Below are 144,179 nucleotides of genomic sequence, written 5' to 3'. Positions count from 1 at the left end.
TTTTTCTGAAATGCAGTGTTCCTTTTACGCCAGATGTAATGGGACACACACCTTCCAAAGAGTTCCACTTTTGTCCCACAGAATGTTTTCCCAAAAGTGTTGGGGATCATCAAGATGTGTTTTGGAAAAATTGAGATGAGCTTTAATGTTCTTTTTGCTCAGCAGTGGTTTTCTTCTTGGAACTCTGCCATGCAGGCCATTTTTGCCCAGTCTTTTTCTGATGGTGGAGGCATGAACGCTGACCTTAACTGAGGCAAGTGAGGCCTGCAGTTCTTTGGACGTTGTTGTGGGGTCTTTTGTGAACTCTTGGATGAGTCGTCGCTGCGCTCTTGGGGTAATTTTGGGCGGCCGGCCACTCCTGGGAAGGTTCACCACTGTTCCATGTCTTTGCCATTTGTGGATAATGGCTCTCACTGTGGTTCGCTGGATTCCCAAAGCTTTGGACATGGCTTTATAACCCTTTCCAGACTGATAGAGCTCAATTACTTTCTTTCTCAATTGTTCCTGAATTTCTTTGGATCTCGGCATGATGTGTAGCTTTTAAGGATCTTTTGGTGGACTTTACTGTGTCAGGCAGCTCCTATTTAAGTGATGTCTTGATTGAGAACAGGTGTGGCAATAATCAGGCCTGGATGTGGCTAGAGAAATTGAACTCAGGTGTTAAAAACCACAGTTATAGTATGTTGGGGCCGAGCCCAACTCCTAAAAAACAAAGTCACACCATAATCCCCCCACGTGGTACAATACTGTCAGACAAGTACCTTTCTCCTGGCAACCGCCAAACCCAGACTCGTCCATCGGATTGCCAGATGGAGAAGCGTGATTTGTCACTCCAGAGAACATGCCTCCACTGCTCTGAGTCCAGTGGCTGTGTTTGTTGCACAGTTGGCATCATATCATGGTACCATGCTGGAATTCACTGAGGTCCTGAGAGTGACCCATTCTTTCACAAATGTTTGTAGAAGCCGTCTGCATGCTTAGGGGCTTGGTTTTATACACCTGTGGCCATGGAAGTGATTGAAACACCTGAATTCAATTATTTGGATGGGAGACTGAATACTTTTGGCAATTATAGTGTATGTCTTTTTGCAAGAACCTGTACCAACCATTGGTCACTACACCATACACCACTGCATCATACATCACCAAAGTAGGAAAGTGTTTAATGTATCTGTTAAAACATTTACTTTTTACTTTTATATAAATGTCAGTATGTTTAAATGTGTGCTATGATAAAAACTTTTATTTTAGGGCCACAACACATTTTTGAGTTAACTTGACAGAGTAGGAGTTCACAAAACACTCATACTTTTCTACTAATTCCTCTGTACTTTTTATGTCTTGGCCCACAGATCAAGTGAGAGCACACATACTCGAGGTGAGAGAGGTTAAAACCACTGAAAAGGCACAAATTAGGGCAGAATTTCCATACAAAGTGATACTTTTTTAATCCCACAAATGGGGAAATTCCACCTCTGCATTTAACCCATCTGTGAAGTGAAACACCACATACACACTAGTGAATACACACACACACACTAGGGGGCAGTGAGCACACTTGCCTGGAGCAGTGGGCAGCCCTATCCACGGTGTCCAGGGAGCAGTTGGGGGTTAGGTGTCTTGCTCAAGGACACCTCAGTCATGTGCTGTCGCACTGGAGATTGAACCGGCAACCTTCTGGTTACAGGGCCAGATCCCTAACCTCCAGTCCACGACTGTCCCCCCAGTCAGTTCAGTTGTTAAAACATATAAGCGCACAAAATATGAAGACAAGAACTGCCTTCTTGTCAGAATTAATCAGCTATTATCAGGCTAGGTACAGTTGTATGAGTACCTAACACAAACCTAGCCCAGAGGAGTCATGGTGTTTCTGGATGTTACTGATGGTTTCCACTTTGCATGGCAGAAACTAAACTTACTTTTGTATTTGCAGTTATGAACTGTATTTACTGACAAGGGTTTCCTGAAGTATTCCTGAGCCCATGTGGATATATTCATTACAGAAATATTTTGTTTTTAAACTGTTGGAATATTCACTCAAACAGTTTGCAAAGTGGTGACTGAGCCTTTTGTGAATGCTCCTTTTATACCCAATCATGATATCATCACCTGCTACCCTTTCATCTATTTACCTGTCGAAAGTTTGAGAAAAGGTGTTTTTGATTATTTCACGTGTTCAATGCATTAAATTTGGAATTAGCACACATATACCATATATACACTATATTGCAAAAAGTATTCGCTCATTGGCCTTCACATGCATATGAACTTCAGTGTCTTCCCATTCTTACTCCATAGGGTTTATTATGATGTTCCCCCACCCTTTGCAGCTATCCCAAAGGTGTTCTATCGGGTTGAGGTCAGGACTCTGTGCAGACCAGTCAAGTTCTTCCACACCAAACTCGCTCATCCACCAAACTTTACACTTGGCACAATGCAATCAGACAAGTACCGTTCTCCTGGCAACCACCAAACCCAGACTCATCCATTGGATTGCCAGACGGAGAAGCGTGATTCGTCACACCAAAGAACACATCTCCACTGCTTAGTGAGTCCAGTGGCGGCGCTTTACAACGCCTTGCATTGCCTGGTTATGTAAGTCTTTGATGCAGCTGCTCAGGCATGGAAACCTATTCCATGAAGATCTCTATGCACATAAGCTAATCTAAAGGCTACATGAAGTTTGGAGGTCTGTAGCAATTGACTCTGCAGGAAGTTGGCCTCTGTGCGCTAAGCGCCTCAGCATCCACTTGGTTTCATACACTTGTGGACATGGAAGTGATTGGAACACCTGAATTACATTATTTGGATGGGTGACTGAATACGTTTGGCAATATAGCATATTTACAAAAATGACTAAAGTTGATAAGGTAAAATATTATAATATCTGCTATACGTTTTCAAAAAACTTGTAAAAGACCGGTTTATAAATCTGTTTTCTCTTCTAATTTGCATTTACATCTACAGTCTCAGTTGTGACACCGCCACATAAAGGAGACCTGTGGGATCCCTAACTAGAAGTATTAACACTTATGTTCCTGATAGTGTTATTTCGGTGACCCCACGGATTAAAGTCCTTAGGAACCTTAGGCTGTTCATTGAGATGTGTTGGGAGAAGGTGTGGCCTCCAGTTTTCCATCAGTGTGGGTGTGTGAATATTTTATATACATTATTTTTTTGTGACCTTTTCCTGTTAATTTCTGGAGGGGAAGACTTTTATTGTGAAAGTGAACCCTGGTTTGAGAACGGGAAAAAGGAAGTAGAGCAGCCATCTTAAGGAAGGTGAAAGTTTGGGGAAGAGAGGCCTGGGGAAGTTGGCTGTTGAGGCCCAAACAGCATCTACTTTTTCTTTCTCCCATCCTTGTCTTTGACGTGTGGATTACCTTTTTTTTTTTAAGTGAGGTATCGAGGTATCGAGAGACTTTTGAGTGACTGAGCTTAAACTATTGTTGCTCTGGACTTCGGTGCTTGGATGTTGCTGCTGAATAATACTGAATAAAATATATATTGGTCATCTTTGTGGTATACTGGCACTGCATGGTTTATACTCACCTAATTAGTCCTCAGACATTTAATAGTAACAGCCAAGTGGTCAGATTGTTACACAGTGTTTTTGGATTTAAAAAGAAAATGATTGACAAAAAAATCTTTAAGCATAATTTCAATGTCTTCTCCAACTGCTCACCAACCGCTCAATTTTCACTCACCTCTACTTTCGTTTTGACTTATATTTCTCACCTCAAACCCCACCAAAGACCCTGATGTGTGTGAGTTCCTTGCAATTTTGCATGCATCCTGTATGATTGATGGTGTAAATGTGTGTGTGTGTGTGTGTGTGTGTGTGTGTGTGTGTGTGTGTGTGAATGCTTAAGAAGAGATGGGTTTTTTGTTTGTTGGTTAAAAGTCCACTAATAGGGGAAAAGATGTTCCTGCCTCTGCTCATCCTTGCTGTCCTCTCTTTGTCTGGTAATGTATTAAACTAACAAACTTTTCACTCAAAAGAAAATCATAATGCCTCCTTTACTGTTGTTGATTATGAAAGTGCCGTTTAGATGGTGTTTTTTTAATTTGTCCCTGTTTAATCCTCAGTTTAATTGAATGCAGAGATAACTAACTTTCTCTCTTATTAATGCTAAAAATAGCTTTCTTCTTAAATTTTTGTGAGGTCCCTGATAAACTGTCTTAACTGATAATGCTTTTATTGGATTAAAATTGCACCTCAAAGTGATATAAATGTTGTAAATGCTCAATTATTTTCTCAGGAGCGATGGAGAGTGGTATTGCTGGAGGAAAGGAAGTTGAACCTCACTCCAGACCCTACATGGTGTCTCTTCAGCTATACAACGCACACATGTGTGGTGGGATGCTTATCAAAAATAACTACGTACTGACTTCCGCTCACTGTGTGGAGTAAGTTTATTCTCTTAAATATACTTTGGCCATCAAAAAGAATTGCTCAATTGCTTCTTCATGTAATGATAAACATCATGAAAAAAATCAATAAAACACTAAGAATGTTTGAGTACTTTATAATGTTTCCTCTAGCATCTATGATGGAATGCTTAACAAACCAATTAAATCATCTAACAACTTCCCATGTATTTCTCATTGTTGTCCACACATCATCCAACACCATAGGACCAACACTGACTGAGCCGCAAAGTAGTATATTCAGGGTTTATATGAATTTATCTGGCACAGCAATGTTGCTGAGGCTTTTTACACATGTCAGTGTTACTGCTAGGTTTGGAGTGGACCAACCCCTAAAAATATCTAGCTAAGAGAGACTCTTTGGTCAAAAACTGATACTGACGAAGGACTAAAGGATGGCAAAAACAAAGTGTGCTTCAACAGAGGGGCAACAATCTGTAACTGTACACCAGCAAGGTGTACAACCCCATTTCTAAAAAAAACTTGGGACATTTATACCCTATGTTTAATTGAAAATAGTACAAAGACAACATGTTAAAACATTTTTTTTTAAATATATACATAATTTAAAATTGATGTCAACAATATGCTTAAAAAAAAGTTGGGACAGGGGCACATTTATTGCTGTGTCATATCACCTCTTCTTTTAACAACATTCTGTAAGCATTGGAAGGAGGCCAACTGTCCTCTTTCCCGTTCTTGCTTGATATAGGATTTCAATTGTTCCACAGTTCAGGGTCTCCTTTCTTGTATTTTTGTTTCATAATGCAACAAATGTTTTCAGTGGGTGACAGTTCTGGACTGCAGGCAGGCCAGTTAAGCATGCTTTTACGACAGAGCCATGCTGCTGTAATACATGCAGAAATGTGGTTTGATATCGTCTTTGCTGAAAAAAGTAAGACTTTCCCTGAAAAAGGATGGCAGAATAGTTTACTCTGAAACCTGTAAATATTGTTCAGCATTAATGGTGCCTTCACAGATGTGCAAGTGACCCATGCCATGTGCACTAATCAACCCCTATATCATCATGGATGCTGGCTTTTAAACTTTGCAGTGATAAGCTGGATGATCCCTCTTTTCTTTAGCCCAGAGGATGTGGCATCTATGATTTCCAAAAAGAATTTCAAATTTTGATTTGTTGGACCACAGGAAACTTTTCCACTCAGTTCATTTAAAATGAGCTTGGGTCAAGAGAAGGCAGCAGCATTTCGGGATTCTGTTTAAATATGGTTTCTTCTTTGTATAATAGAGTTTTAACTTGCATTTGTGGATGTAGCGACAAACTGTGTTCACAGACAATTATGTGAGGTACCATAGATGATGAAACTGTCAAGTTATTTGCTACTTTACATTGAAAAATGTTGCACTATTTGCCTGTGCAGTCATTCACAAACCCCTCCCAATCTTAATTTCTGAAAGTCTCAGCCTCTCTGAGACGCTCTTTTTATACCCAGTTATGTTACTGACCTGTTACCAATTAACCTAATTAGTTGTCAGATGTTCCACCAGGTGTTTTTAGTATTACACCACTTTACCAGTTTTCAGTTGTATCTGTGTGATCTTTTTTGTAGCGTGTTGCTGACATCAAACAGTGCAGGGACAGTGTATTTAGCATTTAGCCATTTATTCTGCACTATGGCTGTGACTTTCACCACATCAGTGTCACTGCTGTGTTAAGAATGGTCCACCACCCAAATAACACCTGGTTAACACAAGTCTTCTGGACAGAAATTGGCCAACAATGAATGGAATGAACAAAAACAGTCTACAGTCTGTTTACACCTAGCAGACCTTTTAGGCAGATGAACTTTATAGGTACAAGATAGGAGTGTTTAAAAAAACTGGCATCAATGTTTGGGCATCTGAGCAATTGTTTTTGACACCATGACATTTTGTACAATCTAATATTTGTTTGGCATCAACTGTGTTTGCAGCAACATTGACTGCTCTCAGAATAACAGGCTAGAAGTGGTCCTGGGAGCTCACAACCTCAAAAAGCATGAGATTTTCCAGCAGAGAATCAAAGTAATGAAGTGCATCAAACATCCCTCATACATAAAGAAAGAGTACCACCATGACATCATGCTACTGAAGGTATAACAACTTCCTTACACAATTAGTGCTTTGGTTGCACACTGTACACCAATTAGTCAAAGGTTAATCTGATCTGTTACAGCTGAAGACCAAAGCCAAAATAAACAAGTTTGTGAAGGTCATTGCTCTTCCTGAAAAGAATAAGAAGATCCCTGCCAATCAGAAATGCTCTATAGCAGGCTGGGGTATGAAAGCACCAAATACTTCTGCATCGCATGTTCTTCAGGAGGTCACGCTGAAACTACAGTTTAACTTTGAGTGCAGCAATATATGGAAGACATTATTTGACACTCAGCACATGATCTGCACTTCATCAGATGGAAAACAAGCTTTTTGTCAGGTATTACAATATGAAAATTATTTGCTTTGAGAGCAATCCACCTACAGTACACAAATAACCAAGTACGTATTATTCTGATTTTCTCTTGTTTTTTCCATAGGGCGATTCAGGGAGTCCTCTTATTTGTAACAAGAAACCACTAGGAATCGCTTCATATACCTACCTTTATGACTGTAGAAACCACAAGTACCCACAAGTATACATGAAGATACCCTACTTTTTTCCATGGATTAAAAACATCACAGGTTAAAAAGAGGAAATATACTTATGTTTTTCTAATGCAAAATAACCCCAAAAATAAATGATACTTTGAATGGATAAAAGATGTTTTCTGTATTGTTTTCTCATCTTGGAGAATGTCGATACACTTCAGTATCACAATTTTCTATTTTGTGATACTGTATTGATTCTCAAAAACACAGTATACATTTTTTCTTAGTGGTTTACATGCAAAGATTTGTGGCAGACAGTCGTTCATTTTGTGCTGTTTAAACCGCAACCACTAGATGGCAGAGTTGTAATCTATCTTCAGCCATTAGAATTTTTCATTTACTCATATTCTATGCATATGTTGGTGTGTTATTCTAAAATTAGATTTAAAAAAATCACAGTATATCTCCTTGCTTATAGATTAACAATATATCGCAGTACAATACCCAGGCAACCATTTAAATGGCCAGGGCCCACCAGTGAGCTAAGGTGTTCTTGAGCAAGGCACCTAACCCCCAACTGTTCCCCAGGTGCTGTGGATAGGGTTGCCCACCACTCCGGGCAAGAGTACTGACTAGTGTGTATGTGGAGTTTCACTACAGGGATGGGTTAAATGCGGAGGTGAAATTTCCCCATTGTGGGACTAATAAGGGTCACTTAATCTGTAGTTATTGAATAATAATCCTTAGTATGTAATAAGCTTGGGGTTTTAATGTGTTAACCTCTTAAACCAAACATTCATGCACAGGTGCAAATTTAGGGGGGTGGCATGTCCCCTCCTGCTTTTGAGGGGCTGCAGGATGATTGTCAAAAAACTATGAAGTTTATGCTATTGATAATGTTTACTAATTAACATACCAAACAATTAATTGTCATTACAAGCTAAAAATGAGTAAATGAGAGAGAATACACCACATACATTCTGAGCTGGGCCCAAAAGAGTCTGTGTGCAGCAATGCTTAGTGAAGCAAGTACAACCTTCACTCATTTACATCAACATTAAATGATTATTATCTACACACTACACAAGTTTAAAGGGTTTCTGTGTGAAACGGAAATGGGGCGGTGGGTTTTTCTTAGTCAAGCAGCACTAAAGCCACAAGCCTTTGTGATGTTTGCCCATGCTCAGGTTCTCAAATTTGATGTGCTTCCTGTCCTGCAACACAACACAAAAACAGGGCAGACTGAAAAGCATTATATTAGAATTGTCCTTGTAGTTGACATTTTCATGTGAACTTCCAGGTTAACACATCTTTTTTCTTTTAAACGTTTGATATCATTCGATAGTCACATCTTTACCCACATTTTATTTTATTTTTTTTACAAGGCAGCTCTCGCTGTCGAACACTCTGATGCAGTACTTTACTCCTGGCAAGATGCCTCAGTCTGCACCAAGGCCTGAGGCAGATATAGCACCTAAAATTGAGATGATTAGACATTTTAACCCAAGTTGATCTGACAAACCATTTGTACAGTGTAGACTGTTTTGAGCATGAATACTACAAAATCACAGTCCAAAATTAAAAAAAAAGCAAGTATCTCAATAACTGTCACTTCACAGGAGAATGCAAAAAGAGTCTTAACTTTATTGGAAGTCAGTGTAAGGAGCTTTATTGCAAGTGATTTTGGAACATTTCTATTGGTCCATTCATCATGAATTGTTATACACGGTGCAAAAAACAATTGTTATTTTCAAATAATGTCAAAAGAAAAAAAAAGTCAACAAAAATGAGATGCATAGTGATGATATGATGGCTGTAATACTGTGTGCGTTTTTGGTTTTGTGGTTATGTAAGTTGAGATAGTAGTAAGTAGGGTAACACTTTATTTGAAGGGTGTCTACATAACACATTCATATCACCTTACATAAACACTTCATAACATGTTCATCCATCCATTTTCTAAGCTGCTTCTCCGTCAGGGTCGCGGGGGGATGCTGGAGCCTATCCCAGCAGTCTTCGGGTGGAAGGCAGGATACACCCTGGACAGGTCGCCAGTCCATCGCAGGGCAGAAAGACAGACACAGACAGTCACTCACACACTCACACCTAGGGGCACTTTAGCATGTCCAATTGGCCTGACTGCATGTCTTTGGACTGTGGGAGGAAACCAGAGAACCCGGAGGAAACCCACACAGACACAGGGAGAACATGCAAACTCCACACAGAGAGGACCCTGGCTGCCCGGCCGTGGAATCGAACCCAGGCCCTCCTCGCTGTGAGGCGATAGCGCTACCCACCACGCCACTGTGCATGTTCATGAATGCTTAAATCAACATTTGTAAACAATACATTTTTACATGACATTAACATGGACTACAATGTCATTTTACCAAAAGATGTTTTTCAAAATAAAAGTCCTCGTTTTTTTATTTTCAATAACTTTATTATTTTCAATGGAACTCCTCATTTCTGGACTGCCAGCATAAAAATGACCTGGCTTTATCCCTTTGGACGAAAAGTACTTTCACATTTTTTGCCTAGACTTTCAACTTTTTTTCCCCAAGCATTTGTAATTTCCACTATGCTATTCTTTTTACTTTTTACTCTAATTATTCTTTAAAAATGTACTGTTAATTCAACAGTTGGTACATAGTTGTGGAAAATGTTATGTAAACTAAGTTTAACTTTCTTGGGGTAAATGCTATTACTTGCATTTAATTAATTGCAATTACTTTGGAGGTTTTATTTTTAGTGATGTTCTTCCTCACTTATGGTGTTGCAGAAGGGACAAATATAACTGTGCATTGGTTATCTTCTGTAACTGACACTTTTGAGGTTAAATGTGACATGTACTGTTATCCCAAGGAATGATTCCTTTTTTGCATAACTTCAAAATACATTCAAGTGGTGAGCCTTTGACTTTCCTGACTCAGGGTGCTGACATTTTGTATGAAATGTCCTTTATAAATTTGTCCTGCTTTGCCTTACCAGGCACAGCCTACAGAGACGAGACCCCAAGGTCATCCTAGCACCTGCTGGAGGGATTATATTTGATCTTTCCAGTATTGAAATTTGATCTTTCCAGTATTAGACTTTTCCAGTGTTTTAATACATAATAGTAGTGATGAGCTCCTCTAACCCACATTTGGCAGGGTGTATTGATGCACCTTAAAAGAAATGAATTAAGGGATGTTTAGAAAATTTTATTCTTGATAAATCACAGATATTCAAAGCAATGTGAGTTTGTCGTCATGATTAGAGGAGCTGCTAAACTTTGATAAACACTATAAGCTATATGGCATGTACCTGTTTTGAATTCATGTTTGTGTGTCAATGATCATTACAAAACCAAAAGTTTGGTCATCTCTTTTCTATAGACTATTCTTCTTTGACGACAACCTTACCTTCCGCCCTGTATCCTAAAACTTTTTCAATTGCTTTAAAGAAATGGGCTCCCACGCATATTTTTCACTCTTGTCTGCAAACCATCCATTGTCATTGGATTATTCTTCCCCACACACTCCCCACCACATTTCAATGGGTTGTAATACCAGCCTAAAATTCAATGATCTGTGAGGCATACTGCATTGCCTTCTTTTAAAATAGTCTTTTGTTGTGCTTTTCCTTTTTTACGTGAAGAGACAGGTTAATCATGTCCAAAAAAAAGTTGCCAAATATGGGGCAGTCATGGGCTGGAGGTTTGAGAACCAGCCCTGTGACCACGCCAATTCGATCCCCCCAGCCGACAGCATGTGACCGGTGTGCCCTTGAGCAAGACACCTAACCCTCTACTGCAGATAGGGCTGCCCACCGCTCCAGGCAAGTGTGCTTACTAGTGTGTATGTGGTGTTCCACTGCACGGATGGGTCAAATGTAGAGGTGAAATTTCCTCATTGTGGGACTAATAAGGGTTACTTAATCTAATCTAATAACACGTGCAAGTGAGCATTACTTTCTGTCTGCCAGGGTGCATAACATTTCAGTTAAGTCTTTCTATAAGCAACAAAAAAACATAAGAAGCAGTTTAAAACCTGATTTTAAAAATATTTTATTATTTATTTAAAATTAATTAAAAAAAAAAATATATATATATATATAACTGACAAACTTTTGGGTGCATGGTTTTGAAATATTGCAGATGTAAAGTCCCTTTTTTAATGGAAAACAAAATTGGCATTGAAGTGTTAAGTCACCTTAAAATCCTTCAAATACCCTGTTTTTCTGAAGTATTGAACCTTTGCACCCATGTGGTCTAGTGCAACATGCGTAAGTGTGAATGGTTCGGGGGGGTGGAGGATGCACTTGCACAGCATGTGAAAAGAAAAGATACAAAGTGAACTGTGTATTTCACAGTTCTAACAGTGCAACATAAAAACATGTTTCTCTGCATGTCTCTGCTCATCATCTCAATCCTCCATTTTTCTGGTAATGTATTAATAAATTCACGTTTTTTCCCAATATTTTTGTACACAGCGTAACACGATTATGATCGCTGTCTGCATAGCTGATCATATGTGAACAGTCAGTGTCACTCATAAAGTCGCTATAAACATTGTAGAACTAAACTTAGCGTATCTTTGTCTTTATTTTCTCAGGAGGGATGGAGATCAGTATAATTGGTGGAAACGAAGCTAAACCTCACTCCAGGCCCTACATGGTGTCTATTCAGCTTAACAAAGAACATACGTGTGGTGGGATGCTCATCAAAAAAGATTACGTGCTAACTTCAGCCCACTGTCTAGAGTAAGTTCGCTTACTTTCATACAGAACGAAATGCTCTGTAAGTATCTGCAGTCATTCCATATTGTTAGTGATGAGAAGTTTACCTAACTGATTCTTTTGAGCGGTCTGTTCTGATGTTCCATTTAGCAAGTGAATCTGAGGTTGCTACTGTTACTAAATAGTAGAAAAAAGGTACATGATTGCCCATTTCAGTATGCTCGTCAACTTGGTCTCGTCATATCCCATCAGAGTAATCCCTAACGCCATCTTAAGGGTACTGATATCACTGTATTAGCTTGAGTAAAGTTTGTTAGAAGTAATCAAGTGAAGAAGTGTTAACTTCAGCAGAACTTGCCCAGAAATAATGGTGATCCGATGGAATTTCCATTGCAAATCTACCAAAAATGGCAGTCAAAGCTGTTTATAGGCCATAGCATTGTAACAGGCTACTTTAATATATATAATGTTTTGCAACTACAACATTTTATTTCTTCTTATTCACACTGTATTTGTCGTATTTTTTTTTTGCATTAGTTAGCTCAACAATAGTTTGTTAAAGTGTAAAAGTTAATTCTGTTATCATGTCTGATCATTGCATTAGATCCTTTAGTTTCCTGCACTCCTTGGCAATAGATAAATTAACTTCAACTTAAGCCACAAACTAAGAATGTACAGAAAAAGCATTAAATATGTTGCAGGCGATTTTTGCTTTTTGCATAACCCAATGAGAAAACATTTAATGTGGTTATGAATAACAGGAGCACATAGTGTGTTATCTGTAAAATACTCATTTTCACTTTAGGCAGCAGTGCTACAGCCATTAACTAACATGTGTTCATGAGATCCTGTTAGTTTTCTAGCTCTAAAGAGAATTTTCTCTCTTTGATTGATCCACATTATACCTATGTGAGAGTTAATAGCTCCCCCCTTCAGCCTGCGTGATAATGAGTTTCAGGCCAAGTGAATTATGTTCTTGGTAGTTGAAAATGAAGTAGGTTTGGTGTCTGTTTACTGTATGCAGTTACAATAACCGTATATTCACATTAGGAGGCAACAAGTCACTGCCTAATGTCTCTCTTGAGTGTGTTTAAGGCCACTCTTGTTACATGGAGGCATGAACACTGTCTGATAAGAAAAAAACATTTACTATATGTAGCACCATTTTGTCTGAAATATGAACTGAAGTTTTAAGTTAGGCAGAAGTTTCTCTTTCATTTTCTGGGTGATACTGTTATGAATAGGAATGAAAATCAACATATTTTGGAGCAGAGGCTGGGGACCTTGGACCCCCGTGTCAAGGAATTTGTTGGTGTTAATGGTTCTGTGAATGACCTGCTACTGTTCCCATACTGATTGTGCCCAAAAGTAGTAAGAAGCATGCAAGAGTCAAAACCGGAATAGACAAAAACATATAGGCAAGGGCAAACACAAAAGAGCAAAATCCAAAGTCAAAGGGTTCAAAACACAAGTCAAGGAGTCAGAGAATGACCGCTCAGTAGTCCAGAAAAATGTCAACACCTCGCAATGAAGAGCACAAACCAAAGACTATTTAAAGACTGAGACAAGCACACACGGGTGAATCAAATTAGAATTCGGGGGACCGAGAACGAGGCAGTGCGTTTGATTGGAGGAATGGATGACATCATCGTGACTGGAATTATGGGAAATGGAGTACTGGAGCATGCTTGGTAAGGGAGGAGAACCTGGAAACGTGACACTGGCAAAGTATCTGTCAGAGCCTCCTGCCTGACCTCATCTGTCAACCATTCCATCACCATTGCAAACAAGAAGGGGCTCAAAGCTTATCCCTGATGTAACCCTACCTTCACCTTGAAACCATTTGTCACTCCAACTACAGTGAAACCAAACTGCTGCTCACTGACCTGAACCTCTCGTCTTAGCTTTGCTTCAACAACTCTTTCCCATACCTTCATGGTGTGGCTCATCAAATTTATACCTCTGTAGTTACTGCAGCTCTGCACATCACCCTTGTTCTTAAAAATGGGGACCAATACACTACTTCTCCACTCATCAGGCATCCTCTCACTTTCCAGGATTTTGTTAAACAACCTGGTTAAAAAGTCCACTGCCTTCTCTCCTAAACATCTCCATACCTCCACAGGTATGTCATCTGGACCAACTGCCTTTCCATTCTTCATCCTTTTTAAAGCTGCCCTCACTTCTACCTTACTAATTCTCTGCACTTCCTGATCCACTATCTCTCCCCCCGTTGTCCTCATCTCTCTCTCGTTTTCCTCATTCATTAGTTCTTCAAAGTACTCCTTCCATCTACTCAACACTCTCTGTTCACTCACTAGTACATTTCCCTCTCTATCCTTTATCAGCCTAACCTGCTGTACATCCTTTCCAGCTCTATCTCTCTGTTTAGCCAAACGATACAAGTCCTTTACTGCTTCTTTACTGTCCAGCCTCTCATACAGCTCATCATAGACCTGAGCCTTTGCCTTTGCCACCATTCTTTTCACTATGCGACTAGCCTCACAGTACTCCTGCCTACTTCCTTCATCTCTCTGGTTATCCCACTTTTTCTTAGCTGCCTTCTTCTTCTGAATATTCTCCTGGACTTCCTCATTCCACCACCAACTTTATTTGTCTTCTTTCCTCTGACCAGACGAAACACCCAACACATTTTTGCCAGTTTCTCTCACCACCTTAGCTTTCCCAGTCCTCAGGTAGCTCCTCACTGCCCCCAAGGGGCTGTTGCAATTTTTCCCTGAACTGCCTGCAACCATCCTCCTCCTTCAGCTTCCACCATCTAATCTTTGGCTCTGTCTTCACTCTCTTCCTCTTCTTTGTTTCTAATCTCATTCTACAGACAACCACCCTATGCTGCCTTGCTACACTTTCCCCTGGTACCACTTTACAATCTCCAATCTCCTTTAGGTGGCATCTCCTGCTAAGGATATAATCCACCTGTGTGCACCTCCCTCCACTCTTGTATGTCACCCTGTGTTCTTCCCTCTTCTGAAAATACGTGTTCGCCACAGCCATTAACATTATCTTTGCAAAATCTACAACCATACATACCCAGCACCTCTTCATCCACTCTGTTCCCTTCACCAACATGTCCATTGAAGTCTGCATCAATCACTAATCTCTCCTCTCTAGGGACACCATTTACCACTTCATTCATCTTACTCCAAAATTCCTCTTTCTCCTCTAACTGACAACCAACCTGTGGTGCATATGAACTGACCACATTCAAAATTACACCATCAACCTCCAACTTCAGGCTCATGATCCTGTCTGACACTTTCTTTACATCCAGAACACTTTTCACAAGCTGTTCCTTTAGGATTATCCCTACTCCATTTCTCTTCCTCTCTACACCATGATAGAACAGTTTAAATCCACCTCCAATGTTCCTGGCCTTGCTTCCTTTCCATCTGGTCTCCTGGACACACAGAATATCTACCTTCCTTCTCTCCATCATGTCTGCAAGCTCTCTGCCTTTACCAGTCATTGTCCCTATGTTCAGAGTCCCTCCTCTAACCTCCACACTCCTACCTTTCCTTCTCTCTCGCTGCCTTCTAACCTGCTTTCCTCCTCTCCTCTTTGATGGTCTTCGACCTACAGTAGTCCAATTTCCACCGGCACCCTGCTGGTCAACAGCACTGGAGGTGGTTGTTGTTAACCCGGGCCTCGACCGATCCGGTATGGCAATCATATTTGTGATCTGCATGATAGTTTTGGCGCACGCCGGATGCCCTTCCTGACGCAACCCTCACCATTTATCCGGGCTTGGGACCGGCACCAGAAGTACACAAAAAACACCCCTAATGGCTGGTTTATATATATATATATATATATATATATATATATATATATATATATATATATATATATATATATATATGTATATATACTGCTCAAAAAAATAAAGGGAACACTCAAATAACACATCCTAGATCTGAATGAATGAAATATTCTCATTGAATACTTTGTTCTGCACAAAGTTGAATGTGCTGACAACAAAATCACACAAAAATCATCAATGGAAATCAAATTTATTAACAGTGGAGACCTGGATTTGAAGTCACACACAAAATTAAAGTGGAACACACTACAGGCTGATCCAACTTTGATGTAATGTCCTTAAAACAAGTCAAAATGAGGCTCAGTATTGTGTGTGGCCTCCACGTGCCTGTAGGACCTCCCTACAACACCTGGGCATGCTCCTGATGAGGTGGCGGATGGTCTCCTGAGGGATCTCCTCCCAGACTTGGACTAAAGCATCCGCCAACTCCTGGACAGTCTGTGGTGCAACATGCTGTTGGTGGATGGAGCAAGACATGATGTCCTAAATGTGCTCAATCGGATTCAGGTCTGGGGAATGGGCAGGCCAGTCCATAGCTTCAATGCCTTCATCTTGCAGGAACTGCTGACACACTCCAGCCACATGAGGTCTAGCATTGTCCTGCATTAGGAGGAACCCAGGGCCAACCGCACCAGCATATGGTCTCACAAGGGGTCTGAGGATCTCCTCTCGGTACCTAATGGCAGACAGGCTACCTCTGGCGAGCACATGGAGGGCTGTGCGGCCCTCCAAAGAAATGCGACCCCACACCATTACTGACCCACTGCCAAACCGGTCATGCTGAAGGATGTTGCGGGCAGCAGATCACTCTCCATGGCGTCTCCAGACTCTGTCACGTCTGTCACATGTGCTCAGTGTGAACCTGCTTTCATCTGTGAAAAGCACAGGGCGCCAGTGGCGAATTTGCCAATCCTGGTGTTCTCTGGCAAATGCCAAGCGTCCTGAACGGAGTTTGTGCAGACACATGCACATTTGTGGCCTGCTGGAGGTCATTTTGCAGGGCTCTGGCAGTGCTCCTCCTGTTCCACCTTACACAAAGGCGGAGGTAGCGGTCCTGCTGCTGGGTTGTTGCCCTCCTACGGCCTCCTCCACATCTCCTGTTGTACTGGCCTGTCTCCTGGTAGCGCCTCCAGCCTCTGGACACTATGCTGACAGACTAAGCAAACCTTCTTGCCACAGCTCGCATTGATGTGCCATCCTGGATGAGCTGCACTACCTGAGCCACTTGTGTGGGTTGTAGAGTCGGTCTCATACTACCACGAGTGTGAAAGCACCACCAACATTCAAAAGTGACCAAAACATCAGCCAGAAAGCAGAAAGGTACTGAGAAGTGGTCTGTGGTCCCCACCTGCAGAACCACTCCTTTATTGAGTGTGTCTTGCTAATTGCCAATAATTTCCACTTGTTGTCTATTCCATTTGCACAACAGCATGTGAAATTGATTGTCAATCAGTGTTGCTTCCTAAGTGGACAGTTTGATTTCACAGAAGTTTGATTTACTTGGAGTTATATTGTGTTGTTTAAGTGTTCCCTTTATTTTTTGAGCAGTGTATATATATATAATGGTATTTATTATACATAAATAATAATCTAATCTATAAATCAATCTTCAATGTAACACTGTTAAATGTGTTAAATCAACTGATTTATCTTGATACATATTGTGTACTGAGAAAATGTCAAGTTGTAGTAATGTCATGTTTTTGTCATATGTCATATTTGCCTAATGTTATCACAAGCAAAACTTAAGCTTATAACACTGACAAACACTTCACTGTGCTTGATGTCAATCAGTTAGATTTTGCCACCCACTACAGTTTATACAGGTTAGGATCAGTAAGACTGTTGATCTGTTTCTGCAGTGACTATGACTCCTCTGGTAAAACCCGCCTAGATGTTGTGCTGGGGGCTCATAATATCAGGCGTAAGGAGTCCAGTCAGCAGAGGATTGAAGTAGAGAAGCACATCAAGCATCCCTCATACAAGAAGGGACAGAACAAATGGAGTTGTGATATCATGTTACTGAAGGTATTACTGTTTCCATTGCATTTGGTGCTTTTGATGATTTTGTGTCAGCTCTCAGCTCAGACTCTAAATCTGTTACAGCTACAGACTGACGCCAACCTGACTGAGTCTGTGGGGGTCATTGCTCTTCCTAAAAACAATGAGAAACTTCCCGTCAATCAGAAGTGTTCTATAGCAGGCTGGGGTATGAAAGTGCCAAATGAGGAAGAAGCATCGAGTGTTCTGCGAGAGGTCACACTCCAGCTTCAGTTGAAGAAATACTGCAAGAAAAAATGGCAGGATCATTTTGATTGTAAACGCATGATCTGCACTGCCTCTGATGGAAAAAGGGCTTTTTGTAAGGTACTTAAGCCCACCACATAACTGAGTTCACACTAGGCATTTTGGTGCCTTTTAGAAAGAACAAGAAAAGTGATGAGTCACTCCAACTGTTTTTTAATCAGCCAACCAATCGGTTCACAGATCAGTAGGTTCTTGGAACCAACAATGAACGAACAATGAAACAATGAAATAAAATATGCAGACACACTTTTAGCCTCTTGATTTTCTACTCCAAAATGAACACTAAGGCAAGCTGTATGAAGTAAGTGCACTTTTGTATTTAAATACTTTAAGTACCTGTACTTCCTCTCCTTGGATCACCACCTTATCGTGGTGGAGGGGTTTGCGTGCTTGAATGATCTTAGGAGCTATGTTGTCTGGAGCAAAAGCTCCTGGTAGGGTCTCCCATGGCAAACTGGTCCTAGGTGACAGGTCAGACAAAGTGTGATCCATAATAACCCCTATGAAGACACAAAAGCAGGACTTGTGTACCCTGCCCGGAACAGGGTTACCGGGGCCCCACCCTGGAGCCAGGCCTGGGGGAGGGGCTCGCCAGCGAGTGTCTGGTGGCCGGGCATTTACTCATGGTGCCCGGCCGGGCCCAGCCCGAAGGAGTTACATGAGTCCCCCCTCCCATCGACCCACCACCAATGGGAGGGGCAGTAGTAGGGGTTCGGTGCGTTGTGGATCGGGCAGTGTCCGAAGGCGTGGGCCTTGGCATTCTGATCCTCGGTTGCTGAAACTGGCTTTTGGAACTTGGAACGTTACCTCACTGGCGGGGAAGGAGCCTGAGTTGGTGCGCGAGGTTGAGAGATACCGGCTAGATATAGTCGGGCTCACCTCAACACACATCTTGGGCTCTGGGTCCAATCTCCTTGAGAGGGGCTGGACTTTATTCTTTTCTGGAGTTGCCCATGGTGAGAGGCGGCGGGCAGGTGTGGGCTTTCTCATAGCCCCTCGACTCGGTGCCTGTATGTTGGGGTTTTCTCTGGTGGACGAGAGGGTAGCTTCCCTACGCCTTCGGGTTGGGGAACGGGTCCTGACTGTTGTCTGTGCTTATGCACCGAACAGCAGTTCAGAGTACCCAGCCTTCTTAGAGCCCTTGGGAAGGGTGCTTGAAAGTGCTCCTCCTGGAGACTCTATTGTCCTACTGGGGGACTTCAACACTCACGTGGGCAATGACAGTGAGACCTGGAGGGGTGTGATTGGGAGGAATGGCCTCTCTGATCTGAACCCGAGTGGTGTTCAGTTTTTGGACTTCTGCGCAAACCACAGTTTGTCCATCATGAACACTATGTTTGAACACAAGGATGTCCATAAGTGCACATGGCACCAGGACACCCTAGGCCGCAGTTCAGTGATTGACTTTGTAGTCGTGTCATCGGACTTGCGGCCATGTGTTTTGGACACTCGGGTAAAGAGAGGAGCTGAGCTGTCAACTGATCACCACCTGGTGGTGAGTTGGATCAGGTGGTGGGGGAAGATGCCGGTCAGACCAGGCAAGCCCAAACGCATAGTGAGGGTTTGCTGGGAACGTCTAGCAGAAGAACCTGTCAGATTGATCTTCAACTCACACCTCCGTCAGAACTTTGACCAGATATCGGGGGTGGTGGGGGACATTGACTCAGAATGGGCCATGTTCCGTTCCTCCATTGCTGAAGCAGCTGACTGTAGCTGTGGCCGTAAGGTAGTTGGTGCCTGTCGGGGCGGTAATCCTCGAACCCGGTGGTGGACACCCCAGGTGAGAGATGCCGTCAAGCTGAAGAAGGAGTCCTACCGGGCATGGTTGGCCTGTGGGACACCAGAGGCAGCTGGCAGGTATCGACAGGCCAAGCGATCTGCGGCTTCAGTTGTCGCCAAGGCAAAAACCCGTGTATGGGAGGAGTTTGGTGAGGCCTTGGAAACTGACTTTAAGTCGGCTCCGAAAAGATTCTGGCAAACCGTCAGACGACTCAGAAGGGGAAAGCAGTGTGCCACTAGCACTGTATATAGTGGAGATGGTGTGCTGCTGACTTCGACTGAAGACGTCATTGGGCGGTGGAAGGAATACTTTGAGGACCTTCTCAATCCCACCGACATGTTCTCCAGTGAGGAGGCTGAGTCTGGGGACATGGGAATAGGCTTGTCCATTACTGAGGCCGAAGTCGCTAAGGTAGTTAAGAAGCTCCTTGGTGGCAAGGCTCCAGGGGTGGATGAGATCCACCCTGAGTTCCTCAAGGCTCTGGATGTTGTGGGGCTGTCTTGGCTGACACGCCTTTTCAACATTGCGTGGACATCGGGGGCGGTGCCACTGGATTGGCAGACTGGGGTGGTGGTGCCTCTTTTTAAAAAAGGGGACCGGAGGGTGTGTTCCAACTACAGGGGAATCACACTCCTCAGCCTCCCTGGCAAGGTCTATGCAGGGGTACTGGAGAAGAGAGTCTGGCTTATAGTCGAACCTCGGATCCAGGAGGAACAGTGCGGGTTCCGCCCTGGTCGTGGAACACTGGACCAACTCTTCACCCTCTCCAGGATTCTGGAGGGTTCATGGGAGTTTGCCCGACCAGTCCACATGTGCTTTGTGGATCTGGAGAAGGCATTCGACTGTGTTCCCCGGGGTATTCTGTGGGAGGTGCTTCGGGAGTACAGGGTACATGGCTCTTTGCTACGAGCCATTCAGGCCCTGTACAAACAAAGCTGGAGTTTGGTTCGCATAGCCGGCAGTAAGTCAGACTCGTTCCCAGTGAGAGTTGGACTCCGTCAGGGCTGCCCTTTGTCACCGATTCTATTCATAATTTTTATGGATAGAATTTCTAGGCGCAGTCAAGGGATGGAGGGTGTCCGGTTTGGTGACCTCAGGGTCACATCGCTGCTGTTTGCAGATGATGTGGTCCTATTGGGGACATCAGGCCGCGAACTTCAGCTTTCGCTGGATCGGTTTGCAGCCGAGTGTGAAGCGGCTGGGATGAGAATCAGTACCTCTAAATCCGAGACCATGGTTCTCAGGCGGAAAAGGGTGGAGAGCCCTCTCTGGGTCGGGGATAGGCTCTTGCCTCAAGTGGAGGAGTTCAAGTATCTCGGGGTCTTGTTCACGAGTGATGGTACAAGGGAGCGGGAGATTGACAGGCGGATTGGTGCTGGGTCAGCAGTGATGCGGGCTCTTTACCGGTCTGTTGTGGTAAAGAAAGAGCTGAGCCATAAGGCAAGGCTCTCGATTTACCGGTCGATCTACGTTCCCACCCTCACCTATGGTCATGAGCTTTGGGTAATGACCGAAAGAATAAGATCGCGAATACAAGCGGCCGAAATGAGTTTCCTCCGCAGGGTGTCTGGACTCTCCCTTAGAGATAGGGTGAGAAGTTCAGTCATCCGGGAGGGACTCGGAGTAGAGCCGCTGCTTCTTCACGTCGAGAGGAGCCAGCTGAGGTGGTTCGGGCATCTGGTTAGGATGCCTCCTGGATGCCTCCCTCGGGAGGTGTCACAGGCGAGTCCACCTGGGAGGAGACCCCGGGGAAGACCCAGGACACGCTGGCGCGACTATATCGCCCAGCTGGCCTGGGAGCGCCTCGGAATCCCCCTTGGAGAGCTGGTGGAAGTGGCTGGGGAAAGGGAGGTCTGGGCTTCATTGCTTAGGATGCTGCCCCCGCGACCCGAACCCCGGACAAGCGGAAGATAATGGATGGATGGATGGAAGTACCCGTACTTCTATTTTTTGAGACTTTCATTTTCACTCCATTACACATCACAGTAACATATCCTACTTTTTACTTCACTGTATTCTGCAAGATACTATGAAGTAAAATCTAGATACTCCATACTATCCAAAATAATATAATGCAATTTCACAAATAAATCAAACCAGTAAATTCCTCTTCTGAATATCAGCAGTCCAATCCTAGCAGTAACTAGGCCAAAGCTACTCTGACAAGCTTTCAGAATGAAAGAAAATGCTGTGAAGTTATGTGGAGTATTTCTAATCACAATCCTGATAGCCCAGGAATTTGGATGCGGAATGAAATTTTACACATTAGAACATCTCACAATATGTTCACTTTGATATGTTCACTAAAGCTGCACTTTTTTGGTAAAACTGAAAGAAGTAGCATTACTGAGTCAGGAGAAAAAATACATAATCAACACAATAGTCATATGGTTTCAGATAATTTTCTTTGGGGGGTTTCAGACCACATCATGTTTTATATTATATTATATTATATTATATTATATTATATTATATTATATTATATTATATTATATTATATTATATTATATTATATTATATTAACATCACACATAGACTCAAAAAAGATCCTACTCAATGTTTGGATCACAAATGCAAAATCAACATTGTACTGATGAAGATATGATGACAATAGTATATGATTTCAAAAAACCTGTCTTTCACCAAGTTTGACTGAGTTCTCTTTGAATACTCGTTTAGCTTATGTACCATCATGAGATTCATCTGCTCAGGGAAGGGGTCTGAAGCACAACCAACATTACAAAACATTCTTCTGCACTAGAGCTACAAGAACTTATCTTCATAATCAATAACATCAAAAACACGAAAATATTGAAATCAAGTTATTGATTGGTTGGCTTGAGGGTTGTGCATCCCATTTATCAGGTGATTGAAAGACGACAATAAAGACACCAGGATAGCACAGTGCTGTACATGGCCAAAAAAATCTTGAAAATAAAATTAAAATAAAAGGACATTTTGCTGTGTGACGTTTAAAACTGAGCTCAGCAGGCTGTTTAACCACCAAATGCGTGTATATGAGAGAATATTCATTGTGCCCAGAAACTGAGCATGGTGGGATACTAATATCTTATTAAAACCACAGCTAAAATTAAAACAGCACATCAATGTCTGCTTTTCAGCTGATTCTGTTTTAGGTCAAAACTGTCTGAAAGGATAAGCTTCAGTTTTAAATACACAGTTATAAGGAAAGTTTGTACATGATTCACACAGACTAGCTTTTTTACATTTACTCTCTCTCTCTCTCTCTCTCTCTCTCTCTCTCTCTCTCCCTCTCTCTCCCTACAGGGTGATTCAGGAAGTCCTCTTGTCTGTAACAATAAGCCTCAGGGAATAGCTACATATACATACCCTGATGACTGTCTAAACCATGATTTCCCAGAGGTATACATTGAGGTAGCCTCCTTCTTAAAATGGATTATGAAAGTTATCAAGTCTGGCTGAGAGTATTATATGCTTGTATAACAGTAACCACATTCTACATATCGCATGGATTAAACATATCCAGAGTATATGTCAATATATGTATAAAAACAAGTGCATTCTGTTTTCTGTAAGGTAATCAAATCTTTGATTTTCACTTAAATATTATTGCACACATTTTAACATTTTACACTGTATTTCCATCCAAAAAGATTTTCCTTGAAAAGCATTGCCAAAGTGAGAAAAGCAGTATTAAAACTTTATGAATACTGAGCAATACTGTCATGAAGTCATCTTTGTTCATCTTTCGATGTTGCTTGTCAACAGCAGCGTACATATGTGTACAGTCTTCCGAGTTTGCTAATATACCAAAATGCAAATTTATGAAATAGCATGAACGACAACGATCAAGGACAAAAAGTCTTTGCTGAAAGGTAATTCATTTTTAGGTACCATGAGCCTGATTACAGGGCAGATAGAAGACACACATTTTACATCTCCTATGTCACAGAAATAGTGAGATTTCACTGTTTATGATTTAAGTTTTAACACAAATGTAGCTGTTTGGGGAGATATTAGGTGCCAAAGGCCTAAAAGTGGTCTTACTCTGTATCTTTACTGTTACAAAGTCACTATAAAAGTATGATACAAAACATTTTATTTACTGATGTGATGTAATTAAATGAAAGTACTTATATGAGGGTACATAAAAATTAAATGAGGGTACATAAACACTCAAACACTGCAGTAGTGAGAGACATGTCTGAAACTGAGATGGTGTGGTAAGTTCTTTACAAGGTTACCAGATTTGTGAAATCTGGTAGCCTACATTCAAGTAGATTCTATGCCTATACAAATCAGATTCAAGTATGATTCAAGTCCCGCATGGCCACTCCTGCTTTAATCCCTTGGTTTCCTCGGGCAAAAACAAGCACAGCGTGAGAACTCTGCCTGTCTGCTGTGCTGCCAGGTCTTTCTTAAGACTTTCCTGTTTGTTTTTATTACACTGTTAAAAACAGGGACATTTCTATCCCTAAAAATGGGAACTGTCCCCAGAAATCAGGAATGTCTGGTCACCATAGTTTATTAGACACACAGAACCTAAACAGAACTGGTTAAGTATATGTTCTCTATAACCTTATGTAAAAATGACATCACACAATCAGCAAAGACATGCAGCTCTGTTAGACACATGTTTTAAAGCTATTACATGCATTCATTAACTAGCATTTGCTTGCTGAATTTACATAAAGCAATAAAACATGTCTGTCACAGGAAAATGGAGATCAATTGGATGAAATATTGTATAAACTACATTTTGTCAGTTCTGGACTACTGCAGAAACATGGCAGTGCAACATGTTGGAAGAGGACCCACTCCCTATGTAAATATGAAATGCTCATTTTCAGCAACAACCCAATGATTCATAGTTACAGGTAATCATATAATAATGAAAACATGGAATTATATACCATATTCCATTTCTGCTAATAGATCCCTAAATCTTACACATTGCACATTTAATCTAGATCTGCCACATCTGTAATACATGGGTAATTACCACGGACGATGCTTTCAACACATTTAAGTAAGACAGAATGAGCTGATCAGATCTCTTGCCAAGTGCTTTCCAGTCTCATTAAGCATTATAGGTGAGGACTCACAGCTGTTATGTCTGCAAAGGGAGGCTGCACAAAGTATTCAATTTCATTATAAAATCTTTTTTTTTTCAATCATTGTACTTTTATGCGTTACTTCAAAAGTAAGTTTCTGGGCCATAGGATGAGCTGGAGCTGGCAGAAGGCAGGACATACCCTGGACAGGTCATCAGTCCATCATAAGACAGACAGACATACACATTCACACCTAGGGGCAATTTAACATGTGCAAGTGGCCTAACTGCATGTCTTCAGACTGTGGGAGGAAACTAGGGTCCCCGGAGGAAACCCATGCAGACACAGGTAGAACATTAAAACTCCACACTCAGAGGCACCTGGTACCCACTGTCCCACTGGGATAAGCAATGAACAATGTTATATATCCCATTTTTTCATGGGCATTCAGTACCAACATTTGTAGAGGGCACTTTAACATCTATATATTCCTCTAAATTGGTCTTTTGTAATCAATTTTAATCTCTGGCTAGGCATCATAACTGAGGTCTATTCGCCTTTTGTCCTCTCTATTTTCTTCCAATTCTATTTTAACATTGTTATTATTATTATTATTATTATTATTATCATAAACCAGCATTTAAACCAATAAACTTGTCTTCTACTTTGGGTATCCTTCCATACATGTGATCAGTGAAACAAACCCTAGGGTGGTCCATTTTGTGTCAGTTCTAAAATCAGTGAAGAAATGTTCTATTACACCAAGTTTCAGGTTAGAAGAATAAAAAGATGCTGTAGACAGTAGAAAGTGATCAGAACACTTCCACATTCATGATCTCCATTCTGCTGAAGAGACATCATGAGTCTGTAGTGGACTTTTGACACTCTAAAAGTCAGAGGAAGCAAAGTGCAGCAGCTATTTCTGAGAAGTGACACATCAGAATGAAATGGTGGAAGGGTCTTACTTGACAATGTCAAGAGGCAGATGAGTGAAGAGATGAGTAGTAGAGTGGGTAAATGCAGAGGAGGAATGGAACATGTGTGGGATTTTAAGGGGATTGACAAGGCCTGGGCATGTTTCACTGGAACTGGTCTTTAATTTGACCTTTCACTAGCATTGGACATTTTCCATGTACGTTATGCACATTTCTCGTAGTTTACATAGTAGTAGTGGAAAGCAGAAATTTAGCAATAAAAGTGTTCATTGTGTTGACAGTAGTTGATTTGATTTAAGTACTTTACTAGTTGCATGTTAATCCTCAACATAACCACTTAAATGAGGTTTACTGAGAGCATTTCTGATGAACATTTTGTTTTTGTGAAATAATTTTAAAATGGTTAAAGTTGTAATACCTTCTGAAAGATACTAAAAAGATACTAAAAAAGTAGAAAATCTGTTTTCAGATTTTTTCTTTTTCATTTTAAAATCTGTATAAACATATAACATTTATTTTATCTGTCTTTTTGTACTAAAGGTGTTTTAGTTATACTGTCATGTAATGACTAACCCTGCAGTACAGAGGTTTTACTTAACCCTAATGAGCATTTGCTGTGAGCTTGTCATATGCTTCAAAATGACGTTAAATTGTAGGCAACAAGATGGTTAACAAAGTAATATAAGATTGACTTTTGTCATTTACACAAACAGCTCAGTGACCCAAAAAAAAAAAATAACTCTTTCACACAGATTTCTTTAAAACACTGATCAATCACTCTGGAGTTTGGTGGGAGGCCATGGCTAGGAAATGTGGTAATGTGGCCAGAAGCACACACTGCTTGACCATGTATAACAATATAACATTATATAACAAAAAGTTGTGTTAAAGTGTGCCTCATGCTACATAGATCTCCTTTACCAGAAAAATGAACTAAAGTAGGACAAAGTAACACAATTTTAATCAACAAACCAGGAAACATCCTAACTATGCTCTTTTTCACTTTTATTTCACAATAATAGGATGATAAAGGCATGCTGACATTAAACAACAACTTGTAGAGTCAGTTACCCAGAAACAAATCTCTAACAGTGGCTCTAAAAAGTATTACGGTTAGCTACAGAAGCAGTACCAATACTGCTTTCCAGTGCTAGTGTATGGAGAGTTCCTAACCTTCAGTTTTTTAGTAAATTACAATAGCAGTTATAAGTAACGATTTGTAGAAATTACCTTTTGTAAAGTACTAACATTAATGCCTCACTGCTACACTTACGACCTGCTTTACCATTTACCCTGCTAGCACCAACTAGCGGCTAAACCAGCAAGTAAATTGGCTTTTTCTTTGAAAAGCGGGACTTTCTTAGTAAAAAGATGTCTTATTACAAAGTTATAAAGTTTCCCATTCATACTTGAACCTATCTCCTCAATAATAAATGGTTCTGTTCCTTCTCAATATTTCTCTCGTCCCATTATTGAGGTCCAAGTTTACCTTTCTTTTATCTGTCCATAAGATGCTGCTCCTGAACAGTAGAGGCTTTTAGATGTTTTTGGCAAACTCAAATGTGGCGTTATTGATCTGGCCAACTGTAGATTCTACTGTCATGAACATCAATTGTTTTCTGGGCCTTTTGGTGTTTCTGAGCTCACCAGTGCATTTTTTAAAAATGTACAAAATAGTTGATTTGGTCACACCTTGTTTTTTGCTATCTTTCTGAAGGGTTTGTTTTAAATTTTCAGCCAAATGACAGATGCTAATGGCACACTTGAAATCAACTCCAGACCTTTTATCTGTTCTCTTGTAAGTGAAATAATGAGGGAATAACACACACCTGGCTATGGAAAAGTTAAGCTGTCAGATTACTTTTGAGCCTCTAAAAATGGGAGGCTGTTCATGAAAATGGTTGTAGGTCCTACCCCGTTTACCAAATTTTGATGTAAACACTAGTCTGCACTTTTAAATCATAGCACTTTGAAACAGCTAAAAATAATAACTTCCAAATATGTTCAAATATTTAAGGACCTGACTGTATTTTATATCATATTATAAGCATATTATAGCATGTTATAACATGCTAACAAGACATAGGTTTGAAAGATGAAACAAATGTGCATCTACCAATAATCTAACCTGTTATGGAACTGAAGGCAGTCATTTTTGAGATTAGTGTTGTTTTTTTTTACCTTTCTAATATTTCACTTCAGTTATTTTGCATGCAGTTTAACTCAATATTAAAGAATCACATGTGGCAGACTTGACTCAAAAAATATTTGGAGCATGATTTAGAAATTTTGCATTTGTCTCATGAAGCAAAATAAATAATATCTTGGATCCATGATGTGACCAGCCAGGCCCTTAGTGAGTTGGCGTGGAGTTATTTTTTATGTAGTATTTAAACTTTATATCCTCCTTTATGCCACCCATATTGCACCTCTGTGGTCTGGAAAGAGTTAGCCACTGCAGTACGTAGGTGTGTGAAAGTGCTTGTAGGTTGAGGAAGTGTTTGTTGGTGGGCTGCAAGTCTGTAAAAGAAATGTGTTCACTCTTTTCATATGTCTGTCAGTTCTGCAGGGAAATGGTTCTCTTTGTGTCCTTGCTCATCATTTCTTCCCTCCATTTGTCTGGTAATGTATTTATTACTATATTAATGTTTTTATGTTTTTGTACACAATTTAACCTGCTTACACATTCTTTACTGCTCTGCCTGCATAGCTAATTATACTCAATCAGAAGAATGGGCCTCATTTACCAACCGGTCTTAAGACGACATTTCCTCTTAAAACCCACTTACACAGTTTTTATGAAGATTCTGACATTTGTCAGTGTTTTCTCATTTGGGATTTGTTCTTAGGTAAGAACAGAATCTACACATGCTCAAGAGCACAAAGGTGATAACAGTTCTGTCGTTTAAGAACACGTCATGAATCTGATGTAGACTTTTTCTTAGGACCTTTCTTAAGAACACATCTTAGAAGAAACTTAGGAAGATATTAGTGAACGAGGCCCAGTGTCACTAATAAGATTGCTATAATAACTGCGGAGCTAAACTGTGAATGCGACTTTGTGCATTTCATTATTTATTCTCTCAGGTGCGATGGAGAGCAGGATTATTGGTGGAAATGAAGCTAAACCTCACTCCAGACCCTACATGGTGTCTTTTCAGATGGATAATGAACACAAGTGTGGTGGGATGCTCATCACAGAAAACTATGTGCTAACCTCAGCTCACTGTCTAAAGTAGGTTTACTTCACTGTAATATAATTTTGATTGATTTGAGATGTTAGTGTAGAGAAACTTACTGTGTCAGAACTGTTCACAGTTCACAGAGTTAGAAGTGTTAGAATGTGTTACTTTGTTATAGTTTGACAGCTAATTAAAAGGAACCAGCTGAAGAGAACAATTCATTCCTGAGTCAGACATTGCAACGCCCTATAGTTCACACAAACTAGGATCAGTAAGTCTAATGAAACCTGTGCTTGTGCAGTGGATATGAACCATCTGGGGGGAAAAAACTGGAGGTTCTGCTGGGGGCTCATAATATCAGTCGGAAAGAGCCCAGTCAGCAGAGAATTCGAGTGGAGAAATACATCATGCATCCCTCATACAAGGAGGGACAGAAGGACAGGAGCTATGATGTCATGTTACTGAAGGTATTATTGTCTCCTATTGCATCTGGTGCTTTTGTTGATTTTGTGTCAGCTCTCAGCTCAGATTTACTAAAGTTTTGCTCAGATTCCATAATTTACTCAATAAGAGCAATGGTCTTTCAGCATCCAGCACATATTTAAAATATTCAGGCTCTAACACTATGTACTACTTCTTTGTTCCTGTGTGCTGTGGCTTCTGTATGCAGTGGTTTGTAAGTAGAGGTGGATAGATTAGTTGAAATCAATACTCATGTAAAAGTATTGATACTTGCATTAGATTATTACATAAATAGAACCTTCCAAAAAATTAAGCACACTTGAGTAAATGTAACTATTAACTACTACACACCTCTGTTTGTATGTGCGCATTGGTACTGCCACCTATTGATGTAATACACTTAGAAAACTTTTAGGCTCAAAATCATCCAAACAACCTGGATGAAATTAAGCAGGGATATATACATATATTTTTATTTCACTTGGTTTCCAAAACCACTCAGCACAGAGCTCAATTTACCTCATCCAAAATGTAAGTATATTTTAAATGTAAGAAGTAAAAAAAAAATTAAAATTGCCTTATTTCATGTGTAATGATACGCAGTTGTTTGCTTTCGCAAAAGAATTGCTGACATAATTTCAATGTTAATTCCCAAACATTTTTTTTTAATTTTCACTGTTGTGTCTAAAACCTAGCAGAAGTGCAACATCCATATAAAAGTAAACAAAAAAAATAAACTATAAGGCTCAATATTATCATCTCAATATTAAATGAACTGAGCATTACAAATTCATTTAAAATCTAATCTTGTGTTTCTATGTAAAGTGTGGCTCCTCTGGTTGGGATGAGTGAAAGGGAATTTTTCACGTGGCTCAGTTACTCCCAGCAGACTGCGAAGTCCACAACTGAATACTGGTGGATTCTACAACCTAATAGAGGCAGACTGTACAACCAAGTAGAGGTGCAAATCGGTAGCTATTAACACCTCTATGGAGCAAGTTTTTTGTTATTTGTTGCACCATTCACAACTGGCACTTAGTGGCTGCTGCTCCATTTAAGGTGCATCAGAAAATTAGAAGAAGAAATAACAGATTTGGGTCATTAGTGTAGGTGACGTTATTTGATCCTCGTGTTCAACAATGTCAACACTTACCCATCAAGATTGTACTCCACTAAGACACCATACCAATTCCAACAGCTTTGCTAATGAACTATTCAAGATTGGGTAACCAAGCCAGATTTTTCCAGTTCTGAGAGCTGTTAAGAATATTATGGACTGTATTAAATAAAATTATAGAAATCATTTTTCATTATAGTATGAAATTAAACTGTATTCAGTTCATAATTTCAATATGATCTTGCAACCCCCATACTGAAAAAAATAAATGCTAAAATGCAATGGTTACACCTCTAGTTAAAATAAGGAAAAACAAGTCAACTTAATGAGTCACAGTTTGAACATGATCAAACTGTTGAACAGATGCATACATTTGCTTTTCCTACCTGGCAGAAAGAGGTCCTCATACAAAAAGCATCTGAGCCAAATTTGTGGCCATGTTGCACTGGGTATGTTATGTCTGAAATTGTGTCCTTGTTCATTTGTATGGAATTTTTTGTTGATAACCTGCTATACTGGCCACCCTTAAAGTGTTGGTAGACTGTTGCTATTTAGCACCTTTCTTAATTGTAAATATGCCCCTTAATCTGTTCCAGCTGGAGACCAAGGCCAAGGTGAACAAATATGTGAATTTCCATGCTCTTCCTAAGAAGAATAAGACGATTCCTGCCCATCAGAAGTGTTCTATAGCGGGCTGGGGTATAAAAGGATCAGGCGAGCATCAAGCATCAGATGTTCTGCTAGAAGTCACACTCAAAGTACAGTTTAACTTTGAATGCAAGAATTCATGGAGGGATTATTTTGATTCTATGTGCATGATCTGCACAGCATCGAATGGGATAAGGGCTTTTTGTCAGGTACTAAATTCTGTGACAGCACACTCCCTTAAAGCTGTGCTCTACTGTACACTACATGTTATGGTGTTTTTAAAAATAGTCGCTACAGTAGACCAAATGTTGAGGAATACTTGTTGAGGAATACTATTTATGACATTAATTTATCTAATACAGTGCCCCTGAACGTATTTGGATACTTAACAATTAACCATTGGTAGAATTGAATGAAGTTCTTTAGGTTACTTCATGAAATATTTTCACTATGGTTTTGGTTCATGACTAGCTCAGCCAAACTACTTGAAATGCCCCTTTGATCTTCACTGATGTTGCACAGACTTGTGGACATAATTTAGAGAACAGTATGAGTTATTATGAACTGCAAACACTTGTCACAATCACAGTGAAGATTTGTTCATTTTTATCACTTACAATAAATCATACAGTGCTCTAAAACACAATTCAGCAAGTCTGTACAACCTTAATGGAGATCTGAATGGGGTTTTAATGGGCTGGGTGTATTAATGGAAATCAATTGTGTTAGCAACATTGGCAGTAAAAAAAATAACAAAAAACATCATTTGGACTCTAAACATGTCATGGTGGACCAACTTCATTTGGGGTAAGTGGACAATTGTTCATATTTTTGTCAAACCATTCCTTTACTACTAAATGTTGCACAAGTGTCCAAATACCTTTTGGAGCCCACTGTGTTTATTACCAATAACAATAAATACCACTTAGAAAGTCAAGCAAGCTAATTAGTGGTAGTTACAATTGGATATGATGTAGATCAGGTTCCCATATCAGCACAGGCAACTCACCAGCAGGCAGCATTTGTGCCATACAGAAATGCATAATGTGAAAACAGAATGACAGTTTGTGAACATTCTTCTAAAACTACCTAAATCATATTTTTTTACTAATTTCCATATTTTACTTTTCTTTCTCAGGGTGATTCAGGGAGTCCTCTTATCTGTAACAAAGAGGCTCAGGGAATGGCTGCATATACATACCCTGGTGACTGTCTAAAGCGCAAGTTCCCAGAAATATACATTAAGGTAGCCTACTTCGTACCATGGATTAAGGAAGTAATTCAATCTAACTGAGAGTATTACTTGCCCATACAACATTAACCACTCCAATAAATTACATATTGCATTTAACGCGTTCTCGTCTTCTTCTTCTGAATGCCTCCTACCAAGTGTATTTTGTACTCTGCAAGGTAAACAAATCCTACAATTTCACTTACAAAATATACAGTTTCCATCCAAAAAGATTTTCATTAAAAAAAAAAAACAAAAAAAAAAAAAAACACACACTCAAAATGTCTGAGGAGGCCAATATTTAAAAATGCTCAATACAGAGCTATTTCATCATAAATCTGTCTTTATTCGTCCGTTGACTTTGCTTGCCAACACCAACGTATACATGTATACAGTCTTCTGAATTTGCTAATATAGCAAAATGCAAATTTATGAAATGGCATAAATTACAATAATCAACAACAAAAAAACTGATTTTCATCATTTCAGCAAACAACTGTGATCCTGATTCTGAGGAAGATGTGAAACAAGTAGGTTAAACTTCTCTTAAGTGAAAATGGGGAATAGTCAAATTAGACTGTTTATACATTACATAACACAAACATAGGCAATACAGGACCCTTCTTAGCAGTTTGGGGAGATATCAGGTGCCAAAAAAATATGTGGAGTCTTTCATGAACAGTAGTGAGAGGCATGTCTGAAACTGAGATGGGGTGGTATGTTTGTTAGACAAACATTACTAAAGCCACAAGCCTCTGTGGTATTTGCCCATGTTCAGTCATAGTGAAGGCTCTTGAAGTTGAAGCGCTTCCTGTCTGTAAAGCCCGTCATCTACAAGAAGACAACAAAGATGAAGAAGGAAAAAAAAAAAACACAGACAACAATGCATCACAAGAAAACTAGATCAAAACAACTGATAACAGTTGAGCACATTCATTCTGATAGATTAGTTCAGATATAGTCTAGATAAATAATCAGACAGATTATTTATAGGTCAAACAGTGGCCATGATGTGGAAACCACAATTTTTTTTTTTTTTAAATGATGCATTTGTGACCACAGGTTGTGCAGGTCAGGTTTCAGTACCACATAGTGAACCATAATCAGGACATATTCTCACCTGACTGGGGTCTCTGGTGAAGTATCTCTTCTCTATAACCTATATGAAAGTGTTAGAGTGACATCACACAATCACCAAAAACATTCGCTTCTGTTTTATATGTTACTTCTATAACATGAGGTGGACATGAATATGCAACCTGATGACTCACACACTGATCTGTGATATTTGTAAGAAGGTTTTGGCTGTTCAGGGGTACATGCAGGGCATTGTAAGGAAAAATAGTCCCTAAAGAACATTTGTACTCTTGATATATTTTTTCAAAAAAAAAAAAACATACTGAGCAATACAGCAATATTTATTGCTGTGATAAGTCACAATATGACACAATACGCTTTTCTGACCATATCATGGAGATTGTCAGTGCTTAAAACCACTTCGACAGCATGTTTGATTAAATAGAGAACATGGTTAGTCCAATTTTACTGGATTCAGTGGGGCATAATAAGTTGAATATAAATGATACTTGTGTTAAATACAAATCAACATGTTGATTCCTCATTTCTGATAGTATTTTAAAAATACGGGCTTACTTTGTCTAAATAAAATGAATATCATGACATATTCTGTATTGTAAAAAAAACTCCAGAAGAAAACATGGGTGATATTACATTTTGTCCTATTATCATTTCACATCAAACAACTCTGAATGTCTTTGTTTACATCTCAACCTTTGAATTATGCAGAATTCTACAAGATTAAAGAGAGAATATTTGCTACCTAAAGTTCATATAGCACTTTCTGGAACACTACTTGTGACCTATAGAACTGCCAGTAACAGTGTTATAGTTTCAGTATGTATCTTACTTTGTCAAAAAATCTGCTCAGTTTCACAGCATTAGATGATCCTGCAGCAAAATAACGTGGGTTTGTGCAGTCCTAAATATAAGACACCGTCAAGAAAAAAATAACAATAAATAATCATGGAAAAGAAGATAAGAAAAGCAATTCATTTCGCTTTGTACAAAAACTATGAAATGTGAATCTTTGTTTGTGAATCAACCCACCAGGTTGATCTCCTCTGCATTGAAGTCTTCTGACAGGAAGGCGGTGCGGGTCAGGACGTCATTACGTTTGTTTTCAGGTATCTGGTCATATTTGGTGCCAATAAGCAGAAGAGGGACGGGGTTCTCTGCAAACTGCTCTCTGTCATAATCCCTGTCTCAACAGAAAAGCAAACATTCTATGTATCATATACATCAAGTTGCCAGTTTATTAGGTACACTTACATGGTACCTACACTCATTAGGCATTTTATGAGGTCTGTATATACTGACAGTGACATATAGTACTATTTTAGTACTATAAGCATTTTATAGCTCCTCTTCTAGCCTTCATGGCTGCCTCTTATCTCATGTTTCAGTTTAAAGCAGGGGTTGTAAACAGTTTAGAACGTTTTGTAATTTTCCAATTCAAATGCAACCAATTTAACAGCTAACTGCCAGGAAAATCATCAAACTGTGCTGGATAGATTAGGGCTGGACAATTTGAGGAATATATCTGACTGTGTTTTTGCTAATCAGTATTCTGATTTGTAATTTAAATGTGATCAATTTTTATAAATATATTTTATAAAAGTACCAGCACATCCATTTTTTAAAACTTGAATGCTGAAGTGTGTTAGACCACCAGTTTGCAAGCCCGCCTTATTCAGTTAAACATCCCAACAACATTGTACCCTTTTAAATTGTGGTTTTAATATAAAAGCGATAAGTCATTCATGCCTCTGACAGATCCCCTCAAACATATCACAAACAGTCCCTAAACACCTGGGTATTCATCAGCATCACTGCTGAGAATAGTCCATAACCCATTGACTGAGGCTGTCTTACCCATTGGACACAATGACCCCCGTAGGAGAGGAGTCTTTATTTAATGCCTCCATTGACCAGCGATAAAGATTCTGGGAGGACTTCTTGTTGGTTAGATCATGGACTAGAATAATGCCTGTAAAAAATGCAATTAAAAAAAAAAAAAAAAACATTAATAAATTATTATTGGAGGACCAGATTATGTTGTAACACACACACCATTCAAATTTAGTGATATCAGTTTTGTGAGAGCTGTAGTGATAATGATTAACAAGCAATATACTGTTCAGTCTTGGATTAGACTGTGATTCTCAAGTCAGACTCCTGGAGTATGAAAAATGTGAAATGAAAAACGTGAAATGCTACATACACATGACATTACTTTCCCATAGTGAAATGCAGAATATGTGCCAAAATTAAAACCAAACCCTCTATTACATTGTCTTATCATCATGTGACTGAAAAATAATGCAGGGGAATTTGCATTTTAAATACAAAATGCTGAATTCATGTCAGAATTCACTACATTGTTTTCTACTGCTAAATGTTTCTAATGTTAAATCAATATAATGGATCTTTTACTTTTCATTGTTCCATGTTTTCAGCATGCACAGTTCAGATACAATCTCATATGTGCACTGCATTTAATTGTTTTGGTTGCATTTCACTGAGACAAAGTACAAAAAAGAGGTCAAGTGACAAGAAAACAATACAGGCTTTGCTTTTCGTTTTGGCACATATTCTGCATGCAATGTGTGCACTGTATTTCACTGTTTTCACTGTTATGGTTGCATTTCAATGAGAAAAATCAGTTTAAAGTACTGCAAGGTGGAAAACAATATAGTTGTGCATTAATGAAATTTTAAAGTGGATTTAAGGTGCAAAATACAGAGGGTCCTAGGGGGGTCTGGGACCTTGTAAATAATCTTTTGGACCCCACAAACTTCTGTAAAGAGAAGTAAAATATATATATATATATATATATATATATATATATATATATATATATATATATATATATATATATATATATATATATATATATGATGTTATGCTGTCTGTTAGACACTCAAATACAAAAATACAAATTCAGGTAAAGCTTATTGCTTAGCTGCTTCATGCACACTCTGCTTTCCTCGCACAATCCAAAGACATGCAGTCAGGCCAACTGGACATGGTAAATCGTCCCTAGGTGTGTGTGAGTGAATGTGTATGTCTGTCTGTCTGCCCTGTGATGGACTGGAGACCTGTCCAGGGTGTATCCTGCCTTTCGCCCGACGACTGCTGGAATAGGCTCCAGCTCCCCCCCGTGACCCAGAAGGAGAAGCGGCTTAGAAGAAGACTTGTGTGCTTCACACACAATCGGCGATCTTATGTCTGTGGTATTCTTAACTAAATAAAGATGCAGAACTGGTCGGCCTCAGGGTGGTGCTGTAGCAAACTGAATCACCCTCTGGGTGGTTCAAAGCCTAGCAGCTGTAACTATGCCTGGGATACGCAATACATCATAGCATATTTGTAAATCTGAGAAAATCTCCAATTTTCCATGAGTTTAGTGGAAAGTGTAAATTGGTATTTACTCTTTTTTTTACTCTATGTATTCTGCATCTCCCTGCGATGGACTGGCGACCTGTCCAGGGTGTATTCTGCCTTCCGCCCGAAGACTGCTGGGATAGGCTCCAGCACCCCCCGCGACCCTGACGGAGAAGCGGCTTGGAAAATGGATGGATGGATGGATGGATTCTGCATCTCACTATAGAAAAGTAGTGTCATATCTACATAAGAGAACCTATGTATGTTCCAGTGTGTTGTGATTTTCTGCAGTGGACCAACTCTAGAATACACTGCTATGTTTTTTTTCATTGTTGTTATATTGCCTGTATATATGATTTTGATACTTTACCATTAACTGAATTGTAGAAAACTGCTCTGGTACTTTTAACACTACTGGCACTTCCAACAGACCCTCCAACATCCCACAGTTCAATGTAATAGGTCTTCTCCTCTGGGGTGCCCTCTTTATAGTCATGAACCTGCATGGCACAACCATATTACTGGTAAGAGATTTTATATCATTTTGTTTTTTGAATAAATAAAATGTATAGATGTATATATTTCATGTGCAATATGTATAAAATAGTTTGATGTATTTGTAATTGTTTTGTATTTTTTAACATAAACATGTTCTGAAATACTTGTTTCTCAATAAAGTTAGTTATAAAAGCAAAACCATTAGCATGAATTTGTGTGTGTATTCGACATTACAGCCTTATATACAACTGGACAGGTGCACATTCAACCCTAATAAGGTATTAACCTTACCCTAACGTCCACAGAACAGCCCACTGTCCATGAAGGATTTCCTAACACTTGGTTTTGGCACAACAGATGAACTAAAGATGATTTCCCAACGCCTGCAAGCACACAGTCATTATAAAGTCATGCAAGAAGTCAAGACCGCAGCAAAGTACAGCTCGACTATTATTACATGACATAACACAGTTGGCTTCTTAGCAAGCAGTTTGAGCTAGCCGATTAGTTTCTTATTGGAGATGTTCTGGACAATCTAGAAGATCGTGTAATAAAACACGATATGCTTATAATAAATAATTACAGCTATATTACGTGTCTTACCAGAATCTCCTAAGACCAACACTTTCACTCTGTCAAGCGATGCCATTGTTATTTCCTATATCACTAACAACGTTGTGCAGGCAAATAAAAGGACTTCCTCTCAGAGAGCAAAATAAAAGTATAGTTAACGTAAGAATTTAAGCATTTATTATTATTTAACTGTATAGCAACAATTTCGTTGTTATTTTGATTTTATTTTGGATTAGTTATCCACAGTGCATAGTAGACATACAATATTATTTTATGTGTCTAATTTCAGCCCTATTCATTCTGATGCCTGTAAAGACTTTTATCTCGTCTCCAGCCAGTCAGTAGGACGACAGGAGGCGTGTCCTGAGTACGAACAGGAAGAGGTCACTGCTAGACTACACACAGAAAGCCGGTGTGTTTTACCTCACTTCTGGAAGAAAGCAAGCCCTATGGCCGTGGGAGTGATGAAACTATCGAGTATATGCTGCCTGCTCTTGTATTTAATTGCGACAGTGCTTGCAGGGTAGGTGGTGTTAGTATTTTATTCGCCGGTTTTGTGTTTCTCCGCTGTATAAAGCGAGTCGCTGAGCTGGTACACATGTTCCTCTGTGATTGGTCTGCGCCGCTCCACTATCCTTACATGCGTGCTACAGTGGAGGGGGATCAAAGCCATTACCCGGTTCTTAATCTCTCTCTGGTAAACACATATGCGACAGCTCAAAATGAACAAAATGATTTATTTCGTGATCTGAGTGTAACGTAGACTGGCCTGTTTAAATGTAATTTGGCCGTGAGTTTGGTCGTAAAGCTGGCTGGATAGTTAACATAGTTGGACGGTCGTATGCTGTGTATCCCATTTTCCCCAGATAACCTGTTAAACAGGATGCACAAAAATACTTTTGTCCCACACCGTGTAGTGATCTTCACCGTCTCACAAGCACAGTTTGTAATTTTTTTTTATCCCTTCAGGAGAGATTTCTACAAGATCCTTGGGGTTAGCAGATCAGCATCTGTTAAAGACATCAAGAAAGCTTACAGAAAGTTGGCACTGCAACTTCATCCTGACCGAAACCAAGATGACCCTAATGCCCAGGACAAATTTGCAGACCTCGGAGCAGCTTATGAGGTGTGTTGGTCTTCTACGCTACCTTAACATTAGGTGCTATAACAGGTGTGCTTTTACAATGGCTTGGTGCATTAACGTGTACATTATCGTTGAACTGTACCGCCTGTAAAGTTCAGCACATTCAGCAGTTTCTAAACATAAATATTTTTTAACGTTAAAATAAGTCTGTTTGTATGTCACTGCACTAAACATCCACGAGCCTTCTGTGACAGGCGTGATTTCGTTGGTTGGGAAACCACGGACGAATTTGATTGGTGCAGAGAAATGTGTGGCTCATTCTGATTGGTTTAAACGCCAGCTGACCGGTAACGTTACGCCCGAAAATAGGACGTGGGCCTTTAGCGGTGTTTGTAAAACTACTTGAAAAGTACTGAGTACATGAACGCAAATTAAAACAAATCAAGAAAATAGATCATTTAGACGTTAAATGTCGGTTTAAACGTTTAAATAAAGGAATAAAAACGTATTAGACTGTTCTAAAACGATTAAACGTGTTTTGATGAGGAAGGACAGCAGTCTCAGACCATTTAATGAATTAAATAACCTCAGTAAGCTGTGCTTGGTTGAACTCAGGTGCTCTCGGATGAGGAGAAAAGGAAACAGTATGATGCTTATGGTGAGGAAGGACTGAAGGAAGGCCATCATAGCTCACATAGTGATATCTTTTCCAGGTAAGCATATAAACGTCTTTTTGGATATAAACAAATTTTTGGAATTTATTGGATTTTTGAAACGTCAAGACTTGTTGGGGAATTTATTCAATTTTATTTCTATATTTGTAGTCATTGATTGACAAATATGCAACATGTCTGGATGAAACATCTGTGATAATGTGTAATAATTCAGTTATTCATTATTCCTTTTTTACTCTTGGTTTTAGTTTGCTAAATTGTCAATCATTGTATCTAATATTAATACCTAATTGATATCTAATAGGTCTGGAGTTGCGTTACACTTCATTGCTTTAAGGATTGTTTAAGAAATGTTGAATATATCACTGCCTAATTTTAACACCTAGTGTTTACATAAATCTTGACACCCAAATGTTTCTTTTTTGTCTTTGGTGCAGCTTCTTTGGGGACTTCGGGTTTATGTTCGGTGGAAATAGGCAGCAACAGGACCGGAACATTCCGAGAGGAAATGACATCATACTTGACCTTGAAGTTACGCTGGAGGAGGTTTATTCTGGAAATTTTGTAGAAGTAAGTAATAGCTGAATAAGGTGTGAGTGTGAGAGTGTGTGTGAGTGTGTGTGTGTAACATTTTTCTCCTGTTTTATAAAGTAGTACATTTTATTTCATAAGTGTGTCTGCTTTGTGTGTAAACTGTGCAATATGTGAACTTCTAATTAAGACAAGCTGATTTCAAATCATGTCTTTATTTCTTTTACCAATGCAATGTAAATATTATAATATAAATATTTCCAAAAATCTGAAAATGACCACTCTGATATTAAACCAAATAATGGTATTTGGATGTAGGGATTGATGAATAGCTGAATAGCTCAATAACCTACTTGAAATCTAGTTGTGAATAGGTCCAACAATAAAATTTGAACTGAACAATAATATTATAGTTTACTGTAGTCAGAACAAAACTGCATATCTACAAAATGGTAACTGTACAGGAGAAGAAAAATAACTTGCCTTACTTTCTATGTAAGTCAGTGAAACCACTTTTTTTTTTCAAAGTAGTTTTGGGCCATTTCTTTTGGTCCAGTCATCATAAAATCTGAATACAATGTAAAGAGCAACAGACATTTACAAAAATGCAAAAACTGGAAAAAAAAATGGAGACAAAAGTTTTATATGGCTTTATAATGTTTGATATATGGACCCAGATGTCAAGGTACTCTCTTTTTCCAGCTGCCATTTTGAATTATTTATCCAGCTCTTGCTGTCAAATAGAATGCTTCTATCTGTGCTTCTCAGTCACAAATTCATCACCAGTGTATGCTACGAACCAGGGGTTTAAGTGCTTTATTTTAATAATATAAGTACACAGCCAAGACACTGTGTGTTGTATACCCTCTTTTTGCATGATTGCCTACTGTGGGCACCTTCAAAACAAAAATACAGAAGTTCTGCAAAAGACTGACATTAAACATGTGATGCTCTCCAATTTCAAAATCTGTTTAAATTTTAAAAGGGGTACACCTGGCTTTAGTGGTGTTACAGCAGGGAAGCTATGTTGTATCATCTTGTACTTGGTGCTGTGTTCTACTTTCAGTGTTTCTTCCTTAACACATCTCTTCTTCTCTCACGTTCGCTCCTCTTTCACTGTGTAGGTAGTGCGAAACAAGCCTGTTGCTAAAGAGGCTCCAGGCAAAAGGAAATGCAACTGCCGCCAGGAAATGAGAACTACACAGCTCGGACCAGGCCGCTTCCAGATGACACAAGAAGTTGTCTGTGATGAATGCCCAAACATTAAGTAGGTCTAACGTCCACCTTTCTCAGCTAATGATTTTTTGATGTAAAATTTCAGTTTGATCTAAATCTTTAATTTGCTAAGAGACTGGATTAAACGGCATTCCTAACATTTTGCAGGCTTGTGAATGAAGAGAGGACACTAGAGGTGGAAATTGAGCAGGGAGTGAGAGATGAAATGGAGTATCCCTTCATTGGTGAAGGTACAGACATTGATCATTTATCATACTCCAATGATTTGGGATGCCATTTGTGTCCCACTGATATTATACTTTGTATATGTATGCAAAGATAAAGGACATTAAATAAATATAGATAGATATAATAAGAGTCCTTCACAGCCACTGATGTGCATGTTTCAGATAAATGAAGCATGAATGAAACTTTATCTACGTCACTTAGAAAACTGCCTTTTGGCCATCCCAGTTCAGTAAAATTGCATTTTACCATGGAATATAACCATTAAGATATTTAGTAATGTAACATTTATGCATTCATTTGCGAATCAATTTAAATCTGATGCTCAAAGCTTTTTTTAATGCGTCATCCATTATTGGTAATGAAAACGTACATTTTAATTTTGGCCAAATGAGGTCACTCTGAAAGCATAACCTTGTTATCCAAATTATAGATTGAAAGTATACTATTCACTTTGAACCATATGTATTTTATATAAAGTGTTAGAATGTCATTAATATTCTTATTCCATTAGCACAGATTCTAATAAACCACATTGTGCTTTTTGCTAATTCTGTGATAGAAGACTGTTACTTTCAGTCCTGTTACTCATTTAAGGTACTCAGAAGCCATGTAAAGGGAAAAAAGATATTGTTCCTGTGATGGTTTATTACATTTTTTGAATGGTTGAATGTATGTTTTCCTAGATTTAATTAATCATATTTAATTTATTTTTATGCAGGTGAACCACACATTGATGGAGAACCTGGAGATCTTCGCTTCCGCATCAAAGTCTTAAAGTAAGTAGGAATAGGAGGGTTATCAGCTTGAATGATATACTACTGTATAACCCAATTATAATAATACTACTTCAAATTTCAGCAATTCATGGTACTATGTGTGATTTACTATATTTTTAAAAGAATAGTGTTGGAAGTAAATAGTACTGATGGGTTATTAATGAGTGAATCAACTCTTTAAGTGCCTGTTCCTGGTCGTGAGACCTATCACTGTGAAAAGTTCAGATCCAGCATACCTGGCTCTAATATTCAGATGCCTCTCAAGGCCTTTATTACCTTAATGAGGTGGTTTTGATTAAATTTGAAGTTAAACTCTGCAGAGTGGCAGATTTTTAGGACCAGGATTAGGCACCCCTGGCATATCCTGTGTCCAATACTTCTTAAAAATAATCCAGTTAAAAGGATATATGTTTTAAAACATGGAATTTTTTGTTGATTAGTTCCGTATAAGGTGGTATAACAATAAACGCAGTTAAATGATGGATAACATTGCTAACTAATTTTTGAAGCCGAAAGATCTGGGTCTTCTTTGAAGAGCTGAGCCATTTTGTCTGACTTATTAAAAAGAGCCAGAATGCCCATTACTAGTGAATAAACCCACAGCGATATGTTTATGTACTGTAGTTATGAGTAGTGGTGTAGGGTATAATTGTGAAATTAAATTGCGGTTTAATTTTTTTGATTATATAAATAGTGGTTCATTTAAAAGTATCAGTATAATTTGTGGTTAAATGATATCAGTGACTTTCCTGTATTGTCTAAGTATACTATCTACCCTTATATGGATTAATAGATCATTAAAAAAAATCAAGAGGGGAATTCATAAAAACAGTGATTTGATCTGAAAAATTTAAATACTGTCTTATACAAAAGATTGGGCGCTCCTGGTCAAATTATATTTTTGTTCATTTTTTAAGTGAAATTAAGTTAATATGTCCTCTGCAGGGAACGAATTTAAATTTGGCATTTTCTATAGTGATCTACAGTCAATAGAGCACTATTTTTATTTATTAGCTGAGCTTAAAATAAAAAAAAAAACGTAAAAATATAAACATATGAAACATAAAAAAAGTGAAATGTAAAATGTGCCATAACATTTGCAAAGGCCAATGTTGTTAAATCAAGCAAAGAAACAGTAACAGGGCATAAAAATGTGCAGAAGTGGGTTCCCTGTAGTGGATGTTTCACTCAGCAATTCAGGGGTGTAAAACTTTTGCGAATGACTCTAAATCAAGGCTATTTTGGGAATCGTATTGTTAAGCTTTTACCTTTTGCTCTGTAGGCCCTTTCATTCAAATTCTTTCAGTATTTCTGGTGAAGATAACACTCTGTGATTGACTGAAAAGATGTATGTCCTAGTGTTTAATTACTCTGTATGTTTTGTGCTCTAGACACCCACTGTTTGAGCGCAGAGGTGATGACCTGTACACAAACGTCACCATCACTCTGGTAGAGGCTCTGGTTGGCTTTGAAATGTACATCACGCATTTGGATGGTCACAAGGCAAGTGTCATTACAACTCAGGCTGTTCACTCTTATGTCTAGTATTCTGGTGTTATAGAAGTTGCCCAAAATCATACATTATGCTGCTTCTGGTTTTTGCAGGTTCACATTGTTAGGGATAAAATTACCAAGCCTGGAGCCCGAATCTGGAAGAAGGGAGAAGGACTTCCCAACTTTGATAACAACAATATCCGTGGATCACTTATAATAACATTTGATGTAGACTTCCCCAAGGAACAACTTGATGACCAACAGAAAGATGGTATGGACAAAGCAAGAAGTTTATAGATTTACACTGTATGGCCAAGGGCATGTGGATACCTGACCATCACACCTAAAGTGCGCATGCCATTCCAAAACCATGGTCATTAATATGGAGTTTGGATAGGCTTCCCACAAGTCTTTGGAGTGTGTTTCAGTCAAAAGAGCATTTCTGAGCTTTGGCACTGATGATGAGAAGGCCCGACACACAGTTCACATTCCAGTTCATCGATTCACTGGGGTCGAGGTCAGGGCTGTGTAGGTCACTGGAGTGAAGTGTTGCCACAAAGTTGGAAGCATGTAATTATCTAAAATGTCTTTGTATGCTGTAGCATTAACATTACTGGAACTAAAGGGCCCAAACCTTGAAAAACAACCCCAGGTGTTCCCACCAGAAAAAAAACAGCCCCATTATCCTTTACACCTCTCCAGCTGAGGCTTGGCATTCTGAGTAGTGGTCTTAGGCTTGTGTGCAGGTGCTCAGCCATGGAAACCCATTTCAGGAAGCTGAATTATTGTGCTCATGTTTCCAAAGGCAGTTTGGAACTGGCAGTTTGGTAATGAGTGATGCAGCAGAGCATAGGCAGTTTTTATGGGCTACACGCTTTAGCAAATGGCTGAGCTGTTGATGCTTCTAGCTTCTATTTCACAATAATAGGAATAATAGGAGTTACATTTGACTGGGGCAGATCCTGAAAGGGCAGAAATTTCATGAACTGACTTGTGGTAAAGGTGGCATCCTATGACAGTACCTTGTTTAAATTCAACAAGCTCCTCAGTTCGTCCCATTGTATTACTGTTTGTCTATGGAGACTGCATGGTTATGTGCTTAATTTTATACACCTGTTAGCAGTGGGTGTGGCTGAAGAACCTGAACTAAATAATCATGAGGGGTGTCCAAATAGTTTTGGCAATATAGTGCAGAAGTTAGAAAACCTGCATGTTACAAATGATGGTGCTTAAATTTGTTTGTAGTTACACTATACATACAACCACAATTCTACTTGCATTCCTGTTTCCTTCACTTGTACTGTTTGGACTGTAACATGTCATACATGTAATGCTTCTGTTTCTGTGCGCAGGTATAAGGCAGCTGTTGAAGCAGACTCCATCTCAGAAGGTTTATAATGGCCTACAGGGATACTGACACCAGCCAACAAAATCAGGACTGATTAAACTGTCACGTTCCATACACCACACACAAACAATGCTCACTGGCACACTCAGAGAAACCAACATCAAGGGTTTATTTATTTTTCGTAGACTGTACTCAGGATAGGTTGATTGTATGTGTGGATTTTTATTTTATGATTTGGGATTTTCTTTTTAAATCTTTTTTTTTCCTCTTTGAGGTGTGGTTATTGAACACAATTTTATATTTTTTTCATGCCCAAATTATTTTTTTCTTTTTTGAATAACATTTTCAATGCCTTTCTGATTGCAATTTAAATCTTAATGCATTACAGTTTAAGTGAACATTTAATAGATTTTTCCTTACCGGTCAGCCTGGACTGCAACAACAGAGGGAAATGAGAGAGACTGAGGCTTCATATCAGAGGACACTATAGAAATACCTGCCTCTGTTACTGTTCATCTTCAGGGCCGAGTATTTCTCTTTTTCTAGATTTTCCAAATGGATGTTTATTTGTAGATTTTTATCCTATCCTGTTTCACCTTTGACTGTTGTTTTATTTTTTCTTTTTGGTCAAACTTATTTGTCGCCTCACTTTTCATTCTCAATTTTTGCTCTTGGTCATCTTTTCCTTAAGAGGCATTTTCATAGAGGTGGGGATCAGACTGATTGAGATTTTTTTGACTGGTGGGGGTTTTTAAAATGTTGGACATTGCCCCTCTCTCTACGACCCTTCTGATGTTCAAATCTCTGCATCTCCTCTTGTTAACGGTCACCTGCCACATCAAGCCGGTATGACTTGACCAGTGAGAAAGGGACTAGTGCACTAAAATTGCCCAGATGCCCAGTTTGAGGAAAGTGTGTGAGAGTTTGTGATTTTCAAATGAAGACCTCAATTAAAAGTTTCTAATGGTGTTTCAAATTGGCTTTCTATGAAACATTTTACTGCATGTGTCCATTGGATGTTTTTCACTGTTTGTCCACATGTCTAGAACAGGGTTAGGTTTATTTAAGTTAGTTTGATTGTATAGACATGCAGAAATGGGGTTAATAATCTGCAGTGACAAATGTAGGCTAGTTATGTGCAAAATTATTTTGTAGACCCTGGCAGTGCCTTAAATGTGTAGACAGTAAATTCAACATTAGAGACCAGAAGGCTACATCGATGGCACCTGACATTTGAAGCAAAACTACAGTAGCATTTACTGGCGCACTTTTAAAAAATATAGTTTGGCCACAAAAATGTCAAATTGATACAATCTTCTCCTTTTTACTAATGTAGATGATGAACCTAGATATGTTTTATCTCTAAAGTAATATGTAATATAATGGTCAAGGTTAGCATCATGCATACTTCATTCCTAATCATCTTACATTTGCATTAAAGTTCCTAGTTAATCTCAAATATATATTCTTTTGTCCGTTTTCATAGAAAGCCATTTCATATGTTGTCATATACCATATAACCGAGTCTTTTTGAGATTACTTGATGATCTGATGCAGTCTGGGGCAAGTGTGTGGTGAAGTATACAGTTTGCACAGTGCTAAACATGTGGCTATAAGGTTTTATTACTTGTTAGGTAGACTTGTAACGTCAGGGAAAACCTAAAAAAGCGCTCTTCACACACCCAGTGGTCTCACTACTAGCACTATGTAGTGTGACCACACTGGGGCCACATCTACATGAGCTTGTTGACATGCCGTTACAAAACCATGGGCAGTAATTTGGAGTTGCCCCCCCTTTGCAGGTATTACAGCTTCCACTCTTCTGGGAAAGCTTTCCACAAGATATTGGAGTGTGTCTGTCGGAATTTGTGCCCATTCAGTCAAAAGAGCATTTGTGAGGTCAGACACTGATGTTGGACAAGAATATCTGGCTCACAATTGATCTTCCAGTTCATCCCAAAACTGTTCAGTGGGGTTAAGGTTAGAGCTCTGTGTTGGCCACTGGAGTTCCTCCACACCAAACCTGTCAAAGCATATCTTTATGTGCAGGAGCACAGTCATGCTGGAACAGGGAAGGGCCTTTCCTAAACTGTTTCCACAAAGCTGGCAGCATATAATTGTCTAAAATGTTTTTGCATGCTTAACAAATCATTAACATTATCCTTCACTGTAACTGTACCCCTGAAAAAGAGCCCCAGCCCATCATCCCTCCTCCAACAAACTTTATTGTTGGCACTATGCATTCTGATAGATAAGGTTCTCTTGACATATGCCAAACGAATGATGTGTGATTTATCGCTTCAGAGAACACATTTCCAATGCTTCAGAGTGGCGGTGTGTTGTACACCACTCCACCTGACTCCTGGCATTGCACATGTTGTTGCTTCAGGATGTAATCCGGAACTCAGGGCAGAAATTTCATAAACTGACTTGTGGCAAAATTGTCCTGTGACAGTGCCACATTTAAAGTCACTGAGCTCTTCATAGCACGTTTGTACTGCAAATGTTTGTCTATGGAGATTACATGGCTTTGTGCTTGATTTTATACACCTGTTAGCAATGGGTATGTATGTATGAAACATCTAAACTCAGGATATTTTCCACATACTTTTGGCCATAAAGTGTATACATAACATCCTGGTTATGCAACTGTCAGCCTTCAAACACATCTTGGCTGAATACATTTGAGGTAACGGGAAATTGTGTGAATATGAATTTTAACTAATCTATTGCTGTATAATCTCTGGTTTCCTCCCACAGTCCAAAAACATGCAGTCAGGCCAGTTGGACTTGCTACATTGCCCCTAGGTGTGAGTGTGTTAGTCAATGTGTCTGTCTGTCTGCCCTGCATTGGACTGGCGACCTGTCCCGGGTGTATCTTGCATTCCACCCGATAACCGCTGGGATAGGCTCCAGCACCACTCCGCGACCCTGAAGGAGAAGCGTCTTAGAAAATGTGTGTGTGTATTGCTGTATAAAGTCATCAGGTGTTATTAGAAATACACTAGTGCATCTGAATCAAGCAGAGGTGCACAAGCCCAGCCATGTCATGTGCATACATGGCTGTTAACAACAAAGCTACACTAGTATGCTCATATAGTTGGAGATCCATAGCAGAGCATCACACTGACTTTTTTACATTCTAAAAATGTTTTCTGAGAAAACATGATGCATGGGTATTTCCTTTAAGTGAGGATACACCCTCTACCCCCTAGGGAGGGGCTATCAGAACAGAGAGAAAAGAGGCCGGTATGTCGTTAAACAGCTTTTTCTGCCTCACAAGATCTGCCACACACTATGCAAAACATGGAACACAAAATAAATTGTGGAAAAGACTTCAAGCTGCAAGAGAAGGTAATGAGGCACAGCCAATGTAAAGGAAAACCTCCTGTAAGGGATTACTTTCTCCAGTAGGGGGCAGCAGAAGAGCAAACTGCAACGATAGTGTAATAATGGCATATTAATGCATTAAGAAGTTATTTAAAATATATATGTCCCGGACTACTGTGCAGTGTATGAAGTGCTTATTTTAATTTGTATTTTAAGTCTTGATTTTACTGTTTTGAGTTAGATTTGTAGACATATCAAATAGGTGGTTGAAATTCAGATCTAAACCTGTTGTCTAAAGTAGATGCTGCTAGACAGTGATGTTTTGTGTATTTTACAGTTGACAGTAAGTCATGCTGTGCTCTAAACAACGTCAACAAAGCTGTGCGACCTTACTGTAAACCTGGGGTGGTATTTCATAAAGCTGGGTTTCTCAGTTTAGCCCGATTAAGTACATTCTTATTGGACATTCACAATCTTTTGACTTAAGTTAATCTTGTTTAAGAAATCTTGTTTGTGAAATATCCCCTTGGTTTGAGCTGAGAGATATTTTAGACATATATACTGAACAGGAATATAAATGCAACAAATTTTGCTCCCATTTTGTAACAATTTCGTAAAACAAAAAATGCACTGCTACAGGCAAATGTGGGAATTGCATGACCCATCCAGCTTTCCGCGAGAGATACTAAATCCCTAAATCCACTGGGCACGCATACCCATCACGCACTGCGCGAACAGCCCGAGCCGAAGTGCTGAATGAAACGATCGTCACTGGATCGACTGTTCAGACAGTTTTAGCGAGCTTTAGTTAGGGAACTGGCTAACACACTATGAGGGGTTGGGGAGATCTTATTAAAGTGCTTGAAAAAGCACTCTATTTTTATCTCTCATACTTCTTCTTATTCTTCTTCCACACTTTATTGCGATTAATACAGCCCGAACCGCTTAACGTACAGACTCTGTTCAAACTGCTGTTTCAAAGGTCTCGGCGCTGTGACTTGTGCTATGTATTTTTGGAGTTGATCGGATTTTGCTAGCTTTTAATAAAATTAAGTTTAAAAGTTAAAAACCTCCCATAAGAATGAATGGCGGAATGTTCAGAACTTCAAATTCTAACTGACATCGATGATGTCACAGCAGGCCACTCAGTCTCACAGACACAGCTGTCACACAGGGAATCTGCTTTAAAATCCTTAAACTTTCACCTAGAAACTCAGATCTCATCATTTTATCAGTTAGCTTTAGAGTTATGAGCATTTGTTTGGCAAAAACTGCCCTATTCACTCCCATGTAAATTTCTCAAAATCAGAATCTGCTTATTTCAAGGTTTTCTCTGTGTCATAACTCAGACGTTTTGTAACAGTGGTACACCTTAACAGTGGTATATTGTGGTGACAAGTGATCTTAAGCATGATGCTAAGTGGAGCCTCAAGTGGCTTATTGCTTTTATAAAACAGCAGACATCAACTATGGTACAATACACATTTTTTTCTGCAAATAATTTAAATTATTACTGAGTTATATAATCACCATATTCTGCCAAATCCAGTTCCTTTAGACTGTATAGTACCCAGCAGCCATGGATGGTTGAATGGGGAGAAGTCGCCCATCAGTTATTTAATGAACTTTTGCACTTTTCGTATAATAATGAGCATAACATAACACTATCATAACATATAACTGTTTAATCCAAAACTTCCGCATTAAACAGTGGCTGTGTTTACATGCAAAGATTTTTGCCAATCCGATTGAATACAATCGGATTACAGACTCAGACTGAGGTGTTTATATGATCACTCTACTCAACAGTCTGATGAAAATCTTCGTTTACATGCTCGCTACAAGTAATCCGATACAAAATGACGCGCATGCGTGGAGAACCGTTACCATGACAGCGAACATCACGTGAGGTCCAGTCGGCGTGAGATGACTTTCCAGTTGACGGGCTTTTGTTTTTAATTGCTTTAAACTGACGTTAGAGTCAGAAAAACGTCCTTCACATGCACTTATAAAGGAAGACGTCGAGCTCTGAGACACATAAGCTACACGTCTGTCCCACCGCCGTCTTTTAAAGCTCAGAGTATAATCTTCGTCTCCTCTGCAGACCAACTTCTGCTCCGCCATGTTAAACGTTATAAACCTTTCACTATGACGCGACGCGCACGCGCAGAACGTACGTATACCTTCCGATTGGAGTGTAATCGGATTCAGGCGTTTATACGGATATTATTGTTCTATTTAACAGATTATTTAGAGGATTACCCACCTCTTTCAATCGGGTAGTATTGTATTCCGATTGGCCTCAATCGGATTAGTCTATTCTGATTGGGGTGTTTACATGGACGTAGCCACTATATATATATATATATATATATATATATATATATATATATATATATATATATATATATATATATATATATTATAGAACAGCTAGTTCCAGTTATTTCGACCTAACATCATGGGTGTGACTGCTGTGTCACTCCGCTGAGACGCCATTGTTAAGCAAAAGGAGATGCTCAAGCTATATTTCTGTTTGCGGAAACAGAAAATTAATACGTTTAAGATCACGTTTTACCTGCAGCCGATTTGCTCAGACTCTGCAAATGAAACTACACTAAATTCCCAAACTGTCAGCTGGACTGTGTGGAGTTGGAGAACGGACTGCCCGCTGTGCAGCCAGTGGGCGGAGCTCGTTACTCTGACGTAGCAACAAGCTGCTTGTTAAGGACCTATAATTTGGAGGAGGGAATCGCTAACATTAAAACATACTAAAGCCACGTTCACGGCGCAATTTATTTATTTATTGCGTTATTTATTTAATTGTTGTCACTCGTGCCTGCGACCAAAGCACACCGTGATGTCATTTTACAATAACACACTCCCTCTCGCGTTCTATTGCTTAATTTTACAACCGCTTCGAACGCGACTCAGCCAATCAGATGTTAGAAGTGGGACTATTTTGATGTACGACTGAAAATGAATCCTCCTGATGAACTTCATGCTAGGTTGGTAATATTTTTTTTTCACTTACCTGTAGCAAATGAGTTTCTGAAAACGTGCAACATTTCTGTAACGAGCTGACTGGTGCCGTTTATTCTTCGTTATTAGCCTGTTGTTATCTTGACCTACTCAGCCAAATTCATTTTCTCCAATTCTGTTGCCCCCTAACATTGCACGCAGCAGAGATTCCTCTATGAATAAAAGGTTAAAAATTATTACAGAAGAGTATGGTAGAACAGAGTAAGTGAGGTATCAACTAACTTACAGCTGTAATGGCTACTTAAGTTTCATTTTAAACGGGTTAACAAACACAAAATTCGGAAATGATTTAAGGTATTAAAAACGATGGTTATCCAGTGGAGTAATTAAAAGCATTGTGCAAGTTGTTTTTGAACTTTCTCCTGTAAGTTTCTTTTTCTGCAGTGTATTTAGTGATTTTATTAGTTTATGTTTGGTGGAAAGGGGCAACTTCTGGACAGGACAAAAATATTCAGAGAGGATATGACATCCCAACTTAAGGTTAAACTGGAGGAGCTTTATTGTGAAAATGTTGTACAGTTAAGCTTTTACCAAGGTAGGAAAAACCTGTGTAAAGATGTTGTTGACACGTTTTGGCTGGCTATCAAAAGTCTGGGGACTCTTTGTTAATGTAAGTTATATTTATCTATTCACATACTTTATGTATATTTTAAAATACTCATTTTCATGTTCATCAACGAGTCTGTTTTGCTTAAATAATGATTTGACTTTTTTTTAATTATATTCGAAAGTCAATGACAACTCCAGAAATTATAACATATATTTCTTTCATACTGTGATGTATTTCCGGTTGAAATACACAGTATTAGGGAGGGACTCTGAGCTAGAAAAGCATTCTTCCTCAATTTAAGGTTGAGGGTGGAGGTGAATCATGATGTTATTGTTTAACTTTATTTTCCCCCATCCACTGTTGCATGGCAACATAATCAAAAATCTGCCAACATTTTAGAGGATGACAAAGGTCATTACATTTTGATTGAAGAGTACAGGAAAACACTAATTATGCATTTTAATGATATGAGATGATGAATTGTGCTTAATATCAGAAACAAGAATTAACAAGAAAAAAGATCCATTTCATTTTCTGGTTGGCTTTAAGTTTAAGTGATACTTATTAGTCCCACAAACAGGGAAATTTTACCTCCGCATTTAACCCATCTGTGAAGTGAAACACCGCACTAGTGAGCACACACACACTAGGGGGCTGTGAGCACACTTGCCCAGAGCGCTGGGCAGCTTTATCCACGGCACCCGGGGAGCAATTGAGGGTTAGGTGTCTTGCTCAAGGACACCTCAGTCATGGACTGTTGGCGCTGGGGATCGAACTGACAACCTTCCGGTCACAGGGCCAGTTCCCTAACCTCCAGCCCATGACTGCCAGCTTATTTTAAAAAATGTGGGCCCAAATGACAAAGGTACTATAAATGCTTGACACTTCTTAAAATACATATTCATCAGGTCAGATTTCTGGGTAAGTAAAAAGCAATAAATATAGTTTTCTATGTTGTAGCAGTTATATGTTTCTAAATTATAGCAGAGACACTGAAATTATAGAAAGCAGATCACATGAGCGATGCAGGGTGGGATCGGAGCAACGAGATTTTGCTTCTGTTCTGTTCAGCAGACCTACATACTTGAAAGACTCAAATAATCATCCAAATAAAAAAAAATGTACAGACATTATACAGAGTCATTCTTGTGTCATCCACTTTGCTGTGAGAATGCATTAAGAGCATGCAAAAAGTACATGCATTTGTTTACCCTCTGCAGTATGAAGATCTCACCTCAAGCCTATATAGCTTTGGAAAAAAACTTATGTACCGCAGAAAATGTAACCTTTTTTAATTTAACAACAAAAAAAATGTATAATTAGTGGAAAAAGTGTGTGGTGTCTTGTCTATACGTTCCAGACTGGGCAGGGCAGGGTGGTGTGGCATCTTGATTCTGGATTAACGTCATGGTATCTGTCAGCTGTTGAAAGTGGATGATAGCATCATCTATCAGCCCAACCCTAGAAGGCAGTGCCATATTAGGAGTTTTTCCCCTGTGGAAAAAATTGTAGCACTTTATTTGGATAGTCCACTTTATATGCTTTATAGTTTCATAACTTACTTTCAGGTTAAATTCATCTAAACATCCACTAAATTAACCATAATTTTCTTTAACTCTAAACTTTGCTCTAATCCTAATCCCAATTTTGACCTATAGATAATCTATAGGGGACTATAGTGGACTATCTAAATAAAGTGAGGCCGAAAAAATAAATGGTGTTTTTGAAAACTGCTGTTATTATTCAATTTTTCCATAGAAAAATCATGAAGACCTTAATGATCCATTTGCTACAGAATGAGATGTGTTTTCAGGAATCTGTTATTCCCAAAATGGTACCATCGCAAATATTGTCTCTAATATTTCGCTGTTGCCAGAACAAAACCTCATACATCCAAAATGATAACTTTACAGGAGAAGGAAAAAAAACTACTTTGCTTTTAATGTAAGTGAATGTAACCAGACTTTTTTCCAAGTCATTTTGGGCCATTTCTTTGGACCATTATCACAAAATGTACACACAATGTAAAGGACAACAGGTGTTTTTAAAATATGTCAAAAACCGAAAAATGTCAAAAATGGAGATATGAGGTTTTGTTATTGTTTCCCTCAAATTATAGCAGTCTTTAAGATTTTTTATTTTGTTGCTCATTTGTATTAAATCAATTTGGAAAGTTAGGTGTCCCTACAGTTTTAATGCTCTATGTGTGTGTGTGTGTGTGTGTGTGTGTGTGTGATGTCAGCTTCAGCGTTTGTGTGGGGGGTCTACCTCAAAAGTCTTCCCAGCATCTGCACTGGGACTCCCCAAAGTTGCAACCACAGGCCTCCCTATTAACCCTGTTTTACATACATCAGTCTCCCCTAAGACTCAATCTTAGTCAGTTATTACCCAATGCTCTTCATTTTAACCTTTCACCACTGCTATGTGTATGTGTGTATGGTTGTGCTCCATCCGCATGTCACTCCCATAGTGATATTAAAACTGAAGAATGAGGAAGTTCCTCTAGTGATCCCACACACATCCTCAGTCGCTATGCATGTGTGTTAAACCTAGGGGTAGGCAATGTGACAATATTTTATCCTTACCGTGATACATTACACCACAATATGCTTTGCTGAGTGTGTCTTGGACAACGTTTCATCTCTTGGAAAGCATTATTAGTCCTGCTTATTTGTATTAAGCGCTGTGGAGTCAAAAATTATTATATTTATAGTGTTTAATAGTATTTTTACTATTTTTTTCCTGTTCCAACTTATCAAACCTCAGAAAGACTGTATTGCAAACATGTCTTGTAAGTCAAGTATGATGATTATGTATTTGGCCAAAACACACTCCTAGTTAAACCTTTGGCAGGGGGTGATATTTTTCCCCCTGCTTTACAGAAAACGAAGAGAACAGCCTGATTTATAAGAAAAACTAATTAGATATCCTGTTCTTTATTTTTCATAATCACATACAAAATAATATGATGGGGGTGCTAGTTGGCCCCCAAGCAGGATGGCCCTGGTAAAGAGTGCAAAATTCAGACTTCACTATTCTTTAGTAAATGGTTTGATACATTATACAATTTTAACTTCCCACATGATTTAATTCCATTTTACCTGATTATTTTACTATAATTTTTTTCCCGAATGAAACTAGTCAATACAAACAATTTTTTTATTATATGTTTGAAAGTAACTACAGAATTTTATTTTGGCCACACACTGTATTTTTATTACTACAGTTGATTTTAACATTCCAACATTGTTGCAGCTAAATCGCCACTTTCAGATGCATTTATACACTACTAGTTATAGGCCAATTGAAAGTATAACGGTTGAATATGTTCCGTGTGAGCAGGAGAGGTCTTTTTCTAAGCTTAGGCTGAGCGCTACTAGCTTATTTTTGTCCTGGAGTTGTGGCCACATGAGGGCAATGTTGTCCTCACTATTGCTTGCTTTTAAACTCGGTCCCACATGTCTTCAGGATGTGAACCGCTAAGTGAAATGAACTTGGAGCTTGCACTCTGCTGAGTGAATTGCGCCCAGGGTTCAAAGGGGCACTGGCAGGCTGTGAAGTTTAATGGCACAATCAGGGGGTTAAGCATTCCCGGCAGCCGTGCTTACACTGCCTTGGCAAGTAGTTTTGTGCTAATGGGGTCTGACTTTTAGTGTGTGTGTCTGTGTGTGTGTGTGTGTGTGTGAGAGAGAGAGAGAGAGAGAGAGAGAGAGAGAGAGAGAGAGAGAGAGAGCGAGAGAAAGTGAGAGAAATGGTTATTCAATGCTTAGGCCTTCAGACGTAATGGCTTTGATGGCTTGGGTTATCTGGTGATACTTTCTGAGCTGCACCTCTTAAGTAGCCGTGCACTAGATGACTCGCTAAAATAGTGTAACCTGTCAGCTTCTCTTCATAATTTCTAAACTCTTATGGTCAGTTTTATATTATTGGATGGTGGCCTGTCCTGTCACAGTCAAGACATTTTTCACATGTTCCATCCACACCCTCTGTGTGGCCCTGCTCCAGAACAGGATGCATTTTTGAGTGTTGAGTGTACAAGACAGTGTGTCATTCATTTCATCTGTGTGTGGTTATCAGTACGCAAACCAGCGCAGCAGGGAGGGGGTGAAAAAAGCAACCCAAAAGAGAGACTTGATGGACAAATCCTGCATTTTTGTGGCAGGGAGCTTGAAGTAAACAAAAGGCAGCCCTTGTGTGGAATAATATATGTCAGTCGTGTCCTCAGCCCGCTGCTCCTTTGAAGGCGATTGGGGGTGGCCATTGTGCAGTACACTGCTATATAGAATCCCATTGATTCAAAGGCAAAAAGTTTAAAAAATAAATAAAAGCCTCAACTATTTAACAGCGAATTGTGGGCTCTAATTATGGGAAGCGAGGGCAGGAAAATGCAGCTTGAGGTTTTTTCCAGCCAGCGCCGAAGCCCTTCTGAGAGTGAGGACGATGCTGCTGTTTATTGAAATACTTTCAGGAGCTAAACATAGTCAACTGTCATTATGGATCTTCACCGACCTCCTCATGATGTCCCGAGTGCACTCCCTTCCTAATTTAACAGTCTAATGCGCTGCTCCGTCCGCTGCGTCCACATCCTCAGGAAAGAGCTGCAGCGACAGGCGAAACCAAAGACACAAAAAGAGTGTCCAGACCACCGGACTTGACTGAAAGCTTTCAGACTGTTTGACACAAGGGTTGGAGCACAAATGATGTATACAAATCTTCCTAGTCATGCTGTAATTTCCCATAGTGATAAAACGTCAATGTGAGTTTGCATTCCAGCTGCACTTTTGAGTTGGACTGTACTACACCTACCTGACCATTTGACAGGAATTTAGGTAGTTTGAGGAGGTGGGGCAGTCCTCCAACCAGGACACCATAAGAAACGTCTTTTAAATGCTAAGGAACCTGTATGTAGGCCCACACTTCCGTTTTCTCACTCCCAGAACTACCTCACACATAAGTTTCCTAGCAGTCACCAAATAGTTCATAATAATTACTGAATAATAGGTCATAATATTGAAAAACTGAATAGGCCAAAATGTATGTGCATATGAAGTACAGTAAGAGTGTGGGGGTGCAGAGGGCAGAGGTGCTGCTGAAAGCGGCCTTTGTGTGGGTTTAGGAGCCCATTCGGTGCCCGGGTCCTGTGGCGGCGGATCACAGTTAATAACTGTGCGGTTGGCTGTCAGGAGCACTTAGTCTGATGCTGGGCAGGCAGGACCCTCGAACAGAGCTTCCTCTGCCTGAGTGGAAGTGTGTGCAAATGTGTGTATATGTATCTGAGCAAATGCATGCATGCATGCGAGAACCGTGGCCCTGAAACCAAGGGAGTAGAAGGTGTACAGATTTGAACCTTGAGTGCAGAGGTGTGTCAGGTAGTGATTAGTTTTAGTAAAATTTTACAATTACAAATAAACATGACATCATTGGTGAGACTGTTTGTCCATGTGTACATAAGCATGGTTCTAGTTTTAGGAAACATTGTTGAAGGGTCAGTTGTTAATATCAGTGTGAATGCAACCAAAACTCTGGTAGACACCATTTTTATATACAGCAAAGTTAGCAATAAATGTAATGTGTACAGTAAACAATAACACCTTAAAAGTAGAGGTATCATTTCCATATCAGTGTTTGGCATGGGACTGATGTCAGGGGAAAATGCTGGATCATTTATAAGAGGGAAAAAAGAATGAACATAATCCAGTACAGTAAACCCAAAATATCACTCTCTCATTGTGTGAGGTGATTTTATTTCTTCATGTTGGGTAGTAAAGTATTTAAGTAGTTTGAGTTTGGTAGCCTTCTTAAGTAAACTTCTTTTATTAAGAATAGCTCATTTTAAACCTTTGCAGAAAATTAAAGAAAAGAAATATTAGATCTATATTGGGATTGACTGATACTCAGGGTTTCAGTAACAGTGTTTTGGACTGATATCACTGATTGGATGGTTTTACAGTACTTAAAATGACACATAGGTTTTATGTACTTGAGTACTTTGAATCCCTTCTTAGTAAAAAAAATGTGTGGTCACAATTTACTAAGGCGTGGGTGTGGGATCCTAATGTATGGTCATGACCTAGTAAGGTGTGTGAGAGTGAGATCAATAAGCTGTGGCCATGAATTAATTATCACAACTGTCTCATTCCCACGACTTGCTAAATCATATGTACAACTTAACTATCTTGCTCCTCTGACTTGCTAAGTTGTGGCCACAGCTTAATTATCTCATTCCTGTACCTTCTTAAGTCATTGACTTACTTAACTGTTTTGTTCCCTTTCCTTGCCAAGTCGTGGCCAAAACTAAATTGCTTTCACTTTTTACTAAGTACTGGTCATATCTTAAGTATCTTGCTTCTACACCTTACTAAACCATGGCCACCTATTAGGATCCATTTCCCACACCTTAGTAAGTTGTGGCCATTATTTTCTGTTAAGAAGGGATTTCGCCAGTGGTGCACCATAAATCATGGGTCAGCCCTTCTTTTTTAGCAGTTTAATCTGCAGTGAAATTCATAATATTTTCATAAACTATTCTATTTAGGAATATCTCTACACTGATTGACTTTCTGGTGAAATTAACCAAGACATTTGTTATTCATCCAAGAAGCAAAATTCAACTCTTTCTCAGGCATGTAGCTTAGATAAAAGTGCATATAGATGGGAATCCCATTTCATGTTTCCTGTCTTTTATTCCCAATAGCATTTGGTTCTGGTTCAGATGCCAGGGTGCCCATACCATGTTCAAGACCATGGCCATTACAGTGTAATTGGGACAATAGTGGACTAGTCAAGTACAGGGCATAATACTACATACTTTCGCCAACTGCCTACAGGGTCAGCTCAGCATGATACCACTAATTGGATGGGGATGATATCCAGCAGTGGATCACAGTGAGTAGAAATGGACATTAGTTTTTTTTTCTTTCATTGTACAAATAGTATCAGGACAATTTAGTTTATGACTTGGTGTTTCCTCAAACATGTTTGAGAAAATGAACACTGAATGTAAACAGCTCTGAGAATTAAGGGCTTCCACCTAACGAGTTAGAGTAGAGATACATCCAGGGTTGAGTGAGTGATTGCACTACTGTGTCCAACATGATGAGTGTATGTTTGTTAATGACCCTGCCATTAAAAAAGCTTTGGGGACCCTATCCTTGATGACCACCATCAGTCTAAGTCGAAAACAAGCTAAACACTCTTCAGTGGCAGAGGAGACTGCATCCATGTAATCTTATGGATCCTTGTTCGGGAAAATAACACTTACCTTATTGCTTGTATGAGGTCTTTTGTGTAATAATCTGGCCCGGCAGTTCTGTTCCATGCATCTCTGGCTTTCAGGATAAATCATAACTTCCTGCTCTCATTCCCTACATTTGCCTATCTTTCATTTCTCTCCGTGCTGCCCTCCACCCTTCCTCTTGGTCCAGTTCTGGCTTGGTGTTGGAGAGGCTGTCAGTCAGCAGGGCTCTTGGGCTCCTGTGTTAGACTCCCAGGGGCTTCGTCTCCTCAGACTTACCCCCCTAAATTAGAAGCCAATCAGTTATCCAACCCCTTGGCGCAGGCTCCAGGCAGACCCCCAAGCCAGCAGGCGCAAGCCACCCTGTAGCTGCAATTCTACCTCCTGTTGCAAAAAGCAGAGATCCCTTTGACCTTGTCCTTGACAAGACCCCTCGGCTCCCCTCCACACCCCTCCTTCCACACAGACGTCTCAAAAACCCTGCTGAGAGAAACCAGGTGCCGTATGGCCTGCAAAAAGTGTTGGCCACAGCCCTCAACCCTGGCACTCTCACATAATTCGACCAAAGTTGAGACCTTTTGTGCTTAATCTTTTCACTTGGTTACTTTTTAGATATCTCTAATTGTTGGATGAGAGGGAGCTGCCAGGAATGTTAGGACTCGAACACCTGTATTCAGATAATCCGATTCCTTTAGGAGACAGTGGGTTTACGCACAACTAAGCTGATTGGTACATTGTAAAATTCCAGTAATGAGATTTAGCAAACAGTATTGTTGAGTTTACATGACAGTATCCATTTTCCACATTCAGAGGCAGACAGCAGGGCACAACCTAACACCTACCAACCTAACCGTTTCTCTCTTACATTCGCTGCCTTGATAACAATTGGACTAACGTTAACCCAGACTGTAACTGACTACACAGGGGGGATGAAGGAAAGATGCCTAACTCAGCCACTCAGGGTTACTATAACATGTTTTGCACTGTGTGTACAATATGTTGTATTATCTTTCATATTTGTGACATATTGGTTGAACTAATTAATTAGCAACAATTCCAACCAGTGTATCACCCCAAAAATGTGTTACTTATTTTTGAAAATCAGGAAAAAATAGAAAACGTCTGATTACAGATTTTGCAATAAGCATCTTTATTGCTGCTTGTCCTCTTTTACCACTAACATGTTATTGCTGTAGTTAGGCTCCATCTACTGATGTGTATGCACATGTTACTTAAGTAGCATGTGTGCACATCAGAAATTGCTTTAAGTGGTTAAAGTGGCAGTATTGGTGCTGAGACTGATACAGTATGGGTAAGCTGTAATGAAGGCAAAGAGTGGACACACTAAATATTTTATCGTGTAATTAGTTGTTGAGACTTTTATGTAATTTTCTGTAAATCTGAATACAGGTGTTTTGTTAAATTAGTGTTTTCCATTTTTTTCTGACATGAACAAATAAATGACTAATTTTTGACTGTTGTGTAAATTAGACAGGAGAAAGGGTGATCTCTAATTTTTGCACAGTACTTATTTTTTACATGACATCTTTAGTGCATCCTTGATTAATTTGTGCATGAAACGTTCCAAAAATTGTTTTGATTTCATATGGAGTGTTTTGGATTTCTTTCATTGTTTGGTTTGGGCAGCTTAGTCGCAACACTGCATTACACTTTTTTAAACAAAAAAGAATGAAAAAAAGTTACTTTTATGTTACAAAAACAGTCTTAAGAATGAATCTGAAGAAATATCTGTCTAATTGCTGATTGATATGTGGTTGCTAGGGGAATGTGTTACATTACATTGTTATGTGTTAGGTTGTGTCCCACTCCCCACTAGCTCAGTCAGTCACTAAGCACTGACTCTACAGTGTTATCCATTTTTCAAAATCTTATTATAGACTACAAAGTGTGAGTATTTCAACATACAAAAATGCTGGTCTGAGCTGTAGCATGTTAAAAAAACAAAAAAAAAAAAACATGGTTTATTTCAGACTCAAAGGAAAGCTTAATAAAACACTATATTAAACACACGCGACATAAATACTACCCATCTCTGCTCATGATCATAGTGATTATGTGAACTAATATCAGTCATTTCATTCAGTGTCAGAAATAAACACCTCCTGTGAGGGTGTAATACTAAACTGGAACTGAGCGGGTTGTCTAACCATTAATTTGCATGCCTGCATTTGGATCAAACCACCCCACCCTTCATCTGTGAGTTTTTGTCATCTAAATAGCTGGGAGGCTATTAAGTTAATTAATGACACATGGAAGGATCTGGATCACCCACGATCTCAGCTCTCACCGGCTTTATCTCTTCCCACCCAGTGTCTTTCTCTCTCGCTTTCCCTCCCTCTTATTCTCTCTCTCTCTCTCTCTCTCTCTCTCTCCTCTTGTCATTCCCTCTCCTGCTTTTCAGTGCCAAACCAGTCACGCTAATGCCTCTGTTCCCAAAACAGCCAGATCCATTTGTCATGTATTACTCATTCAGACGTCCTATTCGTTTTGAAATCCGCACAACTTTGCTCGTCCTACCTCAACCCGCCTTCTTGCTCCATCCTTCCAACCGCCCTTCCTGTCACACGCTGTGGCTCTGTTGGCACTGGCATCATGATCTGGTAGCTCGCTCCAAGGGCTGTGGGTTCAACAGACAGGAGCTGAGGGGAGGATGGGGGGGGCTTGTGAGGGGAAAATGACAGAGTGGAGAAGAAACAAGAAGAAAAGAATGAGCTCCTGAGTGAGGATGTTGAAGTCAGAGTGTAACAAATGGTCTGCAAGAGGTAAGATAATAGAAAGACAGTATCAGAAATGACTAGAGGATGTAATTGTACTGGAGGTGTGCGTGTGTGGGGGGTGGAGGGGGTTGTCGAGGCTAGCATTGGTGGAGTGCCGAAAAGAGCTGGTGTGCACTCTGATGAATATATCTGTATGTGATTATTTTGACAGCAGTTATAAACCCATAAGGCCTGGCCCCAGTTCCTGCTCTTGTTGATTTAAACCACCGAGCCCCATAAATAATGGTTGATTAAGTGGCTGATCTGGCTCTCTCAGCCCTCTCTGCCTGGGTGCAGGCCTGGGCCTTGAGCGCTGGCCCTCAATGTGTTCTGCATTAGAATTACTGAAGAGCCAGGAGAACGGTTGGGGGGAGGGGGCGGCAGTCCCCTGGGCCTGGGAAAGCCCTCAGTTTAGCAGACCTTAATACATCAAAAACATCTTTCGCTACATGCTAAAGCAGAGACAGGCAGAAAGACAGACATGTCTGCGGCACGATGTGGACAGTAGTAAACACGTTAGCTCATTAATTTCCAAAGGTATTATTTTTATAGATGGTAATGCGTGTTAGGTTTTCTCTAACTGCTCCGTGTTTGGGTTAGTCACTTTTAATGCAGTGCATCCATTTCCCCCAGCTGGCATTAGTGACATGGGAGCCAGCTGAATTCATTGTTATTGGAGGATAAACTTACATAGGTCAGAGACTTTGTATATATATTTCTTCAAGTGGGCTTTTATGGATATTTGTGGTTATTATTTCTGACTGTTAAAAATCTAGCAGTTTGTGCTAGCGTGGCTGGAATGTTTACGCAAAAGACATGTGTCTCTCCACTGAGGTCTCTGGACAAGATGGAATGAGCTAGCCGGAATTCTTTTGATACCTCTGTAGGGGTGCCGTCTAATAAACGCAAAAGAAAAGCACTTCGGATTGGAAAAGGCTAATGATGTTTGAGATACGTTTCACAAGTAATTTTTATAGCAGAATCCCCCCCCCCGATATGCCAACCCACCTGACCCAAGGTATACATTCATACATTTAGTTTATCCATAACAGTCACAGTGTCTTTGTGTGAGGTGCCTTTATAAAGGTGAAAATTCCAAAATATTTTATTGAACTCCAGCCTTTATTTCTCCAGGCAGAATCCTTCTAAAACATGTCTGCTACCTTCAGCTGCCGGTAATGTGCTGAACGGTAACTTAGTCTGGGGTGCTGCTGTTGCCAATGGCTCTTCACTGCTGTAGTAGTAGGAGTGCTCTGGCACACTCCCTCCTCTTAGCGGGATAACATTTCAGCACTTTAGATTAGCGACCCCAGGTCCTATCAACACATTTAAGAGGGTGATCCCCCTCCCCTCACCATGAGCACACGGGGAGAAGGCCGAGTGGGCCGTGCTGTGTTAACCTGACCAAGGGCAACATAGCAATAACAAACACAGGATCACAGGACCACCGCGACCTCTGACCTTGGAGCCCCTTACACAACGTCACACAGATCGCCATCGCACATACCACTTCAAAGCCACACACAGACACAAACTGACCCACCTTTATACCCAGGAAATATAAAATTTTTTTCAATTATAATAGTGAAACATTTGAAAAACTGTTGCAGGTACATTCACATGACATTCAAGTACATTTCTCAAATCTGTCAGCAGGTGGAACAATGTGAAATGGGAATTCCACAGATTTTTCATAATGTCTGCATAGTTAAATTGTTAAGATGTGAACAAAAGTCTTTCAGGGTCATTTGGTCTGAGATGCTCCATTCTAGAGAAAGCCAGAATTGTTGGGGTAATAGGAACCAGACACCTGAAGAGTTTAATGTCTCTAAAAGCTCCTGCAGAGAAACCCGTTACGTTAACTTTTTACAAATATGTGGATTGATGCCTGAAATATAGTTTTATAACATTTTAGAGAAAAGGTTTTGACCTTAGAACACCATGAATGACTTTTAATAGGCATATATTGGGCATATATTGTAGTAGGATTCACTGATTGGCTGTGTGGGAGCTCACCGATAGGCGGCGCTGACAGAAAAAGGGGCAAAATCAGAGCCAGGAAAATCTTTGAAAAAAGTAGAGGCCACTGTGTGAAGCATCAGAAGGCTGCTATAGGACGCACGCAGTAAGAGCGCAGATAAACATCATGTTCAAATTCATTTGTACACTCTACCTTTGAATACATTCTTAAATTAAAAAAAACATTCACCATCATTAATCAAGCTTGGCATCAGTTTCCTCCCTCAATAACAGCTTACTCTATTCAAACCGAAAGGTAAAAAGTGAAAAGAACTAGGTAGCTAATGTAAGCTGAGATCTATTTTTCTGACAGACTGACTACCTTTCTCTGTGCAAATTTGGTCACAATGTGGCTTTAATTTGACACAGTGATGACAAAAATCTTAGTAACTCAGCATGAGATATGCTGAGCAATTTAACAGTGCTTGGAGTCACGAGTACCTGTATTTGCGTACCTTCTTTGGCACATTTGGCCGCCCACTATTTGTGTATACCTTCACATTTGGCTAGCTATCCAAAATGCTACAGTCCCAAATTTGCAAGCCTGTACTGTGGTAAGTGGCACTCTTTGGGTTTGTTGCCTGCTCACTAAGTTAGTGCTAAGTTAGCCAACCAAGCTACAGAGCACTTTTAGGAATTGTTAGATAAATGGTTTGACATTATTGAATGATGACTCATAAATTGTGGACTGTGTGACCTATAAGTGATCATTTTTCTTTATTCATTTATGTATTTTGAAATAATGCAGGATGAGATGACAAAAAAGTAGTGACATGAAAATGTGGGGCAGCATTCTTTGACTGTATTTTTATTTATGAAAAATTAAAATCACATTTGCTTTAAAAGAAATCAAAATGATCTATAAAAGAAAATTTTGGAAAATGCAAAAAAATAAGTATTATTATCACAGGTTGAAATTTAGGAGCTAGGGTTTGGGACAGCCCCCTCAAAATAGAAAGTTCACCATAAATTGTATATGTTTAGCTCATTACTATCTCTGTTAATGCCTTGGGTTCAAATGGACCATAACACAGTCCTTGTAGATATCCAAATGCTTTATTGTAAATTGTATTCTTAAAATAGGTTTTTTTAATGTAAGACCCCAGTTTCAACTAATTCAGGTAAAGTGGTCCATATTTCTGCCAATGGCAATGTTTTAGCATTTATAAAATGTCGAAATTTGCAGTAGATCTGCCTGGATTAGCATTACAAAGAAAAATATTTTTTTTTCTCTCTACAAAAGCAGTAAAATGACTAAAATACATACATTATAGTGCCATAGGCCAGTGAAATCTAAACGTTCTGCTCTTCCAGTATAACAAATACAGCATAAAATATCAGTGTGACATATCGGTCAAATCTTTCCAATGGGAATTTTTTTAAAGGAAATATCTGCCGATATTGATGTGATTCCCATATTGTTGTCCATCACCATAATATATATTGTAGGTTACATCATTGCAGTTGATTTTCAGCCAAATTAATGTTTGTTTTGATGAAACTTGTATTGCCATACAAAGGAAAAACTAAAACCTAGTCTGTAGAGGAAACAGACATATCAAATGTTTCAATCTTGCTTTGAGCTGAGTCTGGAGGTTGCTTTAGTCCAGAGTGCTCAGACATGATTGGAGTTTTAATAAGAGCATAACAGACCCGGCTCCAGCCCCTCTCTCTCTCTCTCTCTCTCTCTCTCTCTCTCTCTCTCTCTCTCTCTCTTTCTCACTCTCTCTCTTTCTCTCTGGCCACAGAAATTCCACTGCTCTGGAAAACTTCACAGTGCCAATGGAGATTTAGAACGTAAAAGGCCAGGATCAGTAATGTTTAATACTAGATGCAGCTCACTGATTATGACCTTCTCTACTTAAACAAATATCGGTTTTGTTTGAAAGAAGACTCACCTCCTCCTCCTCCTCCACGGGTTCTGCAACCACTCCCCCATCAGCCTCCTTTCATCAACCTCAAACGTCATGTTCATGGACTCCATCATAATAGAACGCCGAATCAGTTTCAATTTGTGGTCAAAAATAAGTATTGTGGTGCGTTTGCTAGTGATGGACCTGCTTGACGTCAAGCAAATCTGCAGCGTTCCCAAGACTGCAAATTTCTCCCCTGGTTGAATGGCAGTAAATGATTGACACTGAGTGTCATGACTGGTTCCACCCATTCAGGTTACTGAAGTTGTGTGCCCTTTTCGTTTACCCACAAGGCCATTCTCTTGTCAGCCATGCTTTCAACAAAAGTGCATGCAAGGCAGATGGCGAGGCAAATGCAATGAAGTCCTAGACACCCTCGCACACTAGTAGAACTTGGTGAGTAATAAGCCCAGTTCCCAATACTTTTGAAATCTGGTTGTAAACAGGATGTCTAACAGGACGTCTGAAGAACCATTTCAGTTGGAACATTCTTTCTATGTTTTACATTTTGGTTGTATTCATCTCCATGCCGAGAGGTCCACAACAAGGGAATTCTTTGCCTTGCGAGTGGTCTTATGACCCTGATTCTTCTGAAGCTTTACTAGGGCTTTCAGCTGAGGTCTTGGACGTACTATTTGGGTTCATGGCCAGCATCAGCACTGCCGTCCATTGCAGCAATAAATTGCTGCTCATTCAGGCGGTTTGTGTGTCTGAGCTTGTTGTCAATAAACAGCGGGACTCAGACATGAGTTAGGAGTTTATGTGTTGTCCTGGTCTCTAGGACAGGGGCTGTGGACTTCGATCCCTGTTAAGTTAGTGACGCCACCAATAGCATTAGCATCAGTTGCTATAAACAGTTCTACTGCACCCATTCTGTCACTTACTCCCTTCTTTAGATGATAACAGCCTTTACATTCTCTCTCTTAGTTTGGTGCGTCTGTCTAAGTCAACGTTGTCTAGACCGACGGGTCATTGGTTCCTGTGCTCTATAGCAGTGGGTTTGACCCCACAGTTAGGAAGGAGAAGGTCTCTGCTTGAGTTTAACTGAAATGTTACTCAGATTGAAGTGTTATTATGGGAGAGGCAACAGTGAAGCCATTTCAGCCAGAGGTTAAAGTCTCTGAATGTAAATCTGGTCTAATAAAGCAACTAATAAATGTGAGCATTGATCTTTGGGCATTTTATTAAAGGTGATGCATTGAATTGGGCAATAACTCTCAATAAAGTAAAAACAAAATTTGCCAACAAAAACTACAACTGTCCATTTTTTTTATTAGTTACTGTGTTTGAAAGCATGCAATGGGCATATAATGCTATATGATTCGGTTATACAATCTCCCCTTCTGACACAATTCTGTGCTCATTTTTTGACTAGGACTTGTGAAGAGTTTAACAATTTCAACTGGCGGTAGGCCAGTAGTTTGCCAAATGCATGGTGCATATTTGTTGCATTTGTTGCTTATTTGAAAAGATATGTATGCTGTACAGATTAAAATGTTCTACCTTTCAGTAAAGCAATAGCAATCCCTTAATAGCAAGTTAGGACCTTGCTTGTCAGGTCAGTGTCCATCACAGCTGTGAACAGCTGGCCACTTAGCATTTTTAAAACACCTAGAATGAACAGAATTATTTTAGTTTTGTTGCATCTTCTGCATGTTTTTCATTAATTTTGCAAAACTGCTTTTAGTGTAGCAAAGCCATGAAGAGATAATATAAAAAGCAGTCCCCTTGGTTCTCCTCAGTCTTGACTGAATACAAATGCTCCAACAATCATAAGAGAAAAATTAAAAATGTGAGCAGACCTTGACTTCTGGCCACTTAGGTTGACCTGGAGTGGTAAGTGGGCATTACACTAGTAAGAGCCCCTCATGTGCTCTGAGAGCGAGCTGGCTTTCTTTTTTGGGCTCTGTTTATGTTCTCATTTGTAAATCTCAGCAGAGGTAGAGCATAAGGCACAAGGGCGAACTCATACACGCTCTAATGAAGTATTTACAGATAATTCCCACTGTCAAATAGAGCTGCGCGGTGACAGAGTGCAGAGTGCTGAGGCCTTTTGGCTCAGACGGATTTCATTTCAGGTAGAAAAGCCATGCAAGCAAACAACACGTTCAGTACAGCCTGCAGGGCTCGTGGTCTTCAGTGTGGAAAGGCGTAAGGAGAAGCGCTCCAATTCTACAGAAACAGCGCTGAATCCTCCGCGAGCGAGTCCTCAGGAATAAATCTGTCGGTTTGTGCTGTTAATATCAGCAGCGCTGTGTACGGTGTTGAGTGTCTCGCATTTATTGGCCGTTTTGCCTGTGCGCGCGTTACTGAAACCATAATGAGGCGCCCCGCTTTCAGGCAGTTAGCAACTTTTTAACGTCATTTAATGCGGACCGTGATTCAGAGAGATCTCAATGCTGAGTCCAGCGCTGTTGTCTTACATCAGGACAGTTCAGTAGCTTTTACTGGCGCTGTGAGCGTCTCAAATACACCCAAACACAAAACTATTCTGAGAAAAACGAACGTAATTTTAAGGCTGATTTACATAATTAGGATGCTTAACTCAGACTCACATTATTGATAGAGAAACTGGGAGTATTCAGAGCAGGATGGTCGCCGAGTTCCAGCGCTGCAACTCAAATAATAACAACAATAATAATGATAATAATAATAATAACGATTGTTATTATTATTATTGTTGTTGTTACAATGCTAATAATAGTTGTAGTGGCAGTAGTATAAGTATTAATAATAATTATAACAACAGCAATAACAACAGTATTACTACTACTAATAATAATAATAACAATAAGAGGAAGAAGCGTTGTTGGTTATTATCATGTATGTAATAATAATAATAATAATAATAGTAATAATAACAATAATGGCAATAACAGCATTATTACTATTGGTAATAATAAGAATAAGAAGGAAAAAAAGTTATTACTATTGTTATTATTATTATTATTATTAGTAGTAGTAGTAGTAGTAGTAGTATTACATATGTCAGTAATAATGATAATGAAGGAATAATAAGTAAATAATGAATCAGTCTGCTGAAGCTCCATTGGAGATGAGAGGAGACTGAGCGCTTTTTGTTGTTAGACAGATGAGAAAAGGCTTCATTTAAAGAAGTTGTCGTTAGATCGGCCCCCAGTTCGGTTCCTGCGGTGTCTTCATTAATGCGGGCTGATGTACGGCGTGACTTGGTGAAGTCATTAATGCGGGCTGATGGTTTGAAGTGTGCTGTTAATAATGCGGGGTTCGGTGTGCTTGTGCTGGTGAACGCTGCTGATGTTGAGCTCAGAGCTGAAGCGCTTTCCACTCTGATTAAAGCTGAGCTGAGCCGTGACTCAGTTACTCACTGAGGGTCAGGAAACCTGCTGCTCACACTCACCTCCAGCCTTCACTTAGATTCACCCAGTGACAGATTTGAGAGTCGAATATAAAAATGAGAATACGTGTGATAATAATAATAATAATAATAATAATAATGAAAATAATAATAGTTTATCATATCTCTCTTATCTTTTCTTATTATAATTAACATTATTATAAGCCTACTTCTAATTATTATTATTATTATTATTATTATTATTATTATTATTATTATTCTCCTGCAGATGAGCGCCTGTTTTCTCTGTGTGGCTGTGTAAAGTGTGCGCTCCTCTGAGCGACACCGATCTTCTGAAATATTGATGTCCTACTGAGTTTATCAGCGTTTCAGCAGCAGAGCACAGTTTACAGCCTAAACCCGCTCACATTCATTCACTGTTATTTACCTTCTCTTTATAACCAACTTTAACGTTTATAATTAATATTAATCTTTACACTCCGTTCTTATTTTCACAACAGTCAGTTATTAAAAACGCGATTGTATTTAGAATTGCTTGTAGACAATCGGAAGACAAATTTTGTAAAGTAAGAGTAATATATATATATATATATATATATATATATGCAATATATAGGCTGAAAATAATTTTGAACTTGTTTAAGCTTTTAATTTCTCTTTTAAAACTAATAACCAAAATAACTTAAAACGTTTGAACTTTGGTTAAATCGCTGCTCTTTCACTCTTCATTAAGTTACTTTTTACTGATTTTAATACTACATATCAGATTAAATTAAATGTAATCTCTCTCTCTCTCTCTCTCTCTCTCTCTCTCTCTCTCTCTCTCTCTGTGTGTGTTTCTGTGTTAAGCAGTTCCTCAACTGTCCGCTGGGTTGCGCTGTTTCTCCTCAGTCTAGTAACAATGTTCAGACTCGCTTCATATTTTTGTTTTCATAGTTTATGCAAATGTATAATTTTTTTTAAATATCAGGATGATATATGATTGTGTAACTGGTGGCTCATGTTTGATAGTGCACATAGTCGTCCCAGATTGGGACCAAAGATTATAGATTACAGATTGGTAAGAGGTCATTCTGCAGAATTGACATCAATATCTATTTTCTTTATTAATATATTATTTACTATTGTATTTAATATTCCCTGCATATTCGTTGGCTTTTTGTCTTGTTTTTTTTCTTTCTCCGGACGGTCGTGTGTGTGTGTGCGCGTGCTTGGGCGGGGGGTGGGGTGGGGGGGTGTATACACTGTAGTTGTGCAGTGGAGGAGCTGAGACTGAGATTGGCTGAGATGTTCAGTGTTCAGGGATGGAGGTCTGTGTGTGTGTGTGTGTGTGTGTGTGTGTGTGTGTGTGTGTGTGTGTGTGTGTGTGTGTGTGTGTGATCCCCGGGCTCAGATTTACCTGCAGGTGAGCTGCGGTTTAGGCTCGATGATCGCGCTGTCAGACAGACAGACAGACTGACTGACGGACGGACCGCCGGTCGCCGGAGCGTGAGCGGCTTTGCATTATTGAGCTCCGCTGTGCTGCTCCGCGCGCTGCAGCAGATCCATTTTTAATCGTTTGACGGCGTTTCTGCTGCCGCCCCCGTCGATACAGTTTGCAGTGCGAGGCAGTCAGCTGATTTTACATCTCCAAAACTTCCCCAAGAAATGGGAAATGGAGTGCAGGGAGAAGCGGGAGAGCTCAATAATTCATCAGCACAGAGCCACAGAAACATCCTCCCCTAACACCCCCTTAACCCAGAGGAGCACTCGTCACTCTTCCGTGCTGGTGCTTTTTATGGGGAGATCCTCGTTATGAAGAGAGTCAGTGCAATAAATTCATTTACAAACAATACTTTAAAAAATTAAAAAACAGAAACGGAAAACTGGTGGGAGGTAAATGTGAAGTAAAGCACGAGCTGAACTGTATTACTAGCTCACTTTTATTCTGGCGTTACTGTAAGTCTCTTAATTTGCCCCCGTGTAGCTCTGAAGCTGCAGGTGTCTCGGATGGTAATGAATGATTTATGAATATTGCAGAAGACTCTGAGATTCAAACGATTAAAAGCGCCTCTTTTCTGTGTTAGATGGCGGATTCTGATCTCACTGGAACGCCAACTCATTACAACACGGCCTCAGTAATGCTCACTAGTGCTGCATGTAGTTCTGAAAATAGTGCGAAAACAAGAGAATCAGAGAGAGCAATCAAAGAAATGACTCTTCTTCACTGATCACACAAATATGATATTATTATTAGACTATTATTATCATCATTATTATTATTTTTTTGTTAAAAAATAACAACCACAGTAATCCATCCAGTAATAATAATAATAATAATAATAATAATAATAATAATAATAATTCGTTGAAAATGAATTGAATATTTTTTTCCAAATTTCATTTATGGTCAGGAAACATTCATTCAGCTGCGAATTAATTTAAAACAAACGACTTTTAAAGTTGGGGTTTTGCTGAATTGATAAAGTGTTTAGCGTGCCTGTGGAAACTTTAACTGCGCGAGGAAAAGCTCGTTTATGTGGAATTTTTTTTCTTGCAGAAAACACACTTGTTGGTTTAGCAGTTTTAATCCAAAAAAGAGCGCAGTGGCTCTATCAGCTTTACTGTCCAATCACAGCTTAGACTGTGGTCGAAATTTGCTCAGAGTAATCATCACCCGGGTTTACTGGTGGGTTTTTTATAATATCTAATTCCTCTAAAACTGTGAAGAAGAGAAGAGCAGGAGAGCATCGCGATGGATCCAGCTGGATCCTTTACTGTAGGAGGGAGAGAGAGAGAGAGAGAGAGAGAGAGAGAGAGAGAGAGAGAGAAAAATAAGGTTTACACATCTCCGAAAAAAGGGCTCGCAGGTCGGGGTTCAAGTCTGATAGTGGATTACTGGAGAAGCTGAACCTTCAACACAACTTCACACACATCAGTTCCTCCACAACTACCATCCTCAGCCTCACATACAGACACAGACGGGCGAGTGTGAGGAGCAGAGCGGCTCCTGCAGCGAGACCGATCTCCTGAGCTTCTGCTGAAGGAGGTAAGAGCGCTCTGCATATGGAGATGTTTATGGACACAGAGAGAAGAAGCGCGAGCATTACAGCGACAGTTTTAGTGTGTGTGTGTGTGTGTGTGTGTGTGTGTGTGTGTGTGTGTGTGTGTGTGCGTGAGTGTGTGAGAGAGAGATTGAGACAGCCTGAGACCTTTCAGAAGGGCGGCTCAGATCTGTTAGTCAGGTGGGAATGAATGAGCGAGGTTCATGTGCAGCTCTGAATCGGTAGAACTTCATCTTTTCATTCCATTCGTTTTCCTGGAGCTGCAGTTTGTTGTTTGAATGAAGGGGCTTCACTTTAAGCTTTTCTTGTTCTCTTAACTGCAGTCCTTCCTTCAGGCATGACATGCAGAGTTTCACTCACTTAACGGTCATATTTTATTGTGGAAAGTAAATGTTTGATTTTGTTTAATAAACAGAAAGTTCATTAACCATTTGGTAACATCTACGCTGCTAGGCAAGTACAACAGTAAAATCCCCAGTGTTGTATTAACTCCTTCAGTGTTGAATGAACGCGTTTAGAGTTGTATTAATGTCTACGGTGTTGCATTAACACTACAATGGTGTATTCACACCTACAGTACTGTATTAACGCCTATAGTGTATTAAAACATATAGTATTGTATTAACGCCTAGCTCATATAGCGTTGTATTAGCACTTACAGGGTTAAATGAACGTCTACAATATTGTATTAACACATAGCATTGTATTGGAGCCTATAATATTGTATTAAAACGTAATATTGTATTGACGCCTTTAATGTTGTGTTAACATATTGCATAAACGTCTAGTGTTTAAACACGTTTCTAGCTGCAATGGGACATACAGGGTTGTATTAATGTCTAAATTGTTACATTACCACGTACAGACTTGTATTAACACGTACAGTGATAGTGTATTGCCTGTAGAGTTGGATTAGACGTGTACTAGAGTTGCATTAGACCTCTAATAGAGTTGAATACGACTTATAATAAAGTTGAATTAGACCTTTAATAGAGTTGAATTAGCTCCTATAGCATAACCTGCGGTGTTCATTTGCGTCCAACTGTGATGAGCATCCTTGGCTGTTTATTTGACATTGCAGGTGTTAATCGAACATTAGATTTTAATTCTGTTGCTGTGTGTTTTATTGAGATCTCAGCCCCTTAGTTATATGCTTGTATGTTACGCTGCATGCTTCGTCTGCTGTGTATTAATGCTTGCGAAGCTGTTTAATTCTGGTTTACAGCGGTCTGAAAGTGCCCCGTGTCCAGCTTGTCCAGAGCGACACTGCCCTTGTCTCTCATCGCTCTCAGACATGGGCAGTGGATAAAGACGCAGTGCTTATTACATAAATATATAACCTGAATCCAAATGCATGACGCTTCTGACGAGAGAAGACGTTCTGAGTTTGAGCACTAAAAGCACATTAATCTAAAACAGAGAGAGGCCTTTCAGTCGCCTCGGTAAGAGCCTCGTATTCACGGCGCGAAAATGAAAAAGCGATGACCAAATAAAGTGATGAGGGTCAGAGTTTGGAGCTTTATTGCCAACGCAGAGGACATGGAGAGAATTAATGAATTGACTGTCTCCCTCTCTGTTTCTCTCTCTCTCTCTCTCTCTCTCTCTTCCACGTTTGCGCTCTGTTCCGCCCTCTCACCCCCCCTTCTCCACTCCCCCTCTCTGTCAGTCAGAGCAGTGCTGCGCGCGGTCAGATTGAAAGTGACACACTCTCACCGTCGCTCTCGCTCCTTTTTCCTCCGCGGTGTTTCTTTAACTCTTTCTCTCTGTGTCTTCTCTGCCTCTTTCTCTCTATAGTGCTGTTCTGTGGTCAGTGCGCGCGAGAAGCTCTTCTTTAGTTTCTCTCTGACTGTTTTTTTCGTCGCCTGCGCGAGGCTGAAGAGCTCGAGCCGAGACCGGCGAAACTCTACAGGCACGAGACGGACACACACACTCACACACACATCCTTACCGGGAAATAGTGGCTCTGGCACGTTTGAGCTCTCTCTCTCTCTCTCTCTCTCTCCCCCTCTCTCTCTCTCTCTCTCTCTCTCTCTCTCTCTCTCCCTCTCTCTCTCTCTCTCTCTCTCTCTCTCTCTCACACACACACACACACCGCTCTGTCTCCAGTTCTGTCCACTCGCCGCCTCTCAGTTGCAGTCGCAGTGCAGAGTGGAGCGCAGCTGACCCCGTCCAGCCCTGGATTCTCTACTTTTACTCAATGGACAAAGTCCTGTCGACGGCCAGTCCAGGTACCAGCACGCCATAAGCAGTAAGTTCACCTCCAGACTGCCTTTAATTCTCCGCTTCTCTGCTGCTGTGTGCAGTACCGCTGCTGTCCGCACAAACCAGCTTTCAGACTAAACTGAGACTTTTCCCAGAGGACATTCAGTCCGTACGTGCTGCCCGTAGACTGACTATGGGCTCGTCCAGCTCCACGACGCTCCGCGCTCCGCGCTCGTATTTTCATATTGCACTACATTAAAGCGCTTCACAGCTCGTTTTCAGTCACTCAGCTGAGCAGACTGACTACAGCCGAGCGGACTGACAGTCACTTCGTTAAGCTGTTGTAGTTGCGCTGTTTAGACCGAGATGCGTGTTCCAGTTCGCAGATCCAAGTACTGCAGACATCAGTGAGGCGGAAAACTTTTCCCCCTTATACATCACCCGTTTACTGAAGATGTTAGAAATGAATTGGGCTCGTAAATCTGATAATTTAACCGCCACATATTTGCTCCTGAAACTCTCTTCAACACTTACACAGCTTCAATTTACAGACAATACATTAAATCACCTTCCATACATCAGTGATGTTTAGATTAGTGTATTTCTGATTAAATACTTAAAGGAGCTGTATTCTGAAAAATCCCCAGTATGCAGGAGACGAGCAGACAAAATTAGAAATGTTGATAATAATGCTGATTATTATTATTATTATTATTATTATTATTATTATTATTATTATTATTACTATTATTTATTTTCTTTATTTTTATTTTTTAGTTTCTGTTGTTTTGGTGTAATATTGTGCTATTATTACGGCAGCAATATTAATATAATAATAGGCCAATACTACTAATACTACAACTAATACTACTGATGATGATAATAATAATAATAATAATCATCATCATCATTTTTAAATAACATTAATAGCTAAAGCGTTAAATTAATTGAAAAGATTAATAAAAACTCTTAACTGTGGATTATTTCTGTTACGCCAGTTATTCATCGCGCACCTACAGCAAATTGATTCTCCTAAAAACATCTGTCTTAAACTCTTTTGGAGAAGATTTTAAACACGTTAACTAACATTACATCACTGTGTACTGTAGAAACTCACTCAGACGAGTCTGTTATCGCTGTGGTTTGAGCAGTTGTGTTATTAGTTTGCTGGTGTTTGGGCTGTAAAGCTGAACACTGAAGTGCTTTTATCAGGACAGAACGAGCCGCTCTTTCCTCTTTCAGACACTCTGAATGTTTTGGGCGCTGATTTTAATACTGACACCTTCCTGCTCTGGTGCCTCACTTCACTCCGCTCTTCATCCTGTATCAGCTTGTAAGGTCTTTCAGTCGGGAAGAGTTTTTCTGGAGTTTTTCTTCTTTACACAGCGCTCATATTAACACCACATGAACGAGTGAAGACCACCGCTTACCACACACACACACACACACACGCATGCACACACACACACACGAGCTCTGTGTAAGAGTCATTAGACACGCTATTAGACACTCAGGGTTAGAAAGTATGTGTTTATGTTCTTTCCTCTCTCCTTTCAGTCCATTTGGTGTGTACAGTCCTTTGGTATTTGGTTCTGATACCGTTTTATCTCCCACCACAACTTTCTCAGCGCTGCTTTAGTGTTGTGGAATACAATGAGACTCATTCCTGCCATCTTCTCTCTCTGTACACAGCCATTTAATTGATAATAGCGTATCAGAGTCTTTTTGGCTTCGTGATCTCTGTGAAACCTGTAAAAGCGCAGTCAGGTCGTTTTAACTGTTGCTGCGTCTGGATCTTTCTTTGCTTTGGTAGAAATCCGGTTGGATTGAATTTGCAAGGATTTGCTGGCGATTAAAAGTTATCAGTCACTCTAATTTAATTCTTTTCACTAATTCATTTTCACTTCTATAATAAAAGTCTCAAATAGGCCGATACATTATTAATCGCGCATCTCTGGCGGTTTTGCAGAGGTTTAACGCTGGTTACGTCGTGTATATATTCTGTGGCCTGAGGGCGCGAGAGCGAAATAAAGACCACAAAAGCGAAAACCTTACATATCTGCGCGAATACGTGTGCGATTTTAGCAAAGCAGTGGATTCATCACATATAATAGTATAAATATACACACGACCACAACTGTACAACTGTCATATGAACTTCGTTAAAATCGCGCAGACCTCCAAAATAAAACAGCGTACAACGAGCGTTTTTATAAAGTTAGAAAAAGTAATAACAAAACGGTCCAAATCTGGGGTCTACAATAAACTGGAGTTTATTGTCCCAAGATTTTTTTTCCGTGAAGGCCAGAACATAAAATTTTGATTTTGTTCTTAATAGCTTTGAAAAAAGTTATAACTGAAACTGAAATATTTTAGACTCTATTCTTCTTATTTTGCTATCATTTTGTCTAAAATTATAGATGAACTGCACCTCATTAGAGTTACTGTAGAAAAATCAATCAGTAATCAGCTTGTGGAACTGAGGAACTTCTTACTCCTGTTTGCTTAATAGTGACTCAAACTCTCAAGTAGTCTAAATAGGTCAAATTTAAAAAGCAAAAGCACATGGTGAAAGCATGACTTGGTATCATGTTACAGGTGAGATTTTTTTCCTGTCAGTTCAGACTTCAGTTTATGTCATACAAGAAACTTTCATGAAAGTAAATTGCATTTGAGGAGCCACTCTTGCAAGCCTGAGGGGGAGGGGGTTACATGTTTATGGCAACCATAGCTCATGTTGAAGTTGTATTGTGTCCAATATTCTTTCGAATAAACTTGGCCTCATGGCAGTTTGCTTTTTTTCTTTCTTCTTTGGACAAGTTCTAATAGAAAAATCTAAAATTGATCTCGGCAGCAGAGAGGTTTATCTGATATACAGACCTCTCATTATTCCTCAGTAGCCTCTTCTGTCATCCAGCCTCAGATTTAGAGCAAACACAAAAACTTCTTGTTGTACTGAATGGAGTAAAGTGAGTATATTTTCTGCTTTAGTTTGCAGAGTGGCTCTTTAACACTGCTGGTCTTTAGGCAGCCCCAGTGTTAAACTGTAGCTTATGTAAGCCGATTGGCGGGTTGACCTCTAGGGCAAATCCCTTGTATGAGTGAAGTGAAAATATCTGTGGACAACTTAGGTGATAAAAAGGAACATTAATGTATGAAGGAAGAAGTGGGGCAGTTTTCCAAAGAGGGATTTTTGTCTTACCCTTGCTTCACCCCTCAAATGAAGCCCTGTGCTGCAGTATCATCCAATACCTCTTTTAGACTCTTCTCTGTTTCAAGACCACAGCCATTATTGCACAAAGCCAAAGGCTATTTGATTTCTCCTCGTTTTATCTTAATCAAGTTTATTTTAGATCCAAATTAGTTTTCTTTTCCGCTAATTCCATTTTGTGAGGTTTTAGATGTTTTTCCTTCATTCTTCTATGTAAGCTATTTAATTCAGTGGTGTAAGAACACAGGCTTTGTGTGCTTAGTTTTAAATGCTGTCCAGTTTTGTTGTTTATGAATTTAATCTAGAATACATGTTATTAATAGAACTCCCAACACTCTCAACTTTTGTCCTAAATTAAGGCTAAGTAGAGATGAAGTTTATTTACAGGGGTGTGGAGATTTCTTTTCAATTTGCCACCAAAGCATTTCACACTCTGATTGTTGCCTTCCAGGGTTGTTTCTAGCTATAAGCAGTAGAAGCTATAAGGCCCCCAAGCCACCAGGGGACCCTGAGTATGTAATTAAAAAGGCTATTTTAAATTACTAATGAAAAGTACATTGAGTCCAGAGATTTTCTTACATTCTTTCTTTCTTGAGATTAATTTAGCATTAGTTTTTGTTCTATTCTGGTGTACAAAATAATATCATGGACCTAGGTGGGCTGTGGGGCTCTCCTCCACTCAAACAAATGATGCCTAGGGCTCCCAAATATTAAAAAATGACTTTGTTGCCTTAGTACACTCTCATAACATAAGGTACTAAACTATTGCTGGGGTGTTACCTTATACCTATACTTTAAGGGTATGTATTGTTTTATGTGGCATTGAGTCCATACACCCTGTTTTGACTCAAGGCTTTTTAATATATCTTTCTTTAAAGGGCCCTATATTTTAGTTGCATTTTATTTTTTTCAGCCATAACATTTATTTTGTTTATGCACCAAAAATGCTCCTAATTCACTGTAACAAGGACATTTTCCAACCTCTCTTTCTTCCTTAGAATTAAACCTTTTAGACTGATACAGATGAATGAGCTTTATTCTGATTGGCTGTGTCTCATTCAAGAAACACTCAGAGTTGAAACACTAGAACATCAATATGAGTGGGCGGGACTAAACTGATGTAGGCTGAATATGTAAATGCTCTGGTCCTTGTGATGTCACAGAAACAGTGAATTTGAAGTGGACTGTTCCCATATATGGATACGATTTAAAACTTTGTGTTTACTTATTACTTCAAAATGTTTGTTTCAAAAAGTGAGGCAAAGTTCATAATATGGACCCTTTAAAGCTTTAGGTAATAAAATGGTACAAATGTTGCAAATATGCACCTTGCAACTTATTTGATGAACAAAGATGTACCTGTGCGATACCTTTTTAGACAGTGCAGTGTAGGCTGCAGATCTCAGCATGTGGATGCTTGTGTCTGTGTGTATCTGTGTATGTTTGTATGTATCTCTGCACGTGTGTGAGTATTTTACAGTCCTGCTAAGTGTGCTTGTCTTCCATGTGTGACAACTGTGAGAGTTATTCCTGTGAGTCAGTGTGTGGTCCTTGAAAGTGTCAGAGCAGCGAGACTGCTCTGTGGTTAGCATATGGGTGTGTGTGTGTGTGTGTGCATGCACATATGTTCTTGCCTGTGTGTGTGAGTGTGTGTACACACATGCAATTGTAATAAAGTCCTGCCTCCAACTCTTTATCTTTTACTATCAAATGAGATGTTTATGAGCAAGCTAAACATGTTCTCCAGAAGGGCCGCTGCACCCTCTGCTTTCAGCCACCGATTGTGTTTCTTTGCCACACAGTACATTTACACCTGCGCAGCGTGTGGGCATCGGAATATTTGGCCAGTCCTTTTTCCTTTTTTACTCCTTAATCTCATGCTAATCACACAGCTTATTGGCTGCCTGCTTATGAACCATACAGCACATACATTAGTGTTCCAAAGTCAGAGACCACCCTTCGTTTATTTAATTTCTAGTCAAAACAGCTATTAACCCCTTAAAATACCAGGCTTATTACATACTATGGCTTATTATTCAATGACTACAAGGACCTCTAGTTCAGCTGTTCTTAGGCTATAGAAGTATGTAATGATTTGTCTGAAAATTAAGTAGATGAAGGGTGGACTTTTGCACAGATATTAGACATTAAATGTCTAAGTCTCCTCACAGTTTGTCTTATGTGTAAAGTCTGTTTAATTACCTGTGCTGGTTATGCTGTGATCTGCATAGCTGATAAGTTGTTATCTGTCTTTTCCGTCCTTCCCAACAAACACCTGTGCAGAAGAGACACTGCAGGGGCCTTCACTGACGTCCCTCCAACCCTCCACTCACTTTTTATCAGTGCTCCAACTGGGCCCATATTTTAATAACCCTGCAATAAATGATTGTCACGCAGCTATTCCCTGGCCAGCAAGGTTAACGCCTTCACACGTCGCCAGCACACAGATATGGGCTAATAGTGCAGCACAGTACAAACCCAGCTTTATCTCAGCCTTCATTTACATTTCTGTCTATTAGTTGTTATTAAGTACTGGGTAAAGGGCTGGTTTTATCATGCTCTTTTGGAAGAGTTGATAAATTGAGAGGTCAGTGAATTATGACTGTTCGTTCTGTCATCACTTGGGTCATCCTCTCTCCTCTCCACTAATCGTGCTGATAATGGTCCCATTGTCAAACCCATTACCAATCACTAAGCTTATTATTCAATTTTTAATCTACAGTCTTGAAGGAATACTCCTACATATTTCAGCCCAGTCTTTACATATCTTCAACGTTTCCCTGTACTTTGTAAAAAAAACAAAAAAAAAACAGAAAACACTTCAAATTCAAAGCACCTTTATGATAGAAGGCAATGGGCAGTTGCTGAAACAGAATGTAACAGATAGAGAATAGGTTAAATATTCATTTGACATATTTCTGTAACTACTGTGCATTGTTCTGTAACTATTATAAGACGAATATGTACATTATGCAGTTAAACAGAATGTAGAATTAAAGTGTAGGTCCACACATCACACGTTTGGTCACCCCAGTCAAAGTGAAAGTAAGTTAGCTCATGATCTGCAGAGAAAAAAATTAAAAATGATATTTCTAATGCATGTATTCTCATTTTTAATCCACAATTTTCATTTATTTGCTAAGTTTCACATTTTGAAAAACATAAAATATAAAATGTGCTATAACTTTTGCACAGGCCAAATGTAATGTTTTCTTTTATATCCCCAACATTTTAAATCCTGTGGAAATTCCTTTTTAATACCTTTGTTTTTTAAGTGTGTAGTCATTTGGCTGAAGTATCTTTGGTGTCTGAAGTTGAAGTGCTTCTTTAGTTTTGCACTGTAGCTACGAAGTTAATGTAGCTAACATGCAAAGGTAATTTATACTGCACCAGTTAGCACTGTCCAAACTAAATCTTTGCATGCTTGCCTTAAAAATGGCAAGTCAAACATCAGTGTTCAGATCAGCGTTTCCCTTGTCTAGCTCTCTGAATTTAATTGATGAGGGCCTTGCTAATTAGCTGATGAGTTGAATCAGGTGGGTTTAATAAGGCAGAACCCTGAAGTCTGCAGAGTTGTGGCCTGCGTAGAATTGTTAAGCAATCTCACATAGACTTGCTTGTGTGGTTTCCAATGCTGTGTGATATGCTGTATGAAATGGACTGAATTTTGTCTGTGATTTTTTATAGAGAGCAACACAGACAGCTAAGTTTAAGGGGCCCATCAGTCTTGGCTACATCACGCTTTGATGTATTCTCCCAGCTTCTCTCTCGCTAGCTTTCTCCTTGTTGTTTACATGGACAGTGTGAACGTGCACTGAGGTCAGTAGTGTAGCGTTTACTACCCTTCGTTTCCTGTGTGTGGCAGAAATGGCTCTCTCTTTCTCTCTCTCTCTCTCTGCCAGAGGAACAAGGGAGCAGGAGAGAGGATAGGAGCGCAAGAGCAAGAACGAGCAGTGCAGAAGCCATAGAAAGAGTGGGAGTGAGTAAGAGAGAGAGACAGAGAGGTAGGGAAGCAGTGTGCGGTCATTGGAGTTTGGAAACCGTAGCCTCTCGGGACATGAATTCTGTTCCACTCCCAAACCTGGCTTCTCTCAGCCAGCACTAAACATAACAGCCGCTGGGCAATGCTCTAACACGTAGCTGCTCTCTTAAATGGTTCTTGCCTTTAATGTACACTTCTAGGAAAAGCCTTTAATTGGTGTAGAACTTTTACACTACCCTTAGAAAGCCTCCTCACACATCAATAAAGAACCATCCACTCAAAGATTCTTTAGAGGAAGGTTCTTTAAACTTTAACCTGCCTTTCACGCTGACCTTCCACACAGTCGTCACAAAACATCACATTATTTAGAAGTCTTTTGTTCATCTGCAGATGGCTTTAATGGTTTATTAAGATTTGGCATTTGTCTTCCTGACAAGTTATCATTCAGTCTATCTATTATTGTAGAAGATAACTGGCACTGATTGCTCTTTTATCTGTGATGCTTAAACTGTTAAACAGATATTGTTAGAGTGTATGTATCTTGAACGCGACCAATAAATTTACATAAGCATTGTATAATGACAACTGTTTCCCAATATTTGACGTGATACAGTGTTGATTATAGATGTCACTTATAATAGGGACATAACTACAGCCTTTTTGATTGTAAATTTGGCCTAGCTAGTTTTTCAGTCTCTGCTTATTTGTCTCCTTTTTTCCGAGTTGTTTGAACGCCAAAGCAACTTTTACATTTAAGGTTCAATTTTACATGTAATAAGAATAGAATTTCAGTACTCTACAGCCAATTATAGCTGACCTGTATTATGCATTCCCATGGTTACTACTCTTATGAAGGTAAAGGGTTCTTGGTTGGGTTATGGCATTGTGGATGCAAGTATTTCAACATAAAAGTTTTAGCTTTGACAAATTCTAACAATAATCATATTGCTGGGCAACAGTGAGTTCATTATTTTGTGGGCATCTACACTTAAAAAATTCTGTAACATAATAAACCATGTAGTCTAGCAGATGCATAGGGGTTTACATGGGTTAACGTAACATTAATAGTGATAATGCTGCCTCGGCCTCTGCCTTCGTTGCTGTTCTGAACAAGCACGAACATATATTTAGACCAGAATTCAAATCATTAGTAGCTTATTTGCTGCCAGAACATTTGTTTAATCAGAGTAATAATAAGAGGTGCCTAAAGTCTGAAATGTATTCCTTTTAATATTTGCTTGCAGTGGTAGTTTGTGATAAAAATCTATACATTTTTGGCTTAGATTATTTTATTGTCATTGCCTATTTAAAATTGGCATAAAGAGCATTTAGACTGTGTAACTTACCATATAAAAACAAGCTTTTCTACTTTAAAAAAAATTTAATAGTTTGTAAAGACTGGTAAAGCTTCAAACCGTACCATTCACTCCCCAATCTATATAGCACATATATGAAATTTAAGATGCAAAACAGTCCATTTTGAATAATTTTTTTCTTTGAGGTCAAAAAGCCCCAACATATTTGCATATATATTCAGCCTAGAGTTTAACTTCGCCTATTTATGTTGAAGGAGTGTTGCAGCCCAGACTGCTTTTTGAGTGAGGTACAATATAGGAGAGCCTATCTCAACAGAGACAGTTTACACATATCTGTCTTAAAGCCACAGTAGTAAAAACAAACTATTTAAAGGGCCCATGTAAGGGAAAACTAAATTTACCTTGTTTTTTTAAAATAAAAGTGTTTTAAGTAATATAATCTACCATTTGGTTCAAACAATTATATGGGAACTTTTCAGCTCTGCATGAATAAGACAGTCAGGACAGAGATCATTTGCATATAATAGTTGTAACAGTATAATAACAACATGTTTAATTCTAATAGATGAAAAGAGGTTGGAAAATGCTAATGCAAATTAAAGAATTGCAGCTGTTTTTAACACATAAAACCAAGCAAATGTTATGAGTGGACCTTAAGGAAAAAATTAGAATTTAAGAAACATAGGATATTGTAAGGGATAAAGAGAGGCTGGAAAATGGCGATGATGAGGTAATAGGAGTAAATTAACAACTTAAAATCCCAGTCTTAGTGCATCCTAAGGATTATTATACTATACCGAGTGCAGTGCAGGCTAAGTCATTCTTAAACCAAAGAAGTGTGTAATTAAAGTTTGGATCTGTCATTGGGTGCTGGTCATTTAAGGGGTCAAAAGACAGCATTAACCTTTGATTCTCTTTGCCTTAACAGAGCTAAAAAAAACACACATAACAAAGATATATAGCTATTCCTGTACTGACCAGCTAGAGACATAATTAGACACATAGCCCTCTGCTGTCTGATGTAATCTCATGGATGGAGTTAAGTCCTCAGCATCATTTGGATAACCACCCAGTAAGAGCAGAGACACAGGAACTGGCTTATCTCCTCTGTCAAACATTTGTAGCTTAGGACGAAAGAATTGGAGAGGAAAGTGTTTGACAGTGAGTGAGAGAGAGAGAGAGAGAGAGAGAGAGAGACAGAGAGAGAGAGAGACAGGCACACTGATGGAAGCTAAGATCCAGACGAGTTCTTGATTGGGATCAGTTGCCTCATTAAACTCAGGCAGGTTAGGACTTGTGCTGTTTTGAACAGGTAAAGAAGGAACAAGGAATCAGCCTCAAATCAGCTGATAAATAGATGAAAGTGGGTGATGAACTTAAAAGGGAAAATATGCAGGAAAATTATGATGGCTGGAGGAGTTACAATAAGGCCAAATGTATAAAAAAATTAAATAAATAAACAGTGACTATACCTGCTTCTTTTACTCTAACATGTATTTCCTCTTCTAGACCTTTTAAAGATGTTGAGCTTTTGTTAAGTGCTTGGTCATTTAGGCTCACTGTAACCTAATACGTATAGGCAGATAAGCCTAGGCACAGTATTTAGAGCTTTGACTTTCCACTGTGCCTGTGAAAGTTTTTTTTTTAATTTCCTGCAAAATTAAATGGTTAAAATGTAAACAAAGTCATGCAGTGAGGCTTAATGAAATGCTCCATTCTAGATAAATTTACCGTATCAGAATTGTTCACAACAATGGTGATGGGAACCAGACATCTGAATGGCCTAATGCATCACAGGAAGCAATTATAGGCTAAAAACCAAGAAGTCACATATAAAGTTCACTGATGGTTTTGAATAGTGTGTTTGCATTCAAGCCCTGGTTCCTGTCACCATCACTGTGAAGACATTCAGCAACAGTGAACCATACTGTACCAAACGCATTCTGAATGAATTAGTTTACATCTCAACATGTTTTTGACATTTCCATATGATTTAATCATACAGAAATGTCAAAATAATCTGTGTATTTCCCTGTAACACTGAGATTTTAGTAGGGCAAGCACTCAGTTCCAAAAGGCAGAAATGTCCAAAGAAAAACAAAAAGCAAAAGTAAAATATAAGGTGAATAGTGGATACTACACAATGATGAGAATGACATTCTTCTCCCCAGGTGTCTCATCCTTCACTCCTTCTAGAGTGACTGCACTTCAATGATGTGAATTCATTGCTGTCTTTATGGGTACAGTAGTTTAAACCTTTGGGAATGGGGGCATATGGACCACTTTATGTTGGAATGCTATGTTTAATGGGTGCTATAAATTCTGTAGGTATGTGCGAGTGTGTTATTCTAATCATGCGTGTCTATTGTTGTATTGTGTTGTAAACACTAGTGCTGCATTAAGGCCTTTTAGTGGCTCTGTTGTTCTTGAATAGGAGAGTACAGTGAGGCTATCAGTCTTCATGCACGCCTAGATCTCTAACACATTTATTTCCACTCAAATGACGTTTAAGTGCTTTTCCCCTCCTTCTTTATGCTGCTTGCTTCCCGGCCCTTGCCGTTTTAATCATGCAGAGGCTAATGTTTTTAATTTATTATTCATTTTGAAAATTTAAATCCAGCTCGTAATTTTTCTCCTTTTTTTGTTCCATGCTGCAGCAATAGGGAAAAAAGTATTGAGCATGTGCATATTAACAAAAGATAGAGTTATGCTGAAGGGTTTGTGCTACCCCCCTCCTTTTTTTCTCTCTGTATGTTTGGAGATACACAGAATGATATGTAAATTTGAGTCCTCTTCCATTTGGCCAGTTTGCTACTCATTCTATCAGACTTGGCAGGTGAGTCAGGCTTTTACACTGATGGGCATTACCAATATTAAAGGTTTGGCTGGTAAACAAGGACCTTTGGAAGGAGGCCCAATGGAACACACAACAATCATGGGTGCATACACAGGCACACATACCCATGCTGGCTACAGGAGTCAGAATGACATTGTGCCAATGGCACACGGTACACCCTCCACACAAGCCCAGTTTACATTCCCTGTAGACGCTGGTGCAGAACGCTGTGCTGGGCCTCAGCCTCAGTGTTTGTTGATTGCAGTGATAAGCTAGCAGTGCTGTGGGTTAGAGGACAGTGCCCTCAGCTTCAGCTCTGCCACTACACTTAGCTGTAGTGAATGTGCAAACTAAAGAAAAGATTATACACACAGAATCCGGGGGTAATTCGGACATTTCAGATCTTCTGGCGCCCTTCTTGATGATAAGCAGCGATGCGGATCTTGTTGTGGAATGTCTGTTATCAGAAAAAGGCCCACTGCATGCATGTGAATGAGTTATATTTCACTCTCATGAAGGCAGATGCTCACAAAACAAATAGATGCTAACAAACAGAGTCTAAAAAACACAAATTTACAGTTTTCTTTTCTCCACTTCTCTCTCTTTCTCTTACTGTTGCTTATGTTGTCATTTTTCTCTTTTCACTCCTTTTTTCTGTCTCTCTCTCTTTACTTCTCTCTCTCCCTCTTCCTTTCTCATTCTATTTCCATCTTCTCACTCTTTCTTCCCATCTCTTTCTCTCTACCATTTCATCTACTTGTCTTTCTCTTTTTCCTTCACTCCGCCTCTCTCTTTCTCCATCTCTGCTTTTCTCCCTGCTTTTTTTTCTTTCCGCTTCTTTCTTTTATTCTCCCTCTCTTCTCCATTCTTTCTCCCATTTATTGTATATTTCTACCTGCCTCTCTCTATCCCTTTTTCTTTCTCTGCCTCTCTCCCCTTCTCTCTGTTATTTTATCTATTTCCTTTCTATTTCCTTGCTTTTCTCTCTCTCTCTCTCTCTCTCTCTCTCTCTGTCTCTCTCTGTCTTTCTCTCTAAATCTCTCTCTCTCAGCTCCATACTCTCTGGCCAGTGTTCCAGTGTGGAGGGCGATGGAGAGATCAGAGAGCCCTCGTCTGCGGGACAGTCCTGAACGCCGCCCCTCCTCCAGCCCAGACCTCAGCGGCCCTCCACCAGGGAAGATGAGCCGCCTGGAGCTCAATGGCAGCCCAACAGGGCCCCGCAGTCGTCACAATGGGGCCCCACACAGACCCTTTGGAGGTAAGACCCCAAAAGCTGTAAAAATCCCTCTCCACAATCTGCACGATAGTCTACATGTATGTCTGAATTTAGACAATCATTAGAGAGCTTAGATCTTACATTTTTCTTGCATTTTATTTTTCCATTATAGTCCACTCAACATATGTGTGGGTTTATGTACCAAAAATGGTCAAAATTATTTTTACCTGACCATTTTCTAACCTCTATTTATTTTTTAGAATTGAACAGGCTATTTTCTGTTGCAGACATAAGATAAACAAGCTCTTTTCTGATTGGCTGTCCTGTGTTGAGCCTCGTTTAAAAGGCACTCCATAGAACTTCAAAATGAATGGGCAGGGCTTGACTGCTGTATAGCAGAATAGGTAGATATAGAATGAGTTGGTCCTCATTACATCATAGGAATAACATTTCCATATATGGGATGCATGAACAGATTAATTAATGGTGTGTTTTGAAACTTTAACTATATTTTCCATATGACTTCAAAAGATCACTTCAGTAATCAAGGGAAATTGAGTTTTCCATGAAATGGGCCCTTAAAATCTGAGTCTGATGTACCATGTAAACACTGTTCCACCAGGCTTATTACATCTTGAGGCTAATTATTAACTGCATGCACACTGGCTGTACAGAGTTAAAGTTGTCGGAAGAAAACCTCCAAAATGGTAACTTTACAGGAGAAGGAAAAAATCTACTTTACTTTCAGTGTAAGTCAATGGAACCAGATTTTTTTTCCAAGTCATGTTGATGGGTCATTTGTTTTAGTCCATTCATCATGAACTTTATGCAAAATTAAAAGAGCAATAGGCATTTTTTAACTTACGTGAAAAACTGAAAAACATAAAATATGGAGATACAAGGTTTTCTTCCAACAATTATAAATTTAATTCAGTTGTAAGATCACAAACATGAACATGTGATCACCCCATTTAGGCTACAGTACTTGAGCCCACCAGCTTGCATTAGCTATCAGGAAGCAACCTTCCAAAGGATCTGCACATCTGAAAGGAGTGTCTGAAGGGTTTTATGCGCCATCCTTGACAATTTCAGTTTGTTCTGAACATTTCATCCACTTTCTTGGACAAGACATAATACAGGGCAGCCAATCAGATCAGAGGTAATTTACATACATCAGCCTTAGAGCACAGCATCAAATAGCCAAATTCTAAGGGATAAAGAGAGGCTGGAAACTAAAGGTTGGAATTACAACAAATGTTAAAAGTGGAAAAACAAAAGATTGTAGATTATGGTCCCTTTAAACAGCATGAGGTCTCTAACTTTGTAAATCAAAGAGGATTCTTTTTAAATGGAACCTACAATATTTTCAGCCAAGGCGAAAGGAGTTTGCAGGCCAACGTGTGGATGCTTTGAGTGTGCAAAAAAGAATAATACTATAAAAGCACTAGAAAGTGTTCAGGGCTGTTCTAAATAGCAGCCTAGGCTTTCACATCTGCTATGTCCTGTGGCTCCTAAGCCAGTTTATGCACTTCCCTCTGAAGGCTGCCAGGTCTATTTGAGTATTTTATTAGACTAGATTAAAAGGCTAAGCCACAGCATACAATAAGAATCAATTCCATCCCATACACTAATGTGGCCCCAGTAGTGTCGTGGGAACTATATAACACCAAGCATACTTAATAAAACGGTGCTGTAGAAGCCTGATTTATTTGCCTGGGTCAGTTATCGATCACAGACGTATGCACACACACACACATACACACAGATCTACACAGCATAGTCACAGAAATAAAATTCTGAAATATTGGGTATGGTCTTGACTTTAACTGGCAGCTATTATTCCAGAACAGGGTTTGTTCAAACAAAAAAAACAAACACACGTGCAAACCCCAAACCCAGATTATATTTGCACATCATTCCCTGTCATTTCAGTGGGAGTTTATTTAATTTGATGCACTTGACGTTATTTATTGAGCCAAACTGCCATCAATATCAATTAGCTGCTTGCCTTGACAGTAAGTAAGCTAAACATAAAGAGTGACATGAGCTAGCTTACCACTTTTTCAATCTGTGCACATGTGTGTGTGCGTGTGTTTGTTTGTTTTCATACATTTTTAGGAATAAAATGTTGTACTTTTATAGGACAAACAGAGAGTACTGTGAACCTACTATATCAAGATGAACAAGATGCTCCTGACTTTGTAAAGTGTTTCATTTTTTAAAAGTGTAAAGGTAAAGGATTTTTTTTTTTGAGATTAAGATTAGGGTTAGGTTTGGAAAACCTATTAATTTTACCTTCGCATGCTTACATATATGGACAATTCTACAGAATTAGCTCAAACTGCAGTTCCACATTAAAAAACAATTTAAACTTGAAAAAAAACAACATATTCAGACCTTAGATATTAAATAGATATTATGATCTGTTTAGAATAGCATTAATTGAGATAGTATTAAGTTAAATATATATATAAAAGCATCATTTGTAGGGTACCTCCTACCCCCTCCTACCACCCTAACCCCTAAACTTTAACTTGTGAAAATAATACTCACTTTAAAAAAAAAAAAAAAGCCACCCCCTTGGATTTTAGAGCAGGAAGTGAGACTGCATCCCTGTCCCTCTTGGCTACATGGTGTGCAGTTAGATAGTGTGAAAATATTGACAAATAATGACAAAATGGTTCAGTCATAATAAGTTAATAAAATTACATACCATTAAATAACATTAAACATAGAATAACATTATTAAACATTACTGAAAAAAAAAAAACTAAAAGTATAGAATCACGTAAGAGGTTTGAATCAGTTGAAAGTCTGAAGTGTGTTTTGAACCAATTCAATAGAATCAAATGTGCACTCTAAAGTGGGCTATCATACTCAAACTGCTCAAACACTCTGCTACCCCACAGGAAGAATAGCAGCTAACATAATGGGAGTGTGTGTTATTTCAGGCTTGATTCACTGCAAGATTGGACCAAATTTATTCTTCTTGTACAATACAGATACAGATCAGTGTCAGTATGCCATCTCTACCTATAGAACACATTATCATTACATATAGAGTGCAAAGGTCTTAGACATCATATTGACAGGTCCTTTGTATATATAAAATATAAAAAGAATGAGACAAAAGAGAGAAACTACCTGAAAAACCTGACTGCATATGTGTGTGTATGTGCATGTGTGCATGTGTGTGTTTGAGGAAGAGAGGGAAAGGGCTTTTTCCTGTGCCCTGTGCAGTTGGGGTCGATGGTTAGTCCTAATGAGAGGTTGTCTTTGAACAGCGGAAACTCAATGTGTCTCCTCCAAACCACAGCAGATCATTGAGAAGAGGTCTCTCTCTCTCTCACACACACACACACACACACCACCATATACACACACGCAACTGTGCACAGTATGTATATGTACCAACACACACATAATATAACCAAAGTGACTGCACAACTTGCCCCATAGTACCCGGTGGTGGTTTAGGTGCCTCCTACTAAACTCCTGACAATGGAAGTTTTCACCAAGATTTTCACCAACAACTACAAAAGGTTTGAACACTTTCATCTAGTATACTGATTTCAGCACAGTTGACTGTTCTTTATCTAAGCTCAAATAGTGCTCTCTGTCTGAGCCTAAGGAACTATTTAAGAAACAATCGGTAAATTTTTCATTCGTTCTGGATGTAGACATTTATATACTATTGCAGCTCTAAAGTGGCGCAACTGTGTAACTACCAAATAATTCGAATATTCTGAGTTTGAATTGTGGTGACATCACAGCCCTCCATGTTCAGGAGTCTCAGAGAGAGGTAGGGGAGTCCTAATTCAGGAATTACAAATGAACAACATTCACTGTTTTCTTTTTAAAGTAATTGTTGATTTAATTGAGAATTTAACTAAATTAAGTTGACTAAACCTAAAAGACAGAAGCTGTGTTATCAGTTACCTCAAAACAGTTTCGATTACTGATTATAGGAGCTTCCCCAGCACTTATGTGCATATATCTGTACATACAGTCCACTGTGTTCAAATGTATACAAACACAAATGTAGAGAGATAGTGACATAGCTCAGCATTAACACACACAGAGGAGTCATTCACACACACATACTGCATGCAGATGTCTGCACAATGTATTATGACGAAACAGGGCCTATCAACATTGGGGTGTTGGACAGGAGAGAGAGAGAGAGAGAGAGAGAGAGTGTGAGAGAGTGAGAGAAAGAGAGAGAGAGCACTGCTGGGAGTTGTGTGTTGACAGTTATATTTCCCTGTTGGGGGAAATTCACTTACTTGAATTGGCACAGGTCCATAGAGTGTAATTCACTCCATAAGAGCATTCACGATCCTGAACTAGGAGCTGGGATGATTAATGGGGAGGAAATAGAAATATAGGAATTGACTGATTAAAACAAGAGGCTTTTGGGTGCTGTATATATGTGTGTATAATGTATGTGCTTGTGCGAAAGAGAGAAAATAGGAGAGAGCCATGTTGTTGTGTGTTTGTAGCATATAGACATGCGTGTGTGCATTTCACACAAGTCTGCTGTTATTATTAGTGGTTGGTTTTGCCTAATGCTTTCAGTCCCTCTGTTCTTTGGAGAGGTTTAATTAATTGTAAGCCTTCAGAGAGCTCTAAAACAAAGCACTGCGAGGAAAATGAAAAATAGAAGCAGGCTTTGCCTGGTGGAAACACACAAGTTTACTGCACATATAATTTAACTGCTTAAACTTCAGTTATTACTATTAAAGGGACATGTTGACCCACTTAATATGTTGTTTGCTGTGTGATGCAGGATTCTCTAGCACAGCACTAAATCCCTTATCCCACCTAAGCTGTGTGCTGCAGTTTTTAGGTTCTGTAAATCATGCCCATCCTCACATCAGCAGATGTCAATTTTTAAAGACATATGTAAGCTATATAAGTGAGGAATAAGAGTCTGCAAATGGGTCCCTCTGAGTTTAAAGGGTTAAATTAGGTACAGTGAGTCATCAGAGATCGCAAAACAGTGAAGTGATCCAGAACAGTGTTGAGAGGAGGTGGTAAAGGTGGTTTGCATATCCGTTGCCACTTCCAACTAAATCCACTAAAGACTTGACCGTTAACTCTTAGTGCTGTATCTTGAGGAGATATCAGCTTACCTTGTAAAAGAGAGGGAGCTGTACTCGCTGACCTGCCTGATGATAAATGGTAGAGGGGTTGGTTTGATAGAGAATTAAGGCGGTTTATTCTGCACTTAATATTTGCATGGGTAGCCTGAACCGTTATGAATGACTAGCCCTGACCCTCTCATTCAAAACTCCAGCGATTAAACTATTAATCATTAATCATTTATCATTTCTAATAAAATCGAACCAGAAACTCTCTCTCTCTCTCTCTCTCTCTCTCTCTCTCTCTCTTTCTCTCTTTCTCTCTCTCTCTCTCTCTCTCTCTCTCTCTCGTTCTCTCTCTCTCTCTCTCTCTCTCTCATTCTTTCTCTCCCTCTTTATTTCAATCTCTCTCATTTAAAATTCAGCAGTGCTTTATTGGCACAAATGTTGCATTATTATAAGTTACATTATTGCTAAAGCAATTAACTATATATTTTTAAACAGGTGAAAGAAATAATATATAGAAAGAGGTTTAAAAGAACTCTCTCTTTCTCACTTTGTCTTTTTCTCTCCCTCTTTCTCTGTCTCTCTCTCCATCTCTCTCTCTCTATCTCTCTCTCTCTCTCTCTCTCTCTCTCTCTCTCAGCAGGTCTGATGATTCCTGTGTTCTGTGTGGTGGAGCAGGTGGATGGAGGGATGGTAATGGATGGAGAGAGTCGTGAGGAGCATGCAGAGTTTGTCTTGGTCAGGAAGGATATCTTGTTCACTCAGCTGGTGGAGACAGCGCTGCTGGCCCTTGGCTACTCCCACAGCTCTGCAGCCCAGGCTCAGGGTGAGTGTTCATATACTGATCTCAGTTCAGTTTTGCACATCATCACTATTGTAAGAAAGCCTTCACAGGAGAAAGACACACTTTCAGCATAACATCTGTAAATCTGTTTAGAAGGTTTACATTTGTTTAAATATATGCACAAATAAGGAAAAAATGCAGGTACAAATATAGAAAAAAACACTAGCATCCCTTCTGTATAATAGGAAAGGAACATATTATTTAAAACATACCATTGATTTCTCACTCCATCTGGTTCATATATGGAAACTAAGGTGATCACCTGTTCAGCCTACAGCAGTCTACGCCACCCAATCATACTAAAGTGATAAGAATTTTTTCAGGTCAGACTGCTCTTTTGAGTGAGTCACAATACAGGACAGCCAGTCCAAACAGACACCAATTACAACCCCAATTCCAATGAAGTTGGACTACAAAGACAAGATATTTAATGTTCAAACAGATAAACTTTATTGTTTTTTGCAAATATTCACTGATTTTGAATTTGATGCCTGCAACATGTTCCAAAGAAGTTGGGACAGGGGCAACAAAAGACTGGGAAAGTTGAAGAATGCTCAAAAAAGACCTGTTTGGAACATTGCACAGGTGAACAGGTTAATTGGAAACAGGTGAGTGTCATGATTGGGTATAAAGGCAGCATCCCTGAAAGGCTCAGTCATTCATATGCAAGGATGGGGCGAGGTTCATCACTTTGTGAACAACTGCATGAGCAAATAGTCCAACAGTTTAAGAACATTTCTCAATGTACAATTGCAAGGAATTTAGGGATTTCATCATCTACAGTCCATAATATCATCAAAAGATTCAGAGAATCTGGAGAAATCTCTGCAAGTAAACGGCAAGGCAGAAAACCAACATTGAATGCCTGTGACCTTCAATCCCTCAGGCGGCACTGCATTAAAAACCGACATCATTCTGTAACGGATATTACCACATGGGCTCAGGAACACTTCAGAAAACCATTGTCAGTGAACACAGTTCGTCACTCCATCTACAAGTGCAAGTTAAAACTCTGCCATGCAAAGCAAAAGCCAGATATCAACAACACCCAGAAACGCCGCCGGCTTCTTATAGCTCATTTGAGATGGACTGACGCAAAGTGGAAAAGTGTCCTGTGGTCTGACGAGTACACATTTCAAATTGTTTTTAGAAAATCATGGACATCGTGTCCTCCGGGCCAAAGAGGAAAAGGACTGTCCGGATTGTTATCAGTGCAAAGTTCAAAAGCCAGCATCTCTGATGGTATGGGGGTGTGTTAGTGCCCATGGCATGGGTAACTTGCACATCTGTGAAGGCACCATTAATGCTGAAAGGTACATACAGGTTTGGAACATATGCTGCCATCTAAGCAACATCTTTTTCAGGAACATCCTGCTTATTTCAGCAAGACAATGCCAAACCACATTCTGTATGTGTTACAACATCGTGGCTTTGTAGTAAAAGAGTAAGGGTACTAGACTGGCCTGCCTGCAGTCCAGACTTGTCTCCCATTGAAAATGTGTGGCGCATTATGAAGCGCAAAATACAACAATGGAGACCCCGGACTGTTGAGCAACTGAAGTTGTACATCAAGCAAGAATGGGAAAGAATTCCACCTAAAAAGCTTCAACAATTAATGTCCTCAGTTCCCAAACGCTTACTGAGTGTTGTTAAAAGGAAAGGTGATGTAACACAGTGGTAAACATGCCCCTGTCCCAGCTTCTTTGGAATGTGTTGCAGGCATCAAATTCAAAATGAGTGAATATTTGCAAAAAACAATAAAGTTTATCCGTTTGAACATTAAATATCTTGCCTTTGTAGTATATTCAATTGATTATAGGTTGAAAAGGATTTGCAGATCATCGTATTTTGTTTTTATTTATGTTTTATACAACATCCCAACTTCATTGGAATTGGGATTGTACATATATGAGCCATAAAGGAACAGTAACAAAAACAGCCTGTTTAAAGATAAACACAATGCTAAAAGTTGAAAAATGGTGATGTAAACATGACTCACGTGCAAAAAATCCACACAGGTATAAGCAGACCAAGAAAAATGAGACCATTAAACTAACAAATATTAAAGGTTATGGTATATAATAGATATTAAAGTTTGCTAGAATTATCTGATATATTTTTAGTTTGTTTTCTTTTGATCCTGCACTTTTAAAAGTATTTTTAGGAAAAGACAGACATTTTACAGGAAAAGATAGACATTTTCTGAGTGCGCATAGGAATGTGGAAATTGACAGTATTTAATGTTATAATAATATGTTGCATCACATTACATCAAAAGCATGCTGTTCATATCTTCAGTACTTAAACACTAACCAACTACATGTTTCACTTTCATGGTAAATAATAAAAGAAATCATTGTTTTCAAGGTTTGTTTTTAAAATCTGCTGTTTCATTTTGTTTATTCCAACCTATCAAACTTCAGAAAAAAATAAATATTGTGATATTTATTGTGTAAAATATACACCATAACTATTATTTACACAATACGTATCATGACACAGACAAAAGTGCGACATTTAAAAACAGCCATCAAAAACTCAAGCACATTGTACTGCGTTAAATTACACAAAAAAGAATGTTATAAAGCATGCAGTTGGTCAGTGTTTTGAAGTGTGAACAGATTATTGATCATGATAACAATAAAATATTGTCATTTCTGCCCACTTCTACATGAAAATGACTTGGACTAGCGAATTGTTATACTTTAGTGTGGGTGATGTGACGTGATTCTGGCCCAGTCAGTGTGGAAGGCCGTCGAACAGAGTAACAGAGCACTGTGAGCAGGCCTGAGTGTGGAGCTGCTGACAGGAGCGAGGATTTGATAAACAGTTTGTGTCTCTGTGAGAAGAAAAAGAGGAAGGCCATTTGTTTAGCATAACAGAATGACAGCCTGAAAAACTCATTAAAAGAGAACAAAGGAGATGGAGAGAGAAAGAATGTACTCTGTGTGTAGGACATCATTATTGGAATGTATGTTTGTGTCTACATGATGCCTTTGTAGTCCCTGAGTGTGTTTTACAGTGTGTGTGTGTGTTTGTGTGTGTGTGTGTGAAATACTGCATTTGTTTATGAGTATGAGAGCCAAAGAAGGAACATAATAACGCTTAATTTATTGTTGCGCACATGGTTGTCATCTCCTGGAAGGCTGAAAAGTTTACTTGTATTCTGTAAAGTATGCAGAAAATTTAAAACAGCAATCGCCACGAGTTTAGCCACGGTAACAAAGACATCAGCATTTATCTGAGGAACAGGCCCAAACTTAAACACTGATAAACACATTTTGATCTCATTATTTTCTCAAAGGTAGAGTATCGACTTAATTAGATAATTCTGCCTTTCTCATTTCTGAAAATATTTATCATCTGGTAAGATGGGTGAGCTAAGGTTTTGCAATTTCAGTTCATGTGGCGATGCTGTAAGTGAACCAGATTTAACTAGTTTTGTAAAAATAATAGACTTATTGAACTGAAAACATCTGTTTTGGCTCAACATTTTAAATCCATTATAATCTTATTTTCCATGTAAAATGGAAATGTTTTTGCTTTTGTATTACTGCTTGTTAATTTGATCGATTAAAGTACAGTAAAAGTGCTATAGAACCTGTATAAAAGAATGTTTCATAGTTTTGACTTTAATCCTAAGTTAATTTTGTAGCAACACCATACATATTATTCAGTGGACATCCAAAAATGTCTGTAAAATACAGTGCTGCACAAAAGTCAGAGGCCTTCCTATTAGTCATTTAATTACTCGTTTTTAATCAGGAAGAAAGCAGTAAACATATATTTAACTGTAGAATACAGCCTCATCAACTAAATGTAAAATCATATCTTCCATATTTAGTGTGTCCACTCTTTGCCTTTGTTACAGCTTACATTGTCTTTTGCAGACTTGATTTCAGTGTTTCATAGAAATCTGCAGGGATGTTTTTGCTGGTTGTGTTTTCTACTTCTCATTACCCAAATAATCATATTAAATGGTTATGATTATGAGGTGGACAGTCCCTTGTGCTGAGAACATAAGCAGCTTCTTTTTTGATGAGCAAATGTTCTTTTTTGTCTATTTCCTTTTATCACTAATAGCTTCCTAACAGCTACACATCTTTTCAGACTGTTGAGTTGTTTTTCAGAGTGTTGAGTTGTCTTCTCACAGCAGAAGGATGGACAGAAACAACTGTGGATTTTTGCAGATCTGAAGCAAGAGTGGAGCTTGGTTTTGTCTTCTCTCTCAAATATAAGAGCTTTAAGTGATGACACTTTATGAGGGTCTACTAGCACTTGCAAAGTGGTTAGGATTCCAATTTTCTCTATAACTTTACATAATTTCTTGAACTCCAGTTTTGGTAACTCCTGTTTTTTTCCCTTATTTTTTTAGAATTTGCCTTTTCTTGTGTAAGTGATTATGTTGTATCTAATTCAGCAGTATCACCTTTAGCCATATTAGATGCACATGAGAAAGAAATTTGCGAGACAGCTAAGGTGTGTTTGTGTAGTTCCTTGTGTGTATATTAGTGTCTCTTTGAAGGAGAACGTAATGTTAGTGACACATTTGGGAAAAAGCTTTTGTTGGGAGGACACAGCTGCAGTTTATTGGTTTTAAATTCAGAAGGATGAACAGAATAACTGCTGGTAAAGGCCACCACAGTTTCAGTGGTCTACTTTGTCAGTTTTGGTGGTCTACTTCCTATTTTCTCTATTTCTTTTTATAATTGAAACGATACACTTTTGTACTGTATATCAAATGGAAAACTGTGGTCAAAGTAGTATTATTATTGTATCCTACTGTAGAAGTGTAGTAGTAGTAACAGTGAGTTGTTTGGAAAGCTGGTTTACAGGGAAGGCCCAGACTTTTTTTTTTAAAGAAAATAAGAGAGCAATAAGTCACCTCCTAAAACAACATCAAAAACAGGAGCGAGAGCAAGACTAAACGAAAAAGCAAACAGCTTTGAGACAACACAATCCACTCCACCCACCTTCAATGAACAGGTCAGCCCAAAGAAAAGAGATGAAGGGATGCATTCTATCTCTCTTTCTCTCTTTCCTTATCTGTCTGTTTATCTGTGTCTCTAAACACAGTCTTTATTAACGAGAGCATTGTCCTATTTCACCCTCCCCCAGAAAAACATACAGAGAGAGAGAGAGAGAGAGAGAGAGAGACAGAAAGAAAGAAAGAAAGAAAGAAAGAAAGAAAGAAAGAAAGGGAATGAGTGAGTGAGCGACTGATAGAGAGAGCGAGAGAGAAAGAGAGACCTCATCTCAAATGAATACTTTTTGTTTTTTAAAATAAGCGTTTATGTTAAATGAATAATTTCTGGCTTAAATTATACATTTTTTCCTCTGCGGTTCACAACCAAAATTACACAGAGTCCCGGCTATTTTCTCCCTGTTTGAATTGTGTCCTGCATAGCTCTCTTCCAGCAGTGTATTTAAGCTCCTCTCCCAGCACCGCGGCCTTTCTTTAATTAGCCTGGCCAGTAATTAACTGGGAGATATTGTTTATTTCAATTATAAGGGTCTGAGGATTTTTATAGAAATGCGCGGACAGACCTGTAGTTTAAGGCTTCAGACAATTAACAGTGGTGATGGCTTACAGAACGAGTGCATTGTTGCCCTGCCACGTTTGACATGCGGCCGCTGAGGGTCAAACCGCCATCTGGGTCAGTTTGATGAAAATATGTGGCTATTGCTTGATATGGTACAAGCAGGCATTTTGGATTCTTTGAACTGTAGCAGCTGGTTTGTTTTATATATTTTTTCTTTATTTTTGTGTGTTTGTGCATTTTTTTCTGTTTGGTACCTTTTGATTTTGATGATCTCAATAGCATATAGAAAATGAAAATAGAGTGTATATTTGCAGAAATAGTGTAATAATTTACTGTAGAAATTGAATTTTAGCTAAACTAAAAAAAGGTCTGTATGTGGGTCCATACTTTCCTACACCATTTACAGAATAGTTTAATGGGAGAAAAGGAATAATTCATTGCTACTAGTGATGCTCCAATATGGGAATTCTGGACTAATGCTAATACCTGATTTTTTCATTTACATATCTTCTGATGATGGTAGCGATACATAAATATATATAAAGTGTCAGGACTAAATCCACCTGGGTTAGCATTAAAGTGTAATATATAATTTACGGTGACATGCAAAAGTTTGAACATCTCCAGTCAAATGACTTGTTTTGTTTGTTGAAAGTATGCTACTATCCTCTGCAGTAAACAAATGTCTATTTATTTGCTGAGTTGAACATTTTGGGAAAAAATTCAAACATAAAACATAAAATACCTGTCCAGGGTGTGTCGTGCCTTCCGCCCGATGACCGCTGGAATAGGCTCCAGCACCCCCCCCCACCCCCCCCCCCCCCCCCCCCCCCGCGACCCTGACGGAGAAGCGGCTTAGAAAATGGATGGATGGATGGATGGAACATAAAATGTGCAATTTTTTGGCACAGACCAGATTTTATGTTTTGTTTTTCCTCTATTCTCTGTTTGAAAAAATAAACAGTAATTGTGCGCAAAAATCTGCAGAAGTCAGACCTAAACATCTGATACAAATAATTGAGAGTAATTTATTCAAGACTCACTCAAAAACACTGACAGGTTTTTTTTTCCCCAGATGGGAAATAGGCTAAACTGAAGTACACATGGTGAAATTCCTGGACTTAATCTGGGTCTGGAAAACTAGAAGTGGAAGATTTAAGATTAGGATTAGTCCTCAAGATGATGAAAATTAGCATTTTCCTGAACAAATTGTAATATGTGGCTAAATGTGGCACATCAGGAAATAATAGTGTTCATTAGCATGTATTGTAAAATGAATAATGAACTTGAGATAAAATCACCACATATCTTTAGTCATTAAACCTGATATAGATTAGGTTGTTAAGGTAATCTCTCTTTCTTTCTCACTGATTTGTATACTCAGGAAGATGTAAAGCTGCTCAGTAGTGATTGATAGTGACGGCATGTGTGTATCTGTGGTGTATCTGATTCACACACATCGGGGCTTCCCCTTTAGCACAGCCATACCACTTACAGCCAGTCAAGCGTGTGCAGCCAGGAGCATCTATAACAGCTCATTGTGTTTAACAGAGAGAGAGAGAGAAGGGGAGAGAGAGAGAGCAGTTTCAGACTGTGTGTATCTGGTGTTCGTGTATATGAGTGTATATGGATGGGTACACATAAACTTAAGCCAAGCCACCAGCGCACCACATGAAAAGCCGTCAGTGGGAGCAGGAATTTTAATGTGGCAAAGAGAACAATGGTTTGAAGTGGAGGAGGAAAAAAATCGACAAAGAGAAAAAGCTTTTCCAAGTTAAAAATGATTCATTAATGACCTTACCACAGGCTCTGTGTGTGTCTGTTTGTGCAACGCTGGCGCATACTGTAAATGACAGTAAGCTCGCCAAATGCTCGTCTTCTCTATGGAAAGTTGTAGCTGGTCTCAGAGTGAGACAGTTTTGTTGTTAACTCATTCTGTCAGGTCATTATAAGTTTTTGCCCTATTGATTCATGTTTAAAACTTAAATCTAGAAGGGCCTGTTTGAGAGTCCACATGCCATTATTTCGCTCTCAGAACTACATAAATGACTTAGTTTCATAGTATTTCATAGCAATTCATAGTTAAAGTTCTAAGAAAAATGGTTATGTCATAAAAGGAGCTATTGTTGTGATTTTGCTGTATTATTATAATGTAAAAAGAATTACAGTACCATGCAAAAGTCAGAGATTTTTTATTTATTTAATTTCCAAATCAAACTGTTAACAATTGTTAAAAAAAAGTAGACCACCAGAACTGACCTAGTAGACCACTAAACCTGTCACCATCAGATAAACAGTAATTACGCTTTAATTTTTTGGGAGATAGGAAATCATGAACCTGCACTCCTACTTTAGATCTGTTTTTTTGTCGATCCTTCCACTGTAAGAAGACAACTCAATGCTATGTGTCTGAAAGGATGTGTTGCTGTGAAGAGGCTGAAATTGAGAAGAGGAAATAGGCAAAAAAAGAACATTTGCAAATCACACAAAGAAGCTGCCGATGTTCTTAGAACTATGGACCCAACCACCCCAGAGTCTGTTCCTCAATATCACTGAATGTGCTTGAGATTGTTTAGTTTGTGAAAACATGAATAGCAACCAACTTCTAAGACTGAGCTTTGAAGGTGTGGAAAAATATCCCTGTAAATGTCTATGAAAAACTGAAAGCAAGTCACAAGTCACCTGAAAATAATGGAAGCAGTAATAAAGGCAAAGGGTGGACACATTAAGAAACATTTGATATTAGATTTAGTTGTTGAGGCTTTTGAGTAATGGCAAAAGGGTTAAGAGCTTGTATATTGCTTTGATAACCTGCAGCAGAATGAAGCCACATATTGAAAAGTTTGTCTGTTGGTGCAAGCTTTAGTAAGAATGGCTGGATGGCTCGTATAGACAAGCTGTGTTGCACAACGAGACAATGAGCAAAACAGACTCATACTGCAGAAATCAAAGCTCTGCAGTAATATAAACACAGGCTGGAGAGAGAAAGAGAGTGAAAGAAGATCAGAAGGGGGAGTGGCAGCACACAAATTGTCTTCATCTGTTTCACTTAGTCCTCCAATTCAGTATCTGGCGAATACATCTCCACAGATACCTTTGGAGGAATGAAACAAAACACGAGACTTCCCGAAGGCCTATTAGTATGTAAAGGAGAGAAGAGAGTGAGCTAACTGAAGTCAGAGAGGTGGCCAGACCTGCTGCCACGGATGCACTGTCTCAACGAGAAACATTCAGCCAAGAGGAATAAACTATGGGTGGAACAGCTCACAATGTGTCGTGTTAGTTTGTCTGTACCAGTCAAAACACAAAGGCGCACTTGAAGAGATACAAAAGAGTGTAGCTTCTGGCTCTTGAATAACAGAGTCACTTTGACATTTTTCAAACTAATCTTTGTCTGTAAATGAGTGTTTGCTACAGATGTGGCAAAAAGAGAGTAGGTTTACAAATTCTAGAGTATTCCTTCAACCCTCCAAAGCTAACTGAAGGTGGGGGACACTAGGTTATGATGTGTTGACTGGGAATAGCCTGGTGAATCTGTGTGCTATTGAGCCACTTCTGCAGCTGGAGCTTTTCAACTTACAGAAACAGCCTTAAGGTCCAGTGAGAGAGAGAGAAAGAGAGAGAGAGAGAGAGAGAGAGAGGAGAGAGAGGCAGCGTCTGGCTCATACTGCGTCTGGCTCTCATTTAGTGGACAGTAATGCGATTTGCATTGTTTAGTTTTCACAGCTTCAGCCTGTCTCTAATAAGACAAGGAGAACTTACCCCACCCCCCATCACCCTCAAGGGCTGAGTATTTTATATATGTCTGTTCACGCTAAGCATGAATTTACTCCCTGTATATTGAGTGTCTTTGAAAGAGGAGCTTTGTGTGCGTGCAGATGAGGGTGAATGTACATGAGCATGTAGGTGCCTCTTTTGGAAAATAGATAGGTAAATAATGCAAAGAGACCAGAGGGTCCAGTTTCCATGTGCAGTGCATCCCAACAATGCTTGTGACATCTGGAAATAAATAGAGCGGAGTCAATGATAGATCCAGCTCATGTATTTTTAACGGCTCAGCGTGGTTCTTCAAAAACCTGCAGGACGGGCGTTTGGCTCTACTACAACACTGGCTACGTCCCCTCACATAGCTTGCTTACCTGTAAGTGCCAAAGGGTATCTACTAGCCTGAATATTCATCAATAACCACGGCCAAGTACATTTATGTTTATATGCCGAGTATTGCGTCAGAATATAATTTCACTTTTCCACATGTTTCACTAGAAGCAACAATTGAAAACGATGCCCATATACTAGCAGTAAAAAAGAGATAAGACTAATCATGTGAACATCATCATACGATGAAAAGGCATGAGAAAGTTCAAAAGTGATAGAGGAGATGAGCTTTATTGTTTTATGTTGACCTGATTGACCCGTAAGGGTTCGGTCTTAAATATTCTTCTAATATGCTTCAACTACTTCTCAGAAATCATGGGTTAATGGTGGTTTTTAAGCCATGGTCTGATCTCTCCACCACATTCAGTCAAAAGCGGAAGCACCACAGTTGCTCAGGATAGCCTCCACATGCTTGTAAGAGACAATCAGATGACACTGGGACGACAAACATGGCCGCCTCTCTCTCATGGACAACGCACACATACAAGGCCTTTATGGACTACTCCTCAGCCATAAACGGCCATCCCATCCTTTGCACAGCAAGAGGCATTTATAACGGTCAATTTGGGTTAATCAAACAATCATTGACCGGCGTTTATGGCAGAGCCATTAATGGAGGGGGGTGGCGTGGGTGTCCGAGTGGAGCACTGTGGTGGATGCGTTGGCCGCTCCCTGCACGTCCTCGCCGGCTGTAAAATAGCAGCGGCGCCCCTGGGAGCTGTGCTTAATGGGGCAGCCGCCAGTCAGCGTGTCAGGTGCCTCTTCCCTGCCTGATAAGGCTTTAATAGATAAGGCCTTATCATTACTGCCATTGTTCCCCGCTGTCTGCTTTTATAGCCTGGGATGAACTGCTCCACAGGGACAGAGATAGAGACAGAAATAGAGAGCAAGAGCCTTGTATGCTGTTTCCCGAATACATGATGCAACACAGACAACCAGCACATTCATAAACAATAAATAGTGACTCATCTCCCAGTATCATGTCATGGATCATTCTAATGCAGCATGTAAAAACATGTGCCAAACTGTCAACATGCCGTTTACTATAGAGCAGTGTTTATGTACAAATAAAGCTCCAAGTCAAGTGGTCCTTGTCTTCCTTTTTGTCGGCCATATTTCACTCCCTGCTTTTCTACTGAGAACGTCTGACGGACGTTAACGCTTAATACTTTTCTAACCTGACGTGATGGTCCCTGGGCCTGACTTTGGGTGGAGCTTTGGTGATTTAATTACAGCCATTCACTAACAGTGGGGGTGAGATTGGTCATCAGCTCTCTGATGAGGTAATGGGACTGTGCTGCAGAAATTAAGGTACAAATGCAATCAAATAGAGTTAATGAACTCTCTCTCTCATCTGTCTTTCTCTCCATCTCTCTTACAGGAATCATTAAGGTGGGCCGTTGGAACCCATTGCCCATTCACTGCCTGACAGACGCTCCAGAGGCCACCGTGGCAGACATGCTGCTGGACGTCTACCACATGATCACACTCCGTATCCAACTACAGAGGTCAGAGGTCAAAATTTAGCATGTAGCAAACATAATGTGATAGTATACAGCACTGACTCTGTTTAGCATATGTTAACATTTACTTATTTATTTTACTCAGGAGACACATTTATTCAAGCAACCTATGAGCTTAGCATTGCTAGTACTATATTTAGCATGCCATACCTTAGCATTGCTAGCACCGTACAGAACATACCATACCTTAGCATTGTTAGTGCCATACTGGTGATTCTCAGTTGTGATTCTGGTGAAGCGCTACTTTGCACATATTTGTCTTTAGTTATTTTTTTTGTTGTTGTTGCTTTTTTGTGTCACTGCTAAAGATGGTACTGACAGAATCAGACATTAGAAGTAAACAAATCTAATGTAACAAATCTAGTCTATAGCACCTAAATGGCACCTGCAGTCATACCTACATTGTGTCATATCTAGGGTTACAACATCAGTACACTGTGAAATTCAGTGGATGTGCCTTATATGAAACAACATTTTTTTAAAATAGATTTCTAAATTATATTTTTAGAATATATATAAATAGTTGAAGTCAAATCAATACACATCACTTAAATATATGTATTATTACATGTATGTAATATAATGCCCTTTTGCAACAAAAGATTTCTGTGCAGTTTTTTTTTTTTCGGAAACTGTCGAACTCTGTTGAACACAAACATTTCCACTCAGATATGAGAATATTCTGGAATACAGTTACATATTCAGATATAACTGTAAATATATTATATATAATGCATTTGTCATATATTTTCTTTATTGTTAAATGTGTTATTATAAATAAATAGTAAATAAATATATTTCTTTTCCATGTGAGCCTACAAAACTTAATTTTCTCAATTATCATGTTGCAGTACTACCTGGCACCTAAACATTTCATGGTCAAATTGTCAGTTGCCAGTATGTAGGGTAATCTGCACCAATCTAGCCTATTTTTTTCAGTTATTTGATTTGATAAGAATAAGTTTAAACTTCATAGGAAGTGCTGACGTATGAAAATGCTTGGATCACCGAACCTTGTGTCATTTGTCCTGGACAGACAACCGAAATCTAGGGTGATCTAGGGAAAATTCGGGATAGGAGAGTGTGTAGGTCGAGCATGAGCCCACTTTTACATGAGCAACTTAAGTGAAGTGCTCTAGTAAAGCAATTTAAAATGAATCTGTATCAGTGTGTGTAATACTCAAATTTTTAGTAACAGTGTCAGAAAAGAAAAAGTTTTGTGCCTTCTCTAGTCACACCCACTTCAAGTTTCATATTCAACTCCATCTCATTAATCAGGTGTGTTAGAGCAGAGAATCTACAAAAAATAAGCAGGGGTCTCCAGGACCAGGACTGGGAAATGCTGCTGTATAGCAATTGAGCTATAGGAGCATATGAGCGAACATATAGCAGTTATTTCAATGGCTCAGTAGCGAACATATTATAATATTATGATGACTGTGTATAATATTATGTCCTGCAGTGCCTTTGAACCAGTGAGTTTCTCTACCATACTGAGCATCCGTCTTTGTTCTGTTATTAGTATGCAGTTGACCCCATCCATTCAGTGACACATTTTTCAAAGTCTTTTTTAAAGGATATCTATAAATCCATTGTTGGTGCTGTGCCAGAAAAAGACAGAGACAGCCCTGCATGAACTTTTATCTTCTTTACTCAAAGAGGCCTTTCATAGGCACTGATTGCAGTTTACTCCTGCATGCTTCAAGATAAACACAGACTCCACATGACAGGATTGCTTCTGACAGTTTGTTTCTCTGCGTCTCCATGGCAAAGGGTGCTGTTTCTCCTGTTGCTGTGCCAGGTGCATCACACAGTATACTGATCAGGTGATAGTCACGATGTATAGAGAAACAGGAAGTAATTGTTCCTATGATTGCAGCTTTGCCAAGCTGGAGGACCTGCCATCGGAGCAGTGGAACCATGCGACAGTGCGCAACGCTCTTAAGGAGCTGCTGAAGGAGATGAACCAGAGCACGCTGGCCAAAGAGTGCCCGCTGTCCCAGGTACACATGTTTTTTTTTTCGGTATGTACACTGCTCATCAGACATTTGAGGATATGCAGCTTTTCAAAATATTTTTAATAAATGTAAGCAAATTTTATTGCTGGTTAATTTTACATTAAAATTAAAAAGCTTGAAAATTTAAAGCTGTTCTGAGCTTGTCAGTTTTCTTTGCAAGAAATGTACAACTGAAAGAACATCTGACTAAAGTGATACTCACCAGTGAGCACTCATCAGTACTCAAACCTTTCAGGTGTCCAAACCTTTGGAGCAAAAGACTTATTGTGTGCTTTTAATAATGATTTAGAAACATTTTTTGTTTTTGTTTTACAATTAGAATTTTTGCTTTCATATAAATTAGAATTTATTCATAGAATGCTTTATACAATCAGCATTGTCACAAATCAGCTTTACAGAAATTTCCAAGTCCAAGCCCCTAGTGAGCAAGCCAAGTGTGAAATTGTCAAGGAAAAGATGACAAAACCTTGAGAGGATGCAGAGCAATAAGAGTTTTATGAATATAGAATTTAAGTAAGCGTAATTAGAAGCAGTCACATCAACCAGTGAAATCATTGACTAATATTAGTAGAATATTTTGACAATGTGGTGCAGGAGAGGGTGCGGGTGGTGGGGTGGGCTGGGGGTGTTGCGAGGGTTCTGGAGTCCCTCACCCTGGGATGAAATAAAATAATATAACCATTTCTACAGTTACATATGCAGGTAAGATGGAACACAGAAGAGGTGCACTGCCTTCAGTGCTGCTGCACTTGTTACAACACTTGGTGTTGTAACCTATTGGCAAGTCAGCTGTGTTTTGATCATCATCAAAGCTAATTACTTAGTGTCTGGCATAGCTATCATTTGGATACATCCTGATTATTTGGATCCATGAAATCCAAGAGTTTAGCGTTCTTGGCAACTGCAGCCACTCTCTCCTCCATGCTTACACACAAGCACTAAAGTTATAGAGTTATATCATGGACTACATGACCAGGGGATAAACTTTTTATTTAGCTCAATGCACAAATTGCACCTGTGCATGGTACATAAAACATTAGACTTCTTGTGCACAATAACAATGAGCCAAACGTGTTAAAATGGGAAAAAAACTGTAAACATAATGATGATATCAAATCCATTATATAACAACATTTGCCCAGGACCCATGCATCATGTTAGAAGGCTATGAAAGGTTATCTAAAAAGAATGAAGATGAAGTTCATGAACGCCCTGAGCATGTTAATATGAACAGGTAAAGAACTCAGCACAGCACACGGAAAGTGCACAGTGTCTAGGACTGATTAGGAGTTGAAACATTACGGTGTTGTAGAAACAGTGGTACTATCTAAAAGCCTATAAGCTCCAATAATTCAGTTTATGGTTCTCTAATTTAATTTGTTGCTCCTTACTCTCTCCAGATAACCTAATATATATTCTCTGCTCTTTACTAAGAGTTATCAATCTGCTTTGGATTTGTAATACACAATTGATCAAGCTGATGAATAAACTATTCCATATAAACGCATTTCATATTGCTTTGTACTTGGGTTGAATTTATGAGTCATTTCTAAAGCCGCAGAAATTACTTTAATAGTTTTGCAGCAGTTATGTGTGTGTGAGCCTTGCACTGCATGTTCACTTCCATGCAAAAGAGCAATCAGTGAGATTTATGTATCTGTGCATGCTGTGTTTGAGTGGAGCACTCTATGTGGGTGTTGATCCTCATATCAATTGCTAGCATATGTGTGTGGCTTTCTGTCTTTGCCCGGCTCTGTGTCACTGAGGCTCGGAGCATGTCATGGTGCTAACGCAGCCATGCTTGGGTGGCTTTCCACAGTAATGTACTTTAAAGAACCATTTAACACACACACACACACACACACACACACACACACACACACACACATATATATATATATATATATATATGTAATCTTATCTTCACATTTTTTTTTACTTTTCCCAGAGTATGATCTCTTCTATAGTGAACAGTTCCTACTACGCTAATGTCTCCACTGCCAAGTGCCAAGAGTTCGGGCGCTGGTATAAGAAGTATAAGAAGATTAAAGGTAAAGTCCTAGCTGCTGTCCTGTGATATTCTATATTTTGTATTGTTCATGTCTGACTGCAACAATGTGATACTCACAGACAAACTGATGAATGAAATATTCTTCTTCTAGTCAACATTGCTTGTCTTGCAGCATTGCCAGATCTTTGCTTCTGTAAACTGGAACAAAAAAAACACTAGAAACGAAGCCTGTGACAATTATGAAATTTACGCTGATGATCAACTGGTAATTTAATAATTGCTATTAACAATGTAATTGTCTTTTTTGTTCATTGTATGTAGCTATTAAAGCAGTAGCTGCTAGAATGGTTGATTATCTTGTTTCCTAGTTGTTAATACATAGTAGCTACCAATAGATGACAGATACAACTAAAGCTTTAATTAACAAACATTATTCAATACTGCCCTTATACATGTTATAGCACCACTCAAAAGGTAGCATTTTTTCATAAGACCTATGACGTGTCTCTATAAATGCATTTTCTGCTTTTTCACCTGCATTTCCCCAAACCAAATGGATAAAAATACCCTCTGTTCACATCATGTTTGTTGTGATATAAACATATCATGAAAGGTAACGATTGTGAAAAATAAAGCCGATCAGTTCAAATACTTGCAAGCAGGCATTGATGGCAGGTAGTGAGAAAGGCCAGTACACTGTACATGCAAAAGTGTTGAGATACTCATTGAATTTAGCTACTTGAAAATTGTATAATCTCCATAGAAAAGCATTGCCAACAGAATGGAATGCTCTGTATTAGCTACACATGAGTCTGCAGCATGGCCAAAGCAAAGTATCAGCCAGCATCAGCATTGCACTGGAGAGCAGTGGAACTGGAATGATGAAGCACCATCCAGTACTTGGGGATAGACTAAAGTGCTGTCATGGAACCAGTACAGAGTACTGAACCAGAACATGCTGCTACTGCCGCATGTAAGTGAGAGTTCCCTGAGGTGACTCCACTCATTAAATTAATTTGAGGAATAGGGGACTACAGAGGACAAAAGCCCCACCAGTGCTGTGTATTATAGGTTGTCTCTTAATGCCCTCTATTACACTGAATGGAAGAAACACAATCCTCCTTGAAGCCTAATAGAAAGCACACCTCCCTCTCCTTGGGGCTGCAGGAGGTCTTCACTACCAACCCATCTTCACCACCACTGCATAAGCCGCTTAGTATCAAAATGACTATGACAATTTTCCTCCTTCTTTTGCCCCCTCAAAAAGCGACATAATTACACAGCAGGACAGATCAAAGCATCCCCCAAACCCCAAGCGCACTGACACAGAGACAGAGACATGGTGGAGAATAAAGCAGTACTCAGCATGCTGACAGAACAAGCAGTGTTGGGTTACACTGAGCCTCCACTATTAGTTCTGCTCTCTGCTTCACAGAGCCAAACACAGTGCCTCACAGTGCCAGATGTGAGCAGCATCTCAGAGACATCCCATTGGGTGACTCAGTTGTCCATCATAGGCTTCACTAGACAGTACCAAAGAGTGCGATTTTAGAACACTTTATTGTAACTGTTGGTCACATTTTTGCCATAGTTTAATCATTTTGCTCTTTTTCACACTTCTCAGGTGACTACTTTGAGAAGATGTGGCCAGCCCGAGAGAATTCTGAAATTAAAGGTTGGTCATTTTAGAACAGAACCTTAAAGCAGGACAGGTTCGTAGCTGTGGACCTGGAGCATTTTACACCTTTTTTCACCTTTTAGTTACCCACTTCAACACAGGATGAACATGCAAATATGGGTGCCTGATTATATCAGAATCATATTGATATTGGGAAACATGTTCCTAAAAAAAATTGGCACAGGACAGATGTTTAGATTTAGCTGATATGACGAACTGATACTTGATTATGTACTTATTGTATTCCAGAAGAGCAGAACATTGATATGTTGAAATGTATGCTTTTTATTCATTTTTACAGCATTTGCAACTCTCTACAAATAAATGCTTTTCTGGAACATTAATCCAGGTGAAGCTAGTCCTAATTTCTACAATTTAAAATGTTCGTGTATCTGTCTTGATATCCACATTTTTCAAAGTTGTGTCTGCCTCTGTATCTGCATTGGAAGGTATGTACATGAGAACTTGCAGATACTGGTATCAGGCCAAAATTCTCATTCTCATTCTCAGGGCGTCCCTGCTTGAATTGGGTCCAAAAGTCTCTTTGTATTAAGATCATCTTAACTGGTAGAGAGAGTGTTTAGTATGATGCTGTCTTTGCTATTTAAGAATTGTCTTTGTTGTAAAATGATTTTGGGAAACCCAGCTCTGATTATTTGGGTCAAAGCAGGAAAACGAAAAATATGCAGAAACAAGGTTAGAAACCACTGCTGTAGAGAATAATATTGTTTTGATTTTCTTGTTCACTGAAAGTCATAGAAAGGATTTGAAGGTAGTGTCTATCATTGGGTTCATCCCTCAAAGCCATTTAAACTCCATGGGAGCATTTCTCTCCACAGTGGAAAGAGACAGCCTGGTGGATTTCTGTGTGTTAGGACAGCGTCCTCCCCCTCATCTGCCTGGCCTGGCTCAGTTGGGACCTTTGGGCAGTGCAGGTTCCCTTGTGAAGGCTGCCTCTGGAGAACCTCAGAACTCTGCTCAGTCTCAGCCTCCATCCCAAGGGCAACCACAGCCACCCTCATCTCATGCTGGCCAGCTCCACCACAGCCCGCCACTACGGGCCCAGGTGGCCCCTCCCCCTCCTCCAGCTGCCTTGCAACCTCTCCTTGGCCCAGGAGGTCTTCTCTCACCTCAGCTCAGTCCACAGCTCGTGCGGCAGCAGCTAGCCATGGCTCACCTCATCAACCAGCAGCTTGCAGTCAGCCGCCTCTTGGCCCACCAGCACCCACAGGCTCTTAACCAGCAGTTCCTCAACCACCCACCCATCCCAAGACCTGGCAAGTCCGGGGGACCAGTAGAGCCAGGATCCAACCCTTCAGCAGCAGAAGTTTCTTCAGACATCTACCAGAAGGTTCGCGATGAGCTTAAAAGAGCCAGCGTCTCACAAGCTGTGTTTGCCAGGGTGGCATTCAACCGTACACAGGTACAATAGCATATTTCAGATGGGAGGAAAGTGATGGAGAAAATTTATATAATGGAAAATGAACATGATTACAAACTGGTGCCTTGTTGAAGACAAGGACGTTTAAGAGAAAAGCTCCACTTAGGAGGCCATAATAGGGTTTGATCAGAAAATGGTGTCACTAATGGCGATACCAATTTTAAGGAAATAAAAATGACTATGTCCAGTAATATTGGACCATATAATTTTACATTGTAAAACAACCAATATTATAATTGATTGACAAGTGACAGAGCATCACATTCCTGAATTTAAATGCCTTTTTTATGGTGCTTTATTGACTGGATTTCCACCAATGCTGATAAATCCATGAAACTCAAAGTACTTGGCTCAGTCACTTGCTTTAAAAGCAATCACTTGCTTAATTCATGCAAATCATTTAGCAGTGAACTAAAACATTAGCTGAAATGTGAGAGTGAAAAGTCAGGTCAGAGTTTTCAGATCTGCAGGCCACTTCAGTGAAACCCAGCATGGTGGCTCCAGCCCCCAGGCCATATCTAGTCTTTTCTCCCTCCCTCTCAGCAGCCCACACACCTGGCCCATTGAGCATCCACAGGCCAGAATTACGCCCCATTAGAGCCCAGCCACTGTGTGGGCGGTAGATGATGTGATGCAGGTGAAGACCAACTAGGATATACTGTATATTCTCACAAGAGCTTGGCCTTTTTGGCTTGTTTTTTTATGTGTTTGTATATTTGGAGTTATGAAATGGCTGAGGTTTGGGATGAAGATGCATGAAGGTCTTCCTCTCTTCTGTCTAACGTAATTATACAGTTCCCTCTCTACCTGTTTTCTGTGATGATGTTCTCAGTCCTGTCTCTCTATTCATCAAGGGGGTATGTGGCTTTCTAACATCAAGCAGAAGCCACCCAAAACCTCATATCTCCCTAACCGATACCTTTATAGACAAAAGAAGAACACTTTTTTAACATTGCTAGTATGTGTTAATAGTAACAAATTTTTTAAAGTAATTTTTTGATCCATTTCAACGATCCAATGGTGGCAAAGCTGGCATTTTCAATGTAAAAAGTAAATAAAAATGTAGTTATTAGGTCAATATTACAAGGTCACAAAATGCATGTCTATGAACTACAGGGTCTGCTGTCTGAGATTTTGCGGAAAGAAGAAGACCCTAGAACAGCTTCTCAATCTTTGCTGGTCAACCTCAAGGCCATGCAGAACTTTCTCAACCTGCCTGAAGCTGAGCGAGACCGGATCTACCAGGAAGAGCGTGAGCGCAGCATGAATCCCCCTGTAGGCTTGCCCCCAACCTCAAACTCCGGCTCTGGGGCTAACCGTCTCTCTCAGGTACATCATTATCCCTCTTATATCAAACCTTGCAACAGACCCTTCCACCCCTTTCTTTCTTCTGACCTAGAATTGCAGGACCCGCACTGACAGTTTGTGCTTTGTTTGAGTTTTCACTGTGTATCTGTATGCTTTTGAGATTGTTGTGGCTTCTGTCTAGGTTAATGTTTTTGTTTAGTTATTTAATTTGGGTTATACATCAATGCTTTTTTATAAGCTACATCAGGGTTTTGTTAAGTAGGGCCTACGCAGAGTTATAAGGGTAGAAAAAGTAGTTTAGAACTATACTTTGAAAGCAATTACCTATTTAAATTTCGGTTAGACTGATAGAAGGTGTGTATGTTTCAGGTTTTGTGTGTGTTTTATATCATAAGTATATGACTTTTTTCCATTGATGAGCTGATTAAATAATATATGACTCACTGAAACCACACTGCAGTTTAAGAGAGTGCCCTTTATAGGTCAAGTTAGTCTAAATAAATTTCAGTAACATATGGCATCATGACAGTATTTCGGTCACAATGCCATATAATTGTGCATTGCTTGCTTCCTGTTTTAAAAATGTGCCGTTGCTAATGGCTCCCCTTGCCGCCCTATGCAGAAAGTGTGGGAGCGCAGCATGGATGAACAGTTAACCCCTGACGCCTGGGCATCTATTTGGAAGAATAAGACCAAAATCACTAACTCGGTGAGGATCAAATCAACTCTCTCTGCATCTGCTCACTGGTCCTCACAATGGTCTGGCAATATGTTGAAGATATGTTGAAATATTGTTTCATTCATTGTTTCATTCATTTCATTCATTCAAATTGCTGTATTGTTCTGTCATCATTCAGATAGAAGAAAATTATGTTGAAGATCAGTAAATCATGTTCAAGAAAGGATGTTTTATGCACCTTATTTAATTAGCATCTGTCAACTCTGTATGAATTCCAAATCTACGCTCTTAAAAAACAATGGTTCCTAAACAGTGCTTGGTTAAGATGTATTCTAGATTCTAGTAAAAATCTTTCTTTAATAGAGAACCTTAACATTATGTAGATGTTCTTTGAAATTTAAAGAGGATGTTCATCTAAAAATGGTTCTTTAAAGAACTGTCCACTAAAAACAATAGTTCAGGGAACCAAGCACCAAAACATTTACTACCACAGTCCTCTCTGCAAAATGTGTTTTTACCACAATCATAGTTACTAAAGTTCAGTATACGCTACCATTCAAAAGTTTATTTTATTCAATAACAACTTGAATAACAATATAGAAAAAAAAACTCATATCTCCATTTTTGTAGTTTTTCAGTTTCTGACATAATTTGAAAATGCCTTTTGCCCTGTATATTGTGCATAAATTTCATGATGAATGGACCAAAAGAAACAACCCAAAATTATTTTTTACTAAGTTTGGTACCATTAAAAGTAAAGTAAGTTTCTTCCTTCTATTGTAAAGTTATGACTTTGGAGATTTCTTCCAACAACAGCGAGATGTAATAATATACATGTCGTTTTCTATTTACAGTAATTTGTTAACTTCTCTGCCTTGAGATTTGATCACCACTTTCCAAATACAAGGTATTCTCAAGGTTAATTTTATTTTATACAACAGTTAGTTGTTAGCAAACTGATTGGTTGAGAAGCATTCCAATCGGGCTGATATTTGCCATAACATCATGTTTTTTTCACTGTATCACTGTATCACTCCACTGAAACGCCGTTGCTAAGCAACGTCTTTGACAGCTGTAGGAGATGGACTGCTGGCTGTGCAGCAAGTGAGCGGACCTCATTACTTTGACGTAGCAACGAGCTGCTTGTTAAGGAGCTATAATTTGCCAGAAAAAATTGTTAACATTAAAACATATTAAATGACACTTTCATGGCCCAATTTATTTATTTATTGCTTTATTTATTTAACCGTTGTATAAAAGCAATAGACACTCAAGGTTGTGTGTTATTGTGCCTGCGACTAAATCACAGCTGTGATGTTATTTTGCAATAACACACTCCTTCTCATGTTCTGTTGCTTAAATAACTTACATGTAAACTTAGCCAGCTTTCTCAATAATTCTAGAATTATCTATAACTCTGTTCATCATTCTGGACACATCTAAGAAATATTATTAAGTTGTTTAGTTTTGGCATGATAGTAGAATTATTTTGGTAACTTTTAAACAATGATTCCAAACTGTTGGTTGGCATATAGACTGCATAAACATACAGCATGTGATCAAAGGGATAGTAGTGCGCTTCAGGTACAGTATGGCATTTTTTAGTGTTCTTGAAAAGACTACATAATATACTTGCCAGAAATATTTTAAAGATAAAATTACACAGGCAAAAAAGCATGACTCTACTCCTGTCTGAACATGTTCATATTAAGTAAATGACCTAGAACTTTTTTCTTTACAAACTTAGTGTCATGGTGGGTTTGAGTGGGACTGTTTTCAAACTCAGAGCTGCCATCAATAAAACAGACCAGATAACAGAATCTCTCTGATATGAGGACAGAGTGCTCATTCTTTAGTCTGTAGGAATGCAGTTGTGTATTATTATTATTATTATGTCTGTAAACAGTTATCTGGCCATCGTTTGTGTTGGGGAATGTGAGATTAACTTGCCCGTACATGCAGAACAACTTCAAATGCTGCATGAGAAAAAAACACGGCACCCTAAAATCAATACACCATAATTCAAACAAAGTACAAAGCAGATGTAAGAGAGTGCCTTAATGACTTTACTGAATGCGCCTTCCTCTGTGCATTGCTGATATAAAGCAGGCCTTCTGACATGCATATTTGAGGAATATTCAGTATTGTTCAAGAATCTGCCTAACAACTTTTTGTGTTTGTCTTCTGAATTCCCTCATTCATGGCTTCCTGTAGCCCAAGCCTTCTGGTCCAAACCCTGATCTTCCCCTGAAGCTCGAGTCACTGGTGAACATTACCTCGTCCATCTATGACGAGATCCAGCAGGAGATGAAGCGGGCCAAGGTGTCTCAGGCCCTATTCGCCAAGGTGGCAGCCAACAAGAGCCAGGTAAGACCTCGTACAGCATCAACTTACCCAAACTGCCACTTTCAGTGCACTAATGATAAGCCTTTCAAAGCAGGTCCCTTCAGTGTAGAAGTGAAACTTTCTCTGCTGTCACTGTGTGAGTTTATCAAACTGTTTCAAAATCATTGGTGTGACTGTTTATAATGGGGCATCTTCGGCAGTTTGGCTAAATATGTTTCATATTAATCCCTTAAACATATCATATGTGCACCCATTAATTAAATTAATTTACGACTACACTCATAAAAATAAAAGTAGCTTCTTTATAAAACAGGGTTCTTTGGTGGGACACCATAGAACAGGGGTATTTCAGTTAAAATTTGAAAAGGTCTAATTGCATCAGATTTCTTGCTTATAATGATCCGGGTAAACAAACAATGGGGATAGAGGTTACCTTTAAATGCTGGTAAGAATTATTAAAGACAACTAATAGAATAAAATAGGGCACATCATAAATTATACAACCATAAATTTGGATGAGATGGTTTATTCTGAACATACTTGTAGAATGTAAAGGAGCCTTTCAAACTTGTTTGGGGAAAAAATAATATTAAATATCTTTCCATAGCAATGAAGATTCCTCACTGAATGTATTTCACACACTTGTGAAAGGATAGAGGAGCACTCTGGTAGACCTTTCTTGCTGAGCTTTGCATTTATTTCATTTTCCTTTGAATTAAAATTGTGGGTAGTTTAATGCAAATACAATGAACAAGGCATGGAAGAACATTTGATTTCCTAAAGATTTTTATTATTTTTTATTGGTGGATTTCATTTTTGTTAGTAAAAACTTTTTTTTTAATGTAACATCTTAAAATCCCAAGTCTTTACAAGTCAGGATGTAGTTACAATTACATGTAATTGCTATAGTTTGCAATTATTATTATTATTATTATTATTATTATGCAATTACATCTAAGTAGTGTTAAGATAAGTTACAGATATGCGTAATCCTGGCCATTTTTAAGAACCTCAGCATAATGTAATGATTCAGTAATGATTATTATTATTCATTTTTCTTTTTTTTTTGCAGAACCATACATCCTTACTGCTAAAAATCAGACTAAATTAAATACTTGTTTCATGTGGTAACAAGTAAATTGACTAGCTTTCATTCAACTTAATAAAGACTTTGAAAAAGTGATTCTTTCAATCAAAGTAATTTTTCAGTTAAATATAACTAGTTCAGTTGCTTGTTACTGCAAAATTGGTTTATTGGTAAATTGGTTTATACCAATTCTTTATAATGCAAGGCAAGAAACTTTTTACATAACAAGCTGCTTTCATAGTAGTAATACAGCAGTTATAACAGTTGAATAATATATATTAATACTAATAGCTAAGTAATAAACTCTAAGGTTTTCATGGTCACAACACGCTTGTTAGCATTTACACATATTTTTAATGAATCACGTACAATCATTCAACAGTAGAGGACCTGAATAAAGCTGAATGTAATATACATGAAACCTAAAGTTGAGCCATTCTTCAGTAGGTAGGAGTCTTCTCCTAGTATCTGATCAAAGCATGTCTCTCCAGTTGGTAAACAACAGTGGCAGATAGACATGGTTTATGTTGCAGATGGCCATCAAAATGGTTTCCATATGCCCCACCATGACCCGCCGTGTTCTCATGTAGATCCATACCAAAGATCTCTCCACTGTGACTCACCCATAATCAGATTGGACCATTGGAGGGATGTTCCATTGTGCTCCCTCCGCGCCACTGAGATAGCCGTGATTACTGGCGACATACTTCTGCTCTTCACGCTCGCCTCAGTGTGTGGAGATATACCGTGCCGTGCTGACTCAGATTAGTTCACTGTCAGTAGGTAAGAATAGGAGCAGCAGTGAGAGTAGCCATCAAATTGTGGGGCTAAGATTTAGCTAGCTACCTTGGTAACACTTCCTTTGAATCATAATATTTATCATGTGTTATATTGTATAGATAACTCTTTTGAAGCTTTACAATATTAGTGTCTACAATATTCTTATGAACAGATATTATAATAGATTATGGAACCAGAATTTATGAATATGTAAATCTTATGAGCAATTATAGACCGCATAATATACATACATTATATATGTATATATATATATATATATATATATATATATATATATATATATATATATATTAGCAATTGTATACCATATAATATTATAAATGCCTGCATAAAGTGTTATGAATAAATTAAATTACAGAATACATTAAATTAAAGAAATACAGAAAAAGAAGTTTGAAAAAGCTGGTCAACTCCTTAAAATCTCAGACCTAAGACATATTATTCAGCAATCCCATGGACCACAATGCAAACAGGCTAAGTTATTCTTAAGTCTTGTTGAAGCAATGGGTAAAGGAGTGTTTCCATTTGCACCAGGATATAAATATACCATCTTTATGAAGATAACATCTTGTTTATTACAGGATCACAGCAAGCAGGAACATAATCATGAAAAGTCTTTGTAATAGCTTAAGAGACCAAAATGTTTTGTAAAAATGCAGGCCTTGAACAGCACTGATGGTGCGGTGTCTTTCAACTGTGGCATTCATCTGTGAGTGTTGATTTAGGAATATTTCTGCTGGACTGTTTGTGGGTCCCTCTCCCATTTGAGAGCAAAGAGAGATAATTGATTTAGTCAAATCTGATCCCGTGCCCAGCTGCGCCCGATTCTTCCCATGAAACAGTTTGAGCAGGAACAGCGCTGTACCAGCCCATGCACACAAGCACTGTAAACTCTGAGTCTGCAGGTGTGACCTCCTCGACCCAAAGGTGTGTGAGTAGCATATTAGTACAGTAGTGAGGTAGTAGTATATGTTTGTGTGTGTGTGTTTGTGTGCATGCGTGTGGCAGATGCAGTAGGGTCTCCCAGGTTCAGGGTCGGGTGGGGGGGTCACGGCTGAATGCGCCCATCTGCTGCAGCTGGCCAGGAGGAGGTGAGGGACAAAGAGAGAGAGAAAGAGAGAGAGAGAGAGAGAGAGGGAGAGGGGGAGAGGAAAAGAGCACTGATCAGGTTATTAACACTGGGTGCTGGAGGAGGTTGGCTGCACACAACAGCTGGTGTCAAAGACTGGCCTAGTCTAGCAGAGATAATCAAATCTTCCTCATCTCTCTCCATTTCACTCTCTCATTCACTCACACTTCTCTTTCTCTCTCTCTCTCTCTCTCTCTCTCTCTCCATTTCACGGTCTCATTCACTGTCTCTCAACTAACTACTTGCCCCTTTTCCCCTGTCCTGTTCTCACTCGTTTTTTCTTGCTCTATCTCCATTACACTCTGTAACTCCTACTGAATCTCAGTTTCTCCCTTATTCTATTTCAGGTCTCGCTTACTCTCGGCCCTCTAATTCATTCTCTCTTTCACTGATTCACTCACTCCTAGCTCTCTTTCCTGGTTGTACACAGCAAACTTTATTCTAATGAATTTATTTTCATTCCCACATCCTACTCACATCCATCATTTAATTACATGATTACAAATGCATCAAGGAGTGGCAGGAATGCTTTTTAGTTTATTAAAGATTTAGGCTTTTACAAAAAACAGCATTAATCCTGAGTTAGTTCTCGAGAAGCAACTAAAGCACACAAAGAAATGCATCAATTTTTATCCACCTCTGGCCAAACGAAGGGTTCACCTGTTCTCCTCCTTTGCCTGTCCCATTTTATTCTTCTCTACATTAAGCCTCACTGTTAATTCTCAAAGTGCATGACCTTATTGGCTACCATTCAAGTCCTAATCAGCATATTAATTTTGAGCCATGACCAGTTTTGTCTGAAAAAGAGCTATATCGTTCTTCTTGGCCATTTTTCCATAACCTTAGCTCAAAAAAATGAAAGTATCAATAGTTTCCTCCCCTATCCGCAGCAAATGACAGCCTGCAGCAATCTGAGTGTAAACAGTGTCTAACTTTCTACACTTCAGCATTACACAACACTACAATACATTTTCTACAGCAGTGGTTTCCAACTCGGTCCTCAGCGTCCCCCAGACGGTCCATATTTTGCTCTAACTCTCAACATAAAGGGATGAAGGAGAAATGTGTACCACCCGGGGGGCCCTTAGGACTGGGATGGGAACTGCTATTCTAGAGTGAACATTCGATTTGCATTAAAGAACTGCTTGATTTGAGACATGGCTGAGGCCCATTCACTTTCTATCTCTCACCCTTCCACTCCTCTCACTGTATGATGTTTTACAATTGTCACTTTGTGTAGAATGTTGTGAATGGCAAATATTAGCTTATTAGTCTCAGGTGTTATTTGGGTAGTGGATCATTCACAGCACTACAGTGACACTGACAAGTGGATCAGACACAGCAGTGCTGCTGGAGATTTTAAACATTGTGTCCACTCTATTAGACACTCCTACCTTGTTGGTTCACTTTGTAGATGTGAAGTCAGAGACAGTAGCTCATCTGTTGCTGCTGAATAACTGGATGTTGCCCGCAGGACACTGTTGGCTGGATATTTTGGGTTGGTGGACTAATCTCAGTCCAGCAGTGACACTGAGGTGTTTAAAAACTCCATGATCCACTCATAATAGCACAACATACACTAATACACCACCACCACATCAGTGTCACTGCAGTGCTGAGAATGATCCATCATCCTAATAACACCTGCTCTGTGATGGCCCTGTGGGGATCTTGATCATTGATGTTTGGGCTAAAGGTGGGATAAGTATGCAGAGAAACTGTAGAAATTGTAGAACTACAAAGTGCACCTGTATAGCAAGTGGATCTCATAAAATTTTCAGTGATTGTAGATACAAGGTAGGTATACCTAATAAGTAACTGTATGTATCAATTCAGACCTATAAGCTATATTGACATGACCATATTTACTTACAGTACTGCCAAAGCATCGTCAACAAAGAGCGAAAAAAGGAATATTTGGAACACGGAAGAGTTTAAGAACTTTCAATTTCATTTAATAAAAACGAATTGTGTGAGAAAAGTAGCATAAAGAACATTTATCTCTCTCTCTCTGTGTCTCTTTCTCTTTCCCTCTCTCAGGGCTGGCTATGTGAGTTATTGCGCTGGAAGGAGAGCCCCAGTCCAGAGAACAGGACTCTGTGGGAGAATCTGTGTACAATCCGCCGTTTCCTTGCACTCCCCCAGGCCGACCGGGACATGGTTTATGAGGAGGAGTCCCGTCATCATCACAGTGAACGCCTGCACACCGTCCTCCACCTGCCCTCCGACCCTCAGGTCAGCACTGGTCAAAAGTCACTTTTACGCATTCACTGGAACCACAGTTTATGAAGGTTTTTTAGAACTGAGGTTTTTGACTGTGGGAGCCTGAAATTAATAGCATATCACGGTGAACAGCAAGAAAACCCAAGAAAAACCTTTTGTGATGATTTGCCTCATTTTGTGGTTTCTGATATGTTTCCATATTTCTAATGGCACTGTGGAGGGAAAAATGGAGGCTTCATTGTGTTTCATTGTGTGATCGCACACACTTCTTTGGTGCTTTTGTTATATTATCAAGGCCTCTAATGCAGGACCCCTGCCAACCTCTAATAACCTAATACACCCAGCCCTCTTTAATCATACACACACTCACAGATCCAAATAACACAGTCCTGATTAAATGGACTTTCCCCTTCGCCAGCCAGGGTTATTACAGTATACACTAAGGACACATACAATGCAGACCCACACACGCATATACATTCATATATGTAAATGCATGCATTCCCAGATGGTACACACATAAATCTACTTTTTCCCAAACACTTGATATTCAGATCAATGCTTTCTATTAACCTCCACACCCTGCCTAAACACCATATTAGTTCATTTTATTTATAAAATATTCCTGAAATAACATGAATAGTAAATGATAAAACCTAAAGGTCATTACACCAATCATGATGCACATAAACAACACAAAAAATGCTAAATATTCTGAAACTGTAAACACTAAAAATTACTAATGGCCAGTTTGGCCAAAAATTATGTATCACAATATAATTCCCTGCGATGTCTTTTTATTTAAATTTTCCATTCCACCTTATATGGAGCAGCATTTAATGTAAAATGTGGTAGTTTAAAAAATCAGTGGCATGTTATTTATGCCTCCTCAAAGGCAAAACAGGCCAAATGCCTTGAAGTGCAAAATGACAACCTCATAAAACTGGCAAATAATCCAATTGGGCTACTTTTTGTTTGGGAAAAGTTAAAATAGCAAAGACAGATACATCTTCCTATTCAGCAGCTGGAAATTTATGAGAGCTTTCACACACAACTTGAAAGTCTACCAGCTGCTAACATCATTATTTGGTGTCTAAAGATTGCTTTACATAACTGATCCATGTTCTTTTTTGTTGCTATGCCAACATCTGAAACATCTGTGATAGGTTAGTGAGATCATGTAAGCTGTAAAAGTCTGCAAAAATCTAATGTAGGGCTAAAATAATAATATTCTATCATTTTATAATGCTGAAAATTTGCATTTAGTGCACAATATATTGACAGGTGTACTTTCAGATTAATTTATTGATGTTGAAAAAAATTACATGAATAAAATTTGGTGGTGTGTAAAAGCATTAAAAATCCCATATCCTATATGTTTAGGCATAATTAATTTGCCCTAACTCTCTTTAGCTCATAAAATGAAACATTACTCAGCTTTTAAGACTGATGTGTGTAAATGACTTCTGTTCTAATTGGCTGCCCTGTTTGTGCCTTGTTCAAAAACTGGCTGAAACACTCCTTAGGACTTCAGTGTGAGTGGGCAGGGCTAAACTACTGCAAATATATATATGAATGAGTTGGAACAAAAAAAACAAACATTCAAAATAGACTGTTTTTGTAGCTTAGTTTCCATATATTGACTGTGTGAACTCTATATAGTGTAATTATACATTTTTAAATTTGTTCAGTTACCTTTTATTTTATAAAAGAAAAAAAATATTTTTTTTTATGACAAGGGCTCTTTAAGAAATAGAAATAGAAATTTCAAAGATGCCTTTTTTCTTTAACTGGGCTCTGTCCTCCGCCTTCTCTCTCTCTCTCTTTCTACGCTTTGCTCTCTTTTTATGTTGGTACTTTAAATGATGTTTAAATGTTTGTGTGTGTGTAGTTGTACTTATTTATGTGATTTGGGCGCAGTAGGAAATGCCCCATTAGGACACACCCAAACAGACAGTACCACCACAGCCCTGATATTATTAATGACGGGAAGAGCCAGAACACACACACACTCACACATTGTGTGACTCATGGGAATTCACTGTAATTGGTCACTATGGTTACTCTACAGAGGCTCTGGCCATGAACTGTTGCACCATATTGACCATAAAGGAATTGACACATCTGGGAAGCAAAGTCAGCGCCCAGTAGCTAAAAGCAGCATGTCGTTCAAGGTCTCCTGGGCAGAATAGACCTAGCATATAAATAGGATAATACTATAAGATGTACAATGGCACATGTTGTATTTATTTTTATGTTGTGCTTCTACTAAGATTATGTACTTGAAAGAGCAGGTGCGCATGTAGGAATGAATAATACTTGAGTTTTGGAAATGTTCAATGCTAGTGCACCTGCTTTTTATAGCAAAGACAATCAGGGGTGTGGCTACAAGGGGTGTGGCAACTGCCACTCTTGAAAAAAGCCTAACCATTTGTCTCCCCATATCTGACCTCAAAACAAATAATACATATATTACATACAGTCATGTGAAAAAATTAGGACACCATACGAAATTCTGTGTGTTTTTTGTGTTTTCACATATTTGGACATGTGGAAATAAAATATCAATTTAACAATATTAAGAGATTTAAGTAATGTAACTAAACAATTAAAACTAAAGAAAATACTTTTAAAACTATCTGTAAAGTGTAATTGAAAAAAAAAGAGTTCTTGTGAGGAATCAATTAGGACACCTCCACATTTATTCCCACTTAAAATGGCTAAAATCACACATAGTTGTATCACATCAGGTGCACGTGATTAAAACATCATTACTCAGCATTTTGAAGGAGGCTTGCCTTATTTAAACCTCAGACATTTAGTTTGGTGTGCTCCTGACTGTTGAAGTGAAAGTGAACACCATGGTGAGATTGAAAGAGCTGTCTGAGGCCATCAGAAAGAAGATTGTAGCAGCTTATGAGACCAGGAAAGGATTTAAAAAGACCTCAAAAGAATTTGAAATCAGGCATTCCAATGTACGGAAAATAGTCTACAAGTGGAGGACATTCAATGCAACTGCCAACATGCCCAGGTCTGGCTGTCCAAGCAAGTTCAGCCCGAGAGCAGACCACAAAATGTTTAAAAGAAGTTTCAATAAACCTTAAAATGTCCTCACGGGACCTACAGTAAGCTCTTGCTTACTGTTGGATGTGAAAGTGCAAGCCTCTACAATTAGAAAGAAACTGCACAAGTTTAACTTTCAAGGGAGGTGTGCAAGAAGGAAACCTTTGCTCTCTAAGAGAAACATGAAGGCCAGACTGAAATTTGCCAGAGAGGACGTAGACAAAGAGCAAGACTTCTGGAATAATATTCTTTGTACAGATGAGTCTAAAATGTAATTATTTGGACACCATAACAGAAGACATGTTTGGCGTAAACCAAATACAGCATTCTAGGAAATGAACCTCATACCAACTGTGAAACATGGAGGTGGAAGTGTCATCTTTTGGGGGTGCTTTGCTGCAGCAGGACCTGGCCAGCTCACATATATAATTCACCATGAATTCTACCCTGTATCAGAGGGTGCTTAAGGAACATGGACCGTGCAACATGACAATGGCCCAAAATATACCAATAAATCCACCAAGGACTGAAACTAAGAAATGGAGAAGGGCTAAGAAATTTCAAGGGCTGAAAACTAAGAAATGGAGAGTCCTGGAATGGCAGAGTCAAAGCCTAGATCTTAATCCCATTGAGATGCTGTGGGGTGACTTGAAACAGGCTGTACATGCAAGAAACCCCTCAAACAACTTACAGCTGAAAGAATTATGCATTGAGGCGTGAAGCAAACTTTCCTCAGACCGATGTCAGAGACTGGTAGATAGCTACAAGAAGCATCTTACTGAAGTTATTTCAGCCAAATGGGGGTAGCACTAACTATTAGGGGGTAGTTAGAATATGTGTTTTTTTTATGAATAAAACAAGGTTATTTTTTGTTGTTTACCTGCAAGTAAATCACTTTATTTTGCAGAGATGAATAAAAACAAGATTAGACATCATTATGTGAACATTTCTTAATAAAGAACTGAGTATTTAATGGGGTGTCCTGACTTTTTCACATGACCATATATATTGGTTTAGATGTCTTTTCAAAGTGAAGCTGATTAACATTTTATGATTATATTGCTTTTTGTTCTTCTGACTGGCTCATGGACATGCACTTAGTGAGATCAGTTGTATACTGGCATGGTCATTATCTAGAATTCTTAAATAAAAGTGAGTGTTTTTTACAGTATAGCCTATAAAACTCATACTGGAGTACAGAAACACCTTTCACCCTGTGAATGTTGGCTAGCATTGGCTTACACAAGGATAACTCTTGTTTAATAAATCAGAGTAACATCAGTGCAAATAAATTACATAAGTAGTTAGTCAACAAACTAGTGTTATCTCTGAAAATGCTAGCTTATATCTTTTATTTTGATCCTAAAACCATAAGTTATCTTGACACAGTAAGTATACTTGTTTTCCTGTGCTGTATGGAGTCAAATGAAGAGAAATGGAAACACTCTCAGGTTTCTTCATGCAAATGCAAAATAACTGAAGAGGAGGCTGAGACAGAAGAACAGAGACCGCCCCTTAGTTTGGTCTTGCCACCCTTATGACACCCAATCTCTGAAATCCTAGCCACTGAAAATAACTGCACAACAGTTTTCACAAATCAGTTACATCCATAATGGACTAGGCACCTTTAGTGCAAGTAGTTCCCACTGAGAAATACAAATATAATTTTAATATCAAGGTGATGTACTAGATCTGCTAAAACCTCAGGCTGCCATATGTAGTGGAGAGCCAGCACCATTAAAGGAAGCAGTTTGAATTGTTCACAAGAGAAACTACAGATGCAAACTAGAGACCAAAGGATTATACTGAACTTTTGCACAGGCCACATTTTATGTTGCATAATTTTTTTCTAATATAATACATTCAGCAGATAAACATTAATTGTGCATTAAAATGTGTTTCTCTTAGACATTTCAAAGCTACACTATATTTCCAAAAGCATTTGCTTGTCTGCCATCACACGCATATGAACTTGAGTGAGATCCCATTCTTAATCCATAGGGTTTAATATGATGTCGACCCACCCTTTGCAGCTGTAACAGCTTCAACACTTCTGGGAAGGCTTTCCACAAGGAATTTTTGAACATTCTTCCAGAAGTGCATTTGTGAGGTCAGACACTGATGTTGGTTGAGAAGGCCTGGCTCACACTCTCCACTCTAACTTATCCCAAAGGTGTTATATCGGGTTGAGGTCAGGACTCTGTGCATTATGTGCCTCAGCATCGGCTGACCCTGCTCGGTCATTTTACATGGCCTACCACTTCATGGCTGAGTTGCTGTCATTCCCAGTCGCTTCCACTTTGTTTTAATACCACTGACAGTTGACTGTGGAATATTTAGTAGCGAGGAAGTTTCACAACTGCATTTGTTGCACACGTGGCATCCTATCACTGAGCTCCTGAGAGCAACCCATTCTTTCACAAATGTTTCTAGAAGCAGTCTGAGTTGCTTGGTTTTACACACCTGTGGCCATGAAAGTGATTAGAACTCCTGAATTCAATGATTTGTATGGGTGAGTGAATACTTTTGGAAATATAGTGTACATTTGTTGTTGATGCCGTGATTCCCTCTTGAGGCTACCTAGTTTAGCAGTTGTGACTTGTGTTTCAGCACTCATGAGCAGCTTCTCTGGGAGTTCTATATGTCATGGCGTCCTTAATTAAAGCTCTTAGTTGCTTGAAGCCTAACGTCTTACTCAAAGTTCTCTCAAGTCTTTCACAGTTCCTTCTCTTTCTCACTTGCTTTCTCTTTATGTATTTGCGTGGTATTAAATACTCATCGCAGGAAGGAAACTGTGGTTGCTCCATTAACACATTCCAGGACTTCTCTGACATGAGGCCTAGACAAGCCACCACATAGAGGACAGAGACAGCTAAAAATATAGCTCTATCCAAGCTCTTACAGCTGATCCCAAAGCAGCCTTGTTATTTAACTCACAATGCATTCTGCAAACAGTGGGCTAGAAGACATGACTCTACAGCAGCTCCATTATAAGGAAAGAAGTGCTACAAATTAAGCAGTTTAAAGGGTATGCTTTTAGTGTCTGTCAATTTTAAAGAGATGTAGATCTTTGAAAAGGAAGTAGAATTATCATAGCAAGTGTAGATCTGTCTGTCGGTCTGCATTTCAATGTGTTTGTGGGTGTCCTTGTTGCTGTTGTTGTTGTTTTCTTGACACAGTAATGAGGGCCCCTCCCCAGATTGAACTACCCAGCATCCCCTTGGCTCCAGCCAGCCTGCCACCACAGACCACACATGTGTCCCAGCTGCTAATGCACACACACATTTACGCACCATTAATGGTGCGGTACATGGACACAGACACATATTTTTGAGTTATGTTCTTGGTTAATTATTTGTCCAGTATTCTGGACACTTTTATGTTTGTCAGTGTCTGTCAGATTACAGACCACTTGTTTCTATATAGACAATAAATGATTTGCCAGAGCTTTAACCCTTAGACATCAGTTAGATATTGTAATTTAAGGTTACAGGGTTTCCCACAGATCCTTAAAAAGTCTTATAAAAGACTTAAAAAGTGTATTTCTAACTGAATTTCATAGGAGGTTTTAGTGTTCAGTATTAGATCTGTTTACTTTTAAGATGATTCTAATATGATTTCTAAAGAATGAGCTGACAAGAGTCATTTTTTTTTAATTAATTCAAAATTAAACCATTCCAAAAATATGAATGCTTACCATGAATTTAGACAAAACTGGAAAAGTCAGAAATGCAGATTGGAACCTGTCAGTACAGAGTCTGTGTTGAATGCATTAATTGTTAATTAATTAATTATGTAATTTTATAATTACTCATGACATCATTGATCAGATTTGTAATATATAGGAACACAACATAACCCAACTACCAATAGATAAAATTAAAGTTTCATGGTTCTTTAATCAGAATTGAAGCTTTATTTCATATAGAGGTTCTTAACAGTTAAAGAAAATGTTATTTACACTCACATTTGCAAAAATAATTCAGGAAAGAAATTAATTAACACATCATTCCTTCAAATGTTCTTCAGGCAACCAAAAGTGGTTCTTCTGTGGCATCACTCCAGATATTGTTGCTGTGGCGCAAATACCTTGTATCTACATTTTTTTCACTTTTTTTGTTAATTAATTTTTTGAATATATTTAAAAATTTACAGTTACTCTGCATTCTGTGTCAAATTTCATGACAAGTGGACAAATAGAAATGGTCCAAAATGACTTATTCCATTAACTTCTATTAAACATTGAGATTGTTTTTTCCATCTCCATCAAAATTACAATTTCAAAGATAAATGATTTTTTTCTGACAGTGACGATATGCATTTGTATTATATTCTGTCATTGTGCCTGCTTTGTGAAATGGTCTTTTATATTATAAGTTTCATGATATTTTCAAACCAGTTCATGACTCCAGTCTATGATTTTGAAGCTTAGTCACAGGGCCTTGGGGTCCACGCAGAGGGATGAGCATAACTCACAGGGTGTACACACATTCTGTATGAGTGACCCGGACATGTGCCTTAGCCTCCTCAGCAGTATTTGTGCCGTGCTTGTGGCCGTAAGTGCCTCCCGCTGCTCATTTGGCAGGACTCTCCTTATGAATAATTTCTCTTTTGTTTTTGCTAAATTGGATGCTGCTGCATGCCGGGCATTGCCCCCCACCCCCCGGACTCTTCCTTGTGCCCTGAGACCCCCACTGAGTGCTGGATTGGAGAGGGAGCTGATAATGTGCATGCACTCAAACACACATATACACTCTTAAAAATGGGTCTCTGAAACTGTACAGGAGGGTTGGAACATAATTTTTCCAGAAATATTTGGTCTGTTGGTGTTTAATGATGGGGGTGAAGAGTGCTGTCTCTCACAGCCCACAGTCTTTTTAGGTAGTCAGTTCGATTGAGATCTGATGACTGTAAAGGCCATAGCATATGTTGTCTATGTTGAGGAGAATATAGTGAAGGATGATTCGTATGACCAAAATACTTTTTTCACTGGTCTGCAGAGACCAGTGCCTATGCTTTTGACACCACTGAACTCTCAAACATGCATTTGTTTTCGCAAAGAAAAGTTTATGTGCTACAATCCTACTATAATATCAGTAAAACCCCTCACCACAGGGGTCAAGCATTCAAGCCATGTGTTGTTCTCTTAGTGTTTCTCCTTTAATTTGTCACCCGTCTGTATCATCGCTCTTGTATTCTATTTTTTAATAATAATAATGTTTTATTTATAGAGTGCTTTTCATACTGATGGCAGTTGAAAGGGCGTTACGGACAAATGATAAAGTGAATGTGAATTTAGAGATATGTTTTTAAACATTTCTTGAAAGTGTGTACTGAGTGTGACTGTCTAATAAAGGTAGAGTTACATTCCACAGTTTAGAAGCATAATAGTCAATAGAGGCTTCTACGCATTTTCTGTAATTTACTGAAGGTATTTGCAGAAGGTCAGTACCTGCAGATCTAAGATCACATGTTGGAACATAAACAGACAGACGTTCTGTTATGCAAGCGGGTGCTAGGTCCATTTAGAATCATAAAAACTAGTAGCAGAACTTTAAAATCTATACTAAAAGTTACAGGTAGCTAGTGCAGTTCTTTCAAAACGAGGATGATATGAGCTCTCTGTATTGTTCTGTTAGGATCCGTGCTGCTGCATTTTGTATGAATTGTAGAGGATGTACTGTTTTCTTAGGAAGTCCAGTAAGAAGAGCATTACAGTGATCAATTGTACTTGTAACAAATACATAAATAAGTTTCTCTGTGTCACTCTGAAAAGGCAGAACTTTAGTAATAGTTCTCAAATGATGAAAAGCTGCTTTAATGTCCTGCTGTCTTCTTCAGGTAGTGAAACTGCATCTGTTGTACTTGCTTTATTCATGCAGAGATCATTGACCTTATCCTATGCTAATATTTAACACATTGGCACTGTAAGAACAAAAACTTATATCATCATAATGTTAACTTTTGTACCACAAATGGTAGCTTTATAGAAGGAAAAACAAACTGTAATGATAGTTAATGGAACATTAACCATTTCTATGAGTCCGTTCATCAATTAATCTTAAAACAATACAAATGGGAAACTGGAATTTTCAAATTATGCAACAAAGGTAAATACCTACAAAAGTGGATGTTTTTGCATGACAGTGATGATAATTATATATTGACATTCACAGAGTAGCACAAAGTGCTCAAACGCACAGATACACACACGCAAGTAAACGCACACTTACAGTGACTCATACTCTCCCTAAGTATTGCAACATATCCAAATGCAAACGAAAATTAGCATGCATGCCGATAATTGAGGGAGGTGAAGTCATGCAAAATGAAACCAACAGAAAAGTGTCTTTATCATCATTACATATTTATCTATGTGTTAATGGTGTCTCCGGTGGCAACACAGCCCCCATACCCCAGGTCTGCATCCCCTCAGGAGGACCCGCCCTCATTAAGAATCAACTGAATCTTTTATGTTCTATAATTCTTTCATACTTCTGTGCTGTAATTTGCCCTGATTAAAAAAAGAAAGAAAGTAAGAATAAAAAGAGAAAGAAAAATGAACTTTTTTCCCTTAATGCAATGAACTCACAAACCCGTCCCTGGTTGGAAAACACAAGGAATGGTTCGGGTTTAATATTGAATTATGCCATAAGTGCGTGAGGGCAGAAAGTCCGTTTGTCCAAAGCAGACGCTGTGGTTAAGGATACATAGAGGGAGCAGTAAATGAAGTGGATGGAGGGGGGCTGACTTCATGGCTTTAGCAGCAATGGGGTTGATTTGGAGATGGAGTCATTCTTCTGGCTTGGCATGAACTCTCTTCATTAGCGTTCTCCTCCATTAGAGTGCTTTGCTGTGGACAGCCTGTTGGGCAAGCAGCGCACACTTTGGGTTTCTGCTTGGCTTCTGCCACAATCATGGGCATGATTATTAGTCAGAGAACGAAACTGTGTATTGTCCATGTGTGTGTATGTGATTTGAGGTATGGAACCTAAATGAGTCATAGGGATTAAGCTTCATGAGGAACCAATATCAATAGGTAGCTGTGACAATAGTCAGAACAAACCAGGAAAAAAAACAGGGCTGACTTACAATGTTTAGTCAGAGACACTTAATTTATTTAATTTCCAGTCAAAGCTGGCAAGTTGTTCATTTTTCATTATCATGAAAAAGGCAGATAAATTTATTAGAAAATTATACAGTTGCCTGAACAACTAAATGTAATATCAGAATTTTTAATATTTATTGTATCTACTCTTTGCCTCTATTACAGCTTCCATTCTTTTCAGGAGGTTTGCTGTCAGTGTTTCAAATAAATCTATAAGTTCAGTCTTAGAAGTTGGTTGCATTTTCTGCTTCTCACAATCCAAGCAATCCCAGATGATTTTGAGATCTGAACTCTGTGGTGGTCTGCCCATTGTTCTGCTAACAGCAGCAGCTTCTTTGTCAGCTTCTATTTCCTTTTCTCTGTAATGGCTTTTTGACAGCTACACTCATAGGGTTAAGCGTCTTCTTACAGTGGAAGGATGGACAGAAACACCTGTGGGGTTGCTTTTCTCTTCTCTCTTAAAGATTAAAGCTTTAAGTACTGTTTATTTATATCTCTTATTTTCATTAATTAAATAAACACTATATTGTCAAAAGTATTTATACATCTGCTTTCACACGCGTATGAACTTGAGTGAAATCCCATTCTTAATCCACAGGGTTTGATGTCGACCCACCCTTTGCAGCTACAACAGCTTCAACTCTTCTGGGAAGGCTTTCCACAAGGTTTAGGAGTGTGTTTATGGGAATATTTGACCATTCTTACAGAAGCGCATTTGTGAGGTCAAACACTGATGTTGGATGAGAAAGCCTGGCTCGCAGTCTCTGCTCTAATTCATTCCAAAGTTGTTCTATCAGGTTGAGGTCAGGACTTTGTGAAGGCCAGTCAAGTTTTTCCACACCAAACTTTCTCATCCATGTCTTTATGGACCTTGCTTTGTGCACTGATGTGCAGTCATTTTGGGATCATGAAATTGTCCAAAAGCTTTTGGTCTGCTGAAGCATTAAGAGTTCCTTTCACTGGAAAAAGGGGCAGAGCCCAACTCCTGAAAAATAACCCCACACCATAATCCCCCTTCCACCAAACTTTACTCTTGGCACAATGCAGTAAGGCAAGTACGGTTCTCCTGGCAACCACAAAACCCAGACTCGTCCATCAGATTGCCAGACGGAGAAGTGTGATTCGTCACTCCAGAGAACACTTCTCTACTGCTCTAGAGTCCAGTGGTGGTGCTTTACACCACTGCATTCGACGCTTTGCATTGCACTTGGTGATGTAAGGCTTGGATGCAGCTGCTTGGCCATGGAAACCCATTCCATGAAGCTCTCTACACTGTTCTTGAGCTAATCTGAAGACCACATGAAATTTGGAGGTTTGTAGCGATTGACTCTGCAGAAAGTTGGCGACCTCTGCGAACTAATCGCCATAGCATCCACTGACCCCACTGTCATTTTATGTGGCCTACCACTTTGTGGCTGATTTGCTTTCGTTCTCAATCACTTCCACTTTGTTATAATACCACTGATGGTTAACTGTGGAATATTAAGTAGCGAGGAAGTTTCATGATTGGACTTGATTGCACAGGTGGTGTCCTATCACGGTAGCACACTGCAATTCACTGAGCTCCTGAGAGTGACCCATTCTTTCACAAATGTTTGTAGAAGCAGTCTGCATGCCTAGGTGCTTGGTTTTATATACCTGTGGAAGTGGTTGAAACACATGAATTCAATGGTTTGGGTGAGTGGCTGAATACTTTTGGCAATATAGTGTGTGTATATATATATATATATATATATATATATATATATATATATATATATATATATATATTTCTGTGTGTGTGTGTGTGTGTGTGTGTGTGTGTGTGTGTGTGTATCAGACATGTATCTGACCTCATTGTATAAAACCGTATGTGTGATGCACTGTAGTTGAGTGTTGTGCTGTGTGTGGTCTCTGCATGTTGTGTTATGCCATGTGGCCAGTTGTAACGTTCATGTCTCTAAAATCCACTCCCATACCAGTTTCTCCATTCTTTTTGTAGCCTCTGTTTGTTTCTCAAAGACATTAAAAATAATACAAAATGGAACAAGAGAAAGAAAAAAACAACAAACCTACACACTTCCTATAAAGCGCCAAGCCCCAGAAAGCCCCCACAAGTGAAATCGAAGCAATTTCATGGTCTGGCCTGCCCTCAATATTATTTAAAAAAATACCCTATTATTATTGTGTGGAGAGAGCAAGCAAGGGAGAGAGAAACAGAGAGAGAGACAGAGAGAGAGAGAGGGCGAATGACTATTATCTTTATGTAGGTCCTTTAATTTTAATGCACCGCAGATTTATAGCTTAGCATTCCAGCGTGGAGGCATTGGGCACCCCACCCTGGTCATAAACCCAGCGGGACAGCGCCACAGACTTCGATAGCTCTGCTGTGACATGCTGCACCTTCCACAGCTTCAGAAACACTATTCCCTTTCCCTCCTCCCACATTTTTACTATTTACAACATCAATGCTATTTACCACATATTCTCTTTCTCCATCCGATTTGTCCCTTTTCAACTTGACAGATTTAAAAGTCTCTTGTCATTAGTTGTTAAATGATCATGAAACATATTTTCCTCATAATAGTTTTCTTTTTCATGTGCTTTAGTTTTTGGTATAGTCTATATTTATCCTCCTTCAGCTCTTGTCTGACTTCTCTTTGTACTCCATATGGTTGAACATAGAATCCTGATGCTGTTAATGATCTCAGTGTCAATATTGCCTTAAGAAACTTTCTAGTGGCATTTGTGTAATACACTTGGTTAAACAGTCAGAACCTAGGGGAGTGTGGTTGGAATTTTACTAGAGGTGATTAAACATTCCAGTCAAGAGCTCTAGGGGCACTGGAGGAATATTCATTGAAGAAAACCTTTGTCCTGTGGGGCACTGCTGCACTAATTCATCAGAATTGTCCTGCAGCTATGACTCAGCATGTCTTTTTGATGCAGGGTTACTCTACCCCACTAACCAATTATTTGTTCTCTCATCAGGCACTCCACAGACAGCCTGTTGCACCACTGAAGGATCACTCGCCCATGAGGAGTGAGGAACCAGTCCCCAATTCTGGAATGGAGGAGAACTCTCAGAGTGGTGCTGGTAGTGGCAGCACTGGAGGAAATAGCGGTGTTGCCAAAAAGCCCCGCTCTCGCACCAAGATCTCACTGGAAGCTCTGGGTATCCTGCAAAGTTTCATCCAGGATGTGGGGCTGTACCCTGACCAAGAGGCCATCCATACCCTTTCAGCCCAGCTAGACCTGCCCAAGCACACCATTGTCAAGTTCTTCCAGAACCAACGCTACCATGTAAAGCACCATGGCCGGCTGAAGGAGCTGGGAGCTGAGGGTAGTGGAGTGGATGTTGCTGAGTATCGAGATGAAGAGCTGCTCTCTGGCTCAGAGGATGCAGAATCCAGTGAAGACGGCCACGAGGAGATCTACAGCGGACAAGAAGGTGCCTCAGCAGGAGCTGCTGCCTCTGCCTCAACACCATCCTCCACCTCAGGCCAAGATGAGACCAAGGACAAGGGTGTGTCTCTAGGGTCCACCCGACCTAGCTCCCTGCCCCCCTCCAGTTCATCCCCCAACCCTCGAGACCAGGCTGAGTACCAGAGATAAAGCACTTCGATCTGTGAAGAAGAGGGGGAAGGTTTGGGGAGAGGAGAGTGGAACAGAAAAGGCTATCACTGAAACAGTTGCATTTTGAAAGCAGTTCAAAGACTAAAAGAAATAAACACAGGGTCAAATGAAGACTCATTAAAGGAAAGCCAAAAATAGACAAGATTATATTTGGATACTGGTAATTTTGGAAAATAGTGTCTCCACAAAACACCTGAGGTGAGGGGTCACAGACAAAGTGCCATCAGACACTGAATGTTGCCCTAGCAACACAATGAAGGAAAACTGATGTTAGCAGCCAGGAATCATTCATTTTTGGTTAGCAAGAATCAGACCCTCTGAGGAAAGTGAAAAGTAAATCTCTTTTTCCAAAACTGGCAAGTGATCATCTTTTTTTCATGATTTCTCGAGCAAAGGCGGCAGTAAGCCATATTGTAAAATTCAGGCTAGTTTCTCAACAAGTCCCTAACATACTCAGCAAAGGAGTCCTTAATTTCTGACCTTGCAATCCAGGGGGCTGTCATTAGAGACCACTGTCCCTCCCTGCTTCCTCCAGCTCTCCAGTGTTCAGAGTAATGACAGAGACTAAGCTTTAGATGAGCTTTAGATGAGCCATGGAACTCCACAGGAACCCACGCATCTTAACTCCTGCCTGATCAAGGAGCCTGGTGGGTGGCTGTGGCTTCCCTCTTCCTCCCCTCTGTGATGGGGCATTCTTTGTGTCTCCAAGAGGTGGCTGTGCTTGGCTATTTAAGCGGTTGGATGGATTGGTTGGAGGTAGTGATGAAGGTTGGGGTGTATACATCAGCATAGACCATCAATTCCACTATAAACACATGTGGTCTACTGAAAGGTCCACGGTTAGATCAGCAGGCCCTTTGAAGATAGAGCCATCCCTCCTACAAACAACCACATCATTCCAAATAGTCCAATGTGGCTGGACAAACTGCCGCTTTACCCTGGTACCCATGCACGCCTTACATGGACTCCCCTCGACACCTCTGTCTGTCAGTCCAAAAATGTTGAGTGCTTGTTTTGTACAAATAATGTGTACATGAGACGTCTCGCCACAAAATCACTTTGTACTCTCTTTGCACTTAGAAAGGTTAGTAAGTGTCAAGAGAAGGATGTAATCATAGGAGTTTGTTAATTGATAGTAACAAGATTTTTAAAATTATGAGTGCAGTTTAACTGCCTCGATCTGCCTTTGACCAAGTGGAGGAAAGTATATCCAGCAACTGTCATCAGTCAGTCGCTTTATGTGTGGTAGCCCCTCCCTCCTATCCGTCCTTCCCAGTCCTCCTTCATCTCTTTCTCTTACTGGCACCCACAGTGCCCTAATTTCAAACCACCTACCCACACTTTACTCTACATCTCTATTTATTGCTATCTTTATCCACAATTATTATTATTGTTATTATTATTGTTATTATGGTTGTTCTTGCTGTCATTGCTGTTATTTTTGGCTGTTTTTTTTTTTCATGGTCTAATATCAGCTTTTGGCTTAAAGCTGTTGTTTTGGTAATGAGAGACTTTATGAAAGAGGGGAGCACTGCCAAAACAGAGATGAGAGAATTAGAAGCAGTTACTGAAGTTATTGAGTGAGCCCTGTGACGTTATATACTGCCAGTTCTGTCTACACTACATACTTTTTCCAAAGAGAACGGCAATAGGTGGACCTGGAGTTGAATCCAAAAATAAAAAAAACGTAGGAAATGTACTTTTTTATTTTTTACAAATGTCGACAATCCATTTTTTGAGCCAATCGAAACTCTGTATCCACAATAGGAGCGTGTGTTGATCTACATCTCTGGAAATGGACTTTTGTATAAAGCAACATGGCTCCTCTGTTGCAAAGCCTCTGTGAATACCATAGTGACACTCGGGTCCGGGGTCCTGATTTGCTTTTGAGAATCAGCTGCTACCTGTTCTTTCTGGATAACAGAGTAATTATCATTGTTAACCTTACACTGACCTTTTTAAACTGTTTTTTGTTCATTAGGTGATGTTTATGGTCTGTCTAGATGTTTTGTCTATTACAAATGGAAACATTTACTTTACATGTCTTTGATGTGCTGATGCTCTCCATTGCAAACCCTTCACACAAAGACGAATACATTGTAGGACATGCAAAAGATGTCTTAAACACATTAGGACAGTTTATCTTCAGAATCCAAACTTCTGATTATGAGCAATTTCAAACACAAGGCATTACAAACTACAATATACTTTTCACTCTGCTGTTTATAACATTATGCTGTAAGTGGCTAGTCCCAGACTCATTGCTCTCTTTAGATTAGGTTCCTGGGTATGAAGCCTCTGCTTCTCCGAGCTGGCTATGCAGTGCGACTGTGGCTGGTCTGTGTTTCTCAGTCCTATTCAATTAGAGGCCTGAGTAAAGCCGCCAGGAACAGGGCTCTCTAATAAGACATATGCAGGAGTGACAATAATTCACATGGAAGTGCTGGCACTCACAGAACGGCCCTGCCATCCCGCAGGGAGCCCGCCGCTTTTCACACCGAACAAGCTGTGACACAGAGAAGCCTCAGACTATGGCGTGAGTTGTGGTGTTTGAAGCCACTGCTCTCTCCTTGTTTTCCCCCTTTTCAGCCCGTGCTCGCTAGTCAGTGATCTCTTAACCACAAACCAGTGACCATTAATGAGGCCTATTTCTGCTTGCATATTGGTGGTTAAGATTTGGTTTCATACCTATTTGATCTGCTGATAGAAGAATGTGGAAGATGTGACTCAAGCTGGATTAGCAGCCATTTACTTTGCCGTTTTTGACTGCTGTGCTAGGAAAGCTGATCCTCATTTGGAGTTTATATTTGAATTCAGCTTAATATGATCACTCAAAAGTAATTTAAAGGTTCAGTATGCACTAACTACAAGCTAACTACCTTACAGACTGACCCATACACATATATTTGGTACACTCTGAAAAATAAAGTTGCCAAAAGGGGTTCTTTGGACCTAGCCTTAGAACTACTCTTGGGACCTTAAAAAGCTTTCAGGGGATAGATCTTTAAATGTAGGTGTATGAAAGACCTTTTTAAAGTTCTGAGAGCCTCTACCAAAATGTTTTGTATCAATTGAAAGTTTTTCCTAATGTATGTCCAGAGCAAGAACCATTTAGGAACCTTCATTTTTAAGAGTGTAAATCAATATTTAAGATGAATATAGTATTTTTGAAGTTTCTACAAGAAACAAATCGACTGATTGTACCTTTAAACAGACATTTAAGGGATAAATTGCTGAAAGTTGCTCATCTTATGGTCTTAGTAGATGAGAATCCGGTTAAATTTTAGTACAGGTAAGAGTTCAGGAATGGCAAGAGAAAAGACATGTTTTGAATCGTTTCCTTTAAATGTCAGATATTCACAGGCTTTGATAAGGGTGTGTAATAACACAGTGCTGATTGTTCGCTGGATCTAAACCTTACTTAAGCTTGTCAGTCAGCCATCGCCCTAGGAGGCCAAGGCCCGCCCCTGCCATTACCGTACCTTCATCCCCTTGTGGCCCCGCCCCCTGCAGCGCCCGCATCAGCCTGAGACAAGTGGCTCTGATGAGTCCGTCCCCGCTCTCCTCCCAAATTATCTACAGTCCTGGTGAGACAAGCGTGCCCGTATACTAGACTGGTGTTTAACCTGCTGCAGGGGTGGCCTTCCGCACACTCAGCTCCACCATCACCTCCTCCTCCGCTCCGTCCTACACAGGGTTTAGTGCCGAGTGAGACGGAACAGAAAACAATGAAAATCCATGAGTCCCTGATGAGCGGATAGGTCAGGGTCACTCACCAATTATCTGTCTTTTTTTCCCTGTCTCTGCCTTTTCAATTTCTCGCACTTTATCTCATTTTCTCCTTTGCCAGGCAGGAAGACAATCACTGTCACTCATGCTGTGCAGTCGGGGGTTAATTGGAAGTGATCATGTCTCCTTGTGGGGAAACAAGTGGTTCCTAGAGAGCAGGCAAACTCCCAGAGTGGAGATGCCCAATGGCTTCTAAACACTCTGTGTCTCAGCACACAGCTCTTTTGATTAAGACGAAGTTTCATCTTGATTCTTCATGACCATCAAGTTCTGTGGAATGCCTTTGAACATAATGCGAAAGGATATCAATTTGTAAAAGACCACACTGACTTCTGGGACAATTTTCACTCTTTTGAGGAAGTATTTAAGTGATGGAACATGCCACAGAGAGAAATAAGGAATTCATTCTATTTGCAATGTTACCTCTCACCTTTGTATTTTGTACTATGCGATAATTTTCCAGAGCCAGACAGAAACATTCACATACAAACACGCCATATCAGACATCAAATTCTGTTGTAATCAATCTGCTGTAGCACTTAATTTCATAGACAAACAAGGCAATGTTGACATGCCCATCACAAAAAAATGACAATTTTCTGCTTTTTAACATTTTCATTGACCATTTTTTCTTGGCAATCTTGCAGTGCCTCTTAACTAAGCACAATGCTCTGCCTGCTTGCTTTGGAGATGAAATATTTATCCTCATCATCACCTACAATGTGAATCAGGATTGCCACTCCAGGATGGGTACTTTTTCCTTGTCAATCAAATGGATCATCATTATCACTAAGTGATTATAATTTATGTGCATTATTTGGCTTTTTTGTTTGTGTTAATGTTTTGGTTTTTTTTGTTTTTGTTTTCTGAAATTGCTGTCATTTAAATAAAGTGCATCAATGGAAAAAAATGGAACAGCAGTGTGCCTTCTACCTGTTTCACCTCATGTCCTTGTTAAGGTAAAAGTTTCTTGTTAGATTGGAAGCACAGATTCAGTCGGATACAGTTTAAACAAACCTTAACGACTACATCATTCCACTAAGACTATTCTGAAAGTTCAAACAGCACAGCGGTCGTCTGCAGAACAATGCAATGTTGTCTTTTGCAGAGGGACCAGGACTTGGGGAAAGCGAGTGGTGTGGCCACAAGAACCAAACACTCTTTCATTTGTACATAAAAAGCAATCAAAACAAACCATAATAGCAAAAAATGGCCCACGGGGCGTCTTTGGATTGATGTTACTGGAAATGATCAGTGACAGTGTCATCGTTCCCTTTTCATCCATTGAAGAAGACCTTTAAATAAACAGTCAAACGTTTGGGCGACTGATCGGCATGGGTGACCCAATAAAAAACAGCTTTTTTGGTCAGTGACTCCCTTTTCACGTGTCTTTGGACCTAATTAAACCATGTCTATGAAAAGAAACTCAAATGAGCAGCATATAAAGTTCCCACACTGACCTAAAAAAGCAAGAGGTCATATTATCGCTATATTGGCATGACAGCAGATTACTGTTCTGCTTACTAGGTCATTGATTATTTCAGAGCTTTATTCTGTTTATTTGTGTAATTTGGTTTGATCCTTCATTGCAGTTATTGCAACTCTATATTTCCCTCTCTTGGGTGCATCTTCATCTGCAAATGCCAGAACGTCTTTTGATTATTTCACTGACTACCTCAACTCTCCACAGCACATAATGCACATTGAATAGTATGATGTGAGCTGCAGAAATACATTTAGTTAGATTATGCCAATCTGCAAAGGTCCTCTCTATTAGTTTTGCGTTTGCAAAATTCATTGATTTGGTTGGTGAGGCTCAAGACATGCATCCAACTGCCTCTCTGTTTTTCTCTCTCTTTCCTGGTCCTCCACAGTCACCCAGCACAGGGGCCGTCTCCATGGAGCCTCCCCTCTTTCAGAGTCCTGTCTCTGGCCTCCTGCCAGGCCTCCCTCTTCTCCGAGAGCAGCTTGCAGCGGTGTCCTCTGGTTTTCATTCAGCGCCAGTCCCCCAATCTCCTAATTGAACTTATTATTCGCTCAATTGGCTTGCTTTAACCCTTTCTTCCCTCCAGGTTTGTGGCTGGATGTCATTAAGTGGAGGATTTTTCAACGGCGGTGAGGGTGTTGGGAGAGCTAGAGGGGTTTTGATATGAAACCATAGCGCTGGCAGGGTCTTCTGCTGCATCCGTTAGCTGCTGGATGCGAGTCAGGCTTCATTCTGCCGTTGCGGCAGGGCTCAGACCACCCAGAGAGGAGTGCAGCCCAGTTTGTTTTCTAGCTCATGAGTTTCTGATCTCGGCTGACGGCTCGGGTGACCTAGCACGAGTCTCTCTCTCTCTCTCTCTCTCTCTCTCTCTCTCTCTTTCTCTCTCTCTCTCTTTCTCTCTCTCTCTTTCAGTTTCTCTTTCTCTTACTACAACCAGCCAGTACATTCTCTGATACCACATGAATCTAGCAGGCCAAGCAGGCAAACCAATGGGAAATATATCACTTTTCTGTATCATAACATTTGTAATTCTAACATCAAGGCTCCTCATGGTAGCTGTGTACAATCTGTACTTACCATACAATATCTATTTTGGCTAATAAATACTTAATCACATTTAATCAACTCTGCTAGTGATGGTTGGGGGCATCGAGGAGAAATCTGGAATCCTTCACTTCCGCTATGAAGAGGAAAGTCAAAGTAAAATGTGAAAAAATGGGAGATTCCAAAACTGGAATTCAAAATGTGATTAAAAGATCTAGAGAAAATCAGATGCAAGACCTGGTAGATTACCTGAAGTGTCACCATCCGATAAACAGTTCTTAAAGCTTAAAGAAGATCAAAGATCAAGCTCCTCTATTGTTTTAGATTTGAAAATATCTACACTTTTTAAAAATGAAGTCCATCTTTCTACGGTGAGAAGACAACTCATCATTATGAGTCTGAAAGGATATGTAGCTGTCAAGAATTAGCCAACTGAGCATAACCAACCATGCACCCAGATAATTACTTAGATGATGACTTTTAGTTCTGTATAAGTCTTTATTATTAATATTTTATTTTCATCTTATAAATTTGCTAAACTACAAAATGCTAGTTACAATTTGGCACTGGGAGAATTCTCTGGCTTTATAAGCTGATCCGGACTGTCTGAATGCACCATCATGCAGATAAAGTATCAGTCAAATCCCATACAAATTAAATTACTGAACCTTCTCTGGTAAAGCAAACTCAGAAGACATGGTAGACTTCTTAGAATTTCATTACATGAAATAACAATTAATTCTGCACTCAGAACTGTTTCACAATGTGGGGAATGGAGACCCTTTTGAAGTCTCAGCTCCCTCCCTTTCTCTTTCATTTTCAAACCTCCCCCATCTCCACACTGCAGAAATAGGCAGAGTGTCACATCCTCAAAACCATCTGTGTGGCACTCTCTCTCAATAGGAAGTGGTTCGTGCTCATCCTTTGTCATAGCATGTGGATGTCATTCACAAAGCAGCAATTGGATTTCGACACTTCCTCTGACCTACAACGCTTTAATCAGATAAATCCATAATGACTGGGGTAGGTTTCCACTGACAGTTTGAATTTCTATTGTCTCTGCAAACATCCACACTCTGATTCTCTACAATAAGTTTTCGATTTGTTCCAAACAATTTTTTATGGTAGATATATTAAATTGATGTTCATACAGTGAGTAGCAAAATAATGTACGTCTCTCTTGTAATGTAGCTCTAATAACATCCACATTATACCTCTAAGGACTTCCTGGTCCTTCCTGGTTCTTTAGGGAGAATGAAAATTTGACTGTGACACTGTGTTGTCTGTTTATGATTTTCAGACCACAGAAAAGTGCGTGTAAGGAAGCTCAAGGGGCCCATGTGGCTGAGGGCTTTAAAAGGACACAATAAAAGGCATTATTGTTGCTGAGGGAAGGGTTTAGATGTCGCACTATTCGTAACAGAGAGCTGTGTGGCCAGAGCTGTTTTCTGATCTGTTTATATCTGTGTGTGTCCTTTCTTCAGCTAAAAAATAGTGTGGCTCTGTTTGCCAGTCACATCCTCCTTTCTTAGTGCTTTGATCATTGATTGTTAAAACATTTGGAGTCTTATTAGAGCTGGATTGTTTTTACTGTAATATAAGTGATAACTGATGACATCCAAGATATCTGAACCCAGTATAAATCTGCATTGCCCATAGATTTACAAGCTGCTGAAGCATCAGTAAATGCACAACCCCTTTTCCAAAAAGGTTGGGAAGACAAAACATCAAATGTTCAAATTGAGAAATGTTATTGTTTTTTGAAAAATATATGCCTATTTTGAATTAGTTGCAAAAAAATTGTGATGGGGCAGCAAATACTGGTAAAGTTGTGTAATACTAATAAACAACACCTGGTGGAACATTTTACAACAATGGGTATAAAAAGAACATCTCAGAGAGGCTGAGACTTTCAGAGGTAAAGATGGTGAGGAGTTCACCACTCTGTGAAAGACTGAGTGGGCAAATAGTGCAACATTTCAAGAAAAAAATCTATCAATGCAAAATAGCAAAACATTTGGTGATCACATAATCTACATTATATAAGATCATTCAGAATTAGAAGATTCAGAGAATACAGGGAAATCTCTGTATGCAAGAGGCTGCAAACCAATATTGGCTGGCTGTGATAGACAGGTCTGATTCTGCAGTCAAAAAACACTGTCTATGAAACACTGTCAGAGTTCATCACTTCATCCACAAATGCAAGTTAAAACTCTATCATGCAAAGAAGAAACCATTTATGAACAGGATCCAGAAACCGTGCCGCCCTCTCTGGGCCTTATTTACGATGGACTGAGGTGAAGTGGGAAAGTGTCCTGTGCTCTTTTTGGAAATAACAGACACCATGTCCTCTGGGCTAAAGACCATCTAGCTTGTTATCAGTACATATTTCAAAAGCCAGTATTCATTATGGTATGGGGTGAATTAGTGCACATGGCATGGGTGACTTGCACATCCCTGAAGGCACCATTAATGCTCTTATATGATATTTGGGAACAAATGCTGCCATCCAGACATGTTTTTCAGGGAAGGTCTTGCTTATTATAACAAGACAATGCCAAACCATATTCTGCATCTATTCAATAGCATGGCTCCATAGTAAAAGAGTCTGGGTGCTAAACTGGCATGCCTGCAGTTCAGATCTGTCACCCATTGAAAACATTTACCGCATAATGAAATGAAAAAATATGACAAAGGAGACCCCAAACGGTTGAACAACTGAAATTCTATATCAAGCAAGAATGAGACAACATTTCACTTTCAAAACTGCAGCAATTCATCTCTTCAGGTCCCAAATGCTTACATAGTGTTGTTAAAAGGTCATAATTTGTTACTTTGCATGTTTAAGGTGGTTGTAACTTCAAGGTCCTGCAGATACCATTGCATGAGGGTAATTGTGCTATAAATACCTATGCGACAGGATTCATAGATTGAGAAAAGGTGTTACAGTGCAGTGAATCTCGTTCAATGTGTGGAAAATGAGCAGCATAGCAGATGTTAACGAT

General features: G+C 39.3%; 6 protein-coding genes across 9 annotated transcripts; 5 read left to right on the top strand and 1 right to left on the bottom strand.

Moving 5' to 3' along the window:
- Positions 1-2,482: 2,482 nt before the first annotated feature.
- Positions 2,483-7,188, top strand: gzm3.3 (granzyme 3, tandem duplicate 3). The gene is made up of 5 exons (XM_017706549.2): positions 2,483-3,966; positions 4,263-4,410; positions 6,366-6,525; positions 6,608-6,865; positions 6,966-7,188. Exons 1-5 carry the CDS (start codon positions 3,864-3,866, stop codon positions 7,113-7,115), a joined length of 819 nt encoding a protein of 272 aa, XP_017562038.1. The 5' UTR covers positions 2,483-3,863; the 3' UTR covers positions 7,116-7,188.
- A 4,175-nt stretch (positions 7,189-11,363) lies between these two features.
- On the top strand, positions 11,364-23,361 carry LOC108432568 (granzyme F-like). Its single transcript, XM_017706501.1, has 5 exons — positions 11,364-11,442; positions 11,613-11,760; positions 17,440-17,605; positions 17,684-17,944; positions 22,953-23,361. Exons 1-5 carry the CDS (start codon positions 11,394-11,396, stop codon positions 23,106-23,108), a joined length of 780 nt encoding a protein of 259 aa, XP_017561990.1. The 5' UTR covers positions 11,364-11,393; the 3' UTR covers positions 23,109-23,361.
- A 4,798-nt stretch (positions 23,362-28,159) lies between these two features.
- Positions 28,160-32,395, top strand: LOC108432593 (granzyme B-like). Of its 2 annotated transcripts, none has more exons than XM_017706547.1 (5): positions 28,160-28,257; positions 28,723-28,870; positions 29,119-29,284; positions 30,993-31,154; positions 32,183-32,395. In XM_017706547.1, exons 1-5 carry the CDS (start codon positions 28,167-28,169, stop codon positions 32,336-32,338), a joined length of 723 nt encoding a protein of 240 aa, XP_017562036.1. In that variant the 5' UTR covers positions 28,160-28,166; the 3' UTR covers positions 32,339-32,395. The 2 variants fall into 2 exon arrangements, with proteins under 2 accessions (XP_017562036.1, XP_017562034.1); XM_017706545.1 differs by having other exon boundaries at positions 30,993-31,253.
- Positions 32,396-32,600: 205 nt separating this feature from the next.
- Positions 32,601-37,926, bottom strand: rabl3 (RAB, member of RAS oncogene family-like 3). Its single transcript, XM_017706548.1, has 8 exons — positions 37,841-37,926; positions 37,529-37,620; positions 37,110-37,239; positions 35,228-35,342; positions 34,403-34,553; positions 34,203-34,274; positions 33,396-33,434; positions 32,601-33,106 (listed from the first exon to the last, which is right to left on the bottom strand). The coding sequence occupies exons 1-8, from the start codon at positions 37,884-37,886 to the stop codon at positions 33,050-33,052; spliced, it is 702 nt and encodes a 233-aa protein (XP_017562037.1). The 5' UTR covers positions 37,887-37,926; the 3' UTR covers positions 32,601-33,049.
- A 253-nt stretch (positions 37,927-38,179) lies between these two features.
- dnajb11 (DnaJ heat shock protein family (Hsp40) member B11) lies at positions 38,180-46,180 on the top strand. The gene is made up of 10 exons (XM_017706544.2): positions 38,180-38,333; positions 38,780-38,936; positions 39,510-39,607; positions 40,006-40,138; positions 41,224-41,366; positions 41,483-41,565; positions 42,282-42,339; positions 43,731-43,842; positions 43,945-44,104; positions 45,186-46,180. The coding sequence occupies exons 1-10, from the start codon at positions 38,260-38,262 to the stop codon at positions 45,248-45,250; spliced, it is 1,083 nt and encodes a 360-aa protein (XP_017562033.1). The 5' UTR covers positions 38,180-38,259; the 3' UTR covers positions 45,251-46,180.
- Positions 46,181-72,379: 26,199 nt separating this feature from the next.
- satb2 (SATB homeobox 2) lies at positions 72,380-136,891 on the top strand. 3 transcript variants are annotated; one of them, XM_017706542.2, is made up of 14 exons: positions 72,380-72,411; positions 74,534-74,675; positions 87,026-87,232; positions 92,921-93,106; positions 104,204-104,330; positions 106,225-106,348; positions 108,312-108,414; positions 109,999-110,049; positions 110,892-111,475; positions 112,610-112,822; positions 113,424-113,510; positions 115,695-115,847; positions 120,884-121,078; positions 134,208-136,891. In XM_017706542.2, the coding sequence occupies exons 3-14, from the start codon at positions 87,064-87,066 to the stop codon at positions 134,829-134,831; spliced, it is 2,616 nt and encodes an 871-aa protein (XP_017562031.1). In that variant the 5' UTR covers positions 72,380-72,411; positions 74,534-74,675; positions 87,026-87,063; the 3' UTR covers positions 134,832-136,891. The 3 variants fall into 3 exon arrangements, with proteins under 3 accessions (XP_017562031.1, XP_017562032.1, XP_017562029.1); XM_017706543.2 differs by lacking the exon at positions 72,380-72,411 and having other exon boundaries at positions 74,462-74,675; positions 92,924-93,106; XM_017706540.2 differs by lacking the exon at positions 72,380-72,411 and having other exon boundaries at positions 74,462-74,675.
- The last annotated feature ends 7,288 nt before the right edge of the window (positions 136,892-144,179 follow it).

Source organism: Pygocentrus nattereri, chromosome 6 (genome assembly GCF_015220715.1).
Source record: "Pygocentrus nattereri isolate fPygNat1 chromosome 6, fPygNat1.pri, whole genome shotgun sequence".
In the NCBI taxonomy this organism is placed as follows: Eukaryota; Metazoa; Chordata; class Actinopteri; order Characiformes; family Serrasalmidae; genus Pygocentrus; species Pygocentrus nattereri.
This window is presented reverse-complemented; position numbering and strand designations above follow the sequence as displayed.

What these genes read in the sequence shown, in the direction of transcription:
- gzm3.3 (XM_017706549.2), top strand. Translation starts at nt 3,864, where the DNA reads ATGCTTAAGAAGAGATGGGTTTTTTGTTTGTTGGTTAAAAGTCCACTA. An exon ending in ATGACATCATGCTACTGAAG is followed by an intron (nt 6,526 to 6,607) that starts GTATAACAACTT and finishes GATCTGTTACAG; the next exon opens with CTGAAGACCAAAGCCAAAAT. An exon ending in GAAAACAAGCTTTTTGTCAG is followed by an intron (nt 6,866 to 6,965) that starts GTATTACAATAT and finishes TTTTTTCCATAG; the next exon opens with GGCGATTCAGGGAGTCCTCT.
- LOC108432568 (XM_017706501.1), top strand. Translation starts at nt 11,394, where the DNA reads ATGTTTCTCTGCATGTCTCTGCTCATCATCTCAATCCTCCATTTTTCT. An exon ending in CTCAATCCTCCATTTTTCTG is followed by an intron (nt 11,443 to 11,612) that starts GTAATGTATTAA and finishes TTATTTTCTCAG; the next exon opens with GAGGGATGGAGATCAGTATA. An exon ending in GAAAAAGGGCTTTTTGTAAG is followed by an intron (nt 17,945 to 22,952) that starts GTACTTAAGCCC and finishes CTCTCCCTACAG; the next exon opens with GGTGATTCAGGAAGTCCTCT.
- LOC108432593 (XM_017706545.1), top strand. Translation starts at nt 28,167, where the DNA reads ATGTGTTCACTCTTTTCATATGTCTGTCAGTTCTGCAGGGAAATGGTT. An exon ending in TTCTTCCCTCCATTTGTCTG is followed by an intron (nt 28,258 to 28,722) that starts GTAATGTATTTA and finishes TTATTCTCTCAG; the next exon opens with GTGCGATGGAGAGCAGGATT. An exon ending in GGATAAGGGCTTTTTGTCAG is followed by an intron (nt 31,254 to 32,182) that starts GTACTAAATTCT and finishes TTTCTTTCTCAG; the next exon opens with GGTGATTCAGGGAGTCCTCT.
- rabl3 (XM_017706548.1), bottom strand. Translation starts at nt 37,886, where the DNA reads ATGGCATCGCTTGACAGAGTGAAAGTGTTGGTCTTAGGAGATTCTG. An exon ending in GCTGTTCTGTGGACGTTAGG is followed by an intron (nt 37,240 to 37,528) that starts GTAAGGTTAATA and finishes TGTGCCATGCAG; the next exon opens with GTTCATGACTATAAAGAGGG. An exon ending in TCACCAGAGACCCCAGTCAG is followed by an intron (nt 33,107 to 33,395) that starts GTGAGAATATGT and finishes GTCTTCTTGTAG; the next exon opens with ATGACGGGCTTTACAGACAG.
- dnajb11 (XM_017706544.2), top strand. Translation starts at nt 38,260, where the DNA reads ATGGCCGTGGGAGTGATGAAACTATCGAGTATATGCTGCCTGCTCTTG. An exon ending in ATTGCGACAGTGCTTGCAGG is followed by an intron (nt 38,334 to 38,779) that starts GTAGGTGGTGTT and finishes TTATCCCTTCAG; the next exon opens with GAGAGATTTCTACAAGATCC. An exon ending in TTCCGCATCAAAGTCTTAAA is followed by an intron (nt 42,340 to 43,730) that starts GTAAGTAGGAAT and finishes TTTGTGCTCTAG; the next exon opens with ACACCCACTGTTTGAGCGCA.
- satb2 (XM_017706542.2), top strand. Translation starts at nt 87,064, where the DNA reads ATGGAGAGATCAGAGAGCCCTCGTCTGCGGGACAGTCCTGAACGCCGC. An exon ending in CCCACACAGACCCTTTGGAG is followed by an intron (nt 87,233 to 92,920) that starts GTAAGACCCCAA and finishes TCTCTCTCTCAG; the next exon opens with CAGGTCTGATGATTCCTGTG. An exon ending in TGGCAGCCAACAAGAGCCAG is followed by an intron (nt 115,848 to 120,883) that starts GTAAGACCTCGT and finishes TCCCTCTCTCAG; the next exon opens with GGCTGGCTATGTGAGTTATT.